Source organism: Macaca nemestrina, chromosome 9 (genome assembly GCF_043159975.1).
Source record: "Macaca nemestrina isolate mMacNem1 chromosome 9, mMacNem.hap1, whole genome shotgun sequence".
Classification (NCBI taxonomy): Eukaryota; Metazoa; Chordata; class Mammalia; order Primates; family Cercopithecidae; genus Macaca; species Macaca nemestrina.
In genome coordinates this window covers 65,448,361-65,550,428 of record NC_092133.1, presented here as the reverse complement: position 1 = coordinate 65,550,428, position 102,068 = coordinate 65,448,361, and the positions used below count along the sequence as shown (strand labels likewise).

At 41.0% G+C, this 102,068-nt stretch overlaps 2 protein-coding genes across 5 annotated transcripts; both read right to left on the bottom strand.

Annotated features, from left to right (window-relative positions):
* Positions 1-965: 965 nt before the first annotated feature.
* LOC105466100 (Suv3 like RNA helicase) lies at positions 966-31,208 on the bottom strand. 3 transcript variants are annotated; one of them, XM_011715037.2, is made up of 16 exons: positions 30,875-31,208; positions 28,459-28,593; positions 25,342-25,419; positions 24,833-24,940; positions 23,629-23,743; positions 20,825-20,993; positions 18,509-18,620; positions 15,005-15,082; positions 13,175-13,266; positions 11,416-11,596; positions 10,768-10,861; positions 9,511-9,730; positions 7,127-7,207; positions 6,606-6,782; positions 2,138-2,286; positions 966-1,476 (listed from the first exon to the last, which is right to left on the bottom strand). In XM_011715037.2, exons 4-16 carry the CDS (start codon positions 24,894-24,896, stop codon positions 1,041-1,043), a joined length of 1,968 nt encoding a protein of 655 aa, XP_011713339.1. In that variant the 5' UTR covers positions 24,897-24,940; positions 25,342-25,419; positions 28,459-28,593; positions 30,875-31,208; the 3' UTR covers positions 966-1,040. The 3 variants fall into 3 exon arrangements, with proteins under 3 accessions (XP_011713339.1, XP_011713337.1, XP_070925769.1); XM_011715035.2 differs by lacking the exon at positions 28,459-28,593; XM_071069668.1 differs by lacking the exons at positions 24,833-24,940; positions 28,459-28,593 and having other exon boundaries at positions 30,875-31,199.
* A 7,734-nt stretch (positions 31,209-38,942) lies between these two features.
* On the bottom strand, positions 38,943-91,335 carry LOC105466102 (VPS26 retromer complex component A). Of its 2 annotated transcripts, none has more exons than XM_024788012.2 (9): positions 91,192-91,335; positions 83,863-84,012; positions 55,963-56,038; positions 54,695-54,851; positions 53,651-53,815; positions 49,354-49,460; positions 46,101-46,169; positions 43,331-43,473; positions 38,943-40,612 (listed from the first exon to the last, which is right to left on the bottom strand). In XM_024788012.2, exons 1-9 carry the CDS (start codon positions 91,192-91,194, stop codon positions 40,499-40,501), a joined length of 984 nt encoding a protein of 327 aa, XP_024643780.1. In that variant the 5' UTR covers positions 91,195-91,335; the 3' UTR covers positions 38,943-40,498. The 2 variants fall into 2 exon arrangements, with proteins under 2 accessions (XP_024643780.1, XP_011713340.2); XM_011715038.3 differs by lacking the exon at positions 91,192-91,335 and adding an exon at positions 90,857-91,086.
* Between the last annotated feature and the right edge of the window lie 10,733 nt (positions 91,336-102,068).

Below are 102,068 nucleotides of genomic sequence, written 5' to 3'. Positions count from 1 at the left end.
CAGGTTCATTTATATAATAAAATGCTTCCTGTGTGCCAGGCCCTGTGCTAAATGGCACATGATCACATTTAACCTCCAAAACAACTCTAAGTGAGCGTACTGACCATTTTCTTCAAATATGAGATCAAGCCCAGAGACGGCAAGGCTACTAAGCTGTGAGTGATAAGAAAAGGAACCACATCTGTCTAATTCCAAAGCTTCCACCTTTAAACCCCTTTTAGCTAGGTTTCTGAACAGGGTTGAAAACTTTGTTGGACAAGCATAGGCCACTATGCATCAGACTGGCCTTTGGACAAGGGAAGACCACCCTACCTAAAACAGCCCATCCCTGCCACCCAGCATCACTCTTTACTTATTCTACTTCTTTCTAGCAGTCTTCTCTAAAATTACACCCATTCATCTCACAAAGACTGATTTCTGCTATATTCCAGACACTGTGGATGCAGCAGTGAAACAGACTACAATCTCTGTCCTCATCGGCCTGACATGATTTGTTAACCTGTTCCTGTCTCTCCTACCAAATATGAGATCCATGAGGGTAGAACATTGCCAGTCTTGCTTACTGCATATTTCCAGCACCTAAATAGCCTCTGGTATATGGGTACAATAGACAGCAATGTTTGTCAAAGAATTCCATCCACGACATCCTCAGCATGGCATAGGAAGCTGGTCAAACGATTCACCAAAACGATTTTATTCCCATGCAGAGTTCCTTATGGTGCACTGTCTCAGTACTCTTCTACAAATGGCCATTATATAAAGATTTAAATTAAACCTCTATGATATCCTAGTATTTTCTAAATGTTGAAAAAAAAAACCAAAAGTTTAGTCATCAAGAGTGATTTTTCTGTGCAAAAAAAAAAAAAAAAAAACCACACACACACACCCCCCCCCACCAACACCAAAAAACTCCCAGTACCAGATAGCCACAATACGAGAGCAGGGAGTAAATGCATATGAGGAAAAAGGATTCAAAATAGATTTTTATTTGCAAAATTAAATTAAAAAAAAGAAAAAAAAAAAAAAACAGGAACAGAAAACTAGTCCGAATCAGGTTCCTTCTTCTTTCTTCTCGTCCCTTTTGGATGAGTCCCAGACTCCGTTCTTTCTTTGCTGCATTCAGTCTGTTGTGTCATCCACTCTTTTTCTAGCTGTTTCAGCATGTCTGGAGTGAGGAGTCCTTGCTGCACCAATCTGGAAGCAAGGGACAGCTCTCCTGCATTGGCGCTGGGTGGCTCAGTAGCTTTACTCCCTAGAGCTTTGGTGCCGCGTGTCCTTCTAGCTTGGCTCTTTAAGGTTCCTGACAATCGTGACTGGCTCACTGATGGAAAGCTCTCCAAATTCAACAGCTTATGCGTCTCAGACACTTTAATCAATTTAGTGATATTGTGCACACCATCTTGGATAATACCATCTAGTTCCTTCTGGAGATCTCGAATAAGGCTGGCATCTGGAAACATATCCATAAATCGGTAGCTGGGAAAAAGACACATTAGCATTATGGCAACAGCTCTTACTGCAGTCACTGGACTACTCTCAATGGCACACCTACATCTTGACATTGATTAATTCTAAATGTTCTTTTTGCAAACTCTCTTCAGTGCCTTTGCTCAACCTTTATTTCTGCCCCCACACATCCGAGGAATATGTCATCCTGAGGGAGGGTCAGCACTATACCTCAACAGACTCTGATATACTCCTAGAGAGGGACATGCACCTCCTTTAAGAATCACTGGCCTAGAACAGGACTTCTCAAATGATAATGGACAAGTGAATCACCCAGGGATCTTGTTAAAATGCAGAATCTGATCAAGTCAGGGATGGGCCTGATACTCCTTAGTTCTAACAAGCTCCCAGGTGATACCAGTGCTTTTGGTCCAAGGACCGTCCTTTGACCAGCAAGAGTCCAATGGACCTTCCTTCTCACCCAGCCAACTTAACTAGAATTGTAATAACTCAAGTCATTTTTGGAATGGGTATAAACCATTCCATCAGTTGAACTGCCTTTATGGACAACAGACATAATATAGAGCATCTTGCAAATATGTCCATAATTTGAAATAGAAAAACAAATTCATAAAACCTTTAATTTGTCCTACTAGAAAAATGAGAGCACATAAAGGAAAAATGTTGGTACCTTAGCCACAGGTAAAGATCCAAGACATCGTGCACGGCTTCAAGATCCATGAGGTCTTTAATATTCCTAGGTGGAAGTAAAGGCCATTTGATGTATCGGCGTAACCATGCAAAGGTCAGGGGCTCATTCCTGCTATACTGCCTGGCAAACTGAGAGGGAAAGAGGAAAAGAGTTTCATAGAAGTGTCAGAATTCCCTTAAGTCTACAATTAGAAAGAGAAAAAATAAGGAAGCAAAACAAAAACATTAATTGTGGTTGTATTTCAATAGACAGGTGGTTTCTTTTCTCCTTTGTACTTTTCTCCTTTGTTAAGAACATTTAATACTTTATAAGGCCAGGTACAGTGGCTCACGTCTATAATCCCAGCACTCTGGGAGGCTGAAGCAGGTAGATCACTTGAGCCCAGGAGTTCGAGACCAGCTGGGGCAACATGGAGAAACCCCATCTCTATAAAAAACACAAAGAATTAGCTGGGCATGGTGGTGTGTGCCTGTGATTCCATCTACTCCTCAGGAAGCTGAGGTGGAGGATTACTGAGCCCGGGGAGGTCAAGGCTGCAGTGAGCCATGATCGTGCCACTGCACTCCAGCAGTGTGAGACCATCTGGAGAAAGAAAAAAAAAAAAAAAAAAAGATGATTGCCTTCTTTTTCTAAAACCAGGGTAATAATACGTGCAGCAGAAGTTCAAGGGCTACTCTGGGCACACAACCTATAGAGTATCCCTGCTTCACAAGGAGCAGTTTAAAAAAAAAAAAAAAAAAAAGAAGAGCTGTAGAAGGACTAACTTTCCAGGGCCTGTCTGTTAACTCTTATTTAGGAATATGTGATGTTCTAAGCTATGGACAGACAGTACCTGAAGACTCCTATTTCTATCTCATTATGTAATAGTCCTATAACCTCAAATATGAGCTTAAGTTTATCTTGTTAATGTTCTCCCTTATTATATAGAATCCCTCTGAGGTGGCCTGGTGCAAGGCTGATCGGAAGTCAATCTTGGCTCTGCCTCCTGCGAGCTGTGTGGCTTTGGCCAAGTCACCACTCTGTGCTTCAGCTTCCTCACTGGTAACATGAGACACCACAGCCCTGTCTTGAACCACAAGACACTGCTGGGGAATGTGCTTTGAAAACCATGTTGCATTCCAGACATTAGGCAATATTATACATCACCTGTACTACAGAAGATAGACATACAACCACACAGTAAGACCCCTCAAGCAAGAGTTTACATAAAATCTTCAGCTTCAAGATTCAAGCTGATTTCAAATGATTCATTTCCTAATTAGGGGAAATTATCTCTAAATGCTTAACCTAAACAAGGTCAATACTTCAGAGAGGAAGAGTAGTTTTAGATCAACTGTGTTTAAATAATGCCACAATTGTGTTAAATTCAGTCTGGTCCACTCTGCTAAGTTTAATAAATGCCAAGTAGGATAGCCATAAAAGACAGAAATGTGACCACACTGCCTGCCAGGCAGGACAGGCCAAGCATGAGTTCTCAAGTTATCTTATAAAGGCAGTAGCTCTATTTTTTTTTGGCCACAGACAACTAATGGAAGCCCAATACATAAAAGAGCTAAGTAAGGAGTTATGCAGAGAGGGCAGGGAGAGATGCCCGCCCGCCCGCCCATCCATCCATCTATCCATCCATCCATCCATCCATCCATCCATCCATCCATCCATCCGTCCGTCCGTCCATCCATCCATCCATCCAGCAGCTGGCCCTAAAGGAGCTCCATGGAGCACAGCTTCCAAATCACAGTCCTAAGGGGCATGGTAAGTCATCAGTGTGATTGAGCTCTTTCATAGTTCAGTAATGACAAAGATCAAGAAAAAAGGAAAAGCCTCTAGATTTCATATTCTAATTTTCAAACAGAAAACACATGGAGCGGCCAGGCAAGGTGGCTCACGCCTATAATCCTAGCACTTTGGGAGGCCAAGGTGGGTGGATTACTTGAGGTCAGGAGTTTGAGACCAGCCTGGCCAACATGGTGAAACCCCATCTCTACTAAAAATACAAAAAATTAGCCAGGCGTGGTGGCGGGCACCTGTAATCTCAGCTACTTGGGAGGCTGAGACAGGAGAATCACTTGAACCTGGGAGGCGGAGGTTGCAGTGAGCCAAGTTCATGCCACTGCACTCCAGCTGGGGCAACAGAGGGAGACTTCATCTCAAAAAGAAAACACACAGCGCATCATGGCGCACACCTGTAGTCCTAGCTACTCAGGAGGCTGAGGTGGAAGGATCGCCTGAGCCCAGGAGTTTGGGGTTACAGTGAGCTATGATTGCGCCACTGCACTGCAGCCTGGGCAACATAGCGAGACCTTAAGAAAACAAGCAACTGTTGACCTGCACGTTCCAGAGACTCCCTACACTTTAGTAAAGAGCTTCTATTCACTAGAATAGCTCTTTAAAGGATGGTGTGAATGGGGCCAAGGCCATGGGACTGAGTTCCACTCAGGTCAGTTTACAGCAGTTTAAGATTGTTCCGGCCGGGCGCGGTGGCTCAAGCCTGTAATCCCAGCACTTTGGGAGGCCGAGGCGGGTGGATCACGAGGTCAGGAGATCGAGACTATCCTGGCTAACACGGTGAAACCCCGTCTCTACTAAAAATACAAAAAAATTAGCCGGGCGTGGTAGCGGGCGCCTGTAGTCCCAGCTACTTGGGAGGCTGAGTCGGGAGAATGGTGTGAACCCAGGGGGCGGAGCTTGCAGTGAGCCGAGATTGCGCCACTGCACTCCAGCCTGGGAGACACAGCGAGACTCCGTCTCAAAAAAAAAAAAAAAAAAAAAAAAAAAAAAAGATTGTTCCATAAACTTCAACCTTATGCTAGCTAAGTTTTTCACAAATGCCAGCTCTAAGAAATATATTTTCTAGGTAAACATCTGGACATGGAAGGTCTCTAACACATATTGTTAAGAGAAAAAGAAAAGGCAAGTTGTGAGTAATTCATTAAGATAACGTTGATGGGGCTGGGCACAATGGCTCATGCCTGTAATCCTAGCACTTTGGGAGGCTGAGGCGGGTGGACTGCTTGAGCTCAGGAGTTCGTGACCAGCCTGGGGAACATGGCAAAACCCTGCCTCTACAAAATATAAAAAAATTAGCCAGGCATGGCATGTGCCTGTAAGCCCAGATACTCAGGAGTCTGAGGCACAAGAATCGCTTGAATCCAGGAGGCAGAGGTTGCAGTGAGCTGAGATGGCACCACTGCACTCCAGCCTGAGCGACAGAGTGAGACTCTGTCTCAAAACACAAAAGATAATTTTTTACAGGGAAACGCACCCTCACAAATCTAGTGTTTCCATATGAACATGCATGTAGGCAAACGCAGTGAAAAACAGTCTGCAAAGATACACACAAACTTACACAAGTAGTTATTTCAGAGGACTAAGATTGGGAGGGAGCCACATTTAAGCTATCTGTAATGTTTTCATTTTGTATAAAGAGAATGTATGTATTATTTATGTAATTTTTTTTTTTAAAGGACAGAGTCTTGCTATGTTGCTGGAGATGTTCTCGAACTCTTAGGCTTAAGCAGAGTTGGCCTTCCTGCCTTGGCCTCCCAAAGTTCTGGGATTACAGGCATAAGCCACAGCACTGGACTATTTACATTATTTAAAAAATAAGTTTAGAGATAGATTTGATTAGAATATAGCTCGTATGCAGAATGCTCAGGCCTACAGAGGAAATGGCAATGAACCTCAGTGAGTCAGGACAAGATTCAGAGAAGGGGAGGCCTTTGGGTTTAGTGGGGTGGGGAGAGCATGCAAAGCAGAGGAAATAGGGCGGGCAAGGTCCCAGAGAGGTGAGAGAACAGCAAGTCGGGGCAGGAAGTTCAGTGTCCACTGTCCTTCCTGGCCCCCAGGAATCCTGTGCTTCTCAGAAGTCAGAGATTTGCATCCCTGCCCAAATGAGTAAAAAGGGGCTAGAACCCTGGCATGGTGCTCATACAAGACAGTAACTCCTGGCTCAGTGCTTTACACTTAAGAAAACTGAACACGGCTGGGCGCGGTGGCTCAAGCCTGTAATCCCAGCACTTTGGGAGGCCAAGACGGGTGGATCACGAGGTCAGGAGATCAAGACCATCCTGGCTAACACGGTGAAACCCCGTCTCTACTAAAAAAAATACAAAAAACTAGCCAGGCGAGGTGGCGGACGCCTGTAGTCCCAGCTACTCGGGAGGCTGAGGCAGGAGAATGGCGTGAACCCAGGAGGCGGAGCTTGCAGTGAGCTGAGAGCCGGCCACTGCACTCCAGCCTGGGCGACAGAGCAAGACTCCGTCTCAAAAAAAAAAAAAAAAAAGAAAACTGAACACTATTGCTACTATTAATCCCTATTTAAGTTTTTACAAAGTCTCTCATATTACAGAGTACTCTTCTAATTGTTTTATGTTGAATAACAAAGTACTGTTTGGGGAAACTGTATGAACCTAAAGGAACTCAAAATATCTTAAAGATAAAGGCTTACCTGTAACAGTGAAGAGCACACAAAAGGCTGCTTCTTGTTGATAGGGGCCGTGCAGAAAATATACCTCACTCGCAGACTTAATGGAATATGCTGGATCAACTCTGCAGAAAATTTAAAATCATCCATATTGCAGACAAAATACTGCCCATCAACTTGTGAAAAGTCTACAAAAATATCCTGGGGAAAAAAGACATGAAATTACTGGACTGCCTAAGTCAATTAAAATGAACAATGAATAACACTCAAGCCTATAAAAGGCAATCTCTTTAATCCAGAACAAACTTCCATAAAGGCTTGCTTTAATCGCTCCCTCGTATCCTTCCCCACCTGAAATACTAAGAGGAAATTCCTCAAGACTAAAGTCCCAAAAGATTTTGAGAAAAAGTTTTCGCTTGTAAAATAAATTTTATAAATAGCAACTTCTCAAAGGCAGACTATCCATTCATGCTCATGAGGTTAAGCAGTAATCACTTGACATATCAACATTTTTAGAAGAGATTCGAAAGGGAGTTTCCACTTACAATGAGATTGGAAAGTGTTGCATCAGGGAGATGGTAGGCAAACATTTCAATCTGCTCAGCAGTTGGATGAAGACCAGCTGCCTTTTAGTAAAAGAAAAAACAATCATAAGCTGATTTAAAAAAAAAAAAAAACGACAAATTTTCTTAAGTTATTGCATGATAAAGTCCTATTCAGGCTAAGCTCTCACCAAATAAATACATTCAAGCTAAACTCTCACCAAATGAAGTAAATGCCAAGAGTTTGAGTAAAAGAAAATATATCATTTTACCATTTATTACCAATTAGAAAAGCTGATGAGATGATTTAGTAAAAATGAAAGATTATGGCTACTGAGAAATTATCTTTTGCTTACATTTTAGTCATATTTCTAAAACCTAGGATGATCTGACAGCGTATAAAAAACGATTTTATAGGCCAGGCGCGGTGGCTCACGCCTGTAATCCCAGCACTTTGGGAGGCCGAGGTGGGCAGATCACGAGGTCAGGAGATCAAGACCATCCTGCCCAACATAGTGAAATCCCGTCTCTATTAAAAATGCAAAAATTAGCTGGGCGTGGTGGCGGGCGCCTGTAATCCCAGCTACTCTGGAGGCTGAGGCACGAGAATCGCTTGAACCCAGCAGGTGGCGCTTGCAGTGAGCCGAGATCACGCCACTGCACTCCAGCCTGGCAACAGAGCAAGACTCCGTCTCAAAAAGCAAAAAAAAAAAAAAAAAAAAAGATTTTATGGCCAGGTGGTGTGGCTCATGCCTCTAATCCCAACACTTTGGGAGGCCAAGGTGGGAGGATCACTTGAGGACAGTAGTTCAAGATCAGCCTGGGCAACATAAGGAGATCCCATCTCTACAAAATTTATTTTAAAAATTAGCCTGGCCGGGCGCGGTGGCTCAAGCCTGTAATCCCAGCACTTTGGGAGGCCGAGACGGGCGGATCACGAGGTCAGGAGTTCGAGACCATCCTGGCTAACACGGTGAAACCCCGTCTCTACTAAAAAATACAAAAAACTAGCCGGGCGAGGTGGCAGGCGCCTGTAGTCCCGGCTACTCGGGAGGCTGAGGCAGGAGAATGGCGTAAAAACCCGGGAGGCAGAGCTTGCAGTGAGCTGAGATCCAGCCACTGCACTCCAGCCTGGGCGACAGAGCGAGACTCCGTCTCAAAAAAAAAAAAAAAAAAAAAAAATAATAATAATAATAATAATTAGCCAAGCATGGTGGTGAGCACCTAAAGTCCCAGCTGCTCAAGAGGCTGAGGTGTGAGGATCTCCTGAGCTCAGGAGATTGAGGTTACAGTGGGCTATGATCATGCTACGGCACTGAAGCCTGAGTAACAGAGTGAAACACTATCTCAAAAAAAAAAAAAAGGAAAGAAAAATCTGTTTTCCAGGGTAAAACTATTTTCCATGTCTCAATTCTCCTCACTGAATTAAAATGAATAAGAAAAACCCAGTCACTTTAACTAAGGCCATAAAACTAACATACATACACACATCTAGAAAGACATGAGAGCATTTTTGAACTGGAAGTGAGTTCTCTTCACTGCACATTACAGTGCTTAGACACGGCCACAGGTAAGTATAAGGAATGGAGTATGAAACAGAGAGAGAGAAAGTGAATGAAAAAGACAAAGAGGAAAAGAGGCAAGAGAGATTAGTCATGAGGGAAGAAGAGTTCAAGACATGAGGTGCCCAGGAGGGAGGCAGGGAGGTCACGGGAGCCACCCACGAACCTAACTGTACTGCTAAGAAGTTACAGAAATGATTCTAGCACAGCCTTCCCCTGGAAGCTTCTCCCTGCATGATCTCATGTCTATATTCCCCTTCATCTAATGTCACGGACAAATGAGATAAGCCATGTAAGTGAATTTTCCAGGCAACTTTAAATTTTAACTATTAATAGAAAGTTTGTTTCAAATATGTACAATTGTAACTCATTAACTAATATTAACCAAAATTTAACCACCTCCTCACTGGATGAAGTTGTATTGTTTAGGGCTGTTTTTGCCCCATACTCACGGGTTTCGTCTGTATTCAGGCTTCTGGTCATTTTTCAGTCCACTAATGTAGCTTTGTGTGCTCAGCTGAAGCAACTGCTTTCCTCCCTGTTCCTTCCCGCTGCTAGATTCCAGAAGGAACTAAAGGCAAATCAGGCTCACTAAACTTTGTCAATCTGGACCTTCACTTGCATACCATTCTCTGATCAAAGGATCTCCATGGCTCTCCAAAGCAATAAAGTAGGGCTTTTTTAAATGCAGTTTTCATGGCACAAAACTTTCTTTCACTTATGTCTGTATCCAGAAATGTGTCTGAGACGAGAGTCTGGATGGTGGGTGAGGGAAAGAATGACTGTCCTCCACAGAGAAGTAGTAATTAACATGTTACACCTTACCGTTATAGGATCCACAGGCCTCTTCAAAATTTCCTTTAATAAACTGAGATCTTCGTGATTCATGGTTGTAACCTCTCCTTCTTTAAATTGCGAGCTGAATCTGCCAGCTCTGCCAGCAATCTGCAGGGCTTGAGAGGTGGTGATTGGTTCCAGTTCTTTCTCTCCCTTTTCATTGATACTGGGCTTTATAAGGGAGTAAAAAATAATTCTCCTTATGCTCCTGAAACAGAAATAAAAGTGATCCTGCAGACTGTATGAAAAACTCTCCAATACTTGGGTCACTGCATAATGCTCACTCCAATACTAGCTTAGGTCCTCGTGCAACCTTGACTGCCACTTAAAAAATTAAGGAACGTCTGGCACAGTGGCTCGCATCCATAATCCCAGCACTTTGGGAGGCTGGGGCAGGAGGATTGTTTTGAGGCGAGGAGTTCAAAACCAGCCTGGGCAACATAGCAAGACCCAAGTCTCTACAAAAAATTAAAAACATCAGCTGGGTACGTTGGTGTGTGCCTGTAGCTCTAGTACTTGGGTGGTTGAGGCAGGAGGACTGCTTGAGCCCAGGAGTTTGAAGCTGCAGTGAGCCATGATCATACCACTGTACTCCAGCATGGGGCACAGAGTGAGACTGTCTCAAAAATAAATAAATACATAAATAAATAATATTTAGGCTTAACATTGTTTTCATTTAGAGATAATAACTAGCCCCACATGCATACTAGGCACTTGGACACCTGACTGAAAAACTGAAAATAAAGTGACATAGTATGATAGGTTAGCAGTAGTGGAGGGCAGCACTCAAACATCCTAGTGTGGGCCGAGTGTAGTGGCTCATGCCTGCAATCCTAGCACTTTGGGAGGCTGAGGTGAGAAGATCACTGGAGGCCAGGAGTTAGAGACTAGCTTGGGCAACAAAAAAATAAAAAATTAACCAGGCTTTGTGGTGTGTGCCTGTGGTCCCAGCTACTCTGGAGGTTGAGGCAGGAGGATCGCTAGGGCCCAGGAGTTCAAAACTGCACTGAGCTACAATTGGATCACTGCACTCCAGCGTGGGTAACAGAGCAAGACCCTGTCCCTAAAAAAAGTCCTGGCACTATTTAATATTTTCTTTTTATGGATAAATCTCAAATCTAGCCTATAATATTTATTCTCCCAAATCAAAGTGTTTGGTCATTAATGCCAATTAGAAAATTGAAAAACAAAAAACCACCATTCAACTCACTGAATATTCATGTTTATTAAAAACAAATTACTTACAAATTAAGTCCCATGCCAATTGCATCTGTAGCAACCAAGATTTTGCATGGGTCACTGGGATCATTAAACTTTTTTGCTTGAGCAAGTTTGGTCCCTAAAACAAGAACAATTTATGTTAAATCAGTGTTCTCAGTGTTTTATTACATCGAGCTAAGTACATCTTGGAAACCCTCACTCGTGTTCTTCCCATTTTTAATGATAAAACCTTTACTGTTTCAAACTTTATTTCTTTATATCCTCAAGGAGCTACTTATCCTTTACATCCATTCCTTCAAATAATCCGTCATATAGCAACACAATCCCCTACCACACTAGACTTATTCCTGAGGACACAGATTTCAGGACTACAACTTAAAAGGACATGGTCAAGTCCAGATTTCAATGACATTTCTGTAAGAAAATATTAGTAAACTCAACATTTAAGATACGGTCTAATAATAGCAGCAACTAACAAGAACTATAATGAAAATACTTCTATTTCCACTAAATGAAACAGAAAATTATTTATTTTATATGATGTTTAACAAATTACCAATACAATCAAGCAGCTTAATTCAATATTGTTTACTATGTTTTTTATACATATCTCAACATAAATTGCAAATATAGGAGATTTCATATCTTGTCATGATGAAAGTCAATAATTACCAGGTGGGAGACTGCCATATATAACAGCTGATTCTAATCCCCGAATTTCAATCTGCCGACTCACAGAATAAATATCATTCTTGCTAAAACAGACAATGCAGTCCCCAGGCCGAAGGTTATCTAAAGATTCTAGTGCATGGTCCAGCACGGAAATGGGGGTAAGCCTCTTATAGTCTCGAACCTACAATAAAGACATGAAATGGCAAAGTGACACACCCAACTCAACTTCTTGTGACTAGTAATTAAGTGAAAAGTTTGCAATGCAGTTAAGCTAAAAACTGGTAAGTACCAATTTTTTTCAAAAGAAAACACAGAAAAACATTTATTTTGTTATTTTAAGTGTTACCATCACTTCTCATTGGCATCTCTAAAGTAATAAGATGAAACACAGTGTTTCATACATTTTCAAAGCTTTTTCTCATATATTTCATTTTCATGGCAATGTGTTAAGTTCAGAAAGGTTATTAACTGCTATTTCCATTTTATAAAACAGTAAAACTGAGCCCAATAAAAAATTAACATCTGAGGCACATTTTGCAAGTCTCACCTGTGACTTGTCTAAAGAATGCAAAGCTCACTTTGGGAGGCCGAGACAGGCAGATCATAAGGTCAGGAGATCAAGATCATCCCGGCTAACACAGTGAAACCCCGTCTCCATTAAAAATACAGAAATATTAGCCGGGCATAGTGGCAGGTGCCTGTAGTGCCAGCTACTCAGGAGGCTGAGGGAGGAGGATGGCGTGAACCCGGGAGGCGGAGCTTACAGTGAGCGGAGATCGCGCCACTGCACACCAGCCTGGGAAACTGAAACTCCGTCTCAGAAAAAAAAAAAAAAAGAAAAAGAAAGAAAGAATGCAAAGCTAAGAATGGCAAAACACAGAATGGACTCCAAAATTTCTTCTACTATATTCCACTATATCTCCTTGAAAACTGAGCAAAAAACTAAAATAACAGGCGAATTCAAAACTATTTCCTTGGTTTATGCTTATAATCCCAGCACTTTGGGAGGCCAAGGTAGGAGAACTGCTTGAGCACTGGAGTTCAAGACCAGCCTTGGTAACATAGTGAGATGCCCTCTGCACAAAAAAATAAAAAATTAGACGGGCGTGGTGGCAAACAAACACCTGTAGTCCCAGCTATTTGGGAGGCTGAAGTGGGAGGATCACTTGAGTCCAGAAGGCTGAGGCCGCAGTGAGTTGTGACTGCACCACAGCACTCCAGCCTGGGTAACAGAGTGAGACCCTGTTTCAAATAATAATAATAATAATAATAATAATACTTCATTTTATCATAGAACTCTGGTAAAGAAAAAGAGAAGAAAGATTAAAAGGAAACCAATTACTTCCAACTCTAAGAATCTGAAAAAGGAATACAAACTGTGTCTGGCAATTAGATGTGTATCAAAGGCCCCAATATCTGACATACAAGACTTTGAAAATGACGAACTTGGTGGGTCTCAAACTTCTAAGAATACTGATTTATTTAATTTGAAGAGATCTACTCAAGCCCCAGAAGGTTTTGTCAAGAAGTGAAGAATTTCCTGTACTCTTGGAAGACTTAGGGTATGATGACCACTCTGTCAGAACTTCAGATCATGAGGTTCAATCAAATATATATGATCTAGTTGATCACAAGAAAATGAAGCTTTCTTTTTAGTTAAGTTCTGACATTGGCATTATCTAGGGCCTCTGAAGCCACTACCTAGGTACTCTGGACTATTTGATATGCCACCTGGAGACCAAAGCATCTAATCGAATACCTCCACTTCCTCCCCCGTTGTGTACATAAGCTCCATCACCAGGTCAATAGCAGCAGGTTCTCCACACAAATGAACTTCTTCAGCACAGAGTCCTGTCAATGCAAAACTGGGTTTCTTAATTTTAAAGATTTATAATTAAATATGCAACATTTTACATAGCTAAAGTACTTTACGTTGGCTTACATATTGCTTTACAACCTTACCAAGTATTTTCAAAAATATTATCTCTGATGCAAACCTCGAAATAACCACCCACTTCTAGTGGGCCAAGATTATCCAATTTTTATTAATCTCAGGCCTTTTAAATTGCTTTGGCCAAGGTTTCAACTCTAGCAGAGTGAAACCAGCCAAGATTACAAGCTGGCATTTGGATGCTTAGTACTGAACATAGGTCCTATACTTGTGTTTTTCAAATTAGGATCCATGGAATCGCTGAGGTACCTCAGAGGTTGGGGGTTGGAGGGCAGAAGAAACTCCAAGCTCCTTATCCCTGAGCAGATACACTTCCATCTACTTTACATAACAGGTTTCAATGTATATTCTTTGTTTAAAAAAAGAGTTCAGCTTTTTTTTTTTTTCTTTCATGAGACAGAGTCTTGCTTTGTCGCCTAGGCTGGAGTACAGTGGTATGATCTTGGTTCACCGTGGTTCACTGCAACATCCCCTTTCCAGGCTCAAGTGATTCTTGTGCCTCAGCCTCTGAAGCAGCTGGGATTACAGGCATGCGCCACCATGCCTGGTTAATTTTTATATTTTTAGTACAGATGGGGTTTCGCCATGTTGGCCAAGCTGGTCTTGAATTCCTTGCCTCAAGCAATCTGCCCACCTCGGCCTCCCAAAGTGCTGGGATTACAGACCTGAGCCACCGCACCCAGCCACGTTCAGCTATTTTTTTTAAAATTTGAAAACACCTGCCCTAAAACATGATCAAAAATTCACTCCAACATCAAGTAGCAGAAATTTTCATTTATGTCTATGGACCTCAAGAACTCCACTTACAGGAGGCTATTCTAAAGAAATAATTTTAAAAAAAGAAAATAATCTGGGTGAAGTGGCTCATGCCTATAATCCCAGCATCTGGGGAGGCTGTGGGAAGAGTGTTTGAGCCCAGGAGTTCAAGACCAGCCTGGAAAACATAGAGAGACTCTGTCTTTACAAAAAATTTAAAAATTAACCAGGGGCACGTTGGCAAACAGCTGTCATTCCAGCTACTCGGGAGACTGAGATGGGAGGACTGCTTGAGCCCAGGAGGTCAAGGTTGCAGTAAGCCACAACTGTGCCACCACACTCCAACCTGGGCATCAGAGCAAGACCCTGTCTCAAAAAATAAAAAGCTTTGGCCACAAAGATTTTTACTGCAGCCTTATTAGTAATAGGGAAAAAAAGGTCCAACTCTATGGAGCAAATTACGGTATTGCCCTTCAACAGAGATATGTGATCATATTAATATGTAATATGAAAAATATCACATGAAAAACAGAACTGAACAAAAGCAAGATACAAAATTAGATGTTCTCAAAACACCATATGCACATACAAAAAAAAAAAAAAGACTAGCATGAAACACACCAAAACATAAATTGTAGTTGTGTAAATATGAGATTTTAACATTTTAACTTTAATTACATGGTTATGCTAGTTTTAGCACAGGAAAAAATGGATTTCCCATTATTAAAATAATATTTAGAAAATAAAAACTAATACTTAGTTGACTTTTTTGTGTCAAATGAAAGGTTCTAGGTGACTCTATTTGGCAATGGCAAGCAGATAAAAATGCATCTCAGTGCAGATGTCATGAAGTTCGGGTTTTATAGCATTACCACCACCAACCTAGAAGTGCTCTGGTCCAGGCCCATCCTCTGGCTGGATCTCTAATCATTTGAATTTCATCAATTACAGCCACTTCATCTGAAAATTAAAAAGTTAATGTGAGCAATAACATCTACTTAAATAGTATTATAAACAAATTCCAATACCAAAATTCAAGCATCACCATCGCCACCACCACCATCACCACCACTTACTGGGTTCTTTGTTCTAAGTGTTTTGGCAGGTTTGTTCTAAGTGTTTTAGTGTTTTACCTCCTCTTAAGTACCTCCTCCTTAATCCTCACAACAAATCTATGAGGTTAAGTATTATCACTATCTCCATTTGACAGAAAAGTCAGAGGCCCAGAGAAATTAAGTTACTTGCCTTAAGTTATACAGTAAGTAAGTGTAGAGATGAAATTCAAACCCAGGCCATCTAGCTCCAAAGTCTATACTCTTTTTTTTTTCTTTTTAATTTAGATACAGGGTCTCACTGTTGCTCAGGATGGCCTTGAACTCCTGGGTTGAAAGTGATCTTCCTAACAGTGCCTCACTCTGTCACACAGGCTGAGTCCAGTGACACAATCATAGCTCACTGTAACTTCGAACTCCTAAGCTCAAGCAATCCTCCTGCCTCAGCTTCCAAGTAGCTGGGACTACAGGCACACAGCACCATGACCAGCTAATTTTAAAAACATTTTCTTGGGAGGCCGAGGCAGGCAGATCACAAGGTCAGGAGATTGAGACCATCCTGGCCAACATGGTGAAACCCTGTCTTTACTAAAGATACAAAAATTAGCCGGGCGTGGTAGTGTGCGCCTGTAGTCCCAGCTACTCTGGTGGCTGAGGCAGGAGAATCACTTGAACCTGGGAGGCAGAGGCTGCAGTGAGCCACGATTGCACTACTGCATTCCAGCCTGAGCAACAGAGCAAGACTCTGGCTCAAAAAAAAAATTTTTTTTTTCTTTAGAGATGGGGGTCTTGCTATGTTTCAGGCTGGCCTCGAACTTAAGTGATCCTCCCATCTCAATCTCTTAAGTAGCCAGAATTAACAGGCACAAGTCACCACACCCAGCTCCAAGTCTATACTCTTACATACTCTACCACACTGCCTCCCAAACTGAGCAGTTCCACTTGTCCTATTTTTTGCAATCTAAGAGACAGCCTGAGGAATTTGCCTGATGAGAGCTATCACATCTAGACAGAAGTAAAAGAAGGAGGCAAGCTGCAGAACAAGGAGGTGACAGCCCTTCATTTACTAATGAAGCATCTCTACAACAGGAAACCAGGCAGCTCTCAGGAGTAGAAAGTAAAGTAGAAGGAATAATTCCTTGGGCCTCAGCCATGCTTATTCTTAGGGGTTTTAAATCTATCACTATGGCAAAGAGTAGTGTCTCATTTTATTTTCTAAAGCTAAAATGCTTCCAAATTATTCCAATCCCTGTAATTAATATATTATATTTTTACTTTCTTCTCCAAATACCACAGAATTGAAAAGAGAACATTTAAAAATACAATTAATATACTTACAATGATACTTAGAAACGTAAAGAAAGCTAACTCTATATTGAAAAATCATCAGATTAAAAATTACTTATTGAGGCTGGACATGATGGCTCATGCCTGTAATCCCAGCACTTTGGGAGGCTGAGGCGAGGTGGATTGCTTGAGCCCGGGAGTTTGAGGCCAACCTGGGCAACGAAGTAAGACCTCTTCTCTACAAAAAAAAATTTTTTAAATGAGGCGGGAGAATTGTTTGAGCCCAGGAGGTCGCGACTGCAATGAGCCGTGATCGTGCCACTGCACTCACACCTGGACGACAGGAGTGAGACCCTGTTTCAAAAAAATAAAAAAAGTACTTAGTGATCTGGATATGTACAAACAAGACTAGAAGAGAGGACACAGAGAAGAAATTCTGATTTATAAACTTCTGTGCTATTGTACAATATATTACTTTATAATCTATTGATTTTTTAAAAACTATTCATCTCCTGAAGTTGATTATTAAAATGAAAAAAAAGCAAGCAACCAAATAGTAAAGCACCTTCCTATTTGTTTAATATATACACCCACCATGCACACATAACTACATGCATACACAACATGAACACAGATATTGACAAAGTCTGGAAAATATATACCAGAGGGTTATTTAACACTTGTTGATTCCAGATAGATGGGATTGGGAAATTATGTATGTTTGTTTTCTTCTCTTTGCTTGCTTACATTTTTATATTTTCAATAACGAAGACATGATTGCTTACATAATAAGGAAAAAGTTAATTTTCACTTAAATGTTAAGGCCAGGCACGATGGGTTATACCTGTAATCCCACTGCTTTGGGAGGCCTAGGTGGGAGGAACACATGAGGCCAGGAGTTACAGACCTGTCTGGGCAACACATTAAGAACCCATCTCCACAAAAAATTTATTAATAAAAAATTAGCTGGGTGTGGTGGCTCACACCTGTAGTTGTAGCTACTCGGGAGGCTAAGGCAAAAGGATTGCTTGAGCCCAGGAGGTCGAGGCTGCAGTAAGCCATGACTGCGCCATTGCACTTCAGCCTGGGTGACACAGTGAGACCCTGACTCAAAAACAAAACAAAACAACTTTAAATAGAAGCTCATTGTGGCAGTGCACATAACAGGAAAAAATTTTAAACAACCTAAATATCCTTTAACAAATGGGTAACAAATAATTTCAGTCCTAAGATGCAATACTATAAGACAGTTAAATGAAGTAACTACAAATATGTAGCTATAGATACTTCAACAAGACTAGATAGATCTAAACACATTTGTGGAGTAAACAAGCAAGTGGGATAACAATAATAACATAATAATCACATAAATGTTTTAAAACACAACAATCTAGAATATTGACAAATAATACATATCAGTGCTATAATATATATCCTGAAAATATCTGTTAACAGTTAGAACAAAAGAGGAGAGAGGAATTAAACTGGAGAGTGGTATAAAGGAAATTTCAGTTACACATATTAACATTTTAGCTCTTTTCAAAGAAAAAGGGCAAGAACTTCAGGTGCAAGCATTTGTCAGTGGTGGCAGGATCGCACGTTTGTCATACTTATTCTCTTCTTTTTCTAGATTTTAAAATTTTTTCTTCACACACAAAAAATCATATTCCACATATTCAAGTGTATTTTAAAATTAAAAATACCACAGCCAGGCGCAGTGGCTCACGCCTGTAATCCCAGTACTTTGGGAGGCTGAGGTGGGCAGATCCCTGAGGTCAGGAGTTCGAGACCAGCCTGACCAACATGCAGAAACCCTGTCTCTAGCAAAAATACAAAAATTAGCCAGGCATGGTGGTAGGCGCCTATAATCCCAGCTACTTGGGAGGCTGAGGCAGGAGAATTGTTTGAACTGGGGAGGCAGAGGTTGCAGTGAGCCGAGATAGTACCATTGCACTCCAGCCTGGGTGACAGAGCAAGACTCTGTCTCGGAAAAAAAAAAAAAAGAATTAAAAATACCAAACCAGTTTCTTAAATGGCATATACATACAAGGAGTTGTAACACTGCACATCTCAACTGTACAAGAAACATGTGAAGCCTGTTTCCCATCTGGGTGAACTGTCACACGCTCTTCACCTGTCACCAAGTCACATGGCACACCCTAGAAAGACAGAAAAAAACTAGAATTATTGAAAATAATGGCAAAAATATGTTTTGGATATTTAACAGTGTGTTCTCTCTACTACCACCAAATTAATTTGTTTCACAGTTAAAACAAAATGTTCCCATGGCCGGACACGGTGGCTCATGACTGTAATCCCAGCACTTTGGGAGGCTGAGGTGGACGGATCACAAGGTCAAGAGATTGAGACCATCCTGGCCAACATGATGAAACCCCGTCTCTACTAAAAATACAAAAATTAGCTGGGAGTGGTGGTGTGCGTCTGTAGTCCCAGCTACTCAGAAGGCTGAGGCAGGAGAATCACTTGAACCGGGAGATGGAGGTTGCAGTGAGCTGAGATCGTGCCACTGCACTCCAGCCTGGAGACAGAGCAAGACTCTGTCTCAAAAAAAAAAAAAAAAAAAAAAAAATTCCCAATGCTTTTTTCCCTTTTATAAAAAACAAAGTAAAATAAGAGCCACTCTCTTACACAACCTGGGGAAACTTGGAAACATCTCAAATCAGGAAATCCTCAGGTAACAAAAGCATGAGACACTGCAGCAGTTTCACATTTTAACTTTGTACATCTCTGAACTATCTGACTTCATTAAAATGAATTGTTTCTATATTCGAGAAGAACATTATAAATACATTTTAAGAATGTAAAGACAGGCTGGGAGCAGTGGCTCACACCTGTAATCCCAGCACTTTGGGAGGCCGAGGCAGGCGGATCACGAGGTTGGGAGATAAGACCATCCTGGCTAACAGGTGAAACTTCATCTCCACTAAAAATACAAAAAATTAGCTGGGCATGGTGGCAGGCACCTGTAGTCCCAGCTACTCAGGAGGCTGAGGCAGGAGAATGGCGTAAACCGTGGAGGTGGAGTTTGCAGCAAGCCGAGATCGCACCACTGCACTCCAGGCTCCGTCTTAAAAAAAAAAAAAAGAATGTAAAGACCTCCTATTATAATTCCCTGAGAGGGAGCAATATTAATGCTATATCAGGGTGATCAATCATTCTGCTTTGTCTAGGACTATTGGGTCCCCTAGAATGGAGGACTCTTGGTGCTAAATCTGGAGAAGTCTAGGCAAACTGGGATGGCTGGTTATCATAATGGTCTGAATCTAATCATGGGGAAACATCAGACACATCCAAACTGAGGGACAGTTCACAACACAACTGACCTGTAGTCTTCCAAAATGTACAAGTTATGAAAGACAAAGGAAGACTGAGGAACTGTCCAAGATTAATGGAAACTAGAGATGTGACAACTAAATACAGTGTGAGACCCTGAAAAGAACCCTGGAAGGGTGGAGGATGGGGTATAATGGTCAACTGATAAAATCTGAATATGGACTGTGTACTAAGTAAGAGTAATCTATCAATATTAAATGTCCTGCCTCAGACAAATATCCTGTGTAAAAGTCTGTTCTGAGGAAACACATACTCAAGTATTTACAGATAAAGAGGCATTACGTATGTAAATTACCCAAACTGTTCAGGAAAAAAAAAAAAGAGAGAATGCAAATTACCTACCAAAACTGGTTAAACTCACATTATAAAGTCATAATAAAACAATGAACCAAAATGTAGCCCATTTAGTGAAAATGATGCCTCAGACCACAGGGCTTCAGTCCTTTCAGTTTTGAAAAGGTGGCTTCAGTCTTTATCATTAGTTTTAGCTGATAGCACCAGAGGGCTAATCTATAAAAGGTAAATTAAATATCACAGAGTAGTGCTTAACTCTGAGGGGACAAAGGACTACAGAGTTTTGACTATAGCAACAATATTTTATTCCTTAGAAAAGTAAGTGAAGCAAGTATGACAAAATGTTAAGATATGATGAGGTGGTGTAATAGGTTCAAGCTTATTTGTACGTTACTTTCTGCATTTCTCTACATACGTAAAATGTTCTTTAATATTGTATTTCATTCATTGTACTGGGCACATGTTTTCACATTTTTGTATCTCTGAAATCAAGGTGCATCTTTAGAATTGATAGCATGTCAGAGTCAGTTGGTAGCATCTTTTTCTTTCTTAACTGTATATAAAATAATGGCACATCTTACAATTGACAGCCTCTTAGATACAATGAAATACGGTAATTTCTTGTTAACAGTAAATTACTACAAACATCTTTTCTCACTCCCACCACAAAAGAAAATTAAGAAAAAAATGAGCAAATATTTGGTAATATACTGACAGCAGCATTACTCTTTTCGAAGATCTCATGTGCCAGTAATTTTAGAGGGCCACAATACACTCCAGACTTTGCTGAGAAGTATTTCTGGATTGCGTGATAAGTCTTTCCACTGTTTGTGGGGCCTGAATGAAATATTATCTTCCGCTGCACGGCTCTAGCATCGGGGTACCTAAAACATGAGTAGGTAAACAGCTTAATCCATTAACCTCAAAATCCATCCTGGCAAAGGTATCAAATGAAACAAATACCAAATGAAATATCCTCTTAATATTCACAAGATCAAGTCTTTGAAAAACTGAACAATGGGTTTAATATCCACATTAAAATAATGACTGGTTTCCAAGAATGGTATTTACTAACTAGAGGACAGAAAAACCCAAATGCAAATTAATGTCTTGATATTTTTCCCATTGTACAAGTCTCTTTTTCTCGGCGGTTACTAAAAATAAATTTAAACTGCTATCAGTTCCATACTATGTTCACATCATTCCCACAGCTCTAAACACATGACTCTAAAAGCAAACATTCCTAGGCCCCTGAATTCCAACATACACAAATATAATAATGGAGTCTTCTACCTCTGGCCATAGTGGAATAACTGGCACTAGACTTGCCCTCCCACTAAAAACAAGTACAGGTGGAGCATGGTGGCTCATGCCTGTAATCCCAGCACTTTGGGAGGCCAAGGTGGGAGGATCACCTGAGGTCAGGAGTTCAAGACAAGCATGGCCAACGTGGTGAGACCCCGTATCTGCTAAAAATAAAAAAATTAGCCAGGTGTGGTAGCATACGTCTGTAATCCCAGCTACTCAGGAGGCTGAGGCAGGAGAATTACTTGAACCCAGAAGGTGGACGTTGCAGTGAGCCGAGAACACACCACTGCACTCCAGCCTGGGTGACAGAGTGAGACTCTGTCTCAAAAACAAAAAACAAAAAACAAAAAAAACCAAAAAAAAAGTACATATATGTATGTTGTGCCTTATATGTTGCAAAGAACTAAGGTGAGTATAGCCTACTAGATGTGGGCAATATCCAGCCTAGATGATTGGAAAGATACCAATTTAGGTAAACTTGGTAAAATCCAAGTCTTTTTTTTTTTCCAGAAACAACTACATTTTCTCATCTATAGGTAGCTAGGGGCAACACAGTTCCATTCTAGAGGGAAACAAAAGGGAGAGCCCCACAAAACTTTGGGGTCAAGGGAGAGACTCATCTGACACTTCTTTTAGAGGTCAGGGTTTGTATATCATAATTCAAGTTAGAATAAGTGAATTAAACTGAATTTGATGGAATGTGAGTAAACCTAGAACAGCATTGAAGCACTGAAGCATTACACAACCTGAAGACTGAGAAGGATATATAATCTGAAGGATCTTTTTATTTCCCCAAGGTCTTTCGCACTGGAGACAGCATAAAAGAGTGAACAAGTGTTGGGATGAGAGAAGATGACATCAATGTGTGAGTTCAGTATAACTGGGGATAAACTAGAAGTACCTGTGATTTTATACTCTTATTACCTGCCAGGGCTCATCTAGCCATGGCAATGTTTGCCTAGAATGGCGGTAAAAGCCTTTCTTTGTTGAATCAAATACTACTACACTATTACACTTCCACACTATTTATTTGGGGATGGGCTGGGAGTGACAGTAGCCGAGTAGTTCAGCTACCTGATTACAGCCCCATTCTTTTAGAAGCACACTTCTGCCAAGGAGTGGTTTGTACTGCTGTGTTTGGTACATTTAGTCTTTTTTCTGCTACAAGTTTTCCTTACCTGTCCTTTAGTGGAGATTTTATTCATCACAGGACAGAATAATCAAGGACAACCAAAATCCTTTTGTTAATTTCAGTACCTCAGCTATCAACATTTCTGAGGTATCATTCAATGTTCCTCTGCGTCATGGAGTGAAATTCTTGTTTTATGGGTATTGGGAGTGTGGGAATGTGATAACCTAAACAACCTTTGCTCTGAAATTCCATTTTTCCCTCTTTCCTTGAATTGTATTGACCTATAGAGTTAATTTCTTTTGTACTTTTTCAAAGAAAATATTAAAAATCAATGGTCTCAAAAAAAAAAAAAGTACAAAGCAGGGCAAAATACATGCAGTAAATGTGTGGGGACATGGGCCATAGGCAGTGCAGGACTGCAATTCTTGAAAGAATAGAACACTTGGGATGAGCCATACTGCACCCAGTAAGGCATAAGGAGGTAGAACCCAAGCAGAATATGACAGTCTCACTGAAGCGAGCAGCAGAGATCAAGTTCGGAGCAGCTAAAATGTGAAGACCAGAGTGTGGAAGAGAAGGGTGCATAGAAGGAGAGCCAGAAGTCTGTGTGTGGGTTCCCTGTGAGTTACTGGCCAAGGGCTGGGCTAACCATGTACAAGGTAAGAATCGGCAGGGTCTAGGAATGAGCAGCCTACCAAGGGTTTGAGTGGAAAGTCTCAAAGATGTCTCAAGTGCTAGGGGATGTTGCAGTTCCAGCCATGGTGGAAAGAACTCATTAACACCCAGGCACTCAGCTAAAACACCAGGAAGGCCATAGCTTAGACTTAAGGACAACATCGTTAAGTCACGGCTATTCTAGATCTGCCCTAATAAAACCTAAACCCACACTCAATGTGCATCAAGGTGAGATACCAGTTAATTGCCTAACAGAGTTAATTGCCTCTTTTTATTTTAGGAAAACAACCTAATCCAGACTCCTTATAATTTATTATCTAGAATACAATAAAAAAATAATAATGACCATGAATCATCCAAGATTAGAAACTGAAAATTTCAAATCCACAAATGGAGAAACTAACCAGTTAGGTGGTATTCTTAAGTCACTGATTTTACGTAGGTCATCCTTACAGTCCAACACAGGAAATATTTGTTTGGCATGTCTCAAGAAAAATGGAAATAAATCATCCACATGAGCTGGAAAATAAAATACTGTATTAACATGTGCAATCTACATAAAATTCATAACTAAATTTAGTGAAATCTTTTTTCTTAGTAAGCTAAGGTGCGGGGGCATTGCCAGGATAAAAAGAAAAGTCCTCTCCAGGCGCAGTAGCTCACGTCAACAATCCCAGCACTTTGGAGAGCCGACCTGGAAGGATGGCTTGAGCCCAGGAGGTTGAGGCTACACACTGAGCTGAGACTGAGCCACTGCACTCCAGCCTGGGTGACAGAGCGAGACCCTGTCTCAAAAAAAAAAAAAAAAGGAAAAAAAGAAAACAAAAATAGAAAAGTCCTGAAGTTACGGGCTTTATCCTTTTCTGGGATCCTGTTTTGTCTTAATTTTTCCTTTTAATTTCATTTATATTTTCAGGAAAACAGGAAATTGGCTAGCAACCACCATGTTCTACTCTTTTAGTACAAACAGGCAAAGATTAGCATTGGCAAAAGTTAAATTAAAAATAAAGAACCTAGACATTTACATTACAGAGATGAAGGTACAAACATTTTTTAAACTTCGAAAACCACAGACAGGCAAAACATGTGTTTGTTCCTCAGCAAGAATTCTCCACATCTTAGTGGCTCTGAGAGGAAGCTGGGGCATGTCCCATTCTGCGTTGTATCCTCAGTGCTGGGCACAAGATACAGGTCTAAGAGTCAAATACATAACCAAAACCAAATTGCCTGTGGGAATAAAATGATGATATTCTGATTTTTTTTTCTTTTATAGCAAGAACTTTGTCCTGATATGAGGAAGAAGGAAGCCAGCGGCAGAAACAGACAGAATCTGCTATGCATTAATTCTAACTTATATAAGAGCTTTATTTCACTGGGCCCCAGTCTTCCTCCAGTCTAAGACATATGGGTGATGTAATAACTAGCTCAGGGACCCACCATAAAAGCAAACAACCTAGAAGTCATCCTGTCAAAGCACTGAGTTATTTACAGAGGATGTTACCAGACCCATTCTAAACCAAATAAGCCCTTCTAGAGAAATGAACATGAAGTATGAGAAGAAATAGAAGGTATGTTCAATAGGATTTTAAAAAGTCTCTAAACACTTGCCTGCACCGAAGCAAATATCATTCAAAACAATGTGAATGTCCACATCTAGGGAATGAGACTGCATAATATAATTTCTAAAGCTTATGAAAGCTTGGTGGAAGAGACGAGCTGTAGAAACACAAAATGAAAAGATCTAAGGCTTAGTTCTCATTTTAAAAAGCACACAGAAACACCACACCAAACTCACCAGAGAGTCTTTTTTTTCCTTTTTTTTTTTTTTTTTTTTGGTAGTACAGCTGGTTTATTACGATCTGGGCTAAAACTGAGCTAAAACTGAAGTCCTAGCACAGCATGAAGGCCGGCCGCACCTGCAGCTCTTCTGCTGTGCAGTATGGCTCACCAGGTGAGCCTTGCCAGTCTCCCACCCAGCCAGAAGCAAAGGGCAGGGACGTGTCTCCAGACGACAACTATGTACTTATTTCCAGGTCACACAAGGGGTCGCACAATCCTGACCAAGCTGTACTGTAAGAGGTAATAAAATATCTCTATGAAGATGTTTTGGGCCTTACCATCAAGTCCATAATCAGCACCCAGTTTCTGAACTTCTTTCCTCTTGTAAAACTTGTCTAAGACCTTCTTTACTTCATCTAGAAGAGAGATGTCAAAATTTAACATGTTTCCTTATCTTAGATAAATGCTGAAAAAAAGGCAAAAGAAGCTTGAAGCAGTAACACTAAAGGCAGCAATTTAATGAGTGTTGCAAGAACTAGAAGGTTTCAGTTGATCCTTCTTTATGAATTGATATGCGATGGGAGTGTTAAGAAAAATGATCAAGTCAAACAATGCAACACCCTGTTATACCTCAGAGGAATGAGCAATGCACTCTGGGATCAGAGGCAGCCTCAAGCCTTCACCAGGCCATTTATACGTAGAGAGCCACAGTGTTATTCACTTATAACCATGCTGCACATCCAAACAGTGAGCAGCTAAAACACATCCAGAAAGACAACCAATATAGCAAGGACCAGATCCTCATGCTTAAGGAAGCCAGGCTGATCTTAAGTTTGAGGATGATGATTTCAGGGACAAAAGATTACACTTGTTCTGTGCTACATGGCAAAACTAAAGTCAGTGGGAGCAGATTTCAGTGGAATTTATACAAGAACTTCCTAACAATTAGAACAGTGAAAAATGAGAGCTTCTTGACAATTGAATTACTCAAGCAAGGGTTAGATGACTGTCATGGGTGACAGCAGAGAAATGTCTATGCTATTGGGAGATAACATGCCACTATGAATCAATAATCCTACAGGTAAAAATATTTTAAACTAATCAAGCTGAGACTGTATTATGGTTGTATATGTTAAAATACTACAGCATTATTCAATAAACATTTTACTGACTCAGCCACACACTATGTATTTCTAGGAGGAGAAGCCACAATGAGGACACAGCCTTTACCCACGAAATTCAGAAAGGCCAAGTGGCCTGCATTTTTACCTTCCACAAATGTGCCAACCACATTTTCACACAGTCCAATACACACAACATTCATTGAAGAAATCAAGCCTGAACAGAGCATCCCACTAACAAAACTGACAGAGTGAGGAAATTTCAGAATCACTGGTTTAGCCACTAGATCTGCCCACAATTAACTATGAGATACACATACACACACAGAGCATGTGTGTGTGTGTGTGTGTGTGTGTGTGTGTGTATTTATATTTCAGACCACAGGCAGATTTCTGGGTCTCTGTTACTTTGTGCTGAGTAGAACAACAGTTTCTTTTTTTTTTTTTTTTTTTGGAGATGGAGTTTCACTCTTGTTGCCCAGGCTGGAGTGCAATGGCGCGATCTCGGCTCACTGCTACCTCCACCCCCTGGGCTCAAGAGATTCTCCTGCCTCAGCCTCCCAAGTAGCTGGGATTACAGGCATGCATCACCATGCACCATGCCCGAATAATTTTGTACTTTTAGTAGGGACAGGGTTTCTCCATGTTGGTCAGGCTGGTCTCAAACTCCTGACCTCAGGTGATCTACCAGCCTCAGTCTCCCAAAGTGCTGGGATTACAGGCATGAGTTACTGCGCCTGGCCAACAGTTTCTTGGTATCAAGGGTAGAAAAATCAATGACAAATAAAAGATTGGAAAAAAGCAAGTGCAATTGCTTGGGAAAATTCTGCTGACCTATAAACTCGATACAAACTAAAGACAGATCACATTTATTTAGAATTAATCTATTTTCTGTGACTAATACTACCATGTTATATAAGATTCATGCTGCTTTACTCAAATTAAAATGCTTCCAAAATATGAAATTTCCCATTATGTAAAGTAAAAGAAACCAGTTACAAAAGACCACATACTATATGACGCTATTAATACGAAATATACACAACAGGCAAATCAACAGACAGAATGTGGATTAGTGGTTATCTGGGGCTAAAAAAAAAAAAGATACTGGGGACTGGGGGACTAGAGTGACTTGCTAATAGATATCAGGCTTCTTTTCATGGTGATAAAAATGTTCTAAAATAAAATTATGGTGATGATTGTACAATCCTGCAAATATACTACCAATGAATTATACACTTTTAAAGGGTGAATTTCTGGTATGTAAATTAAAATTGTATCTTTCTTTTTTTATTTGAGACAGGGTCTCACTCTTGTCACCCAGGCTGGAGTGTGGTGGTGCAATCTCGGCTCACTGCAACCTCTACTACTACCCAGGCTCAAGCCACCTTCCCACCTCAGCCTCCCAAGTAGCCGAAACTACAGGCGCACACCATCATGCCTGGCTAACTTCTGTATTTTTTGTAGAGATGGAGTTTCGCCATGTTGCCCAAGCTCGTCTAACTCCTGGGCTCAAGCGATCCACCCTCCTGGGCCTCCCAAAGTGCTGGGATTGCAGGCATGAGACGCTGCGCCCAGCCTAGTCTTTTTAAAAGAACATTCTGACTGCAGGTAGAGAATTGAATGGAGGGATCAAAGGCATATGAGGAGACACATAAGGGGCTATATGTGCAGTCCAGTCAAAAGATGGAAGCTGGCAATTTAGACTAAGCTGGTTGCAGTGGAGAATGAGGGAAATGAATGAATTCAATATTTATGAGGTAGAATCAACAAGATTCATCAACTGGGCTTTCTCTGATTGTTAGATGTAGGGGTGAGGGATGGACGACGACCAGGTTTGACCTGAGCACCCAGAGAAGCAGGCTGGAAGGAGGAGCAGGTCTACCAGGAGGAAGGTAAGTTGTCTTGACATGCTAAGGTGAGGTGTGTGTAAGAAAGACAAATGGAGACACCTGGTAGGCAGCGAGATATACGTCCAGGGCGAAGGAGAGAGGTCCAGGGTAGAGACAAAGATCTGAGAGGAATACTGAATTAGTGAGGGAGGGAGCGAGAATGAGACACCCCATAGAGAACACAGAATAAAGCAGCAACGTGACGCAGGACAAAGCCTTTAAGTACTTCAACTTTTTGGGCTACGAGTAGGCAAAAGAGATTGAGAAGTGACAGCTTCTTGTCCCGATTGCTAAGCTAAGTGGAAATCTGACACCTTAACCACATGGCTATATCAGAGTGTAGTAATTTAGCATCTTCTGTAGCCCCTCCTGCCATGCTGAAAAATCATTCTAGTAAATTCAACATCTGGACCAATACCAGTCAAAGGAGATGAAAAATCACCTGGCACACAGACCCAATGAAGTAGCTAAGGATTCTCCACCAGAAGAAAATCTAGTGCTGACAAACTTATGTCTTTATTCCATCTTCTTACAGGAAGCAGCAAAGACATTTACACTTTCAGGTAAATTGGAATAGCTGCAGAAAATAAGAATTTATCAATATTTGAATACAATAAGGCAAATTATCTCATCCAAATTACCTTATGCCTTCAAATAATATAAAACAAATGGAAAATTGTTCTTTAATGGGTAAACTATTGTTTGAGTTTCAACTCTGCAAGATGAAAAAGTTCTCATCTATTTCGCAACAATGTCAATATACTTAACACACTAGTGAACTGTGTGCTTAAAAATATTTAAGACTGGCTGGGTGCAGTAGCTCAGGTCTGTAATCTCAGTGCTTTGGGAGGCCATGGCAGGAGGATCCCTGGAGCCCAGGAGTTTGAGACCAGCCTGGGCAACATAGCAAGACCCCATCTCTACAAAAAATTTAAAAATTATCCAGGCATGATGGTGCATGCCTGTAATCCTAGCTACTTAGAAGGCTGAGCCAGAAGGATTGCTTGAGCCTGGGAGTTGGAGGTTACAGTGAGCTATGATCATACCACTACACTCCAGCTTGGGTACAGAGCAAGACCCTGTCTCTAAAAAAACAAAGTATGGCCGGGTGCGGTGGCTCAAGCCTGCAATCCCAGCACTTTGGGAGGCCGAGACGGGCGGACCACGAGGTCAGGAGATCGACACCATCCTGGCTAACACGGTGAAACCCCGTCTCTACCAAAAAATACAAAAAACTAGCCGGGCGTGGTGGTGGGCGTCTGTAGAATGGCGTAAACCCGGGAAGCGGAGCTTGCAGTGAGCCGAGATCTGGCCACTGCACTCCAGCCTGGGCGACAGAGTGAGACTCCGTCTCAAAAAAAAAAAAAAAAAGTAAAATAAAATAAAAAAACAAAGTAAAGAAAAAAAAACTAAAAAAAGTTTAAAAGAGTAAATTTTATGCATTTTTACAATTTAAAAATAAATAATAGTATAATTACATTATTAAAATAATACACTCTCTGCTATGGTTTGAATGTCTTCTCCAAGACTCATATTGAAATTTAATTGCTATTTTAACAGTTGAGAGGTGGAACCTTTAAGACGTGATTAAGACAAGAGGAGTCTGCCCTTTTGAGTGGATTAATGCCATTATCACAGGAGTCAGTCAGTTATTGCAGGAGTGGGCTCCTGGAAAAAAAGGGTAAGTTCAGCTCGCTTTCTCTGTCTCACAGGCTCACTTGCCCTTCCACCTTCCACCATGCAACGATGCAGCCAAAGGCCCTCATCAGATCCTGGCCTCCAGAACCATGAGTTAAATACACCTCTATTGCTTATAAGTTACTCAGTCTCAGGTATTCTGTTTTAACAGCAGGAAACAAAGACAGTCTCCCAACTCCAAGTAAAAGTGAAAGGCCTTGCTTAACACTGACTTGGAAGAACAGGTCAAAGAATAACATATACTGTGAGTTCCATCACATGTTTAGTGAAAGTACTGTACTTCTGCTCTGAAAAACATATTGTAGTCTATATTTTAGATTTACAATAGGAGGCACCAACGTCGCTTGTTGAAGTGAGACATTTCTCCTCCTATTCCTGGAGGCAATTACTGGATAGCATTTCCTCAACCTCCCAGTTTCATTTGGTCAGAGGAAACTCCCTTACCTCCCTAATCATCCCGAAACTCACCTTGAAAACATTCACATGCCTCTCTGTCAAAGAATCCATCCAAACTTAAGTTTTGCTGAGCAAAGCCCGCTGCCACTCACTGATGCTACCCTCTTCTTTTCTCTCTGGAGCCGGGGATACCCTACCTTGTTCTACCTTGCCATGTTCTACCTTGTATTACAGTTCGCTTTCCATACACGTGTCATTCTCCACGAAACCGTTACGTTTCTTAAGAGGGGATCGGGACCTGAGTCTGGTTCCTCTTGGCAACCACCACACAGCCTAAGAGCGCGGTATGAGTCGGCGCCTCCTCAATGTCAAAGAATCCTAAAAGAAGTCTTTTCATTGCCACATCCCATTCCCCTTCTGGGGGCGGGAGAGAAACAAAGAAGAATGCAAGAAAGAGCGGGCGTCTACCTAACAACTCAAAAAAAGTCAAATCCTCCCAACACATGAGTGTTTAAACCATTCAGAGAGCAAGTCAGTAAAAGGGAAAAGGCCGCTTCTGGGACGAGGCGTTAAGAATTAATTAGACACAGTCCCAAGCTGTTTAAGGGGCTCACACACCAGCGAAGGAGGCAGACATTGAGAAGCACGATGACAACACTCGATGGGACCTCGGATCCCCAGGGGAAGGGGGTGCAGCTTCCTCCCAACCAGTCTCGGCCCGGCAGACACCACTCCCTGCCGCCCTCCGTAGTTCCCGCACTCACTCTTGTCCAGAGGCCGGGTTAGCTCGGCCCCGACGTCGCCATCGGCGCTGGGGCCCTGAGGTTTCACAGTCAGGGGCACGAACAAAGACGTGTTCGGGATTTTGGAGCCACCTGAGGCAGAGGAGGACGCGGTAGCAAGGACAGAAACTTGCCCCAGAAGGCCGGGAAAGGGCCCAAAGTGGGGGCGAAGGGCAGAGCAGATGGCTGCCCGGTGGCCAGCCTGGCGCCCTGCTGGGAGCCGAGCCCACAATAGGGCACACCGGGAGAAGGACATCGAGGCCGCAAGTTCTACAAGCGCCGGCAGCAGCCGCGGATACGGCGGCAGAGAGTGACGCACACCTCCAGCGCCTGCTGTCCAGAAAGACCCGGACCGAGCAGGTAAGCTGCCCGAGAAAATGCCTGACCGTTAAGGAAAAAGCCGTGCGGTAACGGTGTTCTTTCAGGGAAGAAGAAGCTTAGCAGAGAAAACCGCTAGACATAATTCTCGTTCTGTTTCTCTGTTTTGTTGGTGATTGGGACCAGCTTTCCCTAAAGAAGGGAAAATAATCAGGCATCTTGGGATGTCATAGATGAGCGGAGGGGGCCTGCTAGTCGTGTCGCGTGATGCAAACTAGTCCTTTGGTAAGCCGGTGTCTAGAAGCACGTGGGTGAGCAGTGAGAGAATGGATGGTGGAGCAGCAACTGCGAATGCTCAGGGTTCGAGTGTGTCTTGCGGACTCAAACACTAAATAGCATTTCCCAAAAGTTTCTTGCATTGTTAACCGGCCTTTCCTGATATGGTAACGTTAGCGATAATAACTTGATATGCCCCTCAGAAACGTTGCTAAGAAATAGTGTTGCACTATTAAACCCCTTGTATTACGTAAGTACTTTTGCTTTAATGTGAGCAGTTTGTGTACATCATCCTAGCAACTGTGTCACAACCACATGGCAAAAATACGTGCTCTGTACCCCAGCCATAGTTTAGTTCCATTGCATTTGTTGAATACCGTGTCCTCATGTGAGGCTGCAACATGTTAGATTCAACAAGTTTAAATTAAGCTGGGCGTGGTGCCTCACGCCTGTAATCCCAGCACTTAGGGAGGGCGAGGCCGGTGGATCATCTGAGGTCAGGAGTTCGAGACCAGCCTGGCAAATGTGATGAAATCCCGTCTCTACTAAAAATACAAAAAGTAGCCGGGCGTGGTGGTGCACGCCTGTAATCCCAGCTACTAGGGAGGCCGAGGCAGGAGAATCGTCTGAACCTGGGTGCTAGAGGTTGCAGTGAGCCGAGATTGGACCACTGCTCTCCAGCCTGGGCAACAAAGTGAGACTCCGTCTAAAAAAAAAAAAAAAAAAAAAATTCCCAAGTTTGGCATCTTCACATCTCTTTCTACTTAAATCATTAAGATCTTACAACTTGAAGGAACGTGTTATATAATATACAATACTGTATGTCTAATAGGATTCCAGTAACAATTTGTCACCTGCCTTTGATTCACAAAATAATTTTTAAACATCAGGGATACAAGGAGACAGTCCTTTGCTTTCAAAGTTTCTGACCTGGTTTTGGTGATAGGAACAGTACATGTTAAATAATGCACTTATTACTCTAATAGGCTAATGGCAGTTCAAAGAAAGGAGCAATTTTAGAGTGGTAAGGAGATTTCTGCCAGACTTAAAAGTAAAACATATAGAGAAGTGGTAAGTAAATTCTAGTCAGAGGAAACGATGTAAGCAGAGGCTTAACTAAGGAAAAGACATACTGAAAAAATGTAAATACCAGAGTTAAGGCAGGCCTAATTCTATGGCTTACAAATAGTGATTATATTTTTGAGAAGAGAAATCATTCATTAGGAAGTACCTAGGATAGACTAGGATAAACACAAATGTGCAGGGAGGAAGATTACAACTTTAGCAACAGTTGTAGCTGAAGGTGATAGATTCCTGTATCTGAAGTATGATGGAGACCATGTATATGGAATGGAGAGATTTTACAAGACTCCTTAGATAATGTAGTGAGTGACTAAATATGCTAGAAAATGTCAATAAACAATGATGTGTCGTCAGATTTGGAAACTAGGAGAATGAAGGATAAACCAAACATTTAATAGGTAACTGAGGCAAGCACTATGTTATTCCTTTTAATCTTTTCATATGCTTGACAACCATTTAGAGGTATTATTGTCACCAGGTTAAGTAACTTTCCCCACTAAGTGGTAGATTCAGATACTAATCTAAATCTTTTTTTTTTTTCTTCTTTTTGAGACAGAGTCTCACTCGGTTGCCCAGGCTGAAGTGCAGTGGTGCAATCATAGCTCACTGCAACCTCCACTTCCCAGACTCAAGCAATTCTCATGCCTCAGCCTCCCGAGTAACTGGGACTACAGGCCTGCACCACAATACCTGGCTAATTTTTATATTCTCTTTAGTTTCACCATGTTGGCCAGGCTGGTCTCAGAACTTCTGGCCTCAAGTGATCCACCGGCCTTAGCCTCCCAAAGTGCTGGGATTACAGGTGTGAGCCACTATGCCCAGCCAGTCTTTCTGGTGTCAAAGCAAATAGGTGGGCTTTTTGGACAGGAGCAGCATATTGGGCCAGAATCAACAGTTGTACTAGTCTTTTTTTTTTTTTGAAAGGGTGATCCTGAACTCCTGGGCTCAAGCAATCCTGTGTCAGCCTCCTGAGTAGCTGAACTACAGGTGCATGCCATAGCACCTGGCAGTTACTAGTCTTACAGATCTAGCCCAACCCTAGTATAGTTTTACAGAAAAAAAAAAATTCTGAAAACTATTTTAACTGTAATTTTGTTTTGCACCTCCTTGCAGATAGAAAGTGCAATCTGAATTTTATGATAGCACATACAGGCTTTCCCTTTCAGGCATTCATTAAGTTTTACTATAAACATTGTAATGGGAAAATTCAATATAAAATTTTGCTTTTACAAAAAAAGAGATGTCATATCTAGACTGGTCATGTCATATTTGTAGCAGTAAGTGTAATCGGCACCTAACACATACTAGAGCCTCTATAAATATTTTATTTTGCTTGTTGAATGGATTAATGCAACAACTGCGTAACTGATATCCTCCTATACTTTGCCATAGCACCATAATGATCTTTTGAAAACACAAATCTTATAAGTTACTCCTGCTTAGAGTCCTTTAGTGATTCTGAATAAATGTTCAGATAAAGCCCATATTCCATCGTATGGCATCCAGGTTCTGTCCTAAATTGGTTCGCCCTATATGCCTCTTCCAGCTTTATTTCTACTCCCCACACCTACCATTCTATTCATGGTAGAACTGTACACCAGTTATATCATCGTTTCTCACCTCTGTACCTGTGAACACACTGGGTGCTTCTCTTACACATCATAGGTTCCAGTAGGGGCTCTATCATAGAATGAAAACTATCGTAATTGTGTCTCTGGGTCAGTGGTTCTTAAACATTAGAGTGCATCGGAATCATCAGAAAAGAATCATTAAAAACAAGATTGTTGGGCCCTATCCCTGAAGTTTCTGATTCAGTAGATCTGGAGTGGGATCTGAGAGTTTACATTTCTAAAACATTTCAGATGATGCAACTCTGCTGGTCTGAGACCACACTTTTGAGAACCACTGCTCTGATTAAAGTTCCTGCAGGATAGGGCCAAGATAACACTTAGTCCATTTTGCATTGCTATAGCAGAACACCGCAGACTGACTAATTTATAAATAAAATGAATTTATTTCTTACAGTTCTGGAGGCTGGGAAGTCCAGGATCAAGAGGCTGGCATCTGGTGATGGCCCTCTTGACATAACATGGTAGAAGGCATCACATGGCCAGAGAGCAAGACATTGTGTGTCAACTCAGGTTTCTCTTTTCTTACGAAGCCACCAGTCATTTCATGGGGGACCCACACTAAGAACTTTTATCTAATCCTAATTACCTCCCAAAGGCCTCACCTCTAATCAACCTATGAATTTGAGGATTAAGTTCCCAACACAAAAAACTTAGAGGACACATTCAAACCATAGCAAGCACTAACTGGTAGTCTGTAAATATGCTAAATCCATGCATAAATATAGAAATAAATAGGCCGGGCGCGGTGGCTCAAGCCTGTAATCCCAGCACTTTGGGAGGCCGAGACGGGCGGATCATGAGGTCAGGAGATCGAGACCATCCTGGCTAACACAGTGAAACCCCGTCTCTACTAAAAATACAAAAACTTAGCCGGGCGAGGTGGCAGGCGCCTGTAGTCCCAGCTACTTGGGAGGCTGAGGCGGGAGAATGGCGTGAACCTGGGAGGCGGAGCTTGCAGTGAGCTGAGATCCGGCCACTGCACTCCAGCCTGGGTGACAGAGCGAGACTCCGTCTCAAAAAAAAAAAAAAAAAAAGAAATAAATAGAAGGGGAAAGGAAGTGGGAGAAGATAACCTAGGTGGTAGAAATAAAACAAGTTAATTTCTTCTTCACCTTTGCTTTTGCTATTAAGAAAACCTGGTGGCCGGGCGCGGTGGCTCAAGCCTGTAATCCCAGCACTTTGGGAGGCCGAGACGGGCGGATCACGAGGTCAGGAGATCGAGACCATCCTGGTTAATACGGTGAAACCCCGTCTCTACTAAAAAGTACAAAAAACTAGCCGGGCGAGGTGGCAGGCGCCTGTAGTCCCAGCTACTTGGGAGGCTGAGGCAGGAGAATGGCGTGAACCCGGGAGGCGGAGCTTGCAGTGAGCTGAGATCTGGCCACTGCACTCCAGCCTGGGCGACAGAGCGAGACTCCGTCTCAAAAAAAAAAAACAAAAACAAAAAAAAAGAAAACCTGGTGTAGGTTTCACAAAAACACATCCTGTAGATTACTGTCTCGTATCTTGTCTACAAAATTCTGTAATTTGAAGTTTCTAGTATTTTTCTGACATTAAGGTTATCATGATCTAGACACTAAACAATTGCTTATCCTAAGTGAACTTTTAAGATTTACTCTTGGCCAGGCACGGCAGCTCATGCCTGTAATCCCAGCACTTTGGGAGGCCAAGGCAGGCAGATCACGATGTGTCTGGAGTTTGTTCCTTCTGGTGGGTTCGTGGTCTCGCTGACATCAAGAATGAAGCTGCAGACCTTCGCAGTGTTGCAGCTCTCAAAGGTGGCATGGACCCAAAGAGTGAGCAGCAGCAAGATTTACTGTGAAGAGTGAAAGAACAAAGCTACCACAGCATGGAAGGGGACCCAAGCGGGTCACTGCTGCTGGTTGGGGGTTGCCGGCCGACTTTTATTCCCTTATTTGTCCCCACCCATGTCCTGCTGATTGGTCTATTTTACAGAGCACTGACTGGTCCATTTTACAAATCTCTAGCTAGCCACAGAGAGCTGATTGGTGTGTTTTTACAGAGTGCTGATTGGTGCATTTTACAAACCTCTAGCTACTAGCTAGAGTGCTGATTGGTGTGTTTTACAATCCTGTCTACAGAGTGCTGATTGGTGTACTTTACAATCCTCTTGTAAGACAGAGAAGTTCTCCAAGTCCCCACCCGACCCAGAAGTACAGCTGGCTTCACCTCTCCACGCGGTCAGGAGATCGAGACCATCCTGGCTAACATGGTGAAACCACATCTCTACTAAAAATACAAAAAATTAGCCAGGCCTGGTGGGACGTGCCTGTAGTCCCAGCTACTTGGGAGGCTGAGGCAGGAGAATCGTTTGAACCCGGGAGGTAGAGGTTGCACCACTGCATTCCAGCCTGGGCGACAGAGCAAGACTCCATCTCAATTTAAAAAAAGAAAAAAAAAAAAAAGATTTACTCTTAGAATCATGAAATGTTAGAGCTGGAAGGGATGGGGCACTGTCGGATGCATTTGTAGAACTTGTAGAGATAGCACCCACATGGTCCTGCTCTGTCTTGCTTTCTCTCCGGGGCATAACAACAGACCTGGAAAACCTTTGCTTTATTCTAATACTGAGCTACATAACAGTTCTAATCCATAATTGTATTATATTTTAGACCTTTTTTTTTTCTAAATGAGAGCATCTTTAATTTTATAATCACTTGTTTTGAAATCCCTTAGCTGTCTAAAAGCCTGGGCTCTCAAAAGAGCTAAAAAAATCCCCTTCCTGGGAGCAACCAGGAAAGACTGACTTATATCCTGAGACGATAAATGGGTACCACCAGTGAACATTGTAACAAAATTTTATCTTCCATCTGTTTGCATAAGAGCTCATTTTATCTTTTCTAAGTCATTTGTTTTCCTGTAGGTACTCTTACTCCCCACCACTTCCCCTATGTTTTGGGTTTTTTTTTTCATAGATACAGGGTCTGGTTGTGTTGCCCAGGCTGGTCTCAAACTCCTGGGCTCAAGCAATCTTCTGGCCCTGGCCTCTCAAAGAGTTAGGCTTCTGGTCATGTCTCTTGTCTATTTAATTTGCAGGCCCCCAAGAACTCATCCTAAGAAGGTAAAAGTTCTTCTTCCTCAGCAATATCAAAACAATGAGAAAATTCTTCGTTAAAGAAATAAAATTTTTAAGGGTTTAGATCAGTGGTTCTCAACTCTGGGTAGATTTCTCTTTTGAGACATGGTGTCTGTCACCCAGGCTAGAGTGCAGTGGCATGATCACCTCAGTGTAATTTCAAGTTCCTGTGCTCAAGGTGTGTCCGGAGTTGGTTCCTTCCAGTGGGTTTGCGGTCTCACTGACTTAAAAGAACAAAGCCGCGGATCTTTTCCATGACTGTTACAGCTCTTAAAGGTGGCACGGACCCAAGTGAGCAGCAGCAAGATATATCGTAAATGCGAAAGAACAGAGCTTCCACAGTATGGAAGGGGACCTGAGCCGGCTGCTGTTGGCCAGCTTTTATTCCCTTATATGTCTCTGCCCACATTCTGCTGTCCATTCTGCAGAGCACTGCTTGGTTCGTTTTACAAACCTCTAGCTAGCCAGAGTGCTGTTCGGTGCATTTTGTTTCTGTTTTTTTTTTTTTTTTTTTTTGAGATGGAGTTTCGCTGGTTGCTCAGGCTGGAGTGCATTGGTGCAATCTTGGCTCACTGCAGCCTCCGCCTCCTGGGTTCAAGCGATTCTCCTGCCTCAGAGTAGCTGGGATTACAGGCATGTGCCACCACGCCCGGCTAATTTGGTATTTTTAGTAGAGATGGGGTTTCTCCATGTTGGTCAGGCTGGTCTCAAACTCCCGACCTCAGATGATCCGCCCACCTCAGCCTCCCAAAGTGCTGGGATTACAGGCGTGAGCCACTGCACCCAGCCTGATTGGCGCATTTTACAAACCTCCAGCTAGCCACAGAGCACTGATTTGTGTGTTTTACAATCCTAGCTACAGAGTGTTGATTGGTGCATTCTACAATCCTCTTGTAAGACAGAAAAGTTCTCCAAGTCCCCACACGACCCAGAAGTTCAGCTGGCTTCACCTCTCAAAGGGATCTTCCTGTCTCAGCTTCCTGGGTAGCTACCTGGGAATACAGGTGCATACCACCATGCCCAGCTCATTTTTAATTTTTTTGTAGAGATAGGGTCTCACTGTTTTGGCCAGGCTGGTCTCGAATTCCTGGCTTCAGGTGATCCTTTCGCCTCAGACTCCTGAAGTGGCTGGGATTACAGGTAGTTTTTTGAGGTTGTTTTGTTTTGAATGCTTATGGCCCAGTCTCTGAGATTCTTGTTTCATTGGTCAGAGTAGGACCCGGGCCTGGTTATTTTTAAAAGTTTCTAAGGTGATTCTAATATGCAGCCAGGGATGTGAACCAGTGGATTAGACATTGTAACTCTTCACTAAAGACACAAATTTCTTTTTCAGTTTATGACATCTAATTAACTGGCTGACTTTTGACTGAAATCACCAAATACTAAATTTGAATTTTTATTTTTCAAATTGGTTATGCTACAAAAAGTCTTGAGCAAAATGGATAGGCATCCTGTATATGACAGTTTTAAGCCAGCCTATTAAAATCATTACATAGCTATTTAAAATTGAAACCAGTAATATTTATAAAAATTCATTATCACAATTACAGCTTCCTAAACTATTGAACAATCCTATCCTTAACAATAAATCTAACAATGAGATTTGAGAATAGAGCTATTTTAATGATTCAAACAGCAAACTCAGTTTCTGTTTCAAATTCTTTATTATACATCATGGTTGCACAATTTGAGGCTGGTTAAATACAACTGGTTTTCAAAATCTCTTTGAATATTTTCTACATTACTACATGCAAATGACCATGAAAATATTTGGCATTTTAAAATTTTGAAACTCTGAATAGGCACTTACATGAAGGAAAACATTACCATTCATAGATATCCACATGTAGAACAGATGCTCCAGCACATGGTACATGGACCCTTTTGCCAGTAAAGCTGGTTACTGACCATTTTATCAAAGTGCCATAGCAGTAAAACAGGTTTAAAGAAATGTAATTTGGGTTATTTAGCTTACTCATAAAGTAAGGTTAACTGACAAGACTTGCACTGAAGTGCATTAAAAAATATTGGTACAAAAACCAATGAACCGTAAGTGAAAGTAGTTTCCATACAGCATGTTTCATTTTGGTTCCTACACTCCACATTTAGTGTATTTGCGATCAGACCCCATGCACATGAATGGATGACTGCAATCTTCTTTTTTAGAGACTTTAAACAAATGACTTGAATTTAGTGTTAAAAAATTAAGAGACGGGATGAAGTTTGAATGTGAGTTTAGCCAAAGTGAAATTACCCAGATCTAGATAACTACATGCTTCACAGGTCCTCCTCAGTCCCCCATCCCAAAATTTTCCCCTGAAGAGAGAATGAATTTATGAAGAAAATGATATTTGCATACACATGGCAAAAAGATTCCTTAAATTGAAATATATAAATATGTTTCAAAGTATTTATGGAAAAAACAGTTTAACAAATCTAAAATGCCAACCTAAGTCAACTCCACATTGCAGAAAACACACAGCAGTACTACTGGAAAATAGCAAAACTGTTACTTAATATGGCCAAAAAAAAGGCCATAATGACCTGCCACATAATCCCTTGGGGAAAGAAATCTAATATTCATAGCACAGAAGACCTCAAAGAGGATAAAATTCTGGAAACCATGGAATGGTACTCAGAAGTGCCTGCGGTGAAGCACTCCATATGCTTTTCTCAAACACATATGTAAAAACAAATGTTGTTCTCAAAAATATTGAGATGCCATGTTTTAAATCTTTGCAGGACACAGGGGCCACTCAGGTTTTCTGATTTTATTTGAACACAAAATATTTAATTCTTTGCATGTAGAGAATAAGAGGTAATCATTAGCCTGAAAAGAGAGAAGGATTTAAAATCAACATTATGCAGAAAGAAAGCAAAATTACAAATACCAGCCTACTCACATGAAAAATTTTCATGTTTACGCTGATGCATATCTGAGTGCTTATCATCAAAGTAGGAAGTTTAAAAAAAAAAAAAAGGCAGCTTAAGAAAGTTCCAGTGTTTCAAAGAAAGCACTTTTAAAAATGTATATACATGAAAAGAACATTTCATTATATCATAAATGCAGCACTGTAAGATAAAGGAAGACTAATATATATGGAGTTTTGGCCTTTTTCCGCCCCCTCTGGCTGCAACCATCTTTAACCTGCTGAACTTAATCTCAAGAGTTACAGGAGTTTTTTGCTTTTTTTCTCCAGTTCACATTTCAGGCTGTTCAGCAGATGCCTGTGATTCTGGAGATTCAAATCGCTGGTGAAAGTTTGTTCTCTGTTTCCTCAGTTTTTCAGGAGCTTTTCTCCATAAAATTATCTCCTAGTAAACAAATGCAAGATATTAACAAATAATGTGTGATATGATGCCTTATCTCTATGATGCCTTAAATTTTCACCATGGAAATCATAATTGCCACTTCAATTTTAACCATAATAAAATTAAATTCTTCCCTACAAAAGCCCTCCTCTTTTCTAACTGATCCCCTTTCTTCCAGCTCTAATTTGACTGCCCCTTCTACCTCCAGTGCTCCTATCACCAGCACCCATGCATTCCACCACCACCAATCCAGTATGGCAAGAAGTCCTATTGTTACTTTAAAGAATTCCCCAAATCCATCCTTTGGTTTCTGTTCCACTGCCCTCATCGAAGTTCAAGTTCTTGTCACTAGATATTAAAACAGCTTCCTCAGAGGCAAGAGAGGCAGAGCCCTTTCTATCTAATCCTTCATTATCACTACCAGGTTAATCCTGTAGCACATTGCTTGGATTGCCCTTTAGTAGTTCTCAGTGCCTCCAGGATAAATCTCCAAACAGGTATTCATGCCCCTCTATAACCTTTATCCAATTTACCAACATTGCTCTCTTCCCTCCCTAGACCCTCTTCCCCCATCAGCCAAACTGAGTTACTCTCAGCCTTCAATGCAATCCAAATAAACTCGCCCTACATCTTCCCCACTCTTCAAATCTCTATTTCTCTACCTAACTCTTACCCTAACCAATCCATCCTGAGAACTTCCCTCTTCTAAATTCCTAAAATTATCTGCTTCATTAAGTCATTATAGGCTGGGTTGGTTTGTTTTTTCCCAACTTCAGAATTTAAACATCCAAATGAGTGCACATGGGAAATAACACACTACCTCCAATAGTGCCATGATATGAAATTGATTTTGAAATTGTAAAAATCATGTAATTTATTTTGAAGTTATAAATTACCTATGTTTAATTATACAGCATTAGGATGGCAATACTGGAATAGGTTTTCCCTCTTCTAAATTACTGTCAAACTATTATTTAAGTATTCTGTTTATATTATTTTTCTTTTCCGCAGACATCTACAATGTGAGAACATGGAGGACAGATCACGTTTATAAAAGGTAGTTTTTGTATTTTTCACAGTACTTAGCAGAGAATAATTTCTAACTTAGCTTTGAACTCTCAACTGACATTCAACTATGTATTTATTAATCTGATTCAGAATACAAAAGACCATTCTAATTACTATCTTCATTCAGAATTCACCAAAAACTTCTAATTGATTTTCAAATGAGAACAAGTTTGTAATGAACACTTTATATTAAAAAAAGTATCTGAGGTGGCCAGGCGCAGTGGCTCATGCCTGTAATCCCAGCATTCTGGGAGGCTGAGGTGGGCAGATCACCTGAGGTCAGGAATTCAAGACCAGCCTGGTCAACATGGTGATACCCCGTCTCTACTAAAAATAGAAAAATTAGCCGGGCATGGTGGTGCATGTCTGTAATCCCAGCTACTCAGGAGGCTGAGGCAGGAGAATTGCTTGAACCTGGGAGGTGAAGGTTGCAGTGAGCCGAGATCACACCACTGCACTCCAGCCTGGGCAACAGAGCAAGACTCCATCTCCAAAAAAAAAAAGAAAAAAAAGAAAAAAAAAAAAGTATTAGAGGCTGGGCATGGTGGCTCATGCCTATTGTCCCAGCACTTTGGGAGGCCAAGGCAGGTGGATCACTTTAGGCCAGGAGTTTGAGACCAGTCTGGCCAACATGGCAAAACCCTGTCTCTACAAAAAGGAAAATACAAAAATTAGACGGTGTAGTGGCACACACCTGTAATCCCAGCTACTTGGGAGGCTGAAGTACGAGAATCGCTTGAACCTGGAAGGCAGAGGTTGCAGTGAGCTGAGATCACACCACTGCACTCCAGCCTGGGCAACAGAGCGAGGCTCTGTCGCAAAAAAAAAAAAAAAAAAAAAAAAAAAAAAAAAGAAAAAGAAAAGAAAAATTATTAGAATTCAGTCATCTCATGGACATTTATAACAGAATTGTTTAAAAAGGAATAAATCACCAGGGCACAGTGGTACATGCCTGTACCTCCCAGCTACTCAGGAGGCTGTGATTGGAGGATTGCTTGGAAGATCCCCATCTCAAAAAATAAAAATAGTAATAATAATAATGATGTATATTTGTTGATAAGAGAAAGATATTCAAGACACTACTGAGTAAAAATGCAAATTAAAGAATACAGCTGGGCACGGTGGCTCATGCCTATAATCCCAGCATTTTGGAAGGCCAAGGCAGGAGGATTGCTTAAGCCCAAGAGTTCAAGACCAGCTTGGGCAACATAGTGAGACTCCATCTCTACAAAAAAATTAAAAACAGTAAGAAGAAAAAGCAATATCCATAATATGATCTAAACGCACATACATTAGTCTCAATGGTGGTGGAAATTCTGCTGACCTTTACTTCATTCTTTGTTCCTTATTGCCTTATTTTTTTTCTAAATAAGCAGCAGATACTGTTTTTATTAAAAAACAAAAACAAAAGAACTTGTAAGAGAAAACTAAAAGCCCTGAAAAATTATAGCTCATTCTGGAGTACTAAAGAATGATTGGGGAGGGATCTATCATAGGATTCTATTCTCCTCTACTTCTTTATCTGTCATACCCACAGTGTTTTCATTTACTTAGAAACTCCCACTCGCTCAGTACAATTAAGCTTAGAAGAGCGCTTTCAAGGTATTTTTAGATCTGCCGCAGAACATAATACCAGCCTAAGTGACACCATACCTGCTGTTTGAAGTACCTCCGGTCTTCCTCATCAACAAGCACTAAATTCAAAAAGTACCTTACTGAAAATTTTTTGTTCACATCTCTCATTGTTGGAGTTGGATCATATCCTGCTAAAAATAGTCTTATTGGAATGGATTCACCTGAAAGAGAAGGAATTTCCACTTAATTCTAAAGATGATTAAATATAGTCACATAACAGGTAGGACTAAGCACTATAGAGGTGACAATAATGCTTCACATCCTCACAAGATGCAAAAATAACAAAGACCAGGGTTTCTCATCCTCAGCAGTACTGATATTTTGGGCTGAATAATTCTTTGTTGTGGGGAGGGTCCTATCCTTTGTAGGATGTTTAGCAGCAACCCTGGCCTCTACCCACTAGATACCAGTAGTACTCTCCAAATGTAACAGCCAAAAAATATCTCCAGACAACATCACACATTCATTTTGGGGTGAAGTTGCCCGTAGACAAGAACTACTGTTCTAGAGTCAGAATACCTGGCTTCAAATCTCAACCACTCATTGGTTGTGTGATCTTGGACAAATCACTTACTCATTGTTTAAGTTCTTCATCTGTGAAATGGGGAATAACAATAGTATTCACAAGGAATGTGTAAGGACTATATGGGTTAATATACCTAAAGAACTCAAACAGTGCCAACAGATAAGTGCTCTATAAGTTGTTATCTTCTTTCATGAAGTTTACCATAATTTCTAATCATGTGTATAAATTCTTGAATGCTTGTTACTCATACATTCAAAGCTAAAAACGGACAGAATGATGACATCCTTTTATTACCAAAAAGACTGTTACTCAGATTCTCATTGCTTCTGTTTTCCTAAGGGTAATTATTTGCATATTCCTTTTTTTTTTTTTTTGAGATGGGAGTCTTGCTGTCGCCCAGGCTGGAGTGCAATGGCGCAATCTCGGCTCAGTGCAACCTCCACCTTCTGGGTTCATCCAATTCTCCTGCCTCAGCCTCCCGAGTAGCTGGGATTACAGGCGCCTGCCACCATGCCTAATTTTTTTTTTTTTTTTTTTTTTTTTGAGACGGAGTCTCACTCTGTCACCCAGGCTGGAGTGCAGTGGCGCCATCTTGGCTCACTGCAAGCTCCACCCCCCGGGTTCACGCCATTCTCCTGCCTCAGCCTCCCAAGTAGCTGGGACCACAGGTGACCGCCACCACGCCCGGCTAATTTTTTGTATTTTTTTTTTAGTAGAGACGGGGTTTCATCATGTTAGCCAGGATGGTCTTGATCTCCTGACCTCGTGATCCGCCCACCTCAGCCTCCCAAAGTGCTGGGATTACAGGTGTGAGCCACCGTGCCCGGCCTTTTTGTATTTTTAGTAGAGATGGGGTTTCACCATGTTGGCCAGGCTCACCGGTCTCAAACTCCTGACCTCAGGTGATCCACCCACCTTGCCCTCCCAAAGTGCTGGGATTACAGGAGTGAGCCACCACACCCAGCTTTTTCTTTTTCTTTTTTTTTTTTTGAGGCAGGATCTCCCTCTGTCAAGATGGCAGTGGTGCCATATTGGCTCACTGCAACCTTGCCTCCTGGGCTCAAGTGAACTTCCCACCTCAGCCTCCCAAGTAGCTGGGACCACAGGTGCGTGCCACCATGCCTGGCTAATTTTTGTATTTTTTATAGAAATGGGGTTTTGCCATGTTGCCCAGACTGGTCTCCAACTCCTGGGCTCAAGCAATACACCCACCTTGGCCTCCCAAAGTGGTAGGATTACCGTGCCCAGCCCTTGAATTTTTTTTTTTTTTTGAGATGGTGTGTCACTCTGTCTCCCATGATCTCAGCTCACTGCAACCTCCACCTCCCGGTTCAAGCGATTCTTCTGCCTCAGCCTCCCAAGTGGCTGGGATGACAGGCATGTACCACCACACCCAGCTAATTTTTGTATTTTTGGTAGAGACGGGGTTTTGCCACGTTGGCCAGGCTGGTCTTGAACTCCTGACCTCAAGCGATCCGCCCACCTCAGCCTCCCAAAGTGTTGGGATTACAGGCATGAGCCACCACACCTGGCCTGAATATTTTTTACGTAATAATTTTCTCATGCACACCAATTTGCTGAAAGATATAAAACTCACCATTTTACATAAAAACTGGTGGCTGCTGGAATTTTACAAAGTAATGTTGCATAATACAAGAGTACACATATAAGGGACCCAACCACCTAGCTCAAAGAGTTTTAGAGCACCTGACACTACATTGCCTCATCTACACTTGGCACTTAATAAATGGTACTGACTTTGTGATGTAAGTATAAACAGTGAAGAAAACCCAGACATAAATTTAAAATGATAAATACTGGCTTCATTGTCTCAGATACTGAAGATTATCTAGTAATGGAACTGCTTATTTTCTTGAGGGCTATAATGACTTCAAAAACCCACAGGAATTAAAGGTCAGCCACATTCCATTTTGTGGTCAGCAGGAGAAAAAAAGATTTACAAAGATCAACTATTGTATAATAGAAGACAATGAAAATATTACAAATTCAAAACTAGAGAATAGATACATATAACTATCTCTACTAAATCCTAAATTGAAACTGAAAAATCAAACCTTATTTCAGACTAGGAAGTATAATTACAGTCTTCTTTGAAGCTATACAAAGATGACCTTAAAAGCTATCATTATAAGAATGGTTTTAAGAATTCAAAGATACTTTCACACTAAACAAACACAAACAAAACTGCCATGAACACTGCTGTTTGCACTACACAAAAGTAGTAACTGAAAAGTATGTTACCTTTTACTGGTGCACCATCCATTATTTCATATTTGGCGATTGTTTCTGTTTCTGTTGTGGTACTGGGTCCTAGTGCAATAATGTAAATAATATTAATTTAAATATTCCAGAATATAATTACTAGCCTTATGTCTTCTTATTTTTCCACTACATTATTCTTTTTAGAGATGGTGTCTCGCTCTGTCACCCAAGCTAGAGTGCAGTGGTGCAATCATGGCTCGCCGCAGCCTCAACTTCCTGGGCTTAAGCAATCCTTCTGCCTCAGCCTCCCAAGTAGCTGAGATTACAGGTGTGTACCATCATGCCTGTTTTTTTTTTCAATTTTTGTAGAGATGGGTTCTCAATATATTGCCCAGGCTGGTCTCAAACTCCTGAACTCAAGCAATCCTCCCACCTAAGCCTCCTGAGTAGCTGGGACTACAGGCGTGCACTATCATGCCCGGCTAATTTTTGCATTTTTTGGGATAGAGATGGGGTTTCACCATGATGCCCAGGCTGGTCTTGAATTCTTTGGGTTCAGGTGATCTGCCCGCCTCAGCCTCCCAAAGTAGTGGGATTACAGGTGAGCAACTGCACCTGGCCAACAATTTCTTTTTAAACAACAAAGGAGAATTTGAAGTGATTTTAAAATCACTAAATTTACGAGCAAGTAGAAACATGGAGATTAAGAAATCACATATGGGTGTACATGTTCTCAGGACCTCTTGAGATCATGCCTTGGGTAAGAATTTTATTTTAAAATAAAATAATATTAATAAATCACAGATGTTTTAAATTATGAATACTGACTATAAATTCTTATAAAGTGTTGCCTAAAATTATTTTCAGCAAAAAAAACAACAATGTTAGAGGACAAAGTAAGTTTATATATTAAAATTAAAGAGCAGGGATGAACCAATACATGCTATCGGGACAACTGGTCAGCCATCTGGAAAAACGTAAAGGTGATACATATCTCACTTCTTTTTTTTTTTTTTTGAGACGGAGTCTTGCTCTGTAGCCCGGGCTGGAGTGCAGTGGCCAGATCTCAGCTCACTGCAAGCTCCGCCTCCCGGGTTTACGCCATTCTCCTGCCTCAGCCTCCTGAGTAGCTGGGACTACAGGCGCCCGCCACCTCGCCTGGCTAGTTTTTTGTATTTTTAGTAGAGACGGGGTTTCACGGTGTTAGCCAGGATGGTCTCGATCTCCTGACCTCGTGATCCGCCCGTCTCGGCCTCCCAAAGTGCTGGGATTACAGGCTTGAGCCACCGCGCCCGGCCCTCACTTCTTATATCACAACACATTTCAAATGAATTAAAATTTTAAAAATGAAACAAAATCCCTAAACCACAATGTATTACTTCAGTAGAATCAAGCACAGAAAATTATTTTTAGAACTTCAATGTGAAAAAGACCTTTCTAACCATGGCATAAAACCCAGAGGCCATAAAATGAAAAACTGATAAATCTGACTACATAAACATCAATAACTTCTACATGGCATAAACCACCACAAACAAGACAAGCAAGGGAAATTTTTGCTACCCTTAATATTAGAAAAAGGAATTCAGGGCACAATGGCTCACACCTGTAAACCCAGCAATTTGGGATGCTGAGGCAGGAGGATCGCTGAGTCCAGGAGTCTGAAACCAGCCTGGGCAACATAGTGACACCCTGTCTCTACAAAAAATAAAAAATTAGCTGGGTGTGGTGGCATGCGCCTGTGGTCCCAGCTACCCACAACGCTGAGGTTGGAGGACTGCTCAAGTCCAGGAGTTCAAGGCTGCAGTGAGCTATAACTGTACCATTGCACTCCAGCCTGGGCGACAGTGTGAGACCCTGTCTCAAAAAGAAGGGTGGAGGGGGATTGATTTCTCTAATACATAGTTTCTACAAATAAGTAAGAAAAAGAATATAATAATCCAATAGATAATGGGGCAAAGAATATGAATGGCTTACAGAAAATAAAAATTGTTTTTATTCATATGAAGAGATGTTCATCTTCAATAAGAAAACTGAAAATTAAAACTACAATGGAATATATTAATTAGCTTGACTGTGATAATCATTTCATAATGTAAACATTCCATCATACACCTTGAATACTGAAAATTTTTATTTGCCAACTATACCTCAATAAAGCAGTGGGGGAAAAAGAAACCTTAAGAAAAATCCCAAAACTACAATGGAGTAGTATCTCCCCCTTACCCATCAAACTGGCTAAAAGTTTTTACAGCATTGTGCTCAGGAGAATATGGGGGAAAAGAGGCACTCTCCTACATTCACTACTGATAGCAATGCAAAGTGGTATAATCCCTAAAGAAGACTTACTGATAACATGCATCAAAATTATAAATGGCCAGGTGCAATGGCTTATGCCTGTAATCATTTAACACTTTGGGAGGCAGAGGTAGGAGGACAGTTTGAGCCTAGGAGCTCGAGACCAGCCTTGGCAACATAGTGAGACCCTGTTTGCCACAAAAGGGTGGAAGAATTATAAATAAATATACTGTTTAACCTGTGAATTCCACTTCTAAGATTTTATCTTGCACACATGTCTGCACACGTGCAAAATGACATTATTTGCAATAGCAAAAGACTGGAAACAACCTGTATGTCCACAAACAGCAGACTGGTTCAATTCTAGTGTATCAATAAAACGGAAAACTATTAAAAAGATAAAGTATTCTACACATTAGTATGGAAAGTTCTCTAAGATGCACTACTAAGTGGCAGAGCAAAGTATTCATTATACACCACCATTTAAGTAAAAAGGGGTTTGTGTTATACATAGGTGTTTGCCTGTATACATAATAACTAATTGGAAAGTTTTGGTTTTTGTTCTTTTTTGGAATGGTCTCACTCTGTTGCCCAGGCTGAAGTGCAGTGGTTATTCACAGGCACAATCCCACTACTGATCAGCACAGGAGTTTTGACCTGCTCCACTGAGGATTTTTAAACTTATAATAAACATATTACCTATGAGTAGCTAGAGTACAGAAATAAGATACTTTTTACTGTATACTCTTTTACATTTTATTTTTGAACCATGTGAATTTATTACCTATTAAAAAATTTACTTTTTATAAAAAATAAATTCCGGACAATCAAAAATTAATTTTAAAAAAAGCATTAAATAATTTACTGTCAGTAATATTAACTAGCAAAATTAGTACTCAATGTGGATATCAAATTAATTATGTTTAAACAATACTTTAAGATTTTAAAAATGTCAACTAAAATAATTTTAATTTACATACTCTTTTCAACTTACCAATTCCTGTGATCTCTTTTTTGATCAGCTGTAACTCCATATGTTGTATTTTTATTCTTACTAATAAGAAGTAAATTTTTCCAACAATCACATCCTTTAAATGATACCTATTGGGGAAGAACGTATCTCACTAAATATCAGTTTAAAAACAAGCAAAAAGAGTGAACTATGTCCTAAAAGATTTTGATAGACATCTTTAGTATAATTATTTAAGGATACCATTTTGAGGCTCAGCACAGTGGCTCATGCTTGTAATCCTAGCACTTTGGAAGGCCGGGGTGGGCGGATCGCTTGAGGTCAGGAGTTCAAGACCATCCTGGCCAACATGGTGAAACCCTGTCTCTACTAAAAATACAAAAATTAGCTGGGCATGGTGGCACATGCTTGTGATACCTGCTACTTGGGAGACTGAGGCAGGAGGACTGCTTGAACCCAGGAGGTGAAGGCTGCAGTGAGCCTAATCGCACCACTGCACTCCAGCTTGGGTGACAGAGTGAGACTCCATCTCAAAAAAAAAAAAAAAGTACTATTTTGAGCTCTTTCCTGGCCGCTGCTGAGTTGCACGGAGGTGGCGGCTTGGGTGCATTCAAGATTCAGCTTCACTCACTGCCATGGCTGAGGAAGGCATTGCTGCTGGAGTATACGTATAATGGGCGTTACTACTGCTTTACAAGAGGTGCTGAAGACCACCCTCATCCATGATGGCCTAGCATGTGGAGTTTGCAAAGCTGCCAAAGCCTTAGACAGGCACAAAGCTCATCTTTGCGTGCTTGCATCTAATTGTGATGAGCCCATGTATGTTAAGTTGGTGGAGGCCCTTTGTGCTGAACCCCAGTTGATGACAAGAAACTGGGGAATGTGTAAGCCCCTATAAAACTGACAGACGGGGGAAACCCCATAAAGTGGTCGGCTGCAATTCTGCAGTAGTTAAGAACTATGGCAAGGAATCTCAGGCCAGTATGTCATCAAAGAATACTTCAAATGAATAAATAAAACTTTGGCTCACCAGAAAAAAAAAAAAAAAAAACCATTTTGATTATTCATATTGTTTAGTGTTCTTTTTTTCAAAAAAGTACTCATCGTTTCACTATGCAAATAAGGAATCAAACTTTTACTTGACTACCTCAGAGAGAGTAATTACCCTGGGTAACTGTTCCAGCTGGGCTCAGTGGCTCATACCTGTAATCCCAGCACTTTGGGAGGCCCAAAGCAACAAGACTGCTTGAACCCAGGAGTTTGAGACCAGTCTAGGCAACATGGTGAGATGTAATCTCTTCTAAAATTAGCTGGGTGGTGCAAAATTAGTGGCACATGCCTGTGATCCAAGGTACCCAGGAGCTGAGGTGAGATGATAATTTGAGCCTGGGAGATTGAGGCTGCAGTGTCCCATGATTATGCCACTAAACTCCAGCCTGGGTGACAGAGCCAGACTCTTTCTCAAAACACACACACACACACAAAAATGCTTGAAATATTTGGCATATGAAGATATTTTCAACATTAAAAGACACAGTTTGGTGTCATTATTACTCAAGTTCTACAAGAGTGCAGCTAACATAAATCATCTGCCCACAAAGACAAAGTAAAAGAGACTACCTACATGGGTTGAGTCTGCTGTTGTTATATCTAATACCCAAAGGTCGCTCCCACATACCTTGTAACGATGTGGTAATAAACTTAGGAATCCCTATAATATCCAGAGGACTTTTTAGCCTCCTCCCAGGTTTGGCTCTCAAAATCGTATCTGAAGAGTTGATTAATATAATTATGTCAGGCCGGGCACGCCTGTAATCCCAGTACTTTGGGAGGCCAAGGTGGGCAGATCACCTGAGGTCAGGAGTTCAAAACCAGCCTGGCCAACATGGTGAAACCCCATCTCTACTAAAACTACAAAAATTAGCCAGGCGTGGTGGCACATGCCTGTCATCCCAGCTACTCGGGAGGCTGAGGCAGGAGAATCGCTTGAACTCAGGAGGTAGAGGTTGCAGTGAGCTGAGATCGTACCACTGCACTCTAAACTGGACGACAGAGATTCTGACTCTAAAAAAAGTAAATAAATAAAAATATGCTGGGCGCAGTGGCTCACGCCTATAATCCCAGCACTTTGGGAGGCCGAGGCGGGTAGATCACGAGGTCAGGAGTTTGAGACTAGCCTGACGAACGTGGTAAAACCCCGTCTCTACTAAAAATACAAAAATTAGCCGGGCATGGTGGCGGGCACCTGTAATCCCAGCTACTCAGGAGGCTGAGGCAGGAGAATCCCTTGGAACCAGGAGGCAGCGGATGCAGTGAATTGAGATTACACCATTGCAGTCCAGCCTGGGTGACAGAGCAAAACTCAAACAAACAAACAAACTCTCCGTGTGTGTGTGTGTGTGTGTGTGTGTGTGTGTGTGTGTGTGTGTAAAATTAAGTCAGTCTGAAGGGAAGCTTCAGTGGTAAGTTTCAGGTCCTAAACTATTTGATAATTTCATCAACAATATAATTTTAAGATTCTGAAGGTCATATGTATTACATTTTCAGTGATATAAACCTGGGAGTGACAACCAATAAAAATAATGTAACAAAAGACTGGGGTAGGAGGGGGATAATACAGGGTACATCCATTTCTTAAACAAACTTTAATAAAAAAAAAAAAAAACAGAAGGGAAACCTATAAATTAAAAAATTTAAGGCTCAAACAACCAAACGCAATGTGTGGCCCTTGTTTTGATATTGATTTGAACAAAGCATGTGAAAAAAGAAAGATATCTGTGAGCCAATTAGGGAAATGTGAATACTGCCTGGGTGTATGAAGATATTAAGAAATTACTAATATTTTTAGATATTAGAGTATTGTAGTTATATTTAGAATGATATATAACTTTTTTAAACTTTTTTTCTGAATAGACACAGAAAACAAGCTTGTCATATAACATTTAAATAAGAGATAAGTAAAGTCAATACATAATTTCATCCTGTACAGATAACCACTGTTAACAACAGAATATCATTGCAGACTCTTTTCTATTTATATCAAAATACATGAGTATTTTACAGAAATGAAATAGTACTACACACACGGTTTTTATGGCTAACTTTTTCAGTTAATAATATCATGGACATGCTTCTGGAGAACTAAATACACATGTCTCAACCTTTTTTTTTTTTTTTTTTTGAGATGGAGTCTCGCTCTGTCACCCAGGCTGGAGTGTAGTCACGCGATCTCAGCACACTGCAACCTCTGCCTCACAGGTTCAAGCAATTCTCCTCCCTCAGCCTCCCGAGTAGCTGGGATTATAGGTGTGCGCCACGACACCCATCTACTTTTTGTATTTTCAGTAGAGACGGGGTTTCTCCATGTTGGCCAGGCTGGTCTCAAACTCTTGACCTCAGACGATCCGCCCACCTTGGCCTCCCAAAGTGCTGGGATTACAGGCACGAGCCACTGCACCTGGCCTCAATCTTTTTAACCCTTCTTTAGCATTCCACAGTATGGTTGGACCATAATTTATTTAACTGTTATAATACCAGTGGGCATTTAAATGGCAATCTTTTGTTCATATAAGTAATGTTTCTGAGAACATCTTAGTCCATGTATAAAATAATACAACTTCCCATAGGTTATAGTGAAGCATATTCCAGATATATAATTTGATAAAATGATATAAAATTTTATGGGTTAAATTAAGTCTGGAATTTGCTTCACTATAACCTATGGGGAGTATGAGAGCTGAATACAGATAAACCAGATTGTGTACTGATAACTGTTGGAGCTGGGCAATGGGTACATGAGGATTCATTATATTACTCAGTATACTGTTCAAATATTTTAGTATATGCTTGAAATTTCCCATAATAAAGTTTAAAAAGGCATTAAACACAAAGTATGAGCCAGTTTTGCAAAAATACAACATATATAAACATATATACCTTCCCCCTCCCCCCATGGAATGATATACAAGGGGACATTAACAGTGATATAAGTGGTAAAGGTGAAAATATGTTAAAAGAGATGGCCAGGATGGGGTAATGTCAAGCCAGTAAGATAAACTGTATCCTCAGAAGGATTGGCTGCCTTCTGAGATGGTGACATCCTCTACACGAAGTGGCCAAGCAGAGATTCATCAGCAATAGAACATAAAAGACACCTTTACTGGGTGGAAGCCAGACCAAACTCCTAAAATTTATTTTAGCTCAGAGATCCCGTTGATCTGTTAACATCAGTCAATTCTATCCTTACTTTGACCAATTGACAAAGACTTGAAAAGTTAATTTTTGAATTTTCCCGAACAACTTATCTGCGAAAGGTTCTTACTTTGATTTATTATATTCAAATTCTATATGTAGACAATCTTCAATGCCCACTTCCATCTTAATAGAGTTGTTAACATCAGGATAGGTGGCAAGCTGGTGAACAATAAGATCATATTCTTTTACCAAATCTGTCAGTCTTCTCACTATTGTCACTTTAAGAAAATACCTACAAAGTTAAAAGAGAGGATGAGTTAAATCACCTATAATAAATTTTCATGTTTTAAATTAGCAAACATTAACCGCAACTAAGCCTTCTCCTTGCTGGACCTCCTTTGGGATCAACTTACTTCACTACTTCACAAAGGAGTTCCAATTTTCTTTAATGCCCCCGACATAAAAAAAAATACAAAGTTCAATTTTAAGAATAGTGTAAATACTTTACAGATGAGTTTGGAGGGCTGTAATCAAGCCTACTTGAGGAAACCTCTTCAGATCACTTCTTTAAGGAACTGCTATTTGAAATTTGGGTTGTCAAACCCAGTTCCAGATAGATAATGCCGAATTAAACAGAGGAAGCAGGATCTCGGACCTGATGCATTCAGATTAATATCCTCAAATGCCCTGGACTCTTGAGGCATCCCTGGCTTCCTGCATACAGACTCAGTGAAGGGAAAGGACACTGAATTGAGAGGTTAGAAAACTAGGTTCCTACTCCTGTTCTGCCATCCACTACTTGTGTCATTTTAGATGTATCAGAGCCTCTCTGGTACTCCAGATTACTTCTGAACCATATACTAAATGAGATTTTCTGGGAAACTAGTGGTTTTCGAAGGTAATTCAGTTTACATGACAAATGAAGTACATAAGGGACAATGCATACCAGGGAAGTGTATAACTGAAATGTCTCATAGCAATGTTGTCTAATTCTATAATGTTAGAACGCTCTATTAACTCAAATCAGCATTAGCCAAAGTATGTGACGGAATTTTAAAAAATCTTAAATCTTCCAATCTAGAACTATAATTAGAGGTTCAAATAAGGTATCAACAGTAGTTACTACTTTCTGGTTTTGATTCTGTTTACAGTTTATAATACACATTCATACCTCAAGCGGACATTGGCACCGATGTAAGATTCATATGGCTTTTCAACTTGCATAAATTCAAAATCATAACTTCTGCTCTGAGTCAGTTCTCCAGGTAAGGCTAGTTCTTTCACTAGGTTTACAAATTCATGAGTATTACTCTTGTCATTGAAAAGCTCTAAAAATTTTAAAAGGCAGAAAGACCAATTATTTAATATCCATTTCAATAAGACCCAAATGTCTACTTCAAACGCAATTTTTACCAAAAGAATTATTGAGTTTATCTCCAATAAACTAGACCTATGCTCTGAATTCCATTATCCTTTTTATAATTATACTTCATGTAGGCATAAAAGATTGTGTCAAGTGGCATAGCACAATGAAAATTTCTATTAAAAATGAGTTCATTCCTTTGATGTAGTTGGGGCTCTCCCAATATGAAGCCATTTGACACATTACCAGCAATTATTTGAACTTCCCCCAGACAAGGCAAAAATTCTATTTTGCTTTAGTTAGGCAACTATATTGCTTTCATAAAATTACAAAACACAAAAAGACTAAAACCAACTATCAATTACTACAACTTGCCTTTCGGTCAGAATAGACATATAAATACACTCTCAGTCAGAATAGATATATAAACAAATATCTACCCATTCCAATTCTGAAACTTTAAAAATGTACAGTGAAACTTAGCTAAATTTGAAGCCTAGTTATGTAGACAGTATTATAAAGACATATTTTCCTTTCTCTTGTGAATCTGCAGTATAGAAAGATGTATATACAGTTTAACTCCCTACTAAATAAAGCATGTATCTGAAATAATGTATGGAAATGTACATAAGTTGATCTAAGTCAAGAAGAAACTACACCTTTCCTTCTGACATGGAATTTTGTGTTGACACAGGTGAGTCTGGCTACAGGCACACACTAGATCAGGAAGACAAATGGCATGGGTAATTAGAAGATGAAGAATGAAGGTGAGGCTGCTAATTATAAGAATGGTGAAAAATGTAGGCAGACGAAAATTTCAGCAGGTCAACTAATTTACTTGAATTATTTTTCAAGGCCGGTAGTTTCATATATATCATGAAATGATAAAATTATTTCATACAAGTCAAAGAAACACAATTTAATATAGTTATAAAGTAAGTCCTCTCTTTTATTATGCAAAATCAATTCCTTCCTTCTACAAAGCTAAGCTGTAATTCAATTATTTCAGTGCAAAATCCAACCCTCTTCAAATTCAGTTATCACAGAAAAAGAAGTAATACTATTTTAAAACTCACCAATTTGACCTACAAATTCAATTCTAATTCCTTGGTGCTCTAGCCTCTTTCCAGGTTGCTTAAAGGCTAGGTTTACCTGCCAAAACATGAAATTATAAGAGATGTTAACAATCCTTTGAGTGGGCCTACAAGTAGCTTCCTTTCAGATGAATGCAATATATAAATACTTCAGGTATTCATTTATGAAGTTCGAGACACCACCACATACCTAAATCAGGATGATGTTATACCACCAGAGAAGGTGTAATTTATTTATACACAATCGTGGGTGAACTCTTACTTACATCAACACAAAGTCTGCTTTGTTAAGAAGGAATCCTTAATAGCTGGAGAACTATAAAAAGACTCAAAGAAAGGAACAGCCTTCAACTATTCATACTTATTTTCTGATCAAACAAATAATTCTATGACTAATAAAAGCATATTAATGTGAGGTAATTACTAATTTCAAGAACTGACCTAAAAACAGATGCAATTCCAGGACATTTAAATCAAGCAAGACTAACATCCACACAACTAGGACTATATTATGGACAATGCTCAGAAATTTGTGGGTCAAATCATAGCTTCATACTTATTGTAACTGATGTATCACTTCCAGTTTTCTGTAACCAATATATTATTATAATTCCTAACCTTAAAAGCAGTGCCTTTTGTCCTGAGTCTGCTACCCACCATAAAAACAGAATGCCTAAAGATTTAAATTCAAGTATGATTTATCTTATATACTTTCCCGCCCCCTACCCCAGAAAGGACTCTGTTGCTTAAGCTGGAGTGCAGTGGCACAATCTTAGCTTACTGCAGCCTCAACCTCTTGGGCTCAAATGATCCTCCTTCCTCAGCCTCCCAAAGTGCTAGAAGTACAGGCATGAGCTACTGCACCTGGCCATTATCTTACATACTTTTGGAGTAAAGTATATAATCTCAAAATCCCTAAACTCATATATCTGCCAAGTGGAAATCTTAAATATACACACACACACATTTTAAGAGATAGAGTCTCACTCTGTCACCCAGGCTGGAGGACAGTGGCATGATTATTGCTCACTACAGCTTTGAATCCCTAGGGTTAAGTGATCCTCCTGCCTCAGCCTCCAAACAGCTGGGACTCTAGGGATGCATAACTATGCAGGCTAATTAAAAAAATATTTTTTGGCCGGGCGCGGTGGCTCAAGCCTGTAATCCCAGCACTTTGGGAGGCCAAGACGGGCGGATTACGAGGTCAGGAGATCGAGACCATCCTGGCTAACACGGTGAAACCCTGTCTCTACTAAAAAATACAAAAAACTAGCCGGGCGAGGTGGCAGGTGCCTGCAGTCCCAGCTACTCGGGAGGCTGAGGCAGGAGAATGGCGTAAACCCGGGAGGCGGAGCTTGCAGTGAGCTGAGATCCGGCCACTGCACTCCAGCCTGGGCGATAGACCGAGACTCCACCTCAAAAAAAAAAAAAAATTTTTTTTTGTAAAGATGAGGTCTCACTATATTGCCCACGCTGGTCTCAAATTCCTGGCCTCAAGCAGTTCTGCCACGTTGGACTCCCAAAGTGCTGGGCTTATAGCCATGTGCCACTGTGCTGGCCACAAACTCATCTTTAAGATCTACCCAGAATTCTTTTTGTTTGTTTTAGACAGTTTTGCTCTTGTTGCCCAGGCTAGAGTGCAGTGGCACCATCTTGGCTCACCGCAACCTCCATATCCCAAGTTCAAGCGATTCTCCTGCCTCAGCCTCCCAAGTAGCTGGGATTACAGGCATGTGCCACCACGCCCAGCTAATTTGTATTTTTAGTAGAGATAGGGTTTCATTATGTTGGTTAGGCTGGTGTCAAACTCCTGACCTCAGGTGACCCACCCACCTCGGCCTCCCAAAGTGCTGGGATTACAGGCATGAACCACCACGCCCGGCCAGATCTACGAAGAATTCTCCACCATTCTTAGAGAGAATGGTAAATTGGCTATACCACCATTTACCTGCTAAATCCCCTATATGGTCATATAGGTTGTTTCTCAATTGTCTTTCTTGATAACACTCTTCTTCTATAAATATTACCTGAGACAGTCAAGGATACAACTTCACATTGCTTGGCGTGGGAGTCAGGACTCCATTTAAGTACCATTAGTTCACTGTGAGATGACCAGGGTCTAGACTTGAAGCCAGCCTGCCCCTATGATGGGTGCTTCTCTGCATGTGTTTACAGTCCTACCTGGTTCTCATTCTCTAAGGTTCTGGTTGTATTTTGTATATTCATGTATTCACTTGCTCATTGAATGTACCCAGCCCTGTGCTGGCTACTACTGAAAAGTGTATGTAGTCTGATAATATAATCTTACCCTCAAAGAAGAGAGAAATCAGAAAAAGCAAAGAAAAAGTAGAGAATCAGGTGGAGTCTCAAGATATTGCCCAGGCTGGTCTCGAAAACCTGGCCTCAAGCAATCCTGTTTCAAGCGACCATACCCAGTCAAATTTATAACTTTTCAATTTGAGAAAGATATCTGTAAACTGTATATGTTAGAAATAAAATTCCAAGCTAGGTGTGGTGGCTCATGCCTATAATTTCAGCACTTTGGGAGGCAGAGGCAGGAAGACTGCCTAAGGTCAGGAGTTCGAGATGAGCTTGGACAATATAGCGAGACTCCATCTCTACTAAAAATTGAAAAAAAAAAAATTAGCTGGGCATTGGGGCACGTGTGCCTGTAGTCCCAGCTACTAGGGAGGCTGTGGCAGGAGGAGCGCTTGACCCTAGGAGGTCAAAGGTGCAATGAGCTAAGATTGCACCACTGCACTCCAGCCTGGACAATAGGGCAAGACCTTGTCTCAAACAAAAAAAGAAAAAAAAAGGCCAGGCACTGTGGCTCATGCCTGTAATCTTAGCACTTTGGGAGGCCAAGGACAGTGGATCACTTGAGGTCAGGAGTTCCAGACCAGCCTGGGGTGAAACCCCATCTCTACTAAAAATACAAAAATTAGCTGTGCATGGTGGCACATGCCTGTAATCCCAGCTACTTGTGAGGCTGAGGCAGGAGAATCACTTGAACCCGGGAGGCAGAGGTTGCAGTGAGCCACTGCACTCCAGCCTGGGCAACAGAGCAAGACTCTATCTCCCAAAAAAAAAAAAAAAAACACATTTAAGAATCAGGTAGGATCCTTTTTCATACAAAAAAGCATACTTCCAGGTTTATTTATTTGAGCCCAAGAGGTTGAGGCTGCAGTAAGCTAAGATTGTGCCACTGTACTCCAGCTTAAGCAACAGAGTCCTTTCTGGGGTGGGGGGCGGGAAAGTATATAAGATGAATCATACTTGAATTTAAATCTTTAGGCATTCTGTTTTTATGGTGGGTAGCAGACTCAGGACAAAAGGCACTGCTTTTAAGGTTAGGAATTATAATTATTACTATTATTATTTTGAGACGGAGTATCACTCTGTCGCCCAGGCTGGTGTGCAGTGGCACAATCTTGGCTCGCTGCAAGCTCCACCTTCCAGGTTCACACCATTCTCCTGCCTCAGCCTCCTGAGTAGCTGGGACTACAGGTGCCCGCCACCACACATGGGTAATTTTTTGTATTTTTAGTAGAGACGGGGTTTCACCGTGTTAGCCAGGATGGTCTCGAACTCCTGACCTCGTGATCCGCCCGCCTCAGCCTCCCAAAGTGCTGGGATTACAGGTATGAGCCACCGTGCCCAGCCGTTTATTCTTTACTGTAACGAATGCTGGTAATGTAACTTTTAAAAGCTTTTCTTAATGTTTCTCAAAAGATAATAGAAATCAAGGACCAAGAAAAAGAGGTCCAATTACTTCTGTCTGTGAACTGCATAGATTAAAATATTCATCTTCTGTATCTTCCCTATCTTATAACCAATATAAGTTAGTTACTTGCCTTCAAAATAACTCAGAAAAAAGCAAACTGTGATACACCATATGATGGAATATTATTAAAAGTTTAAAAACAATAATGATAAAGAATTTTTAATGACGTGGGAAGATGTGCATGATGTGTTATGTGAACAAAGCATGGTTAAATTGTATACAAGTATATGCCGATCATATTTTTCAAACTACAGAAGAAAATAGGTTTTTTTTTTGTTTTTTTTTTTTGTTTGTTTTTTTGATACGGAGTCTCGCTCCGTCGCCCAGGCTGGAGTGCGGTGGTGCAATCTCGGCTTACTGCGAGCTCCGCCTCTCCGCTTCCCGGGTTCATGCCGTTCTCCTGCCTCAGCCTCCCGAGCAGCTGGGACTACAGGCGCCCGCCACAATGCCCGGCTAATTTTTTGTATTTTTAGTAGAGACGGGGTTTCACCGTGTTAGCCAGGATGGTCTCAATCTCCTGACCTCGTGATCCGCCTGCCTCAGCCTCCCAAAGTGCTGGGATTACAGGTGTGAGCCACTGCGCCCGGCCCAAGAAAATACCCTTAACAGCAGTTACTTCTGGAATGAATATTGATTATGGGTAACTGTTTTCTTCTCTGGTTTTTAAGTTTTTGTTTTGTTTTATTTTTTGTAGGCAGGTCTTGTGCAGTGGCACCATCATCACTCACTGCAGCCTCAATCTCCCAGACTCAAGTCATTCTCCCATCTCAGCCTCCCAAATAGCTGAAACTACAGGCACATGCCACCATGCCTGGCTAATTTTTTTTATACTTACTATGTTGCCCAGGCTTCTTTAAAACAAAAAAAGACAAAAAATACTATTAAAGTCAGAAAAATATTTAAGAAAGAAAAGTAGTACTTAAACAGGCTTAACATTAAAAATTTTATATTTGAACCACAAATAATAAAACAAGCATAATCTCAGCTATTTCAAAAGCCAAGCAGTAATTTGAACTATCCTCTAATCTGTACCAATAAAGCATATAGGAAAAAACTGTACTTTTGAAAATAATCTATATGGCAGCAGTTTTTAAGAAGGACTTTATTTGAACATGGCTTTATCTGATATTTTTTAAATTTACAGTTCTTCAAAAACCATCATGAAACCACACTATTAAAGTAGAAATGGCCGGGCACGGTGGCTCAAGCCTGTAATCCCAGCACTTTGGGAGGCCGAGACGGGCGGATCACGAGGTCAGGAGATCGAGACCATCCTGGCTAACACGGTGAAACCCCATCTCTACTACAAAATACAAAAAACTAGCCGGGCGTGGTGGCGGGTGCCTGTAGTCCCAGCTACTTGGGAGGCTGAGGCAGAATGGTGTGAACCCGGGAGGCGGAGCTTGCAGTGAGCTGAGATCCGGCCATTGCACTTCAGCCTGGGCGGCAGAGCGAGACTCCGTCTCAAAAAAAAAAAAAAAGTAGAAATGCAAAGTTGTTCAATCTTCCCACTGAACTGCAAATTCTGAAATTTTCCTTGATCTCCCATTGATGTTAAAACACAGGTGCTTTCAAGCCTATTGTAGGCTCTTCTGCAATCTGAAGAATCCCAGAATTTGAAGGAATTATTAAGCATTTTGGTTTAAAAGCTATTGTGCAAGGACGCACAGAAAAGTTAACCAACTATGCTGGTGAGCTGGGTCAAGAATCTTTTTTTTTTTTTTTTTTTTTTTTTTTTTGGAGACGGAGTCTCGCCCTGTCGCCCAGGCTGGAGCGCACTGGTGCGATCTCGGCTCACTGCAATCTTTGCCTCCTCGGTTCAAGTGATTGACCTGCCGCAGCCTCCAGAGTAGCTGGGATTACAGGCACCAGCCACCATGCCCAGCTAATTTTTTGTTTTTTTGTTTTGTTTTGTTCTGTTTTTTTGAGACGGAGTCTCACTCTGTCACCCAGGCTGGAGTGCAGTGGTGCGATCTTGGCTCACTGCAAACTCTGCCTCCCGGGTTCACGCCATTCTCCTGCCTCAGCCCTCCAGAGTAGCTGGGACTACAGGTGCCCGCCCCCATGCCCAGCTAATTTTTCGTATTTTTAGCAGAGACGGGGTTTCACCATGTTAGCCAGAAAGGTCTGGATCTCCTGACCTCGTGATCCGCCCACCTCGGCCTCCCAAAGTGCTGGGATTACAGGTTTAAGCCACTGCGCCCGGCCTATGTCAAGAGTCTTAACACCAATTCAGTTATACTTTTCTAACTTCTTATAATTCAAAAACTTGCAAAAAACTTGCAAGAATAGCACAAGGAAATCCCACATAACCTTTACCCAGATTCAACACAAGTTTTATATTCTGCCCCATCTGCTTTATCATCTTCCCTATATATAGACATGGGCAAGCATATATATACTTTTTTCCACAACAAAGAGTAAGTTGGAGATATGATGCTCCATTACCCCTAAACATTTCACATGTATTTCCTAAGAAAACAGTCTCTGCCGGGCGCGGTGGCTCACGCCTGTAATCCCAGCACTTTGGGAGGCCAAGGCGGGTGGATCACTTGAGGTCAGGAGTTAGAGACCAGCCTGGCCAACATACAAAAATTAGCAGGGCGTGGTGGCACGCACCTGTTCCAGCTACTCAGGAAGCTGAGGCTAGAGAATCGCTTCAACTCGGGAGGCAGAGGTTGCAGTAAGCTGAGATCATGCCACTGCACTCCACCTGGGTGACACAGGGAGACTCCATCTCAAAACAAAAAACAACAACAACAACAAAAACCAGGAAAGTTAACATTCCATGGTCTATATTCAAATTCTATCAATTGTTCCAATAGGGTCAGGCACAGTGGCTCATGCCTGTAATCCTAGCACTTTGGGAGGCTGAGGTGTAAGGATCAATTGAGCTCAGTAGATCACAGCTGCAGCGAGCCATTATTACACCACTATGCTCCATGCTGGGCGACAGGAGACACCATCTTAAAAAAGAATTTTTTTTTTTTTTTTGAGACAGAGTCTCGCTCTGTCACCCAGGCTGGAGCGCAGTGGCGTGACCTCGGCTCACTGCAAGCTCCGCCTCCCGGGTTCACGCCATTCTCCTGCCTCAGCCTCCCGAGTAGCTGGGACCACAGGCGCCCACCACCACGTCCAGCTAATTTTTTGTATTTTTAGTAGAGACAGGGTTTCACCGTGTTAGCCAGGATGGTCTCAATCTGCTGACCTCATGATCCACCTGCCTCAGCCTCCCAAAGTGCTGGGATTACAGGCGTGAGCCACCACACCCAGCCAAAAAAGAATTTTTTAAAAATGTGCTCCAATAATGTACTTTATAGTCTTTTCCTCTCCTGTCCAGGATTACATATCTCTTTAAAAGGTATCCTTTTTAATCTAGAACATTCCTCAATCATCACCTTTCTTCACCCTGATTTAAAAATACAGGACAGTTTATACACTGTACCTCAATTTGGTGTCTGATGGTTCATCACAGTTAGACTCAGTTTATACACTTTTGGAAAGAAGGCCACAAAAGTGTAGTTGTATCTATTTCAATGCATCATATTAGGAAGCACACAATGCCAGTTTGTCCCAATACTGATGATGTTAATTTTGGTCACTTGGTTAAGGTAATCTACCAAGTTTCTCTAATTTAAAGTTGTTATTCTTCCCTTTGCTATTAATGAGTAATTTGTGTGCAGATACTTGAGACTATATATATGTTTAAACTGAATGTAAAAAAAAAAAATCTACATACAAAACATACTCTCTGCTCCAACAAACGAGTCTCAAAGCTCATGCCTCAGTATACAATATTCTAGAGATGTCTCAAATAATGCTATCTTCAAAATTTATTTAAGGAATTATATTATTCTACACTGTTTAAGACAAACATATACTATCAATGTACTACACACCATTTATACATTCATTTTAAATCAGACACCAAATTATGTGTATATTATTGTTGCTGGATATTGTGATTATCCAAAATTAGTTTCCAACTGCTGCCAGTGGAAATCCAAGATTAGTTTGCAACTGCTGTCATAGTCCATATGCATACTGATGAAAGATGCTACAAAAATATTCCTTGCTTAAAGAACTAAACTATGAACTACTATAATTTTGGACTAAACATACACCTGTGTTCACTTTTGCAACAGGGAATAGATGCAGAGTTCACTGTAAGTGGCTTGTCAATAGTAGTAGCACCTCAAGCCAGTTTATTTACCACAGATTCAATTTCTAAAAAACAAATAAAAAGGTCTTATAAATGAAAGCAGAGAACAGTAAAAATTGACTTCTAAAATAATATCTCACTTTGGGATAATTAACAACTATCTTAATTACTAAATATCTCTTTACCTTAAATAGATAAGGTAAGAGGTTCTCTGCCTGTTGTGACAGAACCTATTTCATATTTATAGAAAAATATTCTCAGCAATACCTAAACAGTTTGACAAAGTTTTCATATGAAAACACAATACAGGGGCTGGGCACGGTGGCTCATGCCTGTAATCCCAGCACTTTGGGAGGCCCAGACATGTGAATCTCTTGAGTCCAGCAGTTCGAGACCAGCCAGGGCACAATGGCAAAACCCCGTCTCTACAAAAAAATATAAAAATTAGCTGGGCATGGTGGCACGTGCCTGTGGTCCAAGCTACTCAGGAAGCTGAGGTGGGAGGATCACTTGAGCCCAGAAGGTGGAGGTTGCAGTGAGCCGAGATTGTACACTACAGCCTGGGTAACCGAGCAAGACTCTCTCTCAAAAAAGGGTTAAAAAAAGAACAAAATCATTCCTTCTTAAAGCTGCCGTCTGGAAACTGTATAAATTGTTTTTGTTTTTGTTTTTTGAGACGAAGTCTCACTCTGTTGCCCGGGCTGGAATGCATGCAGTGGCGCGATCTCGGCTCACTACAAACTCCGCCTCCCAGGTTCAAGCGATTCCCCTGCCTCAACCTCTCCAGTAGCTGGGACTACTGGTGTCCACCACCACACCTAGCTAATTTTTGTATTTTTAGTAGATATAGGGGTCTCACCATGTTGGCCAGGCTGGTCTTGACCTCAAGTGATCCGCCTGCCTTGGCCTCCCAAACTGCTGGGATTACAGGCGTGAGCCACTGTGCCCGGCCAAAACTGTATAAATTAAAGGAGAAAAGTCCTCTCTTCAAAGTGAATTTTACTTTTTGTACTTCATTATAAATTTGGATTGCAAGTCAAGATCAAAACTTAAAAACAAAACTGTAAACAAACAAGAATTTTAATATTTTGAGGGTTTTTTGCCTTTTAAAAAATGTCCTGGTTAAGGAATTGTAACTTATGAACCCCTCTCAAAAAAAATCCCCAGATAAATCGCTAGTAAAAATGCTCACAATTCCAAAAAAACAACTATACCTCAATACTTAAACATAGTCAAAAAGACTCTCAAAATTACTCAGAAGCTATAGAGATAAGGTAAGCTATATACATATATAGCTTGTATATATATGTATATATGTATGTGTGTATATATATTTATATATACATATATGTGTATGTGTGTATATATATGTATGTGTGTGTGTATGTGTATGTGTGTGTGTGTATATATATATATATTTTTTGAAACAGAGTCTCGCTCCATCGCCCAGGCTGGAGCGCACTGGCGCCATCTCGGCTCACCACAAGCTCTGCCTCCCGGGTTCATGCCATTCTCCTGCCTCAGCCTCCTGAGTAGCTGCGACTACAGGCACCCACCACCACGCCCGGCTAGTTTTTTGTATTTTTAGAAGAGACGGGGTTTTACCGTGTTAGCCAGGATGATCTTGATCTCCTGACCTCGTGATCCACGCTAGACTTAACCCATTTATGCTGGAGGTTGCAAATTTTTATGTGTGAAAAATCAGACCTTGGTGATGACCTTGAGCAGTAGGATATAAATAACTCCCACAAGCTTAGCATTCCAATAATGGAACACTAGGCATAAATAGGTTAAGGATGATTTATCACTTGACATGAACCAAAGCAGTAAATATTCTAAGTAAAGACAAAAAGGACTTGAGTAAATCACATTTAAAAGTTCCCAGCTGGGTATGGTGGCTCACATCAGTAATCCCAACACTTTAGGAGGCCAAGGCAGGAGGATTACTTGAGCCCAAGAATTTGAAACCAGCCTGGGCAACATGGTGAGACTTCATCTCTACAAAAAAAAAAAAAAAAAAGTGTTTTTAATTAACTAAGTGTGGTGGCATGTATGTGCCTGTGGTCCTAGCTACTCAGGAGGCTGAGGTGGGAGGATTGCTTGAGCCCAAGAGACTGAGGCTGCAGCATACCATGATCATGCCACTGTACTCTAGCCTGGGCGACAGGGCAAGACACTGTCTTAAAAACAAAAACAAAATTTTTCCCTATTTATTTTGTGATAATTTAAATATTTCCAGTTGTCTTAAGGAATGCTTCAAGAGATCGAGACCATCCTGGCCAACATGTTGAAACCTCATCTCTACTAAAAATACAAAAATTAGCTGGGTATGGTGGCATGCACTGTAGTCCCAGCTACTTGGGAGGGCTGAGGTAGAAGAATCACTTGAACCCAGGAGGTGGAGGTTTCAGTGAGCAGAGATCGTGCCACTGCACTCCAGCCTGGCAACAGAGCAAGACTCTGTTAAAACAAAACAAAACAAAAAGAGTCACAGAGATGCCAAGACAATTCAATGGGGAAGGAATATTCTTTTCAGCAAATACTGCTGCAACAACTGGATAATGACATGCAAAAGAATAAGCTGAACTGCTGCCTCATGCCATACACAAATATTAACTCATTTGGATAAAATAACTACATGTAAAAGCTACAATTAAAAAACTCTTAGAAGGGAACATGGGTGCAAACCTTCATGACCTTTGGATTAGACAATGATTTCTCAGAAATAATGCCAAAAGTACAAGCAACAAAAGGAAAAAAAAAATAGATAAATTGGACTTCATCAAAATTTAAAACTTTTGTACTGCAAAAGACACCAAGAAAGTGAAAAGACAACTCAGAATGGCAAAAAATATTTGCAAAACACATATCTGGACTTGTACCCAGAATATATAAAGAACTCTTACAACTCAACCATAAAAAGACAAATAACCCAATTTAAAAAATAGTCAAACTTTGAATAGACTTTTCTCCAAAAAACACAGACATATGGCAATAAGCACACGAAAAGATGTTCAATATGATTACTCCTTGGGGAACTGCAAATCAAAATGAGATACCACTTTATATCCACTAAAATGACTATAATAAAAAATAGACACATTACTAAGTGTTGCCAAGAACATGGAAAAACCAAAACCCTCATATATTGCTGGAGGCAATGTGAAAGGGTACAACTACTTTGGAAAAATTTGGCGGTTCTTCTAAAAATTAAACAGCAAGTTAACATATGACCCAGCAATTCTACTCCTAAGATCAAACAGAAGTTAAAACATATGTTCACATAAAAACCTGTACACGAATGTTCATAGCAGTATTACTCATAATGGTCAAACTGTAGCAACCCAAATGTCCTCAACTGATGAGTAGATAAACAAAATGTGGTATATCCTTATACCACACGTATATATTAGAATATTATCTGGCACCAAAAACAAACAAAAAAAAATGATGTTCTCATACATCCCATAACATGGATGAACCCTGAAAACATGCTAAATGAAATAAGTCAGGCACAAAAGGACAAATGTTATATGACTACTTATACAAAATACCTAAAATAGGCAAATTCATAGAAACGGACAGTAGATTAGAGGTTACCAGGGGCTGGAAGATGGGGAGCTACTGCTAATGGGTACAAAGTTTCTATTTGGAGGTGATGAAAAAATTTTGGAAATATAGTAGCTATCGTTGCAAAACATTATCAATGGAATTAATTCCACTGAATTATATACTTTAAAACTGTTACAAGGAAAAATTTATGTAATATATATTTGACCACAATTTTTTTAAAAAAGAATGAAGTGCTGACCAGGCACAATGGCTCACGCATGTAATCCCAGCACTTTGGGAGGCCAAGGCAGGCACATCACAAGGTCAGGAGTTTGAGACCAGCCTCGTCAACATGGTGAAACCCCGTCTCTACTAAAAATACAAAAATTAGCTGGGCACGGTGGCAGATGCCTGTAATCCCAGCTACTCCGAAGGCTGAGGCAAGAGAATTGATTGAACCCAGGAGGCAGAGGCTGCAGTGAGCCCATATTGCACCACTGCACTCCAGCCTGGGAGACAGAGCGAGACTCCATCTCAAATGAATGAATGAAAAAATGAATGAATAAAAATAAAAAAGAATGAAAATGAATGAATAAAAATAGAAAAGAATGAAGTATGTGTACATACTACGACATGATGAACCTTGAACACATTATGGTAAGTAAAAGGAGCCAGACACAAAAGGTCACACAGTACATACCATTTATATGAAATGTCCAGAATCAACAAATTCAGAAAGAAAGAAAGGAGATTTGTAAATTAGTGGTTCTCAGGTAGTGACTGCTAGTAGTATGGGATTTCTTTTTGGGGTAGTGAAAATGTTCTGGAATTACGTTTTGATAATGGTTGCTCAACTCTGCAAATATAGTAAAAATCACTAACTATACACTCTAATAGGTGAATTTTATGGCATGTGAATTATAATTCAATGAGGCTATTAAAAAAAAGAAAAGAAAAAAGTACACGCCACAAATAGGCCAACAGAACAGAACAAAGTTCTGAACAGGTTCACACAATCTCTGATTTATGACAAAGGTGGTATATTACAGTGCAGCAGGAGAAAGGATGGCTTCTTCAATATACGTCCTGGGTTCATTAGCTATCCATACAGAAGAAAAATAAATCTGACCTATCTCACACCACAGACTGATTTATGACAAAGGTGGTATGACAGTGCAGTGGAAAAGGATGGCTTTTTTAGTATACATCCTGGGTTCATTAGTATCCATACAGAAGAAGAAAAATAAACTTGACTCCTATGTCACCACCACAGACAAACTGAAAACCAATTCCAAGCAAAACAAGGATCTAAATGTGAAGTATAAAAATAAAATTTAGGCCAGGTGTGGTGGCTCATGCCTGTAATCCCTGAACTTTGGGAAGCCGAGATGGGTGGATCAGCTGAGGTAATGAGTTCGTGAGCAGCCTGGTCAATATGGTGAAACCCTGTTTCTACTAAAAATATAAAAATTAGCCGGGTGTGGTAGTGGGTGCCTGTAATCTCAGCTACTCAGGAGGCTGAGGCAGGAGAAAAGCTTGAACCCGGCAGGTGGAAGTTGCAGTGAGCCGAGACTGTGCCACTGCCCTCCAGCCTGAGCAATAAGAGCAAAACTCCGTCTCAAAAATAAATAAAATAAATAAATAAATTAACATTTATAGGAGGAAAAAAAAAACAGGAGAATATTTTTGTGTCCAAGGGGTAGGCAAAGATTTTTTAAACTAGATATGAAAAGCATAAACAAAAATGAAACATTAAATACCTACTGTTATTAAAATTAAGGACTGTTTATCATGATACCATGAAGAGACTACAAAGTCAAACCAGAAAGTAAAAGATATTTACAATACATATATAGACAAATGACTCCATACTAGATATATAAAAGACCTTTATCAAGAATATACAAAAAATCCTACACATCAGTAAGAGAAAAAGAGTCAACTAGATAGAAAAATGAGCAAAACTTGGAACCAACCAAGATAGTAGGTAAATGGATAAACAAACTTTGGTACATCCATACAATGGAATATGATTTGGCACTAAAATTAAATGAGCAATCAAATCACAAAGATATATGGAGAAACTTTAAAAGAATATTGCTAAATGAAATAAACCAAACTAAAAAGGCTACATTCTATATGATTCCAAGTACATGACATTCTAGAAAAGACAAAATTATAAAGACAGTGAAAAGATCAGTAGTTGCCAGAGACAGTGGATGGCGGTGGTAGTGCAGGTGCCAGAGCGGCATGACTAGGTGAATGAAACACAGGGAATTTTTAGAGTGGTTAGACTATTCTATATGATATCACAATGATGGATACATGACATTATGCATTTATCAAAACCCAGAGAATGTACAACAGAGTAAACCCTAATGTAAACTATGGACTTTAGTTAATAATAATGTAATCATGGTTCAACAATTTTAACAAATGTATCACACTAATGCAAGATTAGTAACAGTGAATCCACGTGGGGCTAGGGTGAGGAAGAAGGAAGTACATAGAACTCTACTTTCTGCTCAATGTTTCTGAAAATCTAGAATTGCTCTTAAAAGTATTTTTTTTAAATGACTTGGCTTTCTTTCCTTTTCTTCTTGTTCTTCCTCCCTTTACTTTCTCACTCTCTACTTTGCAGATCTTTTCCTAACTCATAGCTTCTGTTTACTAAAAGCTTAAGTTACTTTGGCTTCATATTCTCTGTCTTAACTCATTCCTACGTTTCTTTCTATTGCCACCTGGCTTTTGTTTCCCCAAATTCAAATCTCTGAGAGAAACATTTGCCCTATATACTTCCTGTTTGCCAGAGCTTTTTGTACCTGATCATCCATCTTGTAGTTTCTGATTAGCTTTTCAATCTTTTTATCTCCTATTAGTCTCCTTTTTTTTTTTTGAGATGGAGTCTAGCTCTGTTGCCCAGGCTGGAGTGCAGTGGCACAATCTCGGCTCACTGTAAGCTCCGCCTCCCAGGTTCACACCATTCTCCTGCCTCAGCCTCCCGAGTAGCAGGGCCTACAGGCGCCCGTCACCACGCCTGGCTAATTTTTTGTATTTTTAGTAGAGATGGGGTTTCACCATGTTAGCCAGGATGGTCTCGATCTCCTGACCTCGTGATCTGCCTGCCTCGGCCTCCCAAAGTGCTGGGATTACAGGGTGAGCCACCGTGCCTGGCCTCCTGTTATTCTTCTTTAAGTGGTGATTTAATCATCTTTTTGGAACTAGTATTCTGATATTTTTATTTTATAACCCACTAATTCTTTTTTGTTTTTTTGTGTGTGTGTGCTTTTTTTTGGTTTTGGTTTTTTGGGGTTTTTTTGAGACAGGGTCTCACTTTGTTTGTTTGTTTGAGATGGAGTCTCACTCTGACGCCCAGGCTGGAGTACAATGGCATGCCATCTCGGCTCACTGCAACCTCTGCCTCCCGGGTTCAAGTGATTCTCCTGTTTCAGCCTCCCGAATAGCTAGGACTATAGGCGCATGCCACCACGCCTAGCTAATTTTTGTATTTTTAGTAGAGACGGGGTGTCATCATGTTGGCCAGGCTGGTCTCGAACTCCTGACCTCAAGTGATCTGCCCACCTCCGCTTCCCAAAGTGCTGGGATTACAAGCATGAACCGCTGCATCTGGCCTGACAGGGTCTCACTTTGTTGCCCAGGCTGGTTTCCTAGGCTCAAGCAATCCTCCCACCTCACCTACCAAAGTGCTGGGATTACAGGCAAGAGCCACCATGCCAGCTTCAACCCACTAATTATTTGTTTGTTTGAGATGGAGTCTCACTCTGACACCCAGGTTGGAGCGTGGTGGTGTGATCTCGGCTCACTGCAACTTCCGCCTCCCAGGTTCAAGCAGTTCTCCTGCCTCAGCCTCCCGAGTAGCTGGGACTATAGGCCTGCGCCACCGTGCCCAACTACTTTTTGTATTTTTAGTAGAGACGGGGTTTCACCATGTTGGCCAGACTGGTCTCGAACTTCTGACCTCGTGATCCACCCACCTTGGCCTTCCAAAGTGCTGAGATTACAGGCGTGAGCCACTGTACCCGGCCAACCCACTAATTCTTTTTTTTTTTTTTTTTTTTGAGACGGAGTCTCGCTCTGTCACCCAGGCTGGAGTACAGTGGCCGGATTTCAGCTCACTGCAAGCTCCGCCTCCCGGGTTCACGCCATTCTCCTGCCTCAGCCTCTGGAGTAGCTGGGACTACAGGCGCCCGCCACCTCGCCCGGCTAGTTTTTTGTATTTTTTTAGTAGAGACGGGGTTTCACCGGGTTAGCCAGGATGGTCTCGATCTCCTGACCTTGTGATCCGCCCGTCTCGGCCTCCCAAAGTGCTGGGATTACAGGCTTGAGCCACCGCGCCCGGCCCCCACTAATTCTTAAAAGTGCTATGTGATGTTTCCTCTTATCATGTGAATAAACCTTTTAGTGAAATATAAAAAAAGAGTACATGAGTTGTAAGTATATAGTTCAATGAATTTTACAAAATGAAGTCACCCATGTGCCTACAACCCAGATCAAGAAACAGAACAGCACCAGCACTACAGGAGCCTTCCTTGTGACCCTTCCAAAGCATTAGTCCTCCCTCCCCCAAAGGTAAGCTCTACCCTGGCTGCTATCATGACTGATTTGTTTTGTCCGTTTTTGAACTTACTTCATATAAATGGAGTAATTCGGTATGTCATGCATCTCTAATATCTGGCTCCTTTCACTCAGATTGTAAGATTCATCCAGGTTGTGTGAAATGATAGTTTTGTTCCTTCTCACTGGTGAATAGATTTCATTGTATAAATATACCGCAATCTATCTATTCCACTTCTGTGGGATGTTTAGGTTATTTTCAGTTTGGGCTACTATGAGCAGTGCTGCTACAAACTTCTTATGTGTGTCTTTTGATGCTCAGGTGTTTGCATTTCTCTTGAATATGTACCTAGGAGTGGAACTGCTAGATACAGATAATGCAAACCAGTTTTCTATTTGGTTATGTAAGAATCTGAAGCTGGACACAGTGACTCACACCTGTCATTCCAGCACTTTGGAAGGCAGAGGCAGGAGGATCACTTGAGCCCAGAAGTTTGAGATTAACCTGGGAAACATGGGGAGACCCCAACTCTATAAAAATAAAATATTAGCTGAGCATGGTGGTGTTTGCCTGTTGTCTGAGCTACTTGGAAGGCTGAGGTGAGAGGATTGCCTGAGCTCGAGAGGTCAAGGCTACAACGAGCCATGATCACGTCACTACACTCCAGTCTGGGTGACACAGCAAGACCCTGTCTCAAAAAAATTAAATTTAATTTGAAAAATAAAAGAAAGTAATCTGGGTGATAAAGACTCAAAACCAAGGTTTCTTGAACAATAACTAAAGGAAATAGCATATTTAGCTTAGAGAAGACTTAGGATAAACAAGACAGTGATGTGGAAGATGTTTAAAGAGAACTCTTATTTAGAAAGAGATTAGATTTATTTTACGTATCTCTAAAAAGCACAGTGGATAGTGTTAACAGAACAGCAGAATCCCCACACTCCGAAAAGTAGGCATACAGAAGCTCACCTTAGGAATATTACAAAAGGAATTTATTCTTGCTGTGGGCGAGATGTCAGACCCCCAAGATCCAACATAATATCTAATATATGAAGGATTTTCATGCAGAGCATCCTACAGTGCAAAGCCAAGTTTGGAAACCAATGATCCAGTCCAACCTCCTAAACTTACAGGTGAAATCCAGGAAATTAAATGACTGTCCAGAGCTACCTACCAAGACAGCAGTAAAATTAAGGCTAGATCTTCCAATGCCAGCCCAGTGATCTTTTTATATACTAGGACATTTCAAAAATCCTAGATTGGTGTGGCAAGATTTGTTCTTAGTGACACATGCTCGGTTGTATACAACCCGTTGTTTCCTCTTCTCTTTCCTTCAAGCTTTCTTTTCAGTATGTTCATTGATCATCTATTTAATAATCTAGAGATATGTCAGGAATCAATATTAAGTTTACCTGAAACAAACTTTCTGCCCCATTTTATAAATAAGGGCTTTTCTTATATTCTAGAACCTCTCCCATTTTCCACAATTACTAAAGGACTCCTAGCAGAGATTTGGTGACCAGTTTTGCAAAATTCTTTCAGTATTATCGCACAGCATTTGTCTGGTATGGTCACCAGGATGTCTGAAAACTAGTTAGTTTATTTTTAATCTCCTTAACCATAACAAGGCTTTCATTCTGTTTTAATTTTTAATGATCCTACCTTTCCCAATTTAAATCTTTTTTTTTTTTTTGGATGGGAGGGAAGCTTTCTTTTGCACTTGTTATATTAAAGTAAGTGTGCCAAATGAGCATATTATTTTCTTATTCATCTTATTCTAAATATGAGGTTTAAAATGTCTTTCTTAGCTTTAAAAGCCTCAAGCTCATTCTCAAGATAGTCTTTTTGAGGTTATTACTACAAATCCATACCCCTTTTTTCATTTTCTTTCTTTTTTTTGAGACGGCGCCTCGCTCTGTCGCCCAGGCTGAAGTGCAGTGGCGCGATCTTGACTCACTGCAAGCTCCGCCTCCCGGGTTCACACCATTCTCCTGCCTCAGCCTCCCGAGTAGCTGGGACTACAGGTGCCCACCACCATGCCCGGCTAATTTTTGTATTTTCGGTAGAGATGGGGTTTCACCGTGTTAGCTAGGATGGTCTTGATGTCCTGACCTCGTGATCCACCCACCTCGGCCTCCCAAAGTGCTGGGATTACAGGCGTGAGCCACCACGCCCGGCCTCATTTTCTTTAGTTATCCTAATTTTACTGAACACAAGATAATCTTTAAAATAATCCTCAGCCAGGCACAGTGGCTCACGCCTATAATCCCAGCACTTTGGGAGGTCAAGGTTGGGGAATCACTTGAGTCCAGGAGTTCGAGACCAGACTGGGCAACACAGCAAGACCCTATCTCTAAAATAAATAAATAAATAAATAAAAATTAGCCAGGCAGGGTGGTTCACATGTCTGTGGTCCCAGCTACTTGGGAGGCTGAGGTGGGAGGATTACTTGGGCCCCCAGGGGGATGAGGCTGCGGTGAGCCATAATCATGACATTGCACTCAGCCTGGGCAACACAGTGAGACCCTACTTCAAAAAAAAAAAAAAAAAGGCCTGGCACGATGGCTCACGCCTGTAATCCTAGCATTTTGGGAGGCCGAGGTGGGCAGATCATGAGGTCAAGAGATCGAGACCATCCTGGCCAACACAGTGAAACCCCGTCTCCACTAAAAATACAAAAAATTAGCCGGGTGTGGTGGCATGCGCCTGTAGTCCCAGCTACTCAGGAGGCTGAGGCAGGAGAATCACCTGAACCCGAGAGGCAGAGGCTGCAGTGAGCGGAGATTGCGCCACTGCACTCCAGGCTGGCAACAGAGCAAGACTCCGTCTCAAAAAAAAAAATAAATAAATAAATAAATAAATAAATATTGTTATTATAGCAAACCTCTTTTCATGTGAATGAATACAGGTCTATATCATCACATTAATAATGGACCTAGGCACTTAATGGTTATTACCATAATTAGGTTTTTTAATGTCTGGACGTTTAAGTGGCTTTCAATTTGTGAATATTATAAACAGTGCAATGAACAAAGTTGATTATTTTAGGATAAAATCTGATCAGAAGAATTTGCGGATCAAAATAATATTAATATAGGCACTGCTCAAATATTTCCAGCTGTATACATTCTGAGCGCATGGTATGATGCACCCTACCTTCTTGTGGTTGGGTGATGTACGAATGAGACTGCTTCTAGAGACAATAAATTTGATCAAAAATGTTCTTTGTTACTTCTAGGACAGGGCATTTTAATGGCTTGTGAGAGACTCTGCAGAGATTTCTCTCCCTCAGCCATGATGAGTGTGATGTTCCAGAGTGGCTGCTCCATCACTGAGCACGACACAGAACAAGGCCCTCAGCTAACTCACAAGGAACATGTTGCCTGGGCAAGAAAGAAGCCACTGCCACTGTTGTTTTTAAGTCACTGAGTTTTGGGGTTGTCTATTACATAGTAATAATCCAGCCTATTCTGGCTACTATAAATGATATCCACTTTTGAAGATTTTGATACATATTGCTAAACTGCCAGAATGGTTACACACGGCCTTTTAAAATCTCAGATCAATTTCTGGGAAGATGGCAACATAGTCTTTGAATCTCTCCAGATCCTCACATAAAAACAGATGGACCAACTAGACAGCAAAACCAAAAAAAATCTAAGGATCTAATTTACCACAGAAAAAGATAAAGTATTCCCACAATCCCAAAACATAATGCGTAGGGACAAACCAGGTTAATATCCACAAAACCTGCATGATACTAATGTTGTGTGAGAGGAATCCAAGAAAGCAACGGAGTGTCTGATGGACCTAAGAACCCCCAAACCACTCATATATATTCACTGGAAAGCATGGTGTCAATCTGAGAATAAGAGCTAAAGCTGGAAGGGGTTTCGCACAATCCAATAATGTAAGAACACTCAAAACTGACCAGCCAGGCCTCCTGTCTAGGATAGCTGGTTAGAAAAACAATCCTAAACCAAACCATCAAAAGTTCAGGAAGGGCCAGGCACAGCGGTTCACACCTGTAAGGCCAGCACTTTGGGAGGCTGAGACAGGTGGATCGCCTGAGCTCAGGAGCTCGAAACTAGGCTGGGCAACATGGTGAAACCCCATATATACCAAAATAAATAAATAAATAAATAGTTGGGTGTGGTAGTGTGCCCCTGTGGCCCCAGCTGCTCAGGAGGCAGAGGTGGGAAGATCACTTTAGCCTGGGAGACGGAGGTTGCAGTGAGCTGAAATCGCGCCACAGCACTCCAACATGGGTGACAGAGTGAGACACCCCTCACGAAAAGAAAAGTTCAGAAGGTTGGGTGCAGTTGCTCACATCTCAGCACTTTGGGTGGCCAGGATGGGAGGATCAGTTGAGCTCAGGAGTTTGAGACCAGCCTGGGCAACATAGCAAGACCCTGTCTCTACAAAAATATGTATTTTTTAATTAGCTAGGCATGGTAGCACATGCCTGTGGTCCCAGCTACTTACTTGGAAGGCTGAGGTGGGAGGATCACTTGGCCTTGGAGGTCAAGACTGCAGTGAGCGTGGTCATGCCACTGCATTCCAGCCTGGGCAACAGAGCAAGATCTTATCTCAAAAAAAATTTTTTGGGGGGAAAACTAATTTCACATAAAAATTAGCAACATAAATATATCAAGGTCAAATCCCATACAAAATTATTTTAAGGAAAAAAGAGAAGGAACAGAATGGCATTTCTACAGACAAGACAGATCAAAACTGTAATTTATTTCAAAACAGGCTACACAATATTAAGAAAATGATACAATACATGAAAGAAAATCTTAGGCTAGGGTGAGAAAAATCAGAAAAGAATTAGAAGAAAAAATCATTTTAGAAATAAAGGCTAAGCAGAAGGAATACAAGAGCAAAAAACCACACTCAAACAAGACTCAACAATATTGATATTAAGAAAACCAAAGCAAAGGAATGGAATAAATACTAATTAATAACAGCTGTAATTCAAGAAAACTTTCCTCAAATGAAAAAACTGTCAACAATACCCTATGCCAGAAGACAATGGAGTAACAATAGATTTAACTCAAGAAGGCCAGGCACGGTGGATCACATCTGTAATCCCAGCACTTTGGCAGGCCAAGGCAGGTGGATCACAAGGTCAGGAGTTTGAGACCAGCCTGGTCAATAAAGTGAAACCCCATCTCTACTAAAAATAAAAAAATGAGCCAGGCATGGTGGTGGGCACCTGTAGTCCCAGCCACTCGGGAGGCTGAAGCAGGAGAATCGCTTGAACCCAGGAGGCGGAGGTTGCAGTGAGCTGAGATGACGCCACCACACTCCAGCCTGGGCGACAGAGCAAGACTCTGTCTCAAAAACAATAAATAAATACGAAATAAATAAAATACTCAAGAAAATGTAAGCCAAGATTATTCAGAAAAACTAACTTTCAAGTACAAAGGACACAAAAAAGCCATTACCAATATGCAAAAACTTAGGCCTTATTGTTCACATGAGCATTTCCTGAGGAATCTATTACACTCTAGTAACTAGACAATAAGCTTCAGACAGTGAAACAAATAAAGAGACAAAGATATAAGGACTGGTGGTGCACATTATATGAAGAGTTATTTATAAAACCAAGACTAAGTGAGGGCTGAAAGGAAGCACATAAAGTATATAATTACTATACACTCTGACAATGTACTTACTATGGTACATTTAAGAAATGTGAGTAAAATAGAAATAGCAAATGCTAATTTTTTTAAAACTAACTTCATAATCATATTGGTAGTGGTAATATTAGTATCGTTATTCTGAGACTATTATGTATATAATGTGGCGTAAAGACAATGAGTAAATTATGCGATATGTTAATTACATCTTCCCCTTTGACTCTGAAAATCAGTATTTTTGATGCAGAAGAAAGGAGATACACATGTAACATAAGAGGTTAAGTAAAAATTTCTAATTCTCAAATTGAATTAGAAATGACAATATGATTCCTGAGGTATTTTATCTTAAATAATCTACACAAATAAAAATACATGTATTTATTAAATCTATATTTTAAAAACCCTCCCCATCTATCCACTGAGCAGCCTAGAAATAATGTCCAACACAGTAGCAATGAGCCATCTTTGCATGCCAACTATGGCCTTGAAACATATGGCTGAGTGCAAGTATGAAGCAGAAACGTAAAAGACCCTTAAACATCTTGTCATACCAGTTAGCAAGAAAGCCACCAAAAACTCCCACGGTTTTTGGCAGTTTATTAAAAACTTAAACATATTTAACATAAGACAGCAATTCCACTCGTAGGTACATGCTCAAGAGAAAGGAAAACATAGGTCCACACAAAACTGCTACACAAATGTTCACATCAGCATTAGTCACAACAGCAAAAAAATACAAACATCCCAAATACCCACCAACTGGTGAATGCATAAACAAGAATGTGGTATAGCCATAAAATGGAATACTATTCATCAATGATATACTAACAACAAATGCTACAGTATTGATGAATCTCAAATACATTATACTAAGTGAAAGAAACAAAACAGGAAAAGACCACATATTATATAATTCCATTTATATGAAATGTCCAGAATAGGCAAATTCATAGAAACAGAGATCAGTGGTTGTCAGAGACTGGAAGGAGGGGAAATGGAGAATGACTGCTAATGGTACAGCATTTTAAAAAATTTCTGGAGTAATGAAAATGTTCTGGAATTAGTGGTGATGGTTGTACAACTCTAAATTTACTAAAAATTTTAAGCACACTTAAAATAGGTGAATTTTTATGGGGTGTGTGTGTGTGTGTGTGTGTGTGTGTGTATCCCAATACGGCTTAAAAAAAAGAAAAATCCTAGGGCCTCCAAGTCCAAAAGACATAAGAGTCAATACAAATGTGGTAGGCAGAATTCTAAGATAGCCCTCAATATTACTATCCCATGGTGTGCACATCTGTATAATCCTCCTGAGTGTGGGTGAGTCCAGTGAATGTGACAGGATATACCACTCCTGTGATGAGGTTACTAATCAGTTGATTTTTTTAGTTCATTAAAAGGGAGATTATCCTAGCTGGAACTGATCAAACCAGGTAAGCTCTTTAAAAGAAGATGAATGTCAGAGCCATGTTCTCCTCCTGGCCTTGAAGATAACGCAAACTGAGAGAAAGGGGCCACTCAGTAAAGATCTGAGGGCAACCTCTAGGAGCAGACAGCCAACTGCACAAGAAACAAGGGTATCAGTAATAGCACTACAAGGAAATTTCTGCCAAAAACCAGTAAGCCTGGAAGAGAATCCTGAACTTCAGACGAGACTGCAACCTTGGATTGATTTTAACCTGGTAAGTCCCTGAGCACAGGACCCATCTAACCCATACCTGGACTTCTAACTCACAAAAATCCTAAGACATAAATTTGTTATTTTAGGCTGCTAAGTTTGTGGTAATTTGTTACACAGGATTGTACAACTGGAGCTTCAATAGGGCAATATTTATAAACATCAAGTATGTTTAAATCATGAGTTTATAAATGTTACTGAGAAATATAACTAATAGTTTACACCTTTGCAGGATAAGGAATCAAGTTATTATTTTTTAAAACAGGTCAAAGGCCGGGTGCGGTGGCTCACACCTGTAATCCCAGCACTTTGGGGAGATGAGGCGAGCGGATACCAAGGTCAGGAGTTCAAGACCAGCCTGACGAACATGGTGAAACACTGTCTCTACTAAAAATACAAAAATTAGCTGGGCATGGTGGCATATGCCTGTAATCCCAGCTACCTGGGAGGCTGAGGCAGGAGAATCACTTGAATCCGGCAGATGGAGGTTGCAGTGAACTGAGATCACACCACTGCACTCCAGCCTGGGCAACAGAGTGAGGCTCCATCTCTAAATAAATAAATAGCCAAAAAAGGAAAAAGGTCAAGCATTCTTTTTTCTATATGAGCTGTACCACTAGGTCACAAGAGATAGATAACATCTCTTTATAAATGTATTGCATCTAATAAGCAAAAACAAAATGACAGAATTTAAAGTATCACCATTCTGCAACTCCCAGTGAGTTAAATCAACTTAGGTACTGAGTATCAACAGTTGCAAAAAAGAAAAAAGACAAGCTGGGTGCGGTGGCTCACACCTGTAATCCCAGCACTTTGGGAGGCCGAGGCAGGTGGATCACGGGGTCAGGAGTTCGAGACCAGCCTGACCCAACATAGTAAAACCCCCTCTCTACTAAAAATAAAAATACAAAAATTAGCTGGGTGTGGTGGCGCATGCCTGTAATCCCAGCTACTCAGGAGGCTGAAGCAGGTGACACAGCAAGACGAAGAATCAAAGATCTTCAAAGATTTTGATCAAAGCAGAAGCAAACTTGAGTCTGATTCAAGCCTCTGGACCTACCTGCCAACTTAAAGGTAGTAACTGTACCAGGAATACACAAACATAGAGAACTCTACAATTCAAATGATCAAAGTGTTCTTCAACAGATATTATAAGTTAAAGAAAGGTATAAAGAGGGAACCTGGGATTAAGAGAGATTTTAAAACCATATCAAATTTTTCTTAAATGAGCAAGACTAAACAAGAAACACAAGAAAGTGCTACTATAAAAGTCAGTACAGTGGTTACTTTTGAGGGGATGAGAGTGTGATGGAGACAGGACACATGGGGTAGCTGGCAAAGTACTACTTCTTGACTTGGATGATGATTATAAGAAAATATGCCTTATAATAATTTATTTTTGTTGTGATGGTTTTCTACATGTGTTTTGTTTTTCAATGAAAACATTTAAAATGAAAAAAATCTCAGACCAATGAACAATCAGATTCAAGATACAGTAACTTTTGAACTGAAAATACTTACCTATAAGAGATCTTATCATTTTAAAAAATGCTATATATAGTTGATCAGGTCTACGTATGATTTCTAGCAATTCCAAAATGTAATTTTTATTTTATTTTTTTTTTGGAGACAGGGTCTTGCTCTGTCAACCAGGGTGGAGTGCAGTGGCACAATCTTAGCTCACTGCAGCCTCTGCCTCCCAAGTTCAAGCAATTCTCCTGCCTCAGACTCCAGAGTGGATGGGATTATAGGCGTGTGCCACCACACTGGACTAATTTTTGTATTTTTAGTAGAGACAGGGTTTCATCATGTTGGCCAGGCTGGTCTTGAACTCCTGACCTCAAGTGATTCGCCCGCCCTGGCCTCCCAAAGTGCTGGGATTACAGGTGTGAGCCACCTTACCCGGCCTCTAAAATGTAATTTTTGAAAAAATTACTTACTTAGTGTTAGAGACGGGATCTTGCTACATTGCCCAATCTGGTCTTGAACTCTTGGGCTCAAACGATCCTCCCTCCTCAGCCTCCCAAAGAGCTGGGATTAAAGGCATTAGCCACCATACCCAGGATCAAAATGTAATTTGAACACCAACTATTCTTTTTAAAAAACACACTGGAGTAGCTTTATTTTTACCTTAAACATCCCCCCTTTCCTTTATCCCATAAACATCAGCCATGAACTTCAACTGGTCCAGGTGACGTAAGATTACTTTAAACTAGACTGAGGCTATTCTCTACAAGACTTAAAAACAGTAAATAAACCAAATAAATGTTTAGTGAAAGCCTATTATGTAATCAATACCATCATGTATGTTATGGAGACTACAGAAGCACACTCTGATCCCCTGATCTTAAGGAGCTTACAAATTAGCAGGAGAGATAGTTACATGTCATATCTATAAAAGAAATATCTGAGATATTAGGTTGTCTCTCCCTAGAAAGAAATCTAGATTGGTATTACTATATCCCCAGCCCATTAACAAGTCATTTCAATAGGCCAAACACTACTACTTTTACTCTTCTTTCATTTGACGTGCTCCATCCTTTTGATGATTGTCTGCTCTTCTTTAGGCCTCTCTTTTTCTCCGTTTTTTTTTTTTTTTTTTTTTTTGACAGATACAGGGTCTCCCCATGTTGCCCAGGCTGGTCTCAAATTCCTGGGCTCAAGCGATCCTCCCTCCTCGGCCTCCCAAAGTGCTGGGATTAAAGGTGTGAGCCACTGCACTTGGCCTTTTTCTTTTCCCATCTTTTAAAAGGAAGAATACAAGTTAAGTAAAGTTGAAAACCAAAAAATTCACTTCAGATTCAACACTAAGACCCCAATAGGTAATCTGGCAAAGGACCAGAAGAGACAATGCAGTCCAAAAAAAAAAATAACCTCAAATGGCTGGTAAATCTAAGTTCAATTTCTCTAGTAACCAAAGAAATGCAAATTAAAATAATAAGATTGTTTCTGCCTATCAAAATAGCAAAGATTACAAAGTGATCATATTCAGTGCTGCCTTGGGTGAAAAAGACCCATAGGTGGACATGTAATTTAATGCAAATTCATTTTCCAAATTAATGTGTATTAAGATCCTTCAGATATTTCATGAATTGTGGCCTAGCAGCTCACTTTCAAGAATCTATTCTAAGGAAATAATCTTGTCCTACAGAAATTTAGAGAAAAATTTATATATACAGATGTCCATATTACCAAAGATACGAAGAAAGCCATCTGAAAAACAGAAACTGCTTAAATATCAAACAATAGAGGAAAAGGTATGCTTAATATATTACATATACATAAATATTAGAGGAAACATACCCAAATTTTAACAGTGAATTATTTCTATATGAAGAGACTATATATATTTTATTTCCAAAACTGCCTACCACATGAATATATTAACTGAACAAGCAGGGGAGAAAAATCCTAGTATTTTCTATTTTAAAAATTATTTCAAATGTTTTGTGGCTTGCTTTTGTCTATAATATTACCATTCTCCACTATCACTGACCACTAATAAGTATTGATCATATTCCCTAAAATATAAGAATAATCAGCCAGCTGTGGTGGCTCAAACCTGTAATCCCAGCACTTTTGTAGGCCTAGGTGGGTGGGTTGCTTGAGCCCAGAAGCTCAAGACCAACCTGGGCAACATGGAGAAACCCCATCTCTACAAAAAAATACAAAAATTAGCTGAGGTGGTGGTGTGTGCCTATAGTCCCAGTTACCACAGAGGATGAGGTGGGAGAATCACCTGAGTCCAGGAGTACAAGGCTGCAGTAAGCCATGATCACACCACTGCACTCCAGCTTGAGCAACAGAGTGAGACTCTATTTCAAAAACAACAACAACAAGAAAAAAAAAAACAAACAAAAAACCCCAAACAAAAAACTGTATACATTACTGGATAAAGAAAAAGAGAAAAAAGTGAAACCTTACAGAAGGCGTCATAAACATATCTGACCATGCATAGACACATCCCAAAAGTACTGAAGTTCTCTACAGAGTAGCTAGAAATAAGATCAACAGACACAACAGTAACAGTACAGAGAGTTACAAAGAATGTGAAAAAACCTTTAGAAACTTATACCAGAGAATTACTCTCAATCTCTAACTTACTCTCAATCTCTAACTTAATGTTAAAGGAAAAACAAACTTTGGGCAAATTACAGCTCTGATCTGGAGAAACTGTCTGAAACTAGACAGAAGCACATAATCACAAACAGAAAAAAAAATTTTTTTTTTTCATGAACCACACAGGAGACTTAAACAGAAAATTCTGCATGAAATTTAGAGGCTCTTCCCTTGAAAGCCTTCCAGGGTAAGAATCGTTCCTTTGCAGGAAAGATTATGTTCTAATCAATCAAATATTTTAGCTGACCTTTGGGAAAAAAAAAATCTCTCCCTCACAAAATTATTCAAATTTAAGAAACAGCACAAACCACTTTGGTAACTAATTCTGATATCTTACAATTAGATAGTTTTGTCAAACAAAAGATTTACCTTTCCTGAAACAGATTCTCCATCATAGAAGAGATAGTGTTTTTCTACTTTGCCATCTTCAGTTTTCATTTCTGCCATTTTCCTGGTTTCCCCATCATTAAGAACAATATCGATCTCACAAATTGGACCAAAAAAGCCTCCAAGAAAACTCTGAAATAAAATGAAAATGGTCATAATTATCATGTTTAGTCAGACACTACATTTTATAATTTGAATTTAATTACCTATGACCTACGGCAGATCACTTGAGGTCAGGAGTTCGGGACAAGCCTGCCCAATGTGGTGAAACCCCGTCTGTAATACAAAAATTAGTCGGGCATGGTGGTGCATGCCTGCAGTCCGAGCTACTCGGGAGGCTGAGGCAGGAGAATCACTTGGATCCGGGAGGCAGAGGTTGCAGTGAGCCAAGATGGCACCACTGCACTCTAGCCTGGGCAACAGAGCAAGAATTTGTCTCAAAAAAAAAAAGAACATTCATAAGTGTTATTCATAATACCCCCAAATAGAAACATCCAAATATCAATCAACAGAAGAATGGATACACACATTTTAGTATATATTCATATAAATGGGAACACCAAACAGCAATAGAATTAGAAAAGATACAACTACACACAAGAATGAATCACATACACATAATGTTGACTGAAAGAGGTCAGACACAAAAGGAATACACAAAATGTATGTATAACTCCACTCACATAGTAAGTAAAAAACATGTAAGGTATATTACGGTATTACAAGTTAGGCAGTGACTGAAAGAAAGCACAAAGGGAGCTTCTGGCTGCTAGTAATGTTCTGGCTGTTTTTTTAATCTGAGCATTTGATACAGAGGCATTTCACTTGGTGAAAATTAATCAAGCTATACACCTATTCGTGTACTTTTCCATAGTTATTTTACTTCAATTGTTATTTTTTTTGCAATTTTCCTAATGTTATTTTTTAGATGTCAACAGCTGAAAATAATAAAACACTGAACTACAACAACCCTTTTGATTTATAATTAGTTTCTTACCTAATACAGGTGTGCCTCATTTTTATAATTGATAAAATTCTGAAGTTATGTGTATGCCAATTTTTCAAACGTCAAACCCTAAATGTAAAACACGAAAAAGTCCCATAATTCATTTTTAAGCAAGAAAATTTTCCTGTAATTGGCCAGGGGTGGTGGCTCACGCCTGTAATCCCAGCACTTTGGGAGGCCAAGGCAGGTGGATCACCTGAGGTAGGAGTTCAAGACCAGCCTGACCAACATGGAGAAACCCCATCTCTACTAAAAATACAAAATTAGCCGGGTGTGGTGGCGCATGCCTGTAATCCCAGCTACTGGGGAGGCTGAGGCAGGAGAATCGCCTGAACTCGAGAGGTGGAGGTTGCGGTGAGCCGAGATCGTATTGTTATTTTAAACACAAACACACACACAATGTATTCTCTAATGTGGTCTACATATATCTGACACTATTCTTCTCTCCAGCCACTCAGCCTCCAACATTCAGAGTTCTTTCTTCAACAGTTCCAATTTGCTAGTGTTCTTCTTGTCTTAGAGCCAAGCAAAGTATTCTTAACCTAATTCACCCTTTGAGTTTCAGTTTGACTCCCTATCCATGAGACCTTCCTTGACTTCCTAATCAAAACTGGATTCTCCAAATTTCGGTTTCACAAGGCTTATTTATTTAGTACCTGGCTCTCCTACTGAACTGTAAACTCCATGAGGCTCATGTAAGGCAGCGTATGGCATTTAGCAGAAGGCATTAAAATACCTGCTGAATGTTAATTTTGAACAAACACATACCATTCTAATAACAGAAAATAAATATACAAGAGAAATTAACTGAAATCTGGAACAGTTGATAACACTAGCCTTTCTGAGAAAATTAGCATTGGTACAGTAGCAAACTATGTCGATGGAATTTATATTAAACCTCAGTTCTGTCCCCACTTAGGAGAGTCATTACTTTGCTTTAAGTTAGCTTACTTCGTGGCTATGTAGGGCACAAGGTAATACTATACTCAAATGAGATGATGTTTTCCTAAATCCTGTATTAACAAAAGGGATAATTTTAAGAAACTAACTAAAAGAATTACCAGATTAGTACTTTTGACATATGCAGCAAATTTTCTTTTTAGGCCGGGCACAGTGGCTCACGCCTGTAATCCCAGCACTTTGGGAGGCCAAGGCGGGCAAATCACGAGGTCAGGAGTTCGAGAGCAGCCTGGCCAACATGGTGAAACCCCGTCTCTACTAAAAATACAAAAAATTAACTGGGCATAGTGGTGTGCTCCTGAGGCAGGAGAATCGCTTCCACCCAGGAGGCGGAGGTTGCAGTGAGCTGAGATCACGCCACTGCACTCCAGCCCTGGCGACAGTGAGACTCCGTTTCAAAAAAAAAAAAACTTTATTTTTGGCAAGATGTTTTAATCTTTTCTGGCAAAATTACAAATAACAAACTCAAACGTTAATCAGAAAACTAATTTTAATCAGAAAACTATTCTGAACTAATTTAGAAAAAAAGAGAATGGAAAGCATCAGTGATAGGTCACACACACTGTCCATTCCAAGGTAGCTTCCATACTCCAAAAACTTCCTCAAAATGGTAAATTTTGAAATACTGTAGTACATTTTCTCCTAAGGGCTACAGAAATGAGAATGTATAGCAGCTCAAAATCAAGTAGTAATCAAATATGTGCTAAGCTAGCAGGGTAGAGGGGTTGTGTGGGAGGAGCAATCACGAAAGGGTAGAAGACAACATCTTCAAGTAGCAGTCTATTTTAGATGGAAAACAAAATTGGTTATATTGAAGGATAATGCTAATTGGCAGAGAGAGCAGTAAGAATGAGCTCTCCTTCCATATGACATCCACATTAACTCATTTGAGTTATAAAACAGCGACGGAGAAATTAAAATTAATTTTCTTTATTTTTTTTTTTTTTGAGACACAGTCTCACACTGTAACCCAGACTGGAATGCAGTGGTATGATCTCAGGTGACTGCAACCTCCGCCTCCTGGGCTCAAGCAAGCCTCCCACCTCAGCCTCCCAAGTAGCTGGGACTACAGGTGCTCACCACCAAACCTGGCTCGTTTTCATATTTTCTGTAGAGACAGGGTTTCTGCCACATGGCCCAGGCCAGGCACAAACTCCTGGGCTCAAGTGATCCACCCACCTCAGCCTCCCAAAGTGCTGGGATTACAGTCATGAGCCACCTTGCTTGGCCTTAAAATTAATTTTCTCATTCCTTCTGACACTTCCCAGAGCTACTTAAAAGAAAAATACAATTTGAAAACTATAAAAATTGTTTTACAGAGAAAAGGAAATATTGTAACATTTTTCCACATGCATATACTTAACACGCATAGAGTTCCACTTGGGATTTGAAAGCTGACATTAAAAGATCAAATCGCCAGGCATAGTGACTCACGCCCATAATCCCAGCACTTTGGGAGGCCGAGGCAGGCAGATCACGAGGTCAGGAGATCAAGACCATCCTGACTAACATGGTGAAACCCCATCTCTAATAAAAATAGAAAAAATTTGCTGAACATGTTGGCATGCACTTGTAGTTCCAGCTACTCGGGAGGCTGAGGCAGAAGAATCGCTTGAACCCAGGAGGCAGAAGTTGCAGTGAGCCGAGATCGTGCCACTGCACTCCAGCCTGGGCGACAGAGGGAGACTCTGTCTGGAAAAAATAAAATAAAATCACTAAAGTTAAAAAAATGTTAATAGAACTAAAATTGCCACTAATTAAAATAGTATAAACCAAGTTCATTTTATAAAATTTCACGATTAACTAACAATGTAATGATAAACAATGTTTTGACACCATTCTTTAAATTTTTAAATTCCTAACCATTAAAAATATGTGACAAACTATGTGTTATCCTCTATTATTTTCTGAATGCAAGAAATATTTCACAATTAAAAAAAAAGTAGCCGGACACAGTGGCTCACACCTGTAATCCTAGCACTTTGGGAGACTGAAGCAGGAGGATCACTCAAGCCCAGAAGTTCGAGACCAGCCTGGTCAATATAGCTAGACCCCCCATATCTACAAAAATTTTTTAAATTAGCCCAGCGTAGTGGTGTGTTCCTGCAGTCCCAGCTACTTGGGAGGCTGAACCCAGGAGGTGGAGGCTGCAGTAAGCCACTCCTGACTGGGCAGCAGAGCAAGAGCTTGTCTCAAAAAAAAAAAAAAAAAAAAAAGATATTTTTCAATACAATCAAAACACTAAAGTTGGAAGCAATCAAAAGGCATTTTAAAAAAGCCTAGTATAGCATATGCAAAAAAGTAATAGGTTGAATAATAAATTACTGCACTTTAACAAGTTATTCCATGAGAATACAGCATTGGGTTAACATTCAGCACATCAAAAATGAACTAGTTGGCCGAGCACAGTGGCTCACGCCTGTAATCCCAACACTTTGGGAGGCCAAGGCGGGCAGATCACTTGAGGTCGGGAGTTTGAGACCAGCCTTGCCAACATGGCAAAACCCATCTCCACTAAAAATACAAAAAAAAAAAAAAAATTGGCCGGGTGTGGTGGCCCATTCCTGTAGTTCCAGCTACTCGGGAGGTGGAAGTTGCAGTGAGCCAAGATCACGCCACTGCACTCCAGCCTGGGCAACAGAGGGAGACTCCATCTCAAAAATAATAATAATAATAAAAGAACTAGTCTTACTAAAAAACACCTCCAGAAAATTGTGGATATCTTACATTTTACAGGTAGAGAACAAAAAGAAAAAATAACTGAGGAAAAAAGCTTGTCTTTTAGAAAGAGTTGAAAGAGAAAGATCTCTACCCAAATTCTTGCTTTCAAAGTTTTTTCCAAGACAACTTCTGTCATTTGAAATAAAGGGTAATGAAATTAAATTATTTTTCTAATTATTGTAAATCAAATTCTAATACTTTTGATATGTTAAAGAGGAAGTAAAATACAGAACTGTCAAACTGGTAAAGACTAGAAGGAAAGAGAATGAAATTTGTTGAGGGTTAGGATATGATGTAGATGGCAATTCAATTTTGATTTTTTTTTTTTTTTTTTTTTTGAGACGGAGTCTCACTCTGTCGCCAGGCAGAGTGAGAGTACAGTGGCGCGATCTCGGATCACTGCAACCTCCGCCTCCCGGGTTCAAGTGATTCTCCTGCCTCAGCCTCCTGAGTAGCTGGGATTACAGGCGCGCACCACCACGCCTACTTTTTTTATTTTTAGTAGAGACCGGGTTTCACCATGTTGGTCAGGCAACTTCCGCTTCCCGAGTAGCTGGGACTACAGGTATGCGCTACCACACCTAGCCAATTTTTTTTTTTTTTTTTTTTTTTGGTATTTTTAGCCAAGATAGGGTTTTGCCATGTTGGTTAGGCCGGTCTCAAAACTCCCAACTTCAAGTGATCCGCCCACCTCGGCCTCCCAAAGTGCTGGGATTACAGGCGTGAGACACCGCACCCGGTGAGATAAGTGCAGAAATACTACTCACTTCTTTTGGTAAAGATATCTTCAAGGGCGTGTTTGGAATATTGCAATTTTCAGGATTAACTATGAATATGCAAGTTAAAACTCTTAAGGAGCTTTTAAATAACTGGACTGCAATATATGTGACTATAAAAACATGCTAGCAATTGTTTTTACAGTTTTCTAATCTTGGTCTAAACCTCCTATCACTGACTTTAGGTTAATTTAAGATTTTTCATATAATTTGTAAACCCAATATTGAGCATTACCAATTAGCAAAAATACACGTAGATACATGAAAAGGCAACTTTTTAGTCCTCACTGAAGGAATTTCATCAAGTCCACTGGATGTAAAGAAATGCAACTCATTGCATTTCTGAAGTGGAAGGCTGACTCTCAATTCATTTACTTAGCCCATACACAAGCAATGAAACAGCAAATTTTCATACATATATTCATCTGTGCCCATTTCAATGTTTTAAAGTTTTACAATTTAGTTTGAGGAGTAACTTGAAAATAAAAATAAACTGCTCATGAACATAATTCAAAAAAGCGTATTAAAAGTAATAATTACAAATGTAAGCAAAAAATAGGAGGACTTTTTAAGTTTTCTTTTCAAATGATATTCATTTAAAGAGGCCTGCCCTAACTCCCTGACTAGGCAAGGTCCCCCAATACTTCCTTCTTAGTAACTGTCACAATTCTAATTTCCACGTTAAACAAATAATTTACACAAATAAATGTTTATCTCTCCCTACATTGTAAGTTACGAGAGCAGGCGTTGTTTCCACTTTACTCGAGTCCCCTGGGCACACCTGAGCTATTTGTTGAATGAAAGAAAAAAAGCTCTAAGAATGAACATGAATGTCTGGATTCTTTTTTTTTAATGAAAGCAACACCATTACTGATTTTAAAAGTTATTTATTCAAAGTAGCTTTTAAAATATATTCCTGGCTTGGCCTTTTAGCCAAAAGTCTCAAGCAGTCTATTGAATCAGTGAGCTTTGGGAAAAGCAGGTAGTATTAGGACAGCATACAGTAGGCGCTAAATGAAGCGAATTGACTACTACCAGAAAATGGGTAAAATGAGATCTAACCTAGAGGAGACTGCCGACACCCAACTAAATACCATTATGCCCAGGATAGTGCTTCCACGGACTGTGGTGAGAGCACTGATTCCTCTCCCTCCTCTGCTTCCCAGGCCGTTTCAACAACCCAGAGCGTTAAGTTCAGAGAAACAGCTTGGGGACGGAAATGAGAGCCAATGCTTACAACGGCGGGCACCAGACGGGCGTCTCTGGAGTTAAAGACGTCCCCCATTCCAACGTCCTTTTATTTTTCTCTATTTTCCAAGTGTCAACAGAAAGCCTCAACTGGGGTCATGAAATCAAAGAATGTCACCATAGTCAGGTTTTAAAATATCAGTTTATCAAGTTCGTGACACACTGAGTGCCCAAGTCCCCCGCAGAGTCCGGAGCTGGGGGGCTCCCGGCTCACCCCATCAGGATGGAAGAGAGGCTGCCCGGGAGGAGAACAGGCACTGGCTACCTAAGAAGGGGAGGCGGCGACGAGCCCCCGCAGAGGCGGGGTCCGAGTCCCCAGGCAGAGCCACCCACAGGCGGTCGAAGAACGCGGGCAGAGGCTCCGACATGGCCAGGAAAGCACGCCGCCGCCGCCCGTAGGTGCTCGGGCCTTGCCGAGACCGGGAAGAGGTGGCGCCGCCCGCTTTTCCCAGACCCAGGGGTGGCCCGACAGGCCTAACCCCGCTCCCCGCCCTGCTCGCCCGTCCCCTCCTCCGGCGACGCCCGACCCGCGGTTGGCCAGCCAGCCGCGCGCTCCGGGGCGAGGGCGGGAGGCGAGCGCGCGGGCCGCCGCGCACTCACCATTGTCAGCCCCGCCGCCGCGTCTCCTCCACTCCACTCCTCTCCTCTTCCCTCAGGAGAACTCCCAGCCCCGACTCCCTCCGCTCCGGCGCCCCGTCACGTGACCTCGGGCCGCCCGCCACACGTGACCACTCCCTTCCTCTCCCCTTCCCCCCGCACCCGTCCCTCTCCCGGCCTCACGCCCCGCCCTGCTGGCCGCCCGACTGCGGGGAGAGGCCGCTTAGAGGCGGGGCCTTAGGCTCCACCCTTCGGGGGGCGGGGAGGGGCGGGAAAATGACGTCGAGTGGGCGGGGCCCGGGCAGACGCAGGTTCGCGGGCTCCTCCTTGCCCTGTCTTTGGTCAGCGGACTAGCTGTTCCGTGTCTTGCCTCTTTGCCACACCCAGTTCCTGTGAAAGTTTGAGCGGCTGGGAAGGAAGGAGGAGAGGAAGGGTTATTCTGGAGGCACTCTCCTTGGCTGGGTCCCTGGGGTGCCAAGGCAGATGGGAGCCCCTGCTTCCTTAGGCCTGGTAAGAGATGTGCTCTCTTCGTCCAGGGCGAGGCGTTCTGCCCCCTTGCCGGAACGCAGCCCCGCTCCGCCTCCATCTGAGTCTGGGTTTTCTTAACTTGGCTTTCTCGCCTCTGAAGAGAAGACCAATAGAAAAAATCCTAGGATACAACTTTCATTGCTTCCCAAAGTCCCCAGATGGCCCCTGAGCGACCCACCCTGAGCCTGGAGGGCTCACAAACCCACCGTTCCGCCCAGCCGTTCTGAGAGGGCAAAGCTGTTCCCCCAAAAGTCCCACGGTGCAACTGAAGACTACGCTGGCCTGAACTGGATCCTCCTCCCTGGTGTAAACCTGTAGGACCTCCAGATGAGGAAAGTACCGTGTGGGATTTGAAGGGCCACAGTGCACTCTATGCATAACCAAAGCAGAAGAAAAATCCATCACTGAACGCACTATAATTACCCCACCTTAACAAAATCAAGTTTGTGAGGCAAGGCCATAAAACAGGTCTCAAAAAAAATTTTTTTATACTTAATCCTCAGTGTGAGTCTCAAATTTGAGAGAATTGAAATCAGAGTATCATCTGTAACCGCAATAGAACTAAAACTAGAAATCAACCTAAAAAAGGCAGAAAATTCCGGAAATATTGGAAATCAAGCAACATAATTCCAAATCTCTAGGTCAAAGAAGAGATCAATGGAAATTTAAAAATAAGTTGAGGCCGAGCACGGAGGCTCACACTTGTAATCCCAACACTTTGGGAGGCCAAGGCAGGCGGATCACCTGAGGTCAGGCACGAGTATCTCTTGAACCCGGGAAGCGGAGGTTGCAGTGACCCGCGATAGAGCCACTGCACTCCAGCCTGAGCGACAGAGCAAGACTCTGTCTCAAAAATAAAAAAATAATAAAAATAAAAATAATTTGAAATAAAAATAATACAACATATCAAATTTGTGGAATGCCCCTGACACTGTGTAAAAGGAAAATTTGTAGCTTTAAATGCACATATTTGGGCCAGGCGTGGTGGCTCAAGGCCTGTAATTCCAGCACTTTGGGAGGCCGAGGCGGGCGGATCACTTGAAATCAGGAGTTTGAGACCAGCCTGGCCAACATGGCGAAACCCCGTCTCTACTAAAAATACAAAAATCAGCTGGGCATGGTGGTGCACGTCTGTAATCCCAGCTACTCGGTAGGCTGAGGCAGGAGGATCACTTAAACCTGGGAGGCGGAGTTTGCAGTGAGCCGAGATCCCGCTACTGCACTCCAGCCTGGTGACAGAGCGAGACTCCGTCTCAAAAAATAAATAACTATAGTAACACTGATATCGCTGTCTATTTGAACTGTGAAAATAAAACAGCAAAAACAATGCAAATCTTTAATTAATAAAAGTGAAAAATTGTTTTTTTTTCACTTAGAAGATTTGCCTGTCACCTTGAGAGCTACTCTGGTTCCTACCTACTCTTTTCTGGGACTTAAATATCAACATAGCAAAAGAATAGATGAAAATGTCACACAGGCAAATAAATGCTAGTGAAGCCAAGTATAAATAAGATGTGGCAAAGAAAGTCACACTAGAGACCAATTTGTACTAATTATTTATTCTACTGATCAAAACCCAATAAATAATTGTGCTATCATAATAAATACAAGGAGTAACAGATTTGTTGAACTGGTTATTTATCTGTCTGCCTACCTATCAATCTATTCAGCAAGCCAGAATGTTAGAGTTAGATTGTGAGCAGTACAGTGTTTCACCAGCTGAGAACTGTGGCATCTCTATATTTGCCCTCTGCCAAAAAAAAAAAAAAAAAAAAAGGTGGGAGGGTGTGAAGAAAATGTGACTAACTTATAGGGATTGACTTTCATCAACAAAAGTACCGAGTTTAAGTCAGAAAGTATTAGATGGTAAGATAATCTGAGCTTTTATCTATAAGAAACCAGTTAAGAGAAAAACAGTCATTTATTCAAATTCACAAAGACTAAAAATTCACATTAATAACTGTGAGAGTGTCAGGGAGCAACTGTTTGCAGAGTTCACTGGCAAAGTTAAGGGAAGAGAATAAAATACAAATACACAAAAGGGATAAAGAAAGAAAATACAATTTAGGCTGGGCGCAGTGGCTCACACCTGTAATCCCAACACATTGAGAGGCCAAGGTGGATGGATCACTTGAGCCCAGGAGTTTGAGACCAGCCTGGGCAACATGGTGAGACCTGGTCTCTTACAAAAGCACAAAAATTAGCTGGGTGTGGTGGCATGTGCCTACTGTACAAGCTACTCAGGAGGCTGAGGTAGGAGGATAACTTGAGCCAGGGAGGCAGAGTTTGCAGTGAGCCGAGATTGCACCATGCACTCCAGCCTGAGCAACAGAGCGAGACCATGTCTCAAAAAATAAATAACAAATTAATTTAATTTAAAAAGAAAATACAATTTAAAGCATGCCAGTGAAGTATAGAAAAACTTTTTTCCTTTAATGTCCCAGAGCAGATAGAATAGATTTTGCTTAAAAACTTCAGCAAGTGCAGCTGTAATCATGGTAAATATTCTTTTTTTAAAAAATTACAATTATAAAAGCCATACTTTTTTTTCACAATATACAGGTTTTTTTCTTAAATGTACCAACACTTACTGTTTTATCTCACTATTCCTCTTTTCTTTTTAAATTGAGATATAATGGATATAATGTACATACAGTGACATATGTTAGTCTTAAGTGTGCAGGTTGATCAGTTTTGACAAATGCATACATTTAGATTGTGCATGGTGTCGCAGGGCACAGTGGCTCATGTCTATAATCTCAGCACTTTGGGAAGCCAATGCAGGAGGATTGCATGAGGCCAGGAGTTTGAGGCTGCAATGGTCGCGTCATTGCACTCCAGCCTGGATAATGGAGCAAGACCCTTGTCTCTATAAAAAATTTAAGAATTAGCCAGGTGGTGGGTCATGCCTGTAGTCACAGCCGCTCATGAGGCGGAAGCAGGAGAATTGCTTGAGTCCAGGAGTTCCAGGCTATACTGAGCCACAATGGTGCCACTGCACTCCAGTTTGGGCTGCAGAGTTAGGCCCTGACTCTTAAAAAAAAAAAAAAAAAAAAAAGCGTATGTTTGTTTAACCCACACCTTCATCAAGATATAGATGACTGCCATCAACCCCAGAAAACTTTCTCACATCCTCTCTCAATCAATCCCATCTCCTAGATGTAACCACTGTTCTGATTTTTTTGATATTGGTTAGCTGGTGTTCTGTAGCGAAATAATAACGGAATCATACCACAACTGTTCTTTTGTGTCTTGTTTCATTCCCTAAGCAAAATGATTTTGATACTTGTTTATGTTGTTGTATGCATCAGCAGTTTGTTCCTTTTCTATTTTCCATCTAGTTGTCTCTTTGTTCTCCTTTCTAAATAATTTCTCCAATATGTTTTTTTTTAAATGACTGTATTATAGTAGCCAACTTCTAAGATATTCCCCAATGATCCTTGCCTTCCAGTATTTACACTCCTTTGTAGTCCCTTCTCAAATGCTGTCAACGCTGGTCTGTGTGACCAACAGAATAAGATGGAAGTGATGTGCGTGACTTTCATGGCTGCTTCTGACTTGCTCTCTCTTGGGTCACTCACTTTGAAAGAAGTCCAATGGAGAGGTCCACATAGTGAGAAACTGAGGTCGCCTGGAAATAGCCAGAACTAACTTGCCAGCCATGTGAGTGAGCCATCTTGGAAGCTGATCCTCTTGCACTTGTTAACTCTTCAGATGACTGCGGCCTCAGCTGACAAATTGACTGCAATTTCATGAAAATCTCCTTGACAGAACCACCAAGGTAATCCTCTCTCAAATTTCTGATCCAAAGAAACTATAAAATTTTGAAATGTTCATTATTTATTAATATTTATTGCCACTAAGGAGTGTGTGTGTGTGTGTGTGTGTGTGTGTGTGTGTGTGTGTTTGAGACGAACTCTTGTCCCCCAGGCTGAAGTGCAATGGCACAATCTTGGCTCACTGCAACATCTGCCTCCTAGGTTCAAGTGATTCTCCTGCCTCAGCCTCCTGAATAGCTGTGACTACAAGCACCCAGCACCACGCCCGGCTAATTTTTGCATTTTTAGTAGAGATGGGGTTTCACTGTGTTGCCAGGCCCATCTTGAACTCCTGACCTCAAGTGATCTGCCCACCTCAGCCTCCCAGAGTGCTGGGATTACAGGCAAGAGCCACTGTGCCCAGCCTGGAGACCTTTTTGATTGTTGAGTTCTAGGGGGGAAAGTGCTACTAGGCAAGTAATGAGTAGAGATCAGAAAGGCTGTAAACTTCCTATAATCCACAGAATAGCCTCCCTAGAACAAAGACATACCCTGTCAGAAATGTCAATAGCCAGGTGCAGTGGTGTGCACTTGCAGTCCCAGATACTCAGCAGGCTGAGGCAGGAGAACCACTTCAGTCTAGGAGCTTGGGGCCAGCCTGGGCAACATAGTGAGTCTCTAGCTCTAAAAAAAAAAAAAAAAAAAGTCAATAATACCAAAGCTGAAAAACCCTGGTTTGGTACATATAAACCTAGGAAGACAAATAGGGTTCTGAAAGATCAATTGTATTAATATTTTCAACAGTGACCCAACTGGTAAGGCAGACAACATGCTGAGGGAATGGAGACAAAAAGCTTCTGCAAAATCAGCCATTCCCATCTCTTTGCTATCTTAGCATTTTATCATTATTATAGATTTGAAAAAACATCTATAATGTAAAATGTATTATAGTTATTTGTGTTTTATCCACTAAATTGTGAGCAGTCTTAACTGTTAATCCCTGGTGGCTTGGTCCTCAGCAGGTTTTTGTCGATTGTATAATATCAGATAGGAAAATTGGCTACGAATTAGACTATTGCTCAAAAGTACAAATTGGAAGAAGTTTTTAACCCTTTGCCCACAAACCCCCAAAAAACTCTGTAATTATGGTAAATAGTTGATTGAAAAATAGAACCAAAAGGTAAAAGAGTAAGAATTTGAAAACCTACACAAGGCCAGGAATGATGGCCCACACCTGTAATACTAGCACTTTGGGAGGCCAAAGTGGGAGGATCGCTTGAGGCCAGGAGTTTGAGGCTAGCCTGGGCGACATGATGACAGCCTGTCTCAAAAAAAAAAAAAAATATATATATATATATATGTGTGTGTGTGTATGTATATGTGTGTGTGTGTGTGTGTATGTATGTATTAGCCAGGTGTGGTGGCACATGCCTGTAGTCCTAGCGACTTGGGAGGCTGAGGCAGGAGGATCACTTGAGGCCAGGAGCTCAAGGCTGCTTAAGCCTGGGAGGTGGAAGTTGCAGTGAGCCATGATTGCAGCACTGCACTCCAGACTGGGTGACAGAGCAAGACTTTGTTCCTCACAAACAAACAAACAAAAAACCTAGCCTGGGCAATACAACAAGACCCTGTCTTTACCAAAAATACAAAAGAAAAAACAGCTGGGCTTGGTGGCATGCACCTGTGGTCCCAGCTACTTGCGAGGCTGAGGTGGGAGGATCGCTTGAGCCCAGAAGTTGGAAGCTACTGTGAGCTGAGATCATACCACTGTACTCCAGCCTGGGTAACAGAGCCAGACCATATCTCAAAAGAAAAAAAAAAAAACTATACAGTTTATATACTGTTTCTTCTATGTGGCTGATAATATTTATCCATCTATCTAGGTTGGTGCAAAAGTAATTGCAGTTTTGGACTGTGAATTTTATTTTATTTTATTTTATTTTTTTTAGGTGGAGCCTCCCTCCGTTACCCAGGCTGGAGTGCAGTGGCATGATCTTGGCTCACTGCAACCTCCACCTCCCGGATTCAAATGATTCTCCTGCCTCTGCCTCCCAAGTAGCTGGGATTACAGGTGCCCACCACCGACCCCAGCTTATTTTTTGTATTTTCAGTAGAGATGGGGTTTCACTATGTTGGCTACACTGGTCTCAAACTCCTGACCTCAAGTGATCCTCCTCCCTTGGCCTCCCAAAGTGCTGGGATTACAGGCGTGAGCCACTGCACTGGGCCTGGACCATGAATTTTAAATCATTATAACTTTATTAATTATCTAATTAGTATAATTTATCATCTTTATTAATCAAAATAGGAACCATTACAATCAATACATTTTTGCCAATGGGAAATAAGTTTGTATTCCTGTAGCGTAAAAATCCATGCTTTTGGATTCGACGACCTCTTGGAAAGCATTTTCTGCATTCTACTGGTTGTGGAAGCGTTTTCCCTGCAAAACATTGCCGAGATGCTTGAAGGAGTGGTAGTCAGTTGGCAAAAGGTCAGGTGAATATGGAGGATGAGGCAAAACTTCGTAGTCCAATTCATTCAACTTTTGAAGTATTGGTTCTACGACCTGCAGTCAGGCATTCTCATGGAGCAGAATTTGGCCTTTCTGTTGACCAATGCTGGCTGCAGGAGTTGCAGTTTTCGGTGCATCTCATCGATTTGCTGAGCATACTTCTCAAATGTAATGGTTTCGCCAGGATTCAGAAAGCTATAGTGGATCAGACTGGCAGCAATGACCATGACCTTTTTTTGGTGCAAGTTTGGCTTTGGGAAGTAATTTGGAGCTGCTTCTTGGTCCAACCACTGAGTTGGTAATTGCTGGTTGTCGCATAAAATCCACTTTTTGTCGCACGTCACAATCAGATCAAGAAATAATTGGTGGTTGTTGTATAGAGTAGGGAAGATGACACTTCAAAACGACGATGATTTTTATTCTCACTCAGCTCATGAGGCACCCACTTATCGGGCTTTTTCACCTTTCCAATTTGCTTCAACTGCTGAATGACCTGTAGAATGGTCAATGTTGAGTTCTTCGGCAACTTCTTGTGTAGTTGTAAGAGGATCAGCTTCAATGATTGCTCTCAATTGGTCTTTGTCAAATTCCGATGGCCGGCCACTACGCTCCTTATCTTCAAGGCTCTCATCTTTTTGCAAAACGTCTTAACCACCGCTGCACTGCACGTTTGTTAGCAGTTCCTGCATCAAACGTGTTGTTGATATTGCGAGTTGTCTCCGCTGCTTTAAGACCTGTTTTGAACTCGAATAAGAAAATAGCTTGAATTTGCTTTTTGTCTTAACATCATTTCCATAGTCTAAAATAAACATAAAATAAACAGCAAGTAATAAGTCATCAGCACAAAAACATAAAGCGAGAAATGCCCATTAAAATGATGTATAACGTAAGCACATTTATTTAAGAATGCATTCCAGTATCAAACGGCAAATTCCAACAATGCAAAAACCACAATTACTATTGCACTCACGTAATACCTTCCTTAGTACCAGGCAAGGCTAACATATTACATTCACTCTCATTCAAACCCTGTTAGATTAAGCTCAAGGACAAATACCATCTGGTGTGCCCTTGTTTCCCTCTGTATTCCCATCACCTAACACATAGATGTAATCTTTAAAATAATATTATGAAATAGCTTGTTTAGTTTTGTGTAGTTTTTAAAATTCTTACTCTTAAATTTTTTTAAGTCATGTAGGTTTTTAAATTCTTACTCTTTTACCTTTTGGGCTCTGTCAATCAACATACATTTTCATGATTACAATTTTTTAGGGGCTTACTCTGTGCCAAACACTTAGCTAACTAAATCATATACATTGCCTCATTTAATCTTCACCACAACCCCTTGGGCAAGTATTGTTAACCTATAGTACAGGTAGTGATAATTGCTCATGTTTATTGATCACTTGCTCAATGGTATTGTCTCTAGCACTTTACTTGTATTAATTCATTTAATCTTCTTAACAAACCTACAAAGTAGGTACTATCATTATCCTCACCTTAAAGAGGAGGAAACTGAGGTATAGAGAGGTTAGATAACTCATCTAAGCTTACCTAGTTGGTAAGCGACGGAATTTTCAATCCAGATGATCTGGCTCTGGAGTCCACACAATTAACCCCTTCCTATACTGCTCTCCCTAGACAGACTTAGCTAAATTAGGCTAGTTGTTCTAAAGTTATACAGCTAATAAAGAGTAAAACTGGTATTTAAGTCAGGACTTTGCAAGGCTAAAACTCAAAGTCTTTCTACAAAAGAGAAATACTCTACAGTTCCTTTGTGGCAAGTTTAAGATCTTTTTTAACAAAAATGTCATGTTTTAAACAAAACCTAGACTACCTACCTCTCCTTTAAAGGTGTAAAACCTAGCACTTAACTAGTGATACAAAGCAACAGGTATATTTTCTAAAACGTGCCTTGTTTTCTCTGCTATATCATATGGAAGCCAAAAATAGGCCTCTTGACGGTAATACCCCATTGGGCATAAAACTAACTAAGTTCCTATTAAATAATCTCAGATTTATTAACAGAAAGATCAGGGTATAATTTACAACTGTCACCAAAAGTAAAATGCTATGAACATATTCCTATGAGTTGTGTTCTACGAGAAGCAAACTCTGAGATGATGAATAGCGTGGAAGAAGTTAATGATGGAGTTGCCTTAGGATCAACACCTGTGCAGAACGAGAAGGAAACAGAATTAGAGAGGAATAAATTGAGCTGCAGTACAATCACAAGGCGTCAGCTGACCACACAGAGAGTTCTGAAGTTGGGATGTTTCTTCCGAGTTGTTCCAAGTGGAGCATGAGCTCTGAGACTCTATACCCACACATAGATGAGTCTTTGTGAGCTGTCCATGAGAAGGGAGCATGACCTTGGATGAGCTGGCTGTCTGCATCTAAGAACTTGCAGCCATCAGCCAACCTTTCCTGTGGCTGAGGGAATAGATCTTCCAGTCCCAAAGGGAGAATCTCAGTAACATAGCACAGCATTCGTAACAGTTTGCCCCTTATGCCACTTAGATCTTTCTGCTTCATATAAATTCTGGGAACAGCTCCTTCAGGATACTGCAGGGCTCCATTCCTGGCGAAAGGTCAGTGGAATGAACTACAGCCACTGCCACTGCAGCTGGTATCAAGACTACAATGGATACTCATGAAATGCCTCCTCTACTATCAATTCTAGATTTCTCTCACCCTTGGCTAACACCTCTGCTAGTCTAGATGGCATAGTTGGAGGATTGACCCAGACCTTCAGCCATGAGGATCTGAGCCCCTAGTTGGCAGGTTCTTCTCAGGCCTGGCTGCTGTATTTATCCATTTACCATTAAACCATTAGTACTTCTCCTAAGTACCAAGAGAAGCCTCAGTGGATCACTTGGGTGTCAAGCGAGCGTAGTCCTCCCTGTTCCCACTGTGTAGCAACAGCCCTGCCTCTTGATAATTAGGTTCATAGCCCTTGCCAAGATGGTGACTTCTTGACCATTCATCCCTTGCTACAAAGAGCTTAAAATGCCATAGCTTAAAGTTCAATATGATTCTTACCATGTCCCCTGGTCGAAACATTTCCCACAGGGAACCACAACATCTAAATATGCAAAACTCAGGGTTGTGGTAATAGGAAGAATAAATTCCACAAGTAGTGTTTTGTTTTGTTATGTTAGATAAGGGGACAGGTCTTTTATGTTGCCCAGGCTGCTCTTGAACTCCTGGCCTCAAGCAATCCTCCCACCTCAGCCTCCCAAGTAACTGGGATTGCAGACACGAGCCATTGTGTCCAGCTAAACACCCCACATAGTTTTGATGTTGAGTCCTTTTGTACTTCCACTCCTTGGTTCCTGGACCTATGTATTCTACCTATTAAGGACGCAGCACCATATCAAAGTTACTGATCTAGCATTTAAACTGCATCCTGAAGGTTGTGACGCCAACCTCAGTGTATCATAGCCAAGCGTTGCCTCAGCTGTGCCCTCAACAGGCCCTTCCATCATTCTGTCATGTTGAGGGCACTGAAGTGATGTGGTGGGTGATAAAACCAGTGGAGCCTGTGTTGCGTGCCCACTGCTGCATCTCCTGCTGTTATGCTGTCATGTGATGTTATATGCAAAACCCTGTTGATAAATCAATCATACTCTGTAAGCCCTTAGATTTTCGTGTTAGAGATCCCCTGAGCAGGAAAGGCAAACACATACCTGAAATACATGTCTATCACTGTTCAAACAAATCTCTGGCCCTTCCAGGATGGAAGGGACCTTATGTAGTCAACTAGCCACCAAGGTCTCCTTCAGGGATAGTGCCATATCAGTGGCTCAGCGATGAGCTCTGTTGCTAGCATACTGGACATTTGGCAACATCAGTAGCTGGATCAGTCTTGGTCGGTGGGAGCCCGTGTGTGGCCTCCATCACTGCCACTGTGGCCACTCCTTCCTAAGCTGATTGTGCTAGTTTTAGGGTGGCCCATGACAGAGGCTGACTGACGTCTCTGACATCTGTCCAAGTCATTTTGTCCACCTGGCTGTTTAGTGCCTCTTCTATGATGGATGTTTTCTGGTGGGCATTCACATTTGATACGTACATCTTCA

Coding starts and splice junctions, on each gene's coding strand:
- LOC105466100 (XM_011715035.2), bottom strand. CDS start 31,148: ATGTCCTTCTCCCGGTGTGCCCTATTGTGGGCTCGGCTCCCAGCAGGG. Junction 10,862..11,415: donor ATATGGCAGTCTCCCACCTG/GTAATTATTGAC, acceptor TTCTTGTTTTAG/GGACCAAACTTGCTCAAGCA. Junction 6,783..7,126: donor CAACACTTTCCAATCTCATT/GTAAGTGGAAAC, acceptor TTTTTTCCCCAG/GATATTTTTGTAGACTTTTC.
- LOC105466102 (XM_024788012.2), bottom strand. Junction 54,852..55,962: donor TGAATTTGTAGGTCAAATTG/GTGAGTTTTAAA, acceptor TAAAATTTTTAG/AGCTTTTCAATGACAAGAGT. Junction 43,474..46,100: donor GGATGGTGCACCAGTAAAAG/GTAACATACTTT, acceptor CTTCTCTTTCAG/GTGAATCCATTCCAATAAGA.